This window comes from Manis pentadactyla, chromosome Y (genome assembly GCF_030020395.1).
Source record: "Manis pentadactyla isolate mManPen7 chromosome Y, mManPen7.hap1, whole genome shotgun sequence".
Lineage (NCBI taxonomy): Eukaryota > Metazoa > Chordata > Mammalia > Pholidota > Manidae > Manis > Manis pentadactyla.
In genome coordinates this window covers 28,114,985-28,259,163 of record NC_080039.1, presented here as the reverse complement: position 1 = coordinate 28,259,163, position 144,179 = coordinate 28,114,985, and the positions used below count along the sequence as shown (strand labels likewise).

The following is a 144,179-nucleotide window of genomic DNA, read 5'->3' as shown; positions in this document are numbered from 1 at the left end:
GATAGAAGACCTGAATGTAAGTCATGAAACCATAAAACTCTTTGAAGAAAACGTAGGCAACAATCTCTTCAATGTAAACATGAGCAACTTTTTTTGGATGCATTTATCTTTTGTTTCGACCAAGGGAAACAAAAGCAAAAAATGAACACATGTGAGTACATCAAACTTAAAAGCTTCTGTACAGCAAAGGACACCATTAACAGAACAAAAAGGTATGTTACAGTATAGGAGAATATACTTGTAAAAGACATATCTGACAAGAGGTTAATATCCAAAATACATAAAAAAACTCACATGCCTCAACACCAAAAACCAAATAACCCTACTAAAAAATGGGTGGAGGGTATGAAGACAATTCCCCAAAGAAGAAACTCAGACCACCAACAGGCACATGAAAAAATGCTCCATGTCGCTAATCATCAGGGAAATGCAAATTAAAACCACAATGAAATATCACCTCACACGAGTTAGGATGGTCAACATAGAAAAGAATAGGAACAGAAAATTCTGGCGAGGATGTGGAGAAAGAGGAGCCCTCCTACACAACTGGCAGGAATGTAAGCTAGTTCAGCCATTGTGAAAAGCAACATGGAGATACTTTAAAAAACTAACAATAGAAATATCATTTGACCCAAGAATTCCACTCCTAGGAATTTTCCCTAAGTATGTAGCATCCCAGTTTCAAGAAGACAAATGCACCCCTATGTTTATCACAGCACTATTTGAAATAGCCAAGAAATGGAACCAACCAAAGTTGATGAATGGATCCATCAGTAGATGAATGGATAAAGAAGAGATGGTACATATACACAAATGGAATACTCCTCAGCCATAAGGAAGACACAAATTCTTCCATTTGTAAAAACATGGATGGAGCTGGAGGATATTATGCTTAGTGAAATCAGCCAGGTGGAGAAAGACAAGCACCAAATAATTTCCCTCATTTGTGGAGTGTAACAAAGAAGCAAAACTGAAGGAACAAAACGGCAACAGTCACAGACTCCAAGAAGGGACTAGTGGTTGGTTACCAAAGGGGAGGGGCATGGGAGGGCGGAAGAGGAGGGAGGGAGAAGGGGATGAGGGGCATTATGATTGGAACACATGGTGTTGGGGTGTTCATGGGGAAGACAGTGTAGGATAGAGAAGGCAAATAGTGACTCTGTGACATCTTACTATTCTGTTGGGCAGTGACTGCAGAGGGGTATCGGGGGAACATGATATGTAGTAACCGCATTGATTTTTTATGTGAAAACTTCATAAAAGTATATATCAATAATATCTTTAAAAAATAAATTGATAGATATATAGATAGATAGATAGATAAATAGATAAACAAACAATAAATAAATAAATAAAAGGCAAAGAAGAAAAAAAACCACTGTAGGGTTATGAGCAGAAGACTGACATAATTCGACTTACATTTTAACATTTTCACTTTAGTGATTGTGAAGACAGTAGGCCAGAGAGGCACAGGTAAAAATTAGGGAGACCTGTTAGGAAAGTATTACAGATACAAGAATGATATGATTGTGGCTTGGAGCTGGGTGTTGGGAGTGTGGGTAAGGATATATGGTCAGACTCCAGATATTTTTTTAAGAAAATATGGACAGGATTTTCTGGTGGATTGAATTTGGGGCATGAGGGAAAGAAGAAAATAATAATTTCAAGACTCTTGCCTGAGCAATTAGAATAACTTCTGTGCTATTTATTATAATGTAGAAAACCTCAATAGAAAACCATTCAATGTTTCTTGGATAAAGAATAGTTGAGGTTCTGAATATGCTGAGTAAGAGACATCTATTACATATCCAAGTGGAGATGTTGAGTACATAGTGGGATATACCATTCTGAAGTTCAGGGAAGGGATCATAGGCTATAGATATTAATTTTAGAGTCCTCTGTATATACAAGGAATTTAAAGTCATGAGACTGGATGAGATCAGCTAAGGAGAAGAGAAAAGGACCAAGGATTGAGTCCTGTGTTACTTCAATATTGTGTAACTGGGAAATTAAAATATCACCAGAAGACATTGAGAAGAAATAACCAGTAAGAAAGAAAATGAAGCATTAAGGTGTCCTGGAATCCAAGTAAAGAAAGTTTCAACTATGTAAATATACTGACAGGTCAAGTAAGATGAAGACTGATAATTAACCTTTGAAGTCAGCAATATGGAGGTTATTGGCAACTTTAACAAGGTTATCTTATTAAATAGGGTCATCAGTTGAGAGTAAGAATGGAGTAGTGAGAATGGAGTACTATACATTAGAGGCTTAAGGAAAGAGTAGATGATCTAAAATTGTCATGAAAATGTCATAATGTTGAAAAGCCCTCTGAGGTCAGTGGTCATGAATTTGAAAACTAAAATTAAATTGAGATCAAACCAGTTTACATGGAAACAGAACAAGTGGAGAATTGGACTTTTTTTTTCCCAAGTGAGTATGATAAATAGAAAGAGGGGCAAAAGAATTAATGGTATATGCCTGGGATCAGTGATTGTAATGATGGACTATGAAATATAAAATCTTTAGAAGGAAAAGTAGCAGGATCAATGGATTGGAAGTCCCAGTGAGGTAAAAACAACAACAACAACAAAAAACATTGGGATTGGGGCATTAGAAAGAGTGAGTAGAAAAGATAGGAAGAAGTGGTTTGAGAAAGTGATGCTCAATTTGAGATTATATACATAGCACAGTTATTTATTAAAGAGAGGCTGGAAAACCGATCGTGAGGCTGAGTTTCCAGAAGCGATTGCTCAGGACCAATGCCACAGAACTGGTCTAAGAAAGACTGTTGCTCTTTCATTAGGTGCCAAGAAATTTACTGTAGTGCAACAGTTACTGCTGCCAACACTGATGCCACTACTTTATTAAGGACTTGAGCTTGCAATCATTGCTCATCTTCAAAGCCAAGTTCTTTCACTACTACCTACTCCAGCAAAATGGCAACCACACAGCATCATTTTATGCATGTCTTCAATTCTGAATCAAAGTCTCAGGTCAGTGTATATGGAAGAAACTAAGTCTTATTCCTACATCTTAGAACACATAGTAGAAGTTTGAGTTTTGACTCCTACACTTAAGAGGTAAAAATTACAAGGTAGGAATTTCCAAAATACAAAAAAGCTACTCATATTATGTTGGTAAGACACAAATACAACAAATGTGTACTATAGATGTTTTAGAAATTAAAAACATATTTGTCAAAAAGGTATCCATTACTGAACTGGTGACTAGCAGTATGCATACAACTAAAACCAGAATTATTTAGTTGAATATTGAACATAGAGATTATTACAGGATGCCACACACACACACACACACACACACACACACACACACACACAGAAAAATAAGAAAAATTAAGAGATATATGGATCTTTATGTCTGTTTAATGAGAGCTCCGAAGGAAATGAAGGGAAGAGAAGGGAGAGACAGAGACAAACAGAGAAACAGAGATAAAAGAGAAAGGTACAAAGAAAGGCAGAAGAGGAGGGAAGGAGGGAGAAAGAGAAGAATGAAAGAAATACTGGATTAAACTTTCCTTAAATTGAAGAATGACTTGTCTTCAGACTTAAAGAACCCACCAAATCTCAAGCAGGAATAATGGGAATGATGACATATGCCTAGTGTCTTGCCAATGGATTTCAGCCCCGGGCAAGTTCCCTATGGATTCAATGCGACCAAAGAAATTGACAGTAGAATGCTGTTTGGAGTGAAAGGGTTGTACACAACTTTATTTCCAGGTGGCAGGTCAGCCACTAAAATCTCATTCACTGAGAGCGAGCCTGCATGCAGCAATCGGTCTCTGCCTCTGGGCTCCTCTCTCCGTACAGCCGTCCTCTGGGCCTCTCTGCACAGCTGTCCCACACAGCCATCCTCTGGGCATCTGTCCTCACCTCTGCCACCACTCCAGCCTCTGCTCTGCTCTCCTGCAGCCTTGCAGTCCTGCCACCATGTCATGCCCAGAACACTGGGTAGAGCTCTCTATATAGAGCCAACAGCCATGTATTGCCCACAGGTGTGCAGTGAGCTAGTCAACCAGGGCCAGGTGAGAATGCTGGCCACAGGAACTTCATTTTATGCACACCTAGGTAGATCTTAGTAAAAAATTTAAGCTCTGAAGTCAAAGAAACTATCCTCTTCAAGCCACCTTTGTGTAGTGCATAAGGTACAGATTCTTATGGTGTAGTTCTGCTGAACCACTAACTCATCCCTACACCTAAATAGACTCAAGTGTACCAAAGATTTATCAGAATATATGAAATCATCAAAATAAAACAAATGTTAGAAGAAAACATGGGGAGATATAGCACTACACCTAGATGTCATATCTTCTAATGGAAAAGATTGGCCAGTTTGACTACATAACAATTTACAACATTTACAAAGCATGAAGCATTATAAATAAAGCTAAAGAACAAAGACAAACTGATAAAGAAATTAGTGTTCATGTCAGAGGCCTAATTGCATTAATATTTACATATTAATACTGATCTTTAAATGTATATATTAAGTCCTTACAGTTCCATAATGAAAACACAACTCACTAGAAAAAATGGACAAAAAGCATGAAAATACAGTTCTTGGAATGATATATATATATAAGTAACCAATATTTATATGAGAAAGAAATTGAATCTCACCCATATTTTTAAAAACCCAAGGTATCATTTGTTATTTTTCAGATGGAGGAAGCTCAAGAAATGTGGTAATGTACTTAGCAAGAATGTGAGAAAAAAGGGCATTCACCTAAAATCTTGGTAGCAGTGAAAACTGGTGTAAGTTTTTTTGGGAGAATAATTTGTAATATTAAGCAAAATTAAAATACATGTATTCTTTGTCTCAGCCTTTTCACTTTAGAAATTTATCCCATAAGTAAATCAGCACAAATATCCAAAAATGTAGGTAGAAGATATTTATTGCAGCATTGTTTGTAAATACAAAAAAAACCTGAAAACATTCTAAATGTCCATTAGTCAGCGATAAGACTCAGGCATTTCTGGCAAAGCAAAAAGGCATGCATGACAGGAGTCTCATTTTGTGAGAACTAAAGAGGCTCAAAAATGTATTCTTTAAAAAAAACACAGCTTTATTGAGATATAGTTTTTGTACAGTAAAATTCACCCATTTAAGCTGAACAGTTCAGTGGTGTTTAAGCAGAGAGTTCTACAATAATCACAACTATCTAAGTCCAAAACATTTTCATCAACCCAAAAGAAATCCGATACTCATTAGTTGTCACTCCCCTTTTCCTCCCTTCCCAGCCCCTGAATTTACTAATCTATGTTCTGTCTTTATGAATTTGCCTATTCTGGATATTTTATATAAATAGAATCACACAGTGTGTGACCTTTGTGTCTGGCTTTTCTTATTTATTGTGATGTTTTCAAGGTTCACCCAGATTGTAGCATGAGTCAGTACTTTATTCCTTTCCATGGAAGAATAATATTCCATTGTGTGCATAGACAACATTTTATTTATCCAGTCATCAGGTTGGTTATTTCTACCTGTTGGCTATTCTGAATAATGTTGCTGTGAATATTTGTGTACAGGTTTTTTTTTGTGGACATATGTTTTCAAGTCTTCGGCTATATATTTAGGAATGGAATTGCAATATCATATGATAACTCCATGTTTAACATTTGGAGGAACTTTCAAATTGTTTTCCAAAGTGACTGCACCACTTTTACAATCTTTCCAGCAGTGCACGACGCTTCCAGTTTTCCCCGATGCTGGTTAACATTTGTAACTGTCTATTGTTATGATTTCAGCAACCCCAGTGGGTATCAAGAGGTGTATGTAACTGTGTTTTGTATTGTACTTTCCTAATAACTACTGATGTTGAGCATCTTTTCAAGCAAACATATACGCCATTTTATGTCTTCTTTCGAGAAATGTGTATTTAAATCATTTGCCCGTTTTTCAGTCCAGTTGTTTTGTTGTTGAGTCAAAAGATTTCTTTATCCCTTGTGGATACAAGTTCCTTATCACACGTATGATTTGAGAACATTTTTACCCTACCCCACTCTGCATTGTATTTTCACTTTCTTGATGTTACGTATGGCTGCTAAAAAGGTTTTGATTTTGAGGAAGTGTAATTTATCTATTTTTTCTTTTGCCATTTGTGCTTTTGTTATTATATCTAAAAAGCCTTTGCCTAATCCAAAGTGGCAAAGATTTACTTGTATGCTTTCTTCCAAGAATTTTGTAGTTTTAGCTAATATATTGGTTTTATGATCCATTTTGAGCTCATTTGTGTATATGGTTTGAAGTAGAGGTCCAACTTCATTCTTTTGCATGTAGCTAGCCTGTTGTTCCAGCACCATTTGTTAAAAAGATTATTCTCTACCCCCATTAAATTGTCCTAACAGCCTTGTAGAAAGTCAGCTGACCATAAGTGAAAGGGTTTACTTCTGGACTCTGAATCGTATTGCATTGACATATGTGTCTATCTGTATGCTGTCTTGATTATTGTAGTTTTGTAGTAAGTTTTGAAATCAGAAAGATTCAGTCCTCTTACTTCATTCTTTCTTTTCAATATTGTTTTGGTTGTTCTGTGCCCTCCAAACTTCCATAAAAGTGTTCGGATTCACTCATCAACCTCTGCAAAAAATACAGCTAGGAGTTTGAAAGGGATTATTTTGAACCTGTAGATTACTTTGGGGAATATTGCTATCTTAACGATATTAAGTCTTCTGATCCATGAACATGGAATGGCCTTCCTTTTATTTATGTCTTCTTTAATTTCTTTCAATAATATTTTCTACTTTTCAGTGTATAAGTCTTGCACTTCTTTTGTTAAATTTAATCCTAAACCTTTATGATGCTCTGTAAGTGAAATCATTTTCAGATCGTTTGTAACTAGTGTATAGAAATACAGACTTCTTAGCATATTGATCTTATACCATGACATCTAGCTGAATATGTGCGTATGTTTGTGTGTGTATGTGAGACTGTGTGTATTTTAGACAGAGAAACTGCTCAGGAAGTTTGCTACAAATAGACCATGATTCTACTATATGGAAGTAGTATGTTATGGGAGTTAAGGGTATGAGCTCTGGAGTCAGACTGCCTGGGTTCAAATCCCATTTATGGTATATGTGTGCTGTTGGACCCAAGGTAACTTACCTTTCTTCTCTTGCTCTCAGTCGCACCATCCTAAGCTGCGGATAATTTTAGTGCCTTCTTGGAGGACTTCTATGAGGATTATATGCATAAAGTACTTAGAATAATACACTGTTAATGCTCAATAAATGCTAGCATGTCATTAATATTACATGTCAGTCAGTTGGCTTATATGGAGTCAAACAGGGAAGACTGTCTATTTCCAGTCTGGAAAGTTTTTAAAAGAGCAAACAAAATACTTATTTTTAGCCTTAGGACAACTATATTATCTTGACATATTGGGGAAGGGTGTTCCTAAGAGATTCTCTATTTAAAACTGGGGACATCAGAGAGATAGTGAAAAACACAAAGAAAACATAGGACAGAAATAGGAAAGAGAAGAAAGTGAGAAGAAGAAACCAAGGAGGCAGGGTGAGGAAAGTAGGTGGTTGGGGAAAGGGAGCAGAACAAGAATAAGGTTCATGGGAGAGGTGGGAGGGGGTGGGGAGTGGGAGTGTGACCTTGTAATAAAGAGCTAAGAGCTTTATTGAAGTTTAACAGAAAAGAAACCCTTGTTTGAAATGAAGAGACTGGCTATATTTACTACTGGGTAGGATGTCATTTCTGAAGATAAACTGCTCGCAGAGCCAAATGTAATTCTCTGTGCTGTTGTCACCTGCAGCAGGCTGGGCTCCTCTGTAGGGGAATGCACAGTGTGGACAGATCAGCTACCTCAGAACTCCTGACATTCGCAAGGACTTGCCTTGCTTTGCCTCCATTCCCCATTCCCAAGTTTTAAAACTTCTGATTAATGTGGAGAAAAAAGTTATATTGCTGAAGAAAGTGAAGTGTATGTTGGTATGTATGTAGAGCAGGGAAGTGTCCTGCTAAGTAAATACCGGCATCTAAGCATCACGTGGCCAGATGCTTGATACAGTATTCATCACCTCCATCTTTTATTATTACAGTTGTCTATTTGCTGTCTTTCCTACTAAGTTATGAGCCCCTTCAGAGCAGGGACTCATTCACTAACTACACATTAATGAACAATAATTATTATATGTAACTTTATACCTATATTAATAATATAACATCAATTTGTTTATTTTCTATATTAATTTATTACTGTATGATTTCCCTGTGGGCCTATGTTAAAGCAAAAATGAAAACAACTGAGATTATTCATCCTTCCCACCTGAGAATCAAAAATAATTATAATGTCAATGATCATTTATTCATGCAACAATGCTTATTATGGACTACTTGCTACCTAAGTGAAAACTAGATTCAACAACTAAATTAATTTTCTTCACAGAGTTCACATTCAAACGGGTAAGGAGGGATGTTTACTCTGTGCCAAACACTATTCTAAGCATTTTGTATGTTTTAACCCATTTAATTCTCACAACAACCCTATGAGGTATATCTATAAATCATATTGATTTCACAAATGAGAACCAAAGCCCAAAAACATTAAGTAACTTGGCCAAGGATATACAGTTGGTGGGTTGCAGATCCGCAATTTGACTCAGACTGACGCATTCCAGAGCTTACACTCTTAACCACTACACCACAGACCCCTTTCCTCCACAAATCCCTTCAAGGATTTTTGCTCTATTCCCAATTGCTTGATATCCCTGAATATTCCATGTTGTTGTATACCCTCTTGACATGAATATCTTGTTAATTCTTCCTGAAATGCCTCACTAACCCAGAGGTTTAGAACCCAACCTAGAAGTCACTCACTCCAGGAGAAACCTTGCCTAGCAACCTCTTACTCAAAAAACCAATTTAGGTATCTCTCCTCTTGTTTTTCACCCTTTACTATAATTATCTGTCTCCCATTCTACACAGTGGTCTCTTTGAAGGTAGATGTAACATTTATCATATTTGCCGTTACTGCTGTATCCCAGGGCCTGGCACACTGGCCAATTAATGCTTATTGAATGAATAAATGACTCATGGAAATCTACATGAATATTTTTATTTGTGCTTTAAGATGTTTATTTCTAAAAGGCAATTTGCAGTTTCATGATTTTTGATAGGATGCCGGGATAGTACAATTATACATAGAAATTTATGCCCGAGACATCACAACATTCACTGTGTGATACTTACTTGATGACTTGTTTTACAAACTTGTTAGATTCAATGCATTTTAAGAAATATGTTTTCTTAGCTCTTTAGTTAATGACATGCTTTTCAGGACGCACATTTTGACAGATTCATTGAGTCGTCCAAGATCATACAGCTAGTTAGTGACAGTGGTGGGCCTAGAAGTAAACACAGGTCTCCTGTCTCCCAATCCAATGCCTTTTTCTTTTCCTAGATCCCTTGGTGACACTAATTCAATTCCAGTTGAATTTGGAAATACTACCTCAGCATAGATCTCACCATCTATTTCTGAAAGCCAGTGATTTCTAACCTTGAAGGACACCAGAAAAGTCACTCTGCCATCCAAGTACCTTTTTTACTACTGTTTTACAAGTCTCTACGTTATGGTATTAAATTGATTTAAACACATCCTTCCACACCTTAGAGTAACTGGTTGTTTAGATAATTTCTGACATGACAGTTAACCCAGAAACGTTTTGAAAGACAGGAAAGTATATCTAATAGAGGATGCTGAATAATGGGGACAGGATATAGCTGAAAATATTGTAGGCATTACAAATGTAGAAATAAATCAGGGTTTGGTAAAAACTATCATAGAGCTTTAGAGCAGAAAGGAGCCTTAGTAGTCAAGGATGGATTGACAGAAGAATTAGGATCTGAAGGTAGAAAATGGATAAATATAATTCATGTGAAGGATACATATGGATAGCTGGATTGGTAGCCAGCATTGTGCATTAGTATTTGAGAAGTGTGAAACATTCAATCTTTCTTCGGAGATATGCTGAGGAAAGAAGTAGAATGTATAGATCTGGGGAAGGACATGATTGATAGGATATCTCAGACTTAATGTTCTAGGATTTAGAAATAAGTTCTTCAACAAAGAAATAAAGTGTGAAAATAAGTCACATTTAAGGAGGGTATATTTGGCATATCTGTGGTCAAATTTAAAGCTGGACTTTAAAAAAAATAAAAGGATTTCAAATTGAAATAATCACCTCCTGCCTCTCTTATGGGCTACATTAAGTAAGCACATTTCTTAATATTCATGTCTGCTGTTCAGTGAGCACTTACTATAGACCAGACACATGTTAAACCTTTCAAATGCAAGACCTTATTCAATCTACAGGAAATAGCACAATTCTGTGATGATGGTACTATGGTTATGTTCATTTCAAAGATGAAGAAACAGGCTCTGAGAAGTAAATTGAGTTGCCCAAAGCCAGCTTACAAATTGAGGAGCAAAAATTTAAACCTTCTTTTCTTTGACCTGATCTAGTTAGTACAGTGCTTGGCACATAGTTAGTATGCAATAAATACCTATTGGTTAAGTGGGTGAATGAATATAGCAGTAAATCTGTCCTCTTTTGCAGATGAACATATACATTAGCCTTAATGGTTTGCATGATCTTGATAAACTCAAAAGTCAACACTGAGAGTACTGAAGAGGTTCGAGCCACAAAAGAATTTACACAGGAAAATCTCTGGGCTCTGGAAATTATGATTGGGCAGTGATCTGGAATTGCTTAGAAATTAAACACACACACACACACACACACACGCACACACACATGGGTATGTGTGGGTGCATATGTGTGTATTTGTAGGTATACACACACATACATGAACAGAACAATTTGGAGCACCTTTGACACACACATACACACATGTGCATGCAGACCCACACAGCAGTGGAGTGTTTTAACCTCATGCTTTCTTTTGTTTTCTTAACCCTCCTAAAAGGGTGTAAATAATAGAAAGTCAGAGCTAGATGAGACCTGAGCAATTACCTAATCAGATCCCTTCATGCAAATGTAGAAATTGAGGCACTAGAGGGAAAATAAATTGCAAAGGCCACACAAGGAGTTACAGTACGTTTAAGAATCTGAGTTTCTGACTCACAGGTTTGTTTTACTGTCGTCATTCTGCCATATCAATTTTATAGATGGGGTAACCAAAGCATCCTAAGAATGTTGGTCATCAAGCTCCTGTTACTTGTCCATTGAAGCAGGACTTGGAATCAGATCTCTTTCATTTTAAATATGAGGCTTATTTTCATTCAAGTACTTCTGTCTGGATGCCCAGAAGGAAGACCCCTACTATTGAACAAAATAGTGGGCTGAGGATAGTTTACAGAAAGCTTTGTCCTTCACTTTTTGTGTAAAAGAAAATGTCCAAAGCTACCTTAATTTTCAGAAGCCTGCCAGTCCCAAGGAGGCGCCATGAAGGCAGGGATTCTGTGTGTCTTCCCTATTGAATCCACAGTACGTAGCACAAAGGAAGGCAGTCAAAAAGTATTTGTTGAATATAGGATGTACCAAAGGCAGGAAGGGAGAGTAAGTTGGGTAATGGTTTCCCAGTGGATGATGGATGGATAATCATTATTAGCGCTGAAAAAGTGGGAATGAATGCAGGGAAGGGGTGGGAGAAGTCCTTAAACAAAGGAGATCTGTCCCTTTACCTAACTGAAGCTGCAGTCACTCAGCAAGGGCTGAGTGGCTTGGTAGGAGTGTGATCAGCAGATATATTCAAATGAGGCCTCCCTAAAACTGTTACTCTCCACCTCACCCCCTTCCCCTTTAAATTTTGTTTCAGGCATTACCCAGGGACCGGATACAGAGATTGCTATGGGGAGTTCTAATGGGTCGATTCAGTTTCAACTGCATGACGCCACTTAGCTAAGCATTAAGAGGTACAGCTGCGGGAAAGCAAACGGCACAGAGAGAGGGAGAGAAATAAATTGCAACAAGGAACAGTAAATCCCTTCCCTCGTATCCTCCCCTATAACCCATTCACAAGACCTCCAGAAATCATCTGCATTCACAAAACAGCCAGCTAAACTGAGCTGAACACACTACAATCTCACCCCCGCCCCTCTCTCTGCAGATTATACACCAACGCGCCCTGAGCTATATAAATAATCACACACTAGTGGTTATCGGTTGCCCTGCTGAGATGCCCTGTGTCTGCAACTGCAGTTTCTGCTGCTTCAGTTCATCGGTCAGACTGGAAGAGACGAGGGGAGGTGGGGGCGGAGGCAAAAGCGAAGCAGTGGGAGGTGAGAAGAGGGGAGGAGAAGAGGAGGGGAAGGAAAACGCTGGAGGAGGGGGAAGAGGAGGAGAAATAGGAGGAGGCGAACAACTTACCCTGCGGAGGTTTCTTTGGGGAATACGTGCATCAAGATTCAGACCTGCCTGTAAAATCTATACAAAGTCCCTACCTCTACAGGTCTGAGTCTCCAGCCCTCCATCACTGTTTTATTTTTCCCCTTCCGTTCCGTTTTCTCTGCTGTGTCAGAAAGACCGCGACAGAACTCTCTCTGTTTCTGGTTCCACTGCCAGTGAAAGAGTTTTCATTCAGACTTTCCTAAGACAAGTAGAGAAACCCAGACTCAGGAAAAGAAGAGGTCCTTTGAGGCACATGCGGCATTAGTCCTGCTTTTTTCAGCATGGATAGACCCTTTTCTCAAGGTAAGCCTTAAAGATCAGCTCTCAAAGTCTCCAAAATTCTTTCTATGCAATGTACAGATTACCATTCATTCCAGCTATCCCGAGTGTGTGTGTGTGCCGCGCGCGCGCGCCTGCCTGTGTGCGCGCATAAGCGGAAGCGCGTGGGTAAAATAAAATGAAAACCATTTAAATGAGACTTAAATGAATCAGCTCTTTCCGAAAACTTCACGGACTGGAAATTTATAAATCAAAATGGAACTTCAAAATAACCCTTTTGTAGCCAAATGTCAACTAATGTCTATCCTGTTGCCCTTTAAATGCGTTTTCATGCTTGCCTGAGCCCCTTACTGCTCAGCCCAACCACCCAAGGTAATGCCAGCCTGGCTGCCCAGCCGGCATCCTGTCACCGTGAGGCTAGTGTGCTGTTGGCTCACAAGTCTGGGCTGTGCATCGTTCAGATTTCATCACATCACCTTGCCCTGGTAGAAATGGCGCAAGCTGACACAGCATAGTGATTTAGAAACCTCTGGATCCATGCCTGGGTTGTGTGCACACATGTCTCTGTGTGGTGTATGGAAATTTTGTCAAAATGAGAACCTATGAGCATGCCTTGTTAGCCAATATGCATTTGAGGACCTAGGGCAGTGGTTTACAAACACTCCCTTCCATTCCTTTAGCTTATTACAGTTATCACTCACCTCTGCATGCTGCAAACCAAGCAGGATGAACATAAAACAGACCTTCAACTCTTAAACAGAAAATCTATTTTGGTAAAAGTAGAAAATCTACTTTGTTGCTACTGTGGGTATATTAAAACCTCACTGTTACATAATGTGTTACCACATGAATTTGGATGTAGCAGGTGCTCAGTCATGTTCCCAAAAAATCAGCTGCATACATACACACAAATAAAGCACAGGCTAGCAGTTTATCTACAAAGAAGTATTAGTTTTGTTCCCTGTACCTCTAAGTAAACATTTACTAGGGCTTTAATTGCAACAGTGTATATACACTCTGTCTTTTTGTGTGTTCTGTTTTTAGGTCTTTCTAGTTGTGAAACATTCTAGATAGTGATGTGGGTGACTTGAATTTGGAGGTATTTTATTCAGAGTTAAGAAGTGAGGAAGTAAAGAACCTGAAGTAAGGAGACTAATTCTTCATCAAAGATTTTTGAAACAGAAAAATGCAACCAATAAACCCAGCACAAGCAATTTAGAGCATCAGGACAAAAAGCGGCTTTAAAAATCCTTCTTTCATACCCCTCACGTTACAGATGAAGAAACTGAGGTCCGGAAGAGAAGCCACTTTCCCACGGTCACACAGCAAAGCAGAGGTAGAGTTAGGACTAAATCTTAAGTTTCTTGTCTCTTATAAAATGATTTGGGGTTTAAAGAACAATTCTTACTTCTCAAATGAACAATTAGAATTTTCTTCTAGATTAGAAGTATGTGAATTCATTTTATAGTACAGCTTCTCCCTGTATCTCTCATTGCTAAAATACCTATATCATTAAAAATGCAAGGTCTTAAGACTGCAAGCCTCCCTGGTTTAAAATAAAGTGCTATGAGTTTTAATGAGACTATTAAAGTAACAAATAGGACTAGGGTAGCAAAGTGACAAGTTAAGAGTTAAATGTGGTAAGAACCTGGCAGCTCCATCAGGATGTATGCGGTAAGAGGGAGGCCCAGGCAGTGGCTGAGAGGTTATTTGTAAGGGGGCAGTGCTTTGATAGAGATGCAAATGCTTTTGCACAGAGGGGGATTTTTAGAGAGCAGACTCTGGAACAGTAGAACTAAGAAAACATATAAAGCCAAAAGCAGAAATTACCCCTATGTTTGCTTTCAGTTATTCTGAGAATGAGTGTATGTAACAGCAGAGCACAGAAAAAAGCAACACAACCCAGAGCTGTTACACAGTAAGGTACAAAACAGCATAGAACTCGTAGAAGTTGGAGAAAACAGGAGCCAGGCTCTCCGTCTCTTTCCCCTCTTTGAAATCAAGATTGAGTCATGTTGTATCAGAAAGGATTTAATATAGAAATCAGAGTTCTACCTTAAGGTGTTAGCACAGAAGGGCTTCAGAAAGGAAAGTTTCAACTTTATTATCAAAATGACAGATTTTAGGCTCCATGGAGGGTATACATTTGTCTTTCATTAACAAATAGCATTTCTTGAATGGAGATGATAGCTTTGTAGTCCCTAAATTGGCATAAGAAAATAAATCTCTGTTTAGGTTGAACATAAGAAAGTTCAGGGGTACAGAAAAACTGTTGAGAAAGCTTTGAGCACCTGGCCAGAGAGACCGACATGGGGGTGGGTTTACAATGCATCGTTCATTACTGTAGAGGCACTGTGTGACAGAAATCACTAGATCCCATCAATGTACAGCCAAGAGTTGTAATCACCTTGGCTCCTGTTTAATGATATGTGATGCGCATATTCTCTCTCTCATTTAATAGAATATGGAGTTGATGAAAAGAACACAGTTTCTTAACTGTTTCTGCTCACAATGAATGGCCCTTTAAGGGGTGGACTTCTAAATCATAAACATGCATGCAGTAATAGTTTTTCATCTGATGTATGTGCTACAGCAGTCTCTTTCCTATTTGCTTCTCAACTGTTTTTCCCTCTTACCTTCCCTGACAGTATCCATTTCCATTCATACTGTTAGCCAGATCGGATTTAGCACTACCGGAATGGCAAACAATTTATTGTCATTCAATCCTGTTTTATCCTACTCAACACCCTGATTTTACCCAGGTCCTACTGCTCACCATATTACAGATCTTCCACGATCCATTCTAATAAAAGATTTTACAGGACAGAAACCTCCTGAGTTTATGAGGTTACCCTTACCCATAAGCATCCCAGACTGGTGCCCAAAGCTTCCTTTAATCATATCTCAACTCCTCAGTCTTGCATAGTAGTATCTAATTAATATCCAAATACACCTTCTCAACCTGAGCACCATATGCCCTCCTGCTGCCAAGACAGTATCTCCTTTTAACATTGTTCTGAGTCATTTCTGTTATGACCTAGATTGTTCCAAGCTTAGCTTTACAACCCTCTGGGCATGTCCCTGAGATACCTAGTGCCATCCTTGGGATTCCATAAGATTACCTCCTGTAACTTTAAGACTTTGTTGCCTTCCTTTGATTCTTACAATCTCCAATATGCTTTGAACCTAGTTTCCTCTGGGAAAGTAGTGAGTGTAACATGCGTCCAGTGTGTATGTTCTTGTAGTGTAAAGGACTTGAAGGGTCCCAGACCTTCTTCATTTGATCAATGGGGAATAAATCCATTTCTTATTACTTTGTCAAAAGTCTCTTCCCAATCTAAAGCTCCTACATCCACATACCCTGCAAGTCAACTGAACAGTGTCCTTGTTTATTTGGGTGTTCAAATGAAAAACACTTGTTCTTTTCCAATGGCAAGATTATGGATCTTAATAAAGGTATGGGAAAGTTAGAGGTGGGAACCTGCAGAAAGCTGTGAGTCCAGGTAAATAAAAGAGACATGATGCACTGTTTACCCTCAAGGACTACAATACAGAAGGTGTGGATGAAAAGAATTATTATGTCCAATTGTGTATTACAGAATTACAGACTATAATGGGGTGGAGTTCTTCAAAATCAGCTAGTTCAACCTTGTAATTATATACACAGTGAAACTGAAGCCCAAACAAGCAAGGGATTTGACACACTTTACATAGATATTTCCGTGTTAGAATACCCATAGCGTTTATGCGATTCTCTTGTGCTGCGTTAAATAACACCAAAACAACAAGCTAAAAAGTGAAATCACAGTCACACTGGTTCTCTGAGATGATGTGCCAAAAGTCATTATTAACCAAATTAAATATTCTTTTCAAAAAATGAACAGATGCAAATTCAAATAAACAGTTTTGCATGGGGATATAGCCTCAAAAGTCAGTGAGTCTGGTCATATTATTATTAGCCACTGAGTCCTTTATGAACTGTGTCCTTATTTTTCCTGTTATTGAGCTTTGGGAACATTTCAGTGTGGTGTTTGCTTGCTTTGGAAAATGTAATCAAGCACTGTCCTCTCTCACTTGTTCATTTCTATTATGCAAGCTTTACATCCCATACAGTGATGTGAGTAATCGATCTATTTTGAGAAGGCCTGAAATCTGATGGATTTCAAATATAAACTTTATTTGTGCTAGTGTTTCCTAGGTCCTAATGCCTCCAGGATGACTCTGGGATTTGTATGTAGGTTTTCTTGAGTTCGTCTTTTTGGCTCAACCAAAACCTTCAGGGAAAGACTACCAACTCTTCCTGATTGTGATAGACACAAACATATGCTTTCTAGATATTCAGTGTGTCTTAAATTTGATATAAGAACATTGTTGCTGTTTAAAGAATGCCAGTTTTTTGTGTAAATAAAAGGTAGAGAAAAGCAGTCCAAGCAGATTCTGCCTAGTAAATCATATCAATGTAGACTTGACTTAAGATGGGAGGCGATAGGTACAGTTACAGGTGATATTTGAAATAATTCAGGGCCCATCTTCTAGGGTTTCCCCATTCCCAGTGTTACTGCATAACATATACAAGTTTGATACTGGAGCCATACTGCCATGCAGAAAGAATTTCCCCCTCAGTAAGATAAAGCATCCTGAGAGGTGAAAAAAACTTCAAGATGATTAGTGTTGGCTTCCTTATACTCTTGGAGGCCCTTTTCCTATTATTCTACAAATTTTTGCTCTCTGTGTCTTTGCTGTATGTCTGCCTTTACTACATTTGGGTTCCTTGCCTATATTCATTGAATCAAGTGAGTCTTTTCTTACCTGTTTATTTATGCTTATCACGTATTTCAGTTAATATTATATATATATATAGACATACTTCTCATGGAAGAATTTTAAAGCTTTCTCTGTTACATCAGCATTGCTTCAGGAAGTGGCCTAAAATTAGGTTCCATTTTTATTAGAATTTTGATGCCCAAGGCCTACATTTCCCTTCTAGCAAACATTTGAATGAGCTCGCTGCTCCTGTAACCCTAGTCATATGACAGAATGCAGAAGGAATGAATGAGCTCTTTGCTCCCAAAGTGCTTTACACTTTGGATAGTATGACCAGACTTGCCTATATAGAGGTAGTGGTGGTGATAGGGCCCAAGCTTTGGTGTTTCCCTGCAATGTACTCATAACTGTCTGTTCTTATTTATTACTTCTATTCCTTCTCTCCTAGGATTTTCTGATGTGCCCTAATGCCCATGTAACTACAAGGGCTCTTTTTCATCATAAGTGCCACCCTGAGCCAAAACCGCTCAGAACTCAAGAACCAAGGCAAAATGGATGCCACAGTGACAGATGATTTCCAACAAATTCTGCCTATTGAATAGCTGCGGTCTACTCATGCTAGCAATGATTATGTGGAACGGCCTTCAGCCCCCTGTAATCAGGCCCTCTCCAGCCCTTCCCTTATCGTGCAAACCCACAAATCTGAGTGGTCCCTGGCTTCCATGCCTACTGCCCTTCCCTGCAGTTGCAGCCAGTGCCATCAATTGCAGCCCTTGCCTCAGCATCTCAGCCAGTCTAGCATTGCCAGCTCAGTATCCCATAGCACCACTGCCTCTGATCGAAGGCTTTTGACCAGCATTACGCGCTCACCTTCAGGCCCTTCAATCATCCAAACCCTGCCTGGATCAGGGGCCCACTTAATGGCTGGTGGTGCTCTGCAGGGAGAAACTGAGCAATCTGCAGTGCACCCCAGTGAGCACCTCTTCATATGCGAGGAGTGTGGGTGCTGCAAATGTATCCTCTGTACAGCAGCTCATTCTCTCCCCTCCTGCTGGCTGTGCAACCAGCATTGCCTTTGCTCTGCTGAGAGCCTTCTTGATTACAGAACTTGTCTCTGCTGTGCTAAGGGTCTCTTCTACCTCTGCTGAACTGATGACGAAGACAACTGTGCTAATGAGCCCTGCTCCTGTGGGCCTGGCTCTTTCATCACCCGCTGGGCAGCCATGAGCCTCATCTCGCTCTTCCTACCTTGCCTGTGCTGCTACCTGCCTACACGTGGATGCCTCCATCTGTGCCAGCAGAGCTATGATAGCCTCAGGTGACCAGGCTGCCACCCTAAGAGGCATACCAACACTGTGTGCAGAAAAATCTCTTATGGTAATGCGCCTTTCCCAAAGGCCCAGGAGAAGTGTGTATGACCTTCCCAGAAAATGGATCCAGAGCTTTTTCCTTCTAGCCCCTATCAGTAAAGCTTAGGCCTCGTCTTTGAAGATGGGGAGGAGGGGTAAAGTTGCCAAAGTTAGGGGCTCACCAGTTTTGTTCCTCTAGTGTCAGGGGTATGGCCAAGTACATCCTGGTGTAGGATGCCTGTTCTTTCTCACAGTATCTATCCCACTCTGCTTAAACCTTTTACACCCAGCCATCTGCCCTTATGGCTGTCTTGGCAAATTCAGGTGATATGTAGGCACGAGATTTGGACACTGAGGACTGACAGAGCCAGCAACATGGAGGTTTAGGGGCCCCCCAATATAATGCCTCTCGATGCAGGCTTTGAGTGTTACTCTGCCTTCCACAGCACCTTTGGAAGCTTTCTTCTAAGATGGTTTTCACAGGTCCATGTGGAGCAGCATTCAATACTCCAGGGAATCTGACCCCTTCTCCCTCTTTACTGCTTTTCTCTTCTTTGCTCTTCTCTTTCTCCTCCCCTCTTCTTTCATTATTGTTTTCTGTACTCCCTCCCTCTGCATTCTGACCCTCTCTCTTCTTTAATTTTTCCTCTCTTTGCTTTCCCACCTCTTTCCTTTCTACTCCTTCCCTTCTCCTCTTTCAGACTAATCCTTTCTCTACTTGTATTTCTAGTTTGTTTGATCTATATCTCTCTACCTGTCTGTCTTTCTCTAACACATCCAGAAGTGCTGTTTTTCACTAGGTGTTTCCTTCGATGCCAAACTTTGCTCTGTTACACTATTTACTGATTAAGGGAAATGGATTATTATAATGAACTGATCATTAGCAATAGTCTATATCTTTGATGTGTGTATGAACCCATAAGTACACTCACCTAGTTGTGAACATATGAAACTAAGTTATCTTACATTTTCTGGTCCAATTAGTTGGAGTTGCACTCCCTTTCCTAATAAGCGTATAGTACTGACAGATTCCACTAGCAAGCTGAGTAGGATAGTAAATCAGGATGCTCATAATGTTGTATGTCTGACCCAAGTGCCAAAGGCAGATGTGCTTTGTAGCTAAGTGGACAAAGCAAAGGATATTACAGAGGTCTGTTCTCCCTTAGAAGCTAACTGCCCTGAGATTGCATGGCTCAGGCCTTAATTATGGATATAAAAAGTCGTAAGACAATTTTAGAGCTGAAAGGAATCTTTTTTCTTCTTTTTTTTTCATTAGTTTCAGGTGTACAACACAGTGATTCAACATTTATACACATGATAATTCTAGGTACCAGCTATCAACATACAAATTTGTTACAATATTTTGACTATATTCCTTATGCTACACATTACATCCCGGTTACTTATTTATTTTACAATTGGAAGTGTGTACTTTTTTTTTCGGTGAGGGCAACTCTCATATTTACTGATCAAATGGTTGTTAACAACAATAAAATTCTGTATAGGTGGGTCAATGCTCAATGCACAATCATTAATACACCCCAAGCCTAATTTTTGTCAGTCTCCAATCTTCTGAAGCATAACGAACAAGTTCTTACATGGAGAACAAATTCTTACATAGTGAATAAGTTACATGGTGAACAGTACAAGGGCAGTCATCACAGAAACTTTCGGTTTTGCTCATGCATTCTTAACTATAAACAGTTCAAATATGAATACTCATTTGATTTTTATACTTGATTTATATGTGGATACCACATTTTTCTCTTTATTATTATTATTTTTAATAAAATGCTGAAGTGGTAGATAGATATTAGATAAAGGTAGAAAACATAGTTTAGTGTTGTAAGAGAGCAAATGTAGATGATCAGGTGTGTGCCTGTAGACTATGTGTTAATCCAAGCTAGATGAGGGCAATAAAACATCCACGTATGCAGAAGATTTCTCTCAGAACGGGGGGGTGAGGTTCTAAGCCTCACCTCTGTTGATCCCCAATTTCTCACCTGATGACCCCCCCTGCGACTGTGTCTGTCTCAGGTTGTTCCTCCCTTGAGGAATCTTACCCGTCTCTGGCTAACCAGTCATCTTCCGGGGCCATACAGGGAAATGTGAAGTTGGTAAGTGAGAGAGAAGCCTTATTGTTTGAAAAGGTTAGCTTTTTACTTCTTTGCATATTTATGCCCTGTGGCTTCTATGCCCAGCATTTGTCTTGAGGTATCTTTACCACTTGGAAGAATTATGATACTCGGTAAATTTGATATGAGGCACGAATTCTATTTAAGGGTTGTAATTAGGAAGGAAGAAGAAAAGCTATAGAAGTAGCAGGCGGCAGAAAACATGGGAAGATTGATTATTTCTTTGACATATCTTCTTGTAGAGTACTTCAGGATGTATAGGTTTTAAGCTACTACTTAAATTGCGCACACACATTAACATAATAGGAGTATAGTTACCTAACCAAAGCATACCTGTAATTACCAGCCATCTCCAGTGAAACCAAGAAAACCAGTCAGGCACCTTAGGCATTTGTGAAAACTTATCTATGATACGGTGGATATTGTCCAACTGAACTTGAACAGTCTGAGAGAAATCAGACAAATAAAAACAACCTGGGGACTGTTCACATTCCATATGTTCTTTTAACAGTAGATAGTCTGTAACTGTTAAGATTTTGGAGCGCTACAATTTGCATCTCTCCTAATTCTTGGTTGAGTTCCAACGGTATAGATCCAGTCAAATTTGTTGTTTTACTGTATACACAGGCCAGCTAAGATATGTCCTACTTCATTCCCATGGCAAGTCCAGGAGCTGGTGGGATGAGTGCATCTACACCTGTAGCAGCACATGGATCTTTTTTGGGGTTTTTTGATGATCATCTTCTGGTATGAGTCTTCCAGAGAGTGCTGATGTTGGAAGTTCTTTTCATATCATATCTTAGTTCATTTTCAGGGTAGCCCAATTAGGCTTTGATCCTCTGTATAAACACAAACAGACCCTTTGCCTACACTTCTATATGCCCTTTATACCCTTGTGTAGACCTCATTGGAGTTTACTACACAGGAACTGCCATTTTTTTTTTTTTGGTATCACTAATCTACACTTACATGATGAGTAATTATGTTTACTAGGCTCTCCCCTATACCAGGTCCCCCCCATAAGCCCCTTTACAGTCACTGTCCATCAGCATAGCAAAATGTTGTAGAATCACTACTTGCCTTCTCTGTGTTGTACAGCCCTCCCTTTTCTCCTACCCCCCCATGCATGTTAATCTTAATACCCGCCTACTTCTCCCCCCCTTATCCCTCCCTACCTACCCATCCTCCCCAGTCCCTTTCCCTTTGGTACCTGTTAGTCCATTCTTGAGTTCTGTGATTCTGCTGCTGATTTGTTCCTTCAGTTTTTCCTTTGTTCTTATACTCCACAGATAAGTGAAATCATTTGGTATTTCTCTTTCTCCGCTTGGCTTATTTCACTGAGCATAATACCGTCCAGCTCCTTCCATGTGGCTGCAAATGGTTGGATTTGCCCTTTTCTTATGGCTGAGTAGTATTCCATTGTGTATATGTACCACATCTTCTTTATCCATTCATCTATCGATGGACATTTAGGTTGCTTCCAATTCTTGGCTATGTAAATAGTGCTGCGATAAACATAGGGGTATATTGGTCTTTCTCAAACTTGATTGCTGCATTCTTAGGGTAAATTCCTAGGAGTGCAATTCCTGGGTCAAATGGTAAGTCTGTTTTGAGCATTTTGATGAACCTCCATACTGCTTTCCACAATGGTTGAACTAACTTACATTCCCACCAGAAGTGTAGGAGGGTTCCCCTTTCTCCACAGACTCGCCAACATTTGTTGTTGTTTGTCTTTGGATGTCAGCCATCCTTACTGGTGTGAGGTGATACCTCATTGTAGTTTTAATTTGCATTTCTCTGATAATTAGCGATGTGGAGCATCTTTTCATGTGTCTGTTGGCCATCTGTATTTCCTTTTTGGAGAACTGTCTGTTCAGTTCCTCTGCCCATTTCTTAATTGGGTTCTTTGTTTTTTGTTTGTTGAGGCGTGTGAGCTCTTTATATATTCTGCATGTCAAGCCTTTATCAGATCTGTCATTTTCAAATATATTCTCCCATACTGTAAGGTTCCTTTTTGTTCTACTGATGGTGTCTTTTTCTGTACAGAAGCTTTTCAGCTTAATATAGTCCCACTTGTTTATTTTTGCTGTTGTTTTCCTTGCCCGGGGAGATGTGTTCAAGAAGAGGTCACTCATGTTTATATCTAAGAGGTTTCTGCCTTTGTTTTTTTCCAGGAGTTTTATGGTTTCATGACTTACATTCAGATTTTTGATCCATTTTGAGTTTACTTTTGTACATGGGGTTAGACAATGGTCCAGTTTCATTCTCCTACATGTAGCTGTCCAGTTTTGCCAGCACCATCTGTTGAAGAGACTGTCATTTCGTCATTGTATTTCCATGGCTCCTTTATCAAATATTAGTTGACCATATATGTTTGGGTTAATGTCTGGATTCTCTAGTATGTTCCATTGGTCTGTGGCTCTGCTCTTGTGCCAGTACCAAATTGTCGTCATTACTATGGCTTTATAGTAGAGCTTGAAGTTGGGGAGTGAGATCCCCCCTACTTTATTCTTCTTTCTCTGGATTGCTTTGGCTATTTGGGGTCTTTGGTGTTTCTATATGAATTTTTGCATTATTTGTTCCAGTTCATTGAAGAATGTTGCTGGTAGTTTCATAGGGATTGCATCAAATCTGTATATTGCTTTGGGCAGGATGACCATTTTGACAATATTAATTCTTCCAAGCCATAATCATGGGATGAGTTTCCATCTGTTAGTGGCCCCTTTAATTTCTCTTAAGAGTGACTTGTAGTTTTCAGAGTATAAGTCTTTCACTTCTTTGGTTAGGTTTATTCCTAGGTATTTTATTATTTTTTTTGATGCAATTGTGAATGGAGTTGTTTTCGTGATTGCTCTTTCTGTTGGTTCATTGTTAGTGTATAGGAAAGCCTCAGATTTCTGTGTGTTGATTTTGTATCCTGCAACTTTACTGTATTCCGATATGACTTCTAGTAGTTTTGGGTTGGAGTCTTTAGGGTTTTTTATGTACAGTATCATGTCATCTTCAGATAGTGACAGTTTAACTTCTTCTTTGCCAATCTGGATTCCTTGTATTTTTTTGTTTTCTGTGATTGCCGTGGCTAGGACCTCCAGTACTATGTTAAATAACAGTGAGGAGAGTGGGCATCCCTGTCTAGTTCCTGATCTCAGAGGAAAAGCTTTCAGCTTCTCACTGTTCAGTATAATGTTGGCTGTGGGTTTATCAGAAATGGCCTTTATTATGTTGAGGTACTTGCCCTCTATTCCCATTTTGCTGAGAGTCTTTATCATGAATGGATGTTGAACTTTGTCAAATGTTTTTTCAGCATCTATGGAGATGATCATGTGCTTTTTGTCTTTCTTTTTGTTGATGTGGTGGATGATGTTGATGGACTTTCGAATGTTGTACCATCCTTGCATCCCTGGGATGAATCCCACTTGGTCATGGTGTATGATCCTTTTGATGTATTTTTGAATTAAGTTTGGTAATATTTTTGAGTATTTTTGCATGTACGTTCATCAGGGATATTGCTCTCTAGTTTTCTTTTTTGGTGGGGTCTTTGCCTGGTTTTGGTATTAGGGTGATGTTATCTTCATAGAATGAATTTGGGAGTATCCCTTTCTCTTCTGTTTTTTGGATAACTTTAAGGAGAATGGGTATTATGTCTTCTCTGTGTGTCTGATAAAATTCTGAAGTGAACCCTTCTGGACCAGGGGTTTTGTTCTTTGGTAGTTTTTTTATTACCCCTTCAATTTTTTTGCTGGTAATTGGTCTGTTTAGATATTCTGTTTCTTTTTCAGTCAGTTTTGGAAGGTTGTATTTTTCTAGGAAGTTGTCCATTTCTCCTAGGTTTCCCAGCTTGTTAGCATATAGGTTTTCATAGTTTTCTCTAATAATTCTTTGTATTTCTGTGGGGTCCGTCGTGATTTTTCCTTTCTCATTTCTGATACTGTTGATTTGTGTTGACTCTCTTTTCCTTTTTATAAGTCTGACTAGAGACTTATCTATTTTGTTTATTTTGTCAAAGAACCAGCTCTTGGTTTCATTGATGTTTGCTATTGTTTTATTCTTCTCAATTTTATTTATTTCTTCTCTGATCTTTATTATGTCCCTCCTTCTGCTGACCTTAGGCCTCATTTGTTCTTCTTTTTCCAATTTCGATAATTGTGACATTAGACCATTCATTTGGGATTGTTCTTCCTTTTTTAAATATGCGTGGATTGCTATATACTTTCCTCTTAAGACTGCTTTTGCTGTGTCCCACAGTAGTTGGGGCTTAGTGTTGTTGTCGTTTGTTTCCATATATTGCTGGATCTCATTTTGATTTGGTCATTGATCCGTTGATTATTTAGGAGCATGTTATTAAGCCTCCATGTGTTTGTCAGCCTTTTTTGATTTCTTTGTACAGTTTATTTCTAGTTTCATGCCTTTGTGGTCTGAAAAGTTGGTTGGTAGGATTTCAATCTTTTGGAATTTACTGAGGCTCTTTTTGTGTCCTAGTATGTGGTCTATTCTGGAGAATGTTCCCTGTCCACTTGAGAAGAATGTGTATCCTGTTGCTTTGGGATGTAGAGTTCTATAGATGTCTATTAGGTCCATCTGCTCTACTGTGTTGTTCAGTGCCTCTGTGTCCTAATTTTCTGTCTGGTAGATTTATCCTTTGAAGTGAGTCGTGTGTTGAAGTCTCCTAGAATGAACGCATTGCATTGTATTTCCTCCTTTATTTCTGTTAGTATTTGTTTCAGGTATGTTGGTGCTCCTGTATTGGGTGCATATATATTTATAATGGTTATGTCCTCTTGTAGGACTGATCCCTTTATCATTATGTAATGTCCTTCTTTGTCTTTTGTTACTTTCTTTATTTTGAAGTCTGTTTTGTCTGATACCAGAATTGCAACAACTGCTTTCTTCTCTCTGTTGTTTGCATGAAATATCTTTTTCCATCCCTTGACTTTAAGTCTGTGCATGTCTTTGGGTTTGAGGTGAGTTTCCTGTAAGCAGCATATGGATGGATCTTGCTTTTTTATCCATTCTATTACTCTGTGTCTTTTGATTGGTGCATTCAGTCCATTTACATTTAGGGTGATTATTGAAAGGTATGTACTTATTGCCATTGAAGGCTTTAAATTTGTGGTTACCAAAGGTTCAGGGTTACCTTCTTTACTAGCTTACTGTCTAACTTAACTCGCTTGTTGAGCTATTATAACCACAGTCTTATGATTCTTTATTTCTCTCCCTTTTTATTCCTCCTCCTTCCTTCTTCATATGTTGGGTGTTTTGTTCTGTGCTCTTTTTAGGAGTGCTCCCATCTAGAGCAGTCCCTGTAGGATGCCCTGTAGAGGTGGTCTGTGGGAAGATAACTTTTGCTTGTCTGGGATTTGTTTTAATCCCTCCTTCGTATTTAAATGATATTCGTGCTGGATACAGTAGTCTTGGTTCGAGGCCCTTCTGTTTCATTGCATTAAGTATATCATGCCATTCTCTTCTGGCCTGTAGGGTTTCTGTTGAGAAGTCTGATAGCCTGATGGGTTTTCCTTTGTAGGTAACCTTTTTTTTTCTTTGTCCTTGTCTTTGATCTTTGCCATTTTAATTATTATGTGTCTGGGTGTTGCCCTCCTTGGATCCCTTGCCATGGGAGTTCTGTGTACCTCTGTGGTCTGAGAGGACATTTCTTCCCCTAGTTTGGGGAGGTTTTTGGCAATTATTTAAAGACACTTTCTATCCCTTTTTCTCTCTCTTCTTCTTCTGGCACCCCTATAATGCGGATATTGTTCCGTTACCATTGGTCACTCAGCTCTCTTAGAATTCTTTCATTCCTGGAGATCCTTTTATCTCTCTCTGCATCAGCTTCTCTGTGTTCCTGTTCTCTGTTTTCTAGTCCATTAATGGTCTCTTGCATCTCTTCCATTCTGTTTTGAAGTCCTTCCAGAGCTTGTTTTATTTCTGAATTCTCCTTCCTTAGTTCTTGCATATTTCTCTGCAAGTCCATCAGCATGGTTATGACTTTTGTTTTGAATTCTTTTTCAGGAAGACTGGCTAAATCTATCTCCCCAGATTCCTTCTCAGGGGAAGATGTAGCAGATGCCGAAGCTGTCTGGGTTAGTCTTGTCTGGATCATATTTTTTTGCCTTTTCATGTTGACAGGTGCTATTGACTGTCAGTTTGGAGGGCCAAACTTTTCACTTGCTACTGGCCTTTCTTTACTGGGGCAACTGCGACCCCTAGTGGCTTGTGTTGGGTAATTGCGTGTAGAGTGAGTCTTTGTGTCTTGGCCGCCAAAAATGGAGGAATTTCCCTTTCTGTGGGCATGGTCTGACTTAGGCTGCTTCTCTGCTTTCACAGCACCCGAAGAAATAATGGACAGGGGGGCTGTTTGGCTGTTTACCTCCATGAGGGGTCTCAGAGCTGTTACTCAGGGAGTTAGTGCAACTGGTTTTCCCTGTAATTTCCAGCCACTGGGCTGTGACCAGTGTTGTTTCCATCCAGCTCTTATGTCCCTGTCTATTTAAGGCTTTCAAAAAGCACTTGCTTTTATTTGTCACAGGGGCATCAGCTTCGGAACCTGCTCAGAGGTCTTGCTGCCCTATTTCCCTAGTTTCCAGCCCTCCACGCATGCACTGTGTCTGTGCTCTGGTGCGGGTGGCTGGGGCTGGGTGTTTAGCAGTCCTGGGCTCCCTCTCCCTCCTGCTGGGAGCTGGGGGAAAGCATGCTTGGCTCCTGCCGGGCCAGGGGTTGTATCTTACCCCTTTCACCAGGTACTGGGCTCTCACACATGTGGTTGTAGTCTGGCTGTTGTCATGTGTCTTCTCATCTCTCTTTTAGGATTAGTTGTATTTGTTGTATTTTCAAAAATATATATGTTTTTGGGAGGAGATTCACACTGTCCTACTCACACTGCCATGTTGGCTCTGTCTTTCCCCTTCCCAACTTTTATGTCTTTTATTCTTTATACTGACCTTTTTGCGACAGCTAGGCCCCCCAGTACATTGTAGAAAGAAATGACAAGAGTGAATATCCTGTATTTTTATCAATCTTAAAGATAAAACAGTAAGATTTTGTTTTTGGGGATGTCCTTTATTAGGTTAAGGAAGTACCCTTCATTTTCTTTTTCTAAGCATTCATTTTTTAAAATCATGAATTAGTCTTGATTTGTTTTCCAAGTGCTTTTTCTGCATCTATTAAGATGATCACATGGCTTTACTCCTTTATTCTGTTGATATGGTGAATTACAACAATTTGTTTTCAAATGTTAATAAAATTTTGCATTCCCAGAATAAACCCCACTTGGTCATTAGGCATTATCCTTTGTATATACTACTGGATCCAATACGCTAATATTTTGTTAAGGCATTTTGTATCTTCATTCATATGGAATGTTGCTCTGTAGCTTTCTCTCATGGTATCTTAGTCCAGTTTTAATATCAATGTGATCCTGGCCTAAGGATTACCTGTGAACTATTCTGTCTTCTAATTTCTGGAAGCATTTGTGTAAGATTGGTATTATTTCTTGTTTAAATGTTTCATTGAATTCATTAGTGAAACCATCTGTTCCTGTAGCATTTAAATTATGAATTGACTTTCTTTAGAAAATATACCTTACTCTGTTTTATATTTTTTTAGTTAATTTGGGAAATTTGGTTTTTCAAAGAATTGTCAGTTTCATCTAAGTTGTGAAATATCTTGACATCAGGCTGTTCATAATATTTCCTTATTATCTTTTTAATACATGTAAGTCTTGAATGACATTCTCTCTTTCATTCCTAGTGTTCATAGTTTGTTTTCCCTTTTTCTTCTTGATCATATTAGTTAAGGCTTATGATTCTTTTCAAATAACCAGCTCTTGGTTTAACAGATTTTCTCTATTATTTTTCTGTTTTCAATTTCATTCATTCTCTTTCTTTATTTGCTCTTCTATTTCTAGTTATTATGGTAGTTTAGATTGCTGATTTGAATACTTCCATCTTTTCTAATATAGTAAGCACTTAACACCATACATTTCCCCTAAGCATGGCTTTACCTACAACCCACAAATTTTGGTAAGCCATGTTTTCATTTTCATTCAGTTAAAAATATTTTATAATTTAACTTATGCTTTCTTCTTTGACCCATGTACTATGCACAAATGTGTATTTCTAATTCCAAATACATAAGGACTTTTGAAATACCTTATAGTTACAGATTCCTAATTTTATTGCAATCTGGTCAAAGAATATTCCATGTACAGTAGAAAAGAATGTGTATTTTGGTCTTTTTGGGTGAATTTTCCTATAAATGCCAATTACATCATGTTGCTTGATGGAATTCTTCAAATCTTTTTTATCCTTACTGGTGCTGTCTACTTGTTCCATCAGTTAATGAGAAAAGTGTGTTGAAAGAGCCAACCATAGTATTGTGTCTCTTTTGCCTTTCATTTCTGTTGTTTTTGCTTCATTTATATTCAATATTTGTTCTTAGGTACATACACAGTTAGCATTGCTATGTCTTCCTAGAGAATTTACCTTGTAATTATGGAATGTCTATCTTTATTCCTGATGATATTTCTTATTATGTAATCTATTTTATGGCATATTGATATAGCCACTCTAGTTTTCTTTGGATTATTTTTTGTATTTTACACCACTTACCATTTATTTCCTTTTAATCTTTCTTTGTCTTTATAACAAAGTAAGTCTGTTGCATACAACACAGAATTGGTTTTGGCTTTGTATCCAAGAGAAGAGAGAAGAGAGGAGAAAGTGTTCCTTTTCTTTTTTATAATATAAGGAACTCCTATTTGAAAGTCAAAGTGAAGTCAAGTGAGCATATTTACTAAGATGAGTCAGTGCTGATTGACCCAGCAGGATTTGAAAAAATGAGAGTAGGAAATAAGGAAGAATTAAAAGTGCTTCTGGGCATTTTGACACTAAATGAGTAATGCATGACTTTTAAGCAGTATATAAAAGGAATTAAAAATTGTGAGTCAACAACCCTGGCACATTTTATGATAGGATTGTAAAAGAGAATGAAATTTAGGTCTGTATCATAAACATGATTGAAATACATTTATCTCTCAGTTGTATGCCTTAGCATAAGGGAGTAATGACATTAATAATCTATAATGAGAAATAATTTGAAACTTTATTTATCGGTGGAGTAGACTGTAGTACATTGATATGTTATTTTTTCATCAGTTTTAGAGTATGCCAGAAAGTGAGGACACAGCAAAAGACAACACAGTCACTATCCCTATCCTCATGAAGTTTATATTTTAGCAGTAGGAGAAATAAGCATGTGATTAAATAATCACACATCATTAGATAATTACCAGTGGTGAGAGCACTGAGTGTATAATCTAGTCTTCAATGGACCACACCAAAGGTGATAGTTAAGAGATCTAAAGAATGGGTAGGCATAAGGTATGTTAAGGGGGTTGGTTTGATAGACTAACCTGGGAAAATGTCTGAGGCAGGAGAAAACTTGGTATGTTTAGGAAATGAGAGAAGGCCAGTATATATGGAATAAAGTGAAGGGGAGAAGGTAGGATGTGAGAGGGGTTTTTCACCTCGCCACTGACTGGGCACTACCTTAAAATAAATTACATATAGCCCTTATGATTTGAACTGCTCTTACCTAAACTAGCAGTGTGACCTTCAAAAAGTTTCTTCTCTGAACGCAAGTTTCCTTATCAGTAAAGAGGGAGATAATTACGCTGTAAATGATACTGTCACAGTCTGCTGGCCATCACTTAGGTTATTCCACCACTTGTTAATCTTTCTGAAGACTCCTTCCTTTTGCCGTGTTATGCTATTGAACCAATCAGCTTTTATACAGTTAGAATAACTCTGGGCTCAGAATTTCAGTGGTTCATATTGCCAAATATCAGCTGACCCAAATGCACAGCCTGTAAACCCAACATTAAGAAAACAAAGCATTTGCAAGATTCCTTACGGGATAGTGGGAAAGATAAAAGGCTGTTTCTTCTGCAGGAAGAATCAAAGCACTTATGTATTTTACCATTTGTTCCTGTGTCTGATCTTTGAGGTTCAATCTTCCTGGGCACTTTTCTGAATCCACATTTTTGCTGAATAAGAAATTTTAACTTTCTATGTGGCTGAATAATATTCCATTTTGTATATACAACACACCTTCTTTATTCATTCCTCTTTTGATGGACAGTTAGATTGCTTTCATGTCTTGGCCATTGTAAATAATGCAGCAGTAAACATAGGGGTGCATATAGCTTTTCAAATCAGGGATTTTGTTTTCTTCAAGGAGGTGTTGGGATGGGTGGATAGGGAGGCTGAGGGGGATAGAAAGGAACAAAAATTCTCAATCATAATGTAGGTTGGTCATGGGGATAGTAGTACAGCAGGGAGAATATAAATATAGTCAATGATTCTGTAACATTTTCTTATGTTGACTGATACCTGTACTATTTGTGGGGAGGATTTAATAGTATGGGTAACTATTGAACCAATGTGTTGTATACTTGAAACTAATGTAAGATTGTATATCAACAGTACTTCAATTAAAAATAAAATAAAAGGTCTGTGTGTAGGGGGAGCAAAGATGGCTGCTTGAGAAGGGCAATGGAAATCTCCTCCCAAAACCATATATATTTTTGAAAATACAACAAATACAACTATTCATAAAAGAGAGACCAGAAGACACAGGACAACAGCCAGACCACATCCACACCTGCGAGAACACAGTTCCTCATGAAGGGAGTAAGATACAAGCCGAGGCCCAGCAGGAGCCAAGCGCCCCACACCCCAGCTCCCAGTGGGAGGAGAGGAGTCTGCGACAGGAGGGAGAGGGGGTTCAAGAATGCTAAATAGCCAGCCCTAGCCATCTGCACCAGAGCGCAGACACACAGTACATGGGGTGCTGGAAACTGGGGAAACAGGACAGTAAGACATGTGAGCAGGTCCCCGCAGCCCATGCCCTGGGACAAAGAAAAGCAAGTGCTTTTTGAAAGCCTTAAAGTGTCAGGGACCCCACAGCTGGATGGAAGTGTTCTGGGACACATAGCCCAGTAGCTGGGAATCCCAGGGAACACCAGGTGCCCTAACATGCTGGGCGGCAGTGCAGCTTGGAGGCCCTTCACAGCGATAAACAGCCTCCCACCTTCCTTCCCTCAGACACGGCTCTGCCATATTGGAGCAGCAGACTGAGACAGGCCATGCCCATAGCAACCATGAGGCTTAACTCCACAGCAACTGCCATGCTTATTTCCAAATGAGCCAGGCAAGAATCAGAGGCCCCTTCCGCAGGCAGCTGACTGGCACAAGCTGCTAGAGGTCGCTGTTCTCCCAGGAGAGGAGGGCCACAAACCAGTAAGAAGGGAAGTTCTTCCAGCCGACACACAGCACCAGCCCTGCACAACTACCGCTATCACCATGAAAAGACAAAATAATTTGATACAGACCAAAATCACAGAGTCAATCCCTGAGAAGGAGATAGACCTAACCAATCTTCCTGAAAAAGAATTATAAATAACAGTCATAACCATGCTGAAGGAGCTGCAGAGAAATATACAAGAGCTAAGGGATGATGTGCAGAGGGAGATTACAGAAATGAAACAAGCTCTGGAAGGATTTATAAGCAGAATGGATAAGATGCAAGAGGCCATTGATGGAATAGAAACCAGAGAACAGGAACACATAGAAGCTGATGCAGAGAGAGATAAAAGGATCTCCAGGAATGAAACAATATTAAGAGAACTGTGTGACCAATCCAAAAGGAACAATATCCGCATTATTGGGGTAACAGAAGAAGAAGAGAGAAAAAGGGATAGAAAGTGTCTTAGAAGAAATAATGGCTGAAAACTTCCCCAAACTGGGGGAGGAAATAGTTAATCATATCACAGAAGTACACAGAACCCCCAACAGAAGGGACCCAAGGAGGACAACAACAAGACACATGATAACTAAAATGGCAAAGATCAAGGGCAAGGAAAGAGCTTTAAAGTCAGCTAGAGAGCGGAGAAAGGTCACTACAAAGGGAAACCCATCAGGCTATCATCAGACTTCTCAACAGAAACCCTACAGGCCAGAAGAGAATGGCATGATACATTTAATGCAATGAAACAGAAGGGACTTGAACCAAGAATACTGTATCCAGCAAGATTATCATTTAAATATGAAGGAGGGATTAAACAATTCCCAGACAAGCAAAAGTTGAGGAAATTTTGCCTCCCACAAACCACCTCTACATGGTAGTTTAGAGGGACTGATCTAGATGGGAGCACTCCTAAGACTAAATAGATGTCACCAGAGAAAATAAAATCACAGCAAGAAAGAACACCAACCAAATATTAACTAAAGGCAAAAAATAAAATCAACTACCCACAAAAGCAGTTAAAGGAAACACAAAAGAGTACAGAATAAAACAACCAACATATAAAGAATGGAGGAGGAAGAATAGGAAGGGAGAGAAATGAAGAATCATCCGACACTGTTTATAACAGCTCAATAAGCGATTTAAGTTAGACAGTAAGATACTAAAGAAGATAAACTTGCACCATTGGTAAACATGAATCTAAAGCCTACAATGGCAATAAGTACATATCTTTCAATAATCACCCTAAATGTAAATGGACTGAATGCACCAATCAAAAGATATAGAGTAATAGAACGGATAAAAAAGCAAGACCCGTCTATATGCTGCTTACAAGAAACTCACCTCAAACCCAAAGAAATGTACAGACTAAAAGTCAAGGGATGGAAAAAGATATTTCATACAAACAACGGGGAGAACAAACCAGGTGTAGCAGTACTAGTATCAGACAAAATAGACTTCAAAACAAAGAAAGTAACAAGAGATAAAGAAGGACATTACATAATGATAAAAGGCTCAGTCCAACAAGAGGATGTAACCATTATAAATATATATGCACCCAACAAAGGAGCACCAGCATATGTGAAATAAATACGAACAGAACTAAAGGACGAAATAGAATGCAATGCATTCATTTTAGGAGACTTCAACAAGCCACTAACTCTAAGGGATAGATCCACTGGACAGAAAATAAGTACGAACATGGAGGCACTGAACAACACACTAGAACAGGTGTACCTAATAAACATCTATAGAACTCTACACCCAAAAGCAAGAGGATACACATTCTTCTCAAGTGCACATGGAACATTCTCCAGAATAGACCACACACTAGGCCACAAAAAGAGCCTCAGTAAATTCCAAAAGATTGAAATTCTACCAGCCAACTTTTCAGACCACAAAGGTATAAAACTAGAAATGAATTCTACAAAGAAAACAAAAAGGCTCACAAAGAAATGGGGGCTTAACCACAAATTCCTATATAATCAATGGATCAATGAACAAATTAAAAGAGATCAAGGAATATATGGAAACAAATGACAACAACAATACAAAGGCCCAACTTCTGTGAGGCACAGAGAAAGTAGTCTTAAGAGGAAGGTATACACCAACACAGACATACTTAAAGAAGGAAGGACAATCCCAAATGAATAGTCTAATGTCACAATTATCAAAATAGAAAAAATAAGAAAAAATGAGGCTTAAAGTCAGCAGAAGAAGGGACATAAAAAAGGTCAGAGAAGAAATAAACAAAATTGAGAAGAATAAAACAATAGAAAAAAATCAATGGAACCAAGAGCTGGTTTTTTGAGAAAATAAACAAAATAGATATGCCTCTAGCCAAACTTATTAAGAGAAAAGGAGAATCAAGACATATCAACAGAATCAAAAATGAGAAAGGAAAAACCATGACAGATGCCACAAAAATACAAAGAATTATTAGAGACTACTATGATGACCTGTATGCTAACATGCTGGAAAATCTAGAAGAAATGGACAACTTGCTAGAAAAATACAACATTCCAAGACTGCCAAAGGAAGAAACACAAAAGTTAAATAAACCAATTACGAGCAAAGTAATTGAAGCAGTAATCAAAAAACTACCCAAGAACAAAACCCCTGGGCCAGATGGATTTACCTCGGAATTTTATCAGACATACAGGGGAGATATAATAACAATTCTCCTTAAAGTTTTCCAAAAATAGAAGAGGAGGGAATACTCCCCAACTCATTCTGTGAGGCCAACATCACCCTCATACCAAAACCAGGCAAAGAACCCACCAAAAAAGAAAATTACAGACAAATATCTCTGATGAACATAGGTGCAAGAATACTCAACAAAATATTAGCAAACTGAATTCAAAAATACATCAAAAGGATCATACACCATGACCAAGTGGGATTCATCTCAGGGATGCAAGGATGGTACAATATTCGAAAGTCCATTAACATCATCCACCACATCAACAAAAAGAAAGACAAAAAGCACATGATCATCTCCATAGATGCTGAAAAAACATTTGACAAAGTTCAACATCCATTCATGATAAAGACTCTCAACAAAATGGGAATAGAGGGCAAGTACCTCAACATAATAAAGGCCATTTCTGATAAACCCACAGCTAACATCATACTGAACAGCGAGAGGCTGAAAGCTTTTCCTCTGAGATCGGAAACTAGACAGGGATGCCCACTCTCCCCACTGTTATTTAACATAGTACTGGAGGTCCTAGCCATGGCAATCAGACAAAACAAAAAAATACAAGGAATCCAGATTGGTAAAGAAGAAGGTAAACTGTCACTATTTGCAGATGACATGACACTGTACATAAAAAACCCTAAAGATTTCACTCCAAAATTACTAGAACTGATATAGGAATACAGCAATGTTGAGGATACAAAATTAACATACATAATTCTGTGGCTTTCCTATATACTAACAATGAACAAATAGAAAGAGAAATCAAGAAAACAAATCTGTTCACAATTGCATCAAAAAGAATAAAATACCTAGGAATAAACCTAACCAAGGAAGTGAAAGACCTATACCCTGAAACTACAAGACACTCTTAAGAGAAATTAAAGAGGACATTAATAAATGGAAACCCATCTCATGCTCTTGGCTAGGAAGAATTAATATCATCAAAATGACCATCCTGCCCAAAACAATATACAGATTTGATGCAATCCCTATCAAATTACCAACAACATCCTTCAACGAACTGGAACAAAGAGTTCAAACATTCATACAAAAACACCAAAGACCCTGAATAGCCAAAGCAATCTGAGATAGAAGAATAAAGTGGGGGGATATCACTTCCCAACTTCAAGCTCTACTACAAAGCCATAGTAATCAAGACAATTTGGTACTGGCACAAGAACAGAGCCACAGACCAGTGGAACAGAACAGAGACTCCAAACGTTAACCCAAACATATATTGTCAATACAGGATAAAACTTCCATAGACATACAATGGGGAAATAGTCTCTTCAACAGACGATGCTGGCAAAACTGGACAGCTACATGTAAGAGAAAGAAACTGGATCACTGTCTAACCCCAAACACAAGAGTAAATTCGAAATGGAAAGACCTTAATTTAAGTCTTGAAAAAATAAATCTGTTATAAAAAAACAGGGACAAACCTCTTGGACATAAACATTAGCTACTTCTTCATGAACATATCTCCCTGTGCAAGGAAGCAAAAACAAAAATGAGCAAGTGGGACTACATCATGCTGATAAGCTTCTGTACAGCAAAGGACATCATCAATAGAACAAAAAGGTACCCTACATTATGGGAGAATATATTCATAGATGACAGATCCAATAAAGGCTTGACATCAAAAATATATAAAGAGCTTACATATCTCAACAAACAAAAACCAAATAATCCAATTAAAAAATGGGCAGAAGGGATGAGCAGACAGTTCTCCAAAGAAGAAATTCACATGGCCAATAGACACACGAAAAGATTCCCCACATCAGTAGTTATCAGAGAAATGCAAATTAAAAGCCCAATGAGATACCACGTCACACCAGTAATGGACCGCCGCCATCCAAAAGACAAACAACAACAAATGTTAGTGAGGTTGTGCAGAATCAGGAACCCGCCTACACTGCTCGTGGGAATGTAAATTAGTTCAACCATTGTGGAAAGCAGTATGGAGGTTCCTCAAAATGCTCAAAATAGAAATACCATTTGACCCAGGAATTCCACTGCTAGGAATTTACCCTCAGAATGTAGCAGCCCAGTTTGAAAAAGACAGATTCACCCCTATGTTTATCACAGCACTACTTACAATAGCCAATAAATGGAAGCAACCTAAGTGTCCATCAGTAGATGAATGGATAAAGAAGATGTGGTACATATACACAATGGAATATTATTCAGCCATAAGAAGAAAACAAATCATTCCATTTGCAACAACATAGATGGAGCTAAAGGGTATTATGCTCAGTGAAATAAGCCAAGCGGAGAAAGACAAATACCAAATGATTTCACTCATATGTGGAGTATAAAAACAAAGAAAAACAGAAAGAAACAAAACAGCAGCAGACTCAGAGAACCCAAGAATGGACTAACAGTTACCAAAGGGAAAGGGACTGGGGAGAATGGGAGGGAAGGGAGGGATAAGTGCAGGGAAGAGTAAAAGGGGTATTATGATTAGCATGTATAATGTGGTGGGGAGGAATGGGGAGGGCTGTGCAACACAGAGAAGACAAGTTGTAATTCTACAACATCTTACTATTCTGATGGACAGTGACTATAATGGGATTTTGGGGAGGAGTTGGTGAAGGGGGAGCCCTTGTAAACATAATATTCTTCATTTAATTGTAGATTAATGGTAAATAGATAAATAAATAAATAAACAAATAAAATAGAAAATGGCCATCCTCCCTAAAGCAATCTACAGATTCAATGCAATCCCTATCAAAATACAAACAGCATTTCTCAATGAACTAGAGCAAATAGTTCTATAATTCATATGGAACCACCAAAGACACCTAATGGCCAAAGCAATCCTGAGAAGGGAGAATAAAGCTGGGGTGGGGGGTGGGATTATGCTCCCTGACTTCAAGCTCTACTATAAGCCTCAGTAATCAAGACAATTTGGTACTGGCACAACTACAGACCCATAGGCTAATGGAACAGACTAGAGAACCCAGATATAAAACCAAACATATATGGTCAATTAATATATGATAAAGGAGCCCTGGATACACAATGGGGAAGAATGGGAGAATACATTTGTGAATGATGTATCTGACAAGGAGTTAACATCCGAAATATATAAAGAACTCATATGCCTCAAAACCCAAAAAGCAAATAACCCTATTAAAAAATGGGCAGACGATGTGAACAGACACTTCTCCAAAGAAGAAATTCAGATGGTCAACAAGCATATGAAAATATGCTCCACATCGCTAATTATCAGGAAAATGCAGATTAAAACCACAATCAACTATCACCTCACATCAGTTAGGGTGGCCGACATAGAAGAGAATAGGAACAACAAATGCTGGTGAGGATGCAGAGAAAGGTGAACCCTCCTACACTGCCAGTGGGAATGTAAACTAGTTCACCCATTGTGGAAAGCAGTATGGAGGTTCCTCAAAAAACTAAAACTAGAAATACCATTTGTCCCAGGAATTCCACTCCTAGGAATTTACCCTAAGAATGCAGTTTCCCAGTCTCAAAAAGACATATGCATCCTTATGTTTATTGCAGCACTATTTACAATAGACAAGAAATGGAAGCAACCCAAGTGTCCATCATTAGATGAGTGGATAAATAGAGGTGGTACATGTACACAATAGAACATTATTCAGCCATAAGAAGAAAACAGATCCTACCATTTACAACACCATGGATGGAGCCAGAGGGTATTATGCTCAGTGAAATAAGCCAGGTGGAGAAAGACAAGTACCTAATGACTTCACTCACCTGTGGAGTTTAACAACAAAGCAATAACTGAAGGAACAAAACAGCAGCAGACTCACAGAACCCAAGAATGGACTAATTATTGCCAAAGGGAAAGGGACTTGGGCAGGTTGGTGGCATGGGAGGGAGAAGGAGAATAAGGGGCATTACGATTTGCACTCAAATGTAGTGGGAAGGCAGTATAGCAGAGAGAAGACAAGTAGTGATTTTATAGCATCTTACTATGCTGCTGATGTACAGTGACTGTAATGAGGTATGCGGGGGGGATTTGATAATGGGGGGAATCTAGTAACCACAGTGTTGCTCATGTAATTGTATAATGATGATACCAAAAACAACCTAAAAAATAAAAATAAGATTATTAATAAAATAAATACATCCTGAAAAAAAACCAACTTTAACTTCTATATTCATTGTATCTCTACCACCAAGTCCAGCCACCAGACCACTAATGAGTACCATGTTAAGTGTCCCTTTGTGGTTGCCAAAATGTTGTTAAGCAATCCAATCTGTAAAATCTTCCTGCATATTAGGTGAGACCTCAATCCATGGGAGGTTTCTTGACTCTGATCAAAAAGAATTCACAAGCAGGCCAAGCAGGTACAAGCAAAGAGTAGTATAGTAAAACAAGGTACACACTCAAGGAAGGAGTGTAGGCATGCTCCAGAGATGAGCAGGCATAACAAAAACTTCTGTCACTTATCAAATGAAGTAAGCTTTGAATAAAATTTTTAAATAATGAGGCCTATAGTCTCTTACCGACATATTTAATTTGCACTGATGTTACTAACTGGAGACTGAAATTAGGCCTTGGGAGCAATATATCCTAGAGTCATTAAGCCCAGATTACAGGGTACCAGTTGCCAGGGATAGTAAAGAGATTTGAAGCTACAGAATGTGAGATTTAGGTTATATCTACTAAATAACCTTCTGACACTTTGTGTTTTTAACTCTGATAGGCACTACCACAAACTGAAAAATCTGATTCTATGTTGAGATTGGGGATTAACTAAATAGGTTTTCATAGCTCTACTTTTCCATTGTTTTGTAAGCTCATCATCATCACCTTGGTCTCTCACTACAAATACAGATCGCCATCTTCCACCCCTCAAAATTGTGACTCTGTAGGCCACAAATCCATGTTAACAGTTAACACCCAGGTGATTTTGATGTAGACTTATCCATACACTGGTTTTACAGCAGCAGAATCACAGACTCCAAGAAGGGACTCGCAGTTTGGGGAGGGGGAGTGGGAAGGGAGGGAGAAGGGGATTGAGGGGCATTATGATTGGCACACATGGTTTGGGGGGGATCATGGGGAACATGGCATAACACAGAGAAGACAAGTAGGGACTGTGGCATCTTGCTATGCTGGTGGACAGTGACTGTGGTGGGGTGGGGTGGCCTCAATAAGATGGAAGAATGTAGTGATGACCATAATATTGCTTATGTGAAACCTTCATAAGACTTTATATCAATGATACCTTAATAAAAAATGAATAAATGAAAATTTTAAAAAAGAATCAATGTTTTAGTCCAATTGTTCTAAGAGGAAACCACCAAACTCTTGGTGAATGGACATTTACATCCACTTCTTCAAGAGCATATCATATAGGAAGAGAGTTTCTTAAGGTTATACCTCTCCATTGGTAATACAAATGTACTGCAATTTCTGTCTGTATCAAATGCTGGCACCTGCCAATCAAGAGAAAGCAGAAGATACCTGTTATTCCTCAGTGTCAACTGCTAAACAATAGAATGTAGGAAAATTCAAAAGAGAAAAGCAATGACTTAAAGCAGTATTTTTGACAGAATCTAATAGAGTTTGATCATAAAAATTTTTCTTGAAGACCAGGTAATACAATTCAACCTCATAATTTTACAGAGTCAGAAAAGTAAAGTCATATTAATTGTATTGAAATCAGAGTTGTAACAAAATCTAGGACACAATGACTTTTATACTTGCATGTTTTTTAATTCACCAATTATGAATATTATTTGAGTTCCTTGAGCACATGTACCTCTAGTACTTAGCATACTTCTTGGCACATAATACCTTAGTAAAAGTTTGTTGAACTGAACTGTTCTGCTTAATTAAAGGTAGTCAAAAAAATTTCCTAGAATGTTGGCCTTTCTAATTTGACAGGCTAAAATTAAATAAAAACTGTCTCAATAAGTCTAGACAATGAATTATGTTACCTTTCTGACTGAAAAAATGGTTCCTTCTGTGGGATATATTACATAAATAGCAAGCTTTTTCTCTATTATGCTCTTGTCCCACTCATCCTTTAAGATGCTGTTTGTGAAGGCAGTTTGGGCTTGGTCCCACAGGAAGCTGCATTGTATAAAGGTATACAGGGGACTTTGGAGTCAAAAGAGACACTGCGTTTGAGTTTCAGCTTTGCTATTAACCTTTAACAAGGTACTTAAACCTGTTTAAATCTAAGTTTTCTCACCACTTTTCACTGCATCCTTTTATGTGTCTACATAAGGAGATGTCTATGGATTTCTAAGAAAAATTCTAGTTGTTGCTGAAATTTCAAGAGATAGACCTTAAGATGATACTATCCAAAGCTGTTGGACTATTAACTGAGACCATGTATATTTTTTAAAAACCCAGAATGTAAGAAAGCTTGCCTGATACTTAGTAGGAACTCAAGGAATGTGATCCCTAAGAATGCAGGGACTGTGTTTTGCATACTATCGTGAAAGTTGCAAGGACATAGCAGGAACTCAATAAATATATGCTCAATGAATAAAATATTAATGTGTGTCATTTCCTTCCTCTGCCTACTTTGTTCATAAAATATCTCTCATATCAATTATCATACCATGCATATGTATTTGTCTATTTTATACCTCCACCCAGATTGTGAACACATGGTTTTATCCTTGTTTGTAATGTCCCATTTCCCAGTCTCCCAGTTCCTGGTCTCCAGCAGGCTTCAATAAAGGCTTTCTAAATAGTAGCCATTGGCCTATATGTTGTTTTTATCCTCTTATATCTCTATATGGTAATAATTTGTCATTATACTTAGAAACTTACTGTCTTCTTACAAAAAGCATTTCCATTTCTGAAAACAAAGTCAAGAGTCTGTACAGTTGTGTGAAGATGTACCAATCTTCAAAGTTGAGATAAGTATATCCTAGTGATATGAATCACAGTATGTCTGAATGAATTTCTGCTACTTTCTTTTACAGAGCTTCTACAACACCCAGCCATTATGTTCCTGAAGGGAGGAAGATGGACGAATGAAATATATACATATATTGATGTATTTTGTGTTACATATGGACTCACAGCTTTCAAATACTCTAAAACAACACAAAGCCACTATCTTTGTGTGCAAGCTATCTGTAGGTTTTGGTTTTTTTCTTACAGGGAACCACTGTGCCTCAGATTTGAAATACAATTGAAAGGTGTAGTGGGAAGAAAAAGCCTTGAGATGCATTAGGGAGCGCAAGGGTTCAGGAGGCAGCTGCCTTGGATTCTAGTTCTACCAATGCTGTCTCCAACTATGGGGTGATTTAGAGCAACCCCTTTGAACCGTACTATATTAGACTAAAGGGGTGGACTCCATCAGCAGTTTTCCCCAAATTATTTTAACCCAAGTCTCCTTTCTTTCGGATAAGTGCTCCATGTGAATCCCGAGTCCAGTAGAGATGGAGATGAGATGAAACCCTGTCCTCTTTGTGTTCCAAGGAGCCATAGAGACAGAGGAAGACCAAAGCTAACCTGGTCTACATGACTGTTACATACCCTTGCCTCTCAAAGAAGGTCTCAGGTTCTGTCCATTTCCCACCACTTTCCCAAACCCAAGTCACCAGCTTGCATTCAGGGGCTATATTCAGTATCTAGAAGAACCGTCCTGGAGTCCACTCCCTGCTGGAGGGAAGAGAGCTACAGGAAGGGAACCCTGCCCCAACCCTCCAGCAGAGCAACTGCTGCTAGCAGTGACCCCAAATCTGGCCTGCCTGGTCTTTCTCTCCCTACCCTGTCCTAGGCCCTTGCATCAAGGTCTGTAACTGTTGGGGGCATTTCTGCCAAGGTCCCTAAGCTGTGTATTCTGAAATACTTCACTCCTCTCTAGCACTTACTCACTGTCTGCCAACCATTTTGCTGTGAAATGTATGCTTTCTACCCTCTCCTCCATCCTGGTGTCCTAATTACCTCCTTTGAAAGCTAAGTGCCCTCAGAGGTGGGAGCCGAAATGGAGGAGACACGCAGCAGCAAACAGGTTGTGTATCAACCTGGGACTGTGTGATTTAGTCAATCAGTACTGATTGCTCACCCCTCCTTTTCTTCTTTAGGAGTCTCCTGAAATTTATACAAGAGGGGCCATGTTCCGCAAGCCTAGACCTTGGGAGGCAAAGCATGGCATCTCTCAATTTCTGTGCAGCTTGGATATATTAGTGAGCAAGTGCAATAAAGTTCCTGCCATTACAGAAATTATACTTTCTATTATAGAATAAAATTTAAAGGGGAAAATAAACAATCAGTAAGTAAGCAATGAAAAATGTTTGATTACCATAAATTTCTACTCTGGCACATGTAGGGATAAATTATATGGCCATCTTCATCCTCACCAAAGAAGAGTTGGAGAATGGGGAAGATGTGGCTATGTGTCCTGAATGTTTTCTCATTATGAAAGTGATTGATGACTATGATCAGTTTACATATGGAGAAGCATTTGCAGCCCCTACCATCAACAAATAACTAGTTAAATGCTGAAGGCCTGAACAGTCAAAATCCTGAACAATTGGGAAAGGGCCAAAGTGGAAACAACAACATCAAATGCTGAGTTACAGACCTCTTTCACAGGGACACCAGTATTGTGCTTTGCTATTCCAGTAGAATGTAGATTCGTTACATCAAATTAGAAGCAAGCCAACAGGGACATACCTGGATTTTATGCTTAGAACTCTGAGCTGGAAGTGTTCTTAATTTTCCATCCAAATTTTAAAGGAGGATAACTTCAAATCAGTGCTTTTGTTTCCTGTTAGACTATTTTAAGGTCTTGAACCTAACCGCTTGCTCTTTGAAAGCAGCAGAATCTACCTCAAAGTCCTTAGTATCCCTTAGTTTAGATTTGGTTATTAAAATGATTCAAATTAGTGCTTCTTGTAATTTTACATCACCTTTACTTTAGAAACTTTGAAACTTAAGAAAGGGTTGCCTAGTATGTACTGTACTTCAAGGTCCTGTGCCAAATGTTAGGCTTGCCCTTGGTCTTGTCTTTTTTTGGAATACTTATGTTCTGTGAAGTTGGGCTTTTCTGTTACATTCCATGCAGTGTTAGTCATGCCACTGAAGAGAAAATATAGTGGGCTACCAATTTCTATAGAACAAGTCGTGGATAGCAAAGAAAAGCCAAAAAATGAAATGGTCACAAAATTTTCAATTTCCTTATGAATATTCTGTATGTCTCTTGAAAACTGGGAAAAGATGAAGGTCAAGCAACCAAGAGAGGTAAAACTGAGCCTGAGAGGAGCAAAATATGCCAACTTAGTAAACACAGTGCTTGAAAGAACTTTCCACACTAGGGCAGATATTTCTATATATGAATGCTCATTGGTTTTTAGAAAAGTCTAATGAAATCACTCAAGATGGGAGCTGATATCAAGTCTTTACAGCTAGTAACAATGTTTTCAGCATCATCACAATATCACGTCACTTCATGTAAAAAGTGAAGCATCTGCAACAGCCTTGTTTGTCAAAGATCACCTTGAAAACAGGGAGCAAAATCAGAATAGATGTGTCCATGAGAGCACATGTAATGCACCTCTACAGTCTGAAGCCTAACCAGAGGCATACTCTGACAGAAGAATGTTGTCCAGGAGAAAAATAAATATATTTTATAAAACAAAATGGGTCTTTGGCTTTCCTCTGCTTCAGTGTTGAGAGGACGAAAGAAATCAGAATCGCTTACGTGGAAGTTTGAGAACTTCCTTTGTATACATACCTTTCCTGTGTGTATATAAAGTTAACAAAAATGCACTGCGTGGCAGGTTGTTTGCAAAGTGACTCCTACAATGAGAGAAAAATGTCTTACCAGTATGTGAACATTCTATTGCTGATTGCTGCACACAGACACTAGAGGTTTAGATGAAAACAAGTCTGTAGGCTTTATTATTATTATTATTTTGCCTACCAGCATTATGGCTATATAGCATTGTTGTATTGTAGATGTAAATAAATGTCATGTTCTTGATATGATGATAAAATATTTCATTGCTATGTGGGATACACACCTCAGATGTAATTTACAATTGCTTTGCCAAAGCTGATGTTGGAAGCACTGATGGCTCAGATGAACAGAGCATGACTTTGACTAGAATGAGCTGCAAAGAGAAACAAACTATTTCATACTCAAATGTTGATGATTTTGTAAATATTGATAACATGTTTGTTCATTCTTCTGATAACAGATTTCAAAGGTGAACAGGCATTCTTGAGGTAGATCTGTTTTGAGCATAGACAGCAGGAAGAAAAGTTGCCCAAATCCAAATATCCAGGAGAAAAGAAGCATAAACAGCACTGGTGGTCATGATAAATTACAATTATGTGAATGATTTTGATGCTAAAGCAACAGTGATTACAACTACAAAATAACAATTCAGGATCCAATCCTGTTAAGCAGAATATAAAACCAGGGTCTCTCTGATATGACACTGGAGTTCTGAGTGATATACGTCTCTTGTTTTAGCCCAAAAGACATTTGTGGAGCATTTAGTACATACATGAGAACTGGTTTGTAATCCAAGCCCCATCTCTTAGTTTTGTAATCTTTGTCAAGACAGAAGATTTCTCATGTGCACAATTAGGAGACTGGATTAGGTAATCTAAACCATAGTTTCAGGACATGAAATGAAGTTGAAACAAATTCAATCTAAAAGCCTGGATTATAAAGAAAGAGCTTCCATTCTTCAGCAACTTGATGATATGGTAACAGAACACCTGAATTCAAAAATTATAAAATTATAAAGCCATCTCTTTGTAAATGGCTCTACATGCACTTCTGTGTACATGCTCAGAAGCACTTTTCTTGGAAACTACCCAACATATTTTGAAAATTGTACACATTAATTAATTACCAGGGTAGAGAGTGTATTGCCATGCCAGAAAAAGTCAGACATTTTTTTTAAACCCATACATCATATCATTACACTCTCCTGCTTGAACCTCTCTAGTGATTCCCCACTATGCTTGTAATAAAATCCAAACTCCTATTCCTGGCTTACACAGCCTTGCAAGACTCTCTGGCCACAAGAAGACAAGAATTCCAAGCAGAGAGAACTGGCGCAAAGATCAGAAAGTGGGAAGTAGCCTCCTGAGAAGCAGGAAGAAGGCGAGTGTGAACTCCTCCCCTATCACTCACCCCTCACTACAGTCACTCTGCCTTTATTTCTTTTCCCTCCTTTCTTCTTGTGACTGATTCCTTCCTGACATTCAGCCTTCAGCTAAAATGTTACCTCCTCAGGGACCTTCCCTGATTTCCCAATGTAAAAGCTTGTGCTAGAGATAAAAATTCTGGGCCATGGATGAGATACTTTAGGAGGGAATATGGAGTAAGTAGAGGGGATTTTACAGAGCTCTAAGACCTCTAAGTTAAGGCAATGTTAAGGTTCACACAGTTATTAACTCAGGACTGTCTGGCTTCAAAACTCATTTTAAGATACTATGCTGTGTCTTAAAGAATATTAAGTTAAATCAATATTAATATGAAAAGCAAACCTTCTTACTTTTGAGTAGATAGAGCTGAAAAAAGCAACATACCTTGCTGTAAAATGAAGAAGCAATACTGAGATAGGTCTGGAAGAATAAATAATATTTAGACAGAAGAGGCAGCATGTGCAAAGGCACTGAGGCATGAAAGAGCATGTTACTGAAGTGTTAACTCAATGTAGGCAAGGGCATTGTTTGTCTTGTTCCCTGATGTATCTACAGCATCCAGAACAGGCCTGGCTCATAGCAGGCACTTAGTAAATATGTGTTGAAGGAATGGATAGATGAATGGGTGAATTCCACCATACAGAAAGGAACATGGCTTGAACACAGGGTGTGTTGGTGAGAGAATATTAAATAGGTAAAAAAAAAAAAAAGGTCAGATCACAGAGGGCCTTGTATTCTCTTTTGAGAATCCTAGACTTTACCTTCTATATAATGGGGAGCCAGTGAGGGTTTCAAGTAGGTTTGGAGTTGGTCAGATTTTGTTTTAGATAGCGCAATCTCAAGTAACAATGAGTTTGGGAAGGGAGAAGATGGTGAAGGAGATACTACAGGTACAGAGGCATTTTTTCTGATGTTTAGTGTCCAGATCATTTTAGTCTCAATTTTTTGAATGTACTTCAGGGTCTGTATAGCCCACTCATAGCTGATAACAATAACTAAGGTATATCCCACACTTATTAGAGTAGAACCATGTGTATAGTTCCTCAAGACTAGTACTATATTTTGTCATGCTTGGAAAAACACTGAGGAACTGAGTGGGGGTAATTTTTACATAATTTCTTGGTTTTCTCACCATTTCTTGTTTTTCTTTTTCTTTCTCTCTAAATATGAGCTAAATAAAAGTAAATGCTAGCTAACATTATGTAAAGACTAATGAAGGAAAACTCATGACAAACATGATGCTTGTTCAATAAATACTTGTTGTCCTTGAGTGCTTACTCTCTATCTGGCACTATTGCTCAGTAATCATTGCAACAATCTTTGAAAAAAGGTACTATTACTATAGTCGTTTTAATGAAGAGAAAACTGAAGCTTGACAAGTGAGATATTTAGAAGATAGAATTAATATGGCTTGCCGATTGCTTGGATAAGAGCTTTGAGGGAGTGAAAGCATTCAAAATGATACCCAGTTTTCTGGTGTGGGCAACTGATTGCACGGTTGTGCCATTCACTGAGATGACATTAGAGGAGAAGGAGCATGTTATGGGAGAGGGGAGAGTAGAAACATTTTAGGTCAATTGAGGCTACCTTTAGCTTTAAGATGCTTAGCTCTCACTAGGTATTTCAGTTTGTGTTACAGATATCTTGTCTGGGCTTCTGTATGAGGAAAACAGCATACGGATGACAACAAAAGCAATGGGAATGGTTAAGATCACCCAAGAAGAGTGTAAAGAATAAGAACAGTGTGTAGGGCAGAGTCCTACAGAGCATTAACATTTCAAAGGAAAATGAGGAGCTGCCACAGAAACGGGAAGGGAACCAGGAGAGTGTAGCATCTTAGAAAGTGCTATGAAATGAATATGGTTTCCCCTCCCCACCAAATTTTTATGTTGGAGCCCTGATCCTCAGGACTTTGGGGAGGTGACAAGGTCATGAGGGTGGAGACTTCATAAATAGGATTAGTGCTTTTATGAGAGATGATGTCTCTCCACCACGGAGGATACAGAAAGTAGGCTTAAGTCTGCAAGCCAGGATGCAAGTTTTCACCAGAACCAGATCATACTGGTACCCTAGACTAAAACTTCTCAGCCTCCAGAACTGTGAGAAATACATTTCTGCTATTTAAGTCATCTGGTCTATGGTATTTTGTCAAAGCAGCTCAAACTGAAGCAGATGGTTTCAAGAAGGAGGGAATAATCAATGTAATATCCTGCAGAGATGGTGGACTTTTTCTGGCCCTGTACCCTCTCTTTTTCCGGAGAAACAGCGCTTGATGTTGTTTACGACAAGCAGAATTGACCCAACGTGAGGCGATCTCGGCGATATACTAGTCAGAACTACCATTCCCGGAATACAGTGCGGCTCTTGGGACGTGCAGGAGCTGGGTACGCAGTAGGTCCCGCACCACCGCCAGCTCCCATTGGAGGAGCGCTCGCATTCCCAGGAGGCCGCGCGCCGGCAGGGCGCTTTACGAGGAAGCCGGCGGCGTCTGGTGCCGACCTCTTTCGGGAGCGAGCAGTTCGCGACCTCGCGTCGATCCGCTCCCCACTCTTCCGATTCCGCGCGCTCTCAGAGGGTGCCTGGACAGGTAATGGAGAGGAGCACGCATGGTCTGAGGCGGGGAGACGACGGCGGAGGGAGGTCAGAAATGTTAACGAGAAGGTGCTAGGGTGGAGTGAGGTGGCAGTGCAGGGGTGACTCGGGCTTCTGTGGTGTCGACTGTTCGAATTGTCGGCCAGGTCTAGTTTTGGCGAAGTGCGTTTGATGGTGCGGAGACGGTCTCGAGTTAAAGACTGTCAGAATGCGTCACTTAATTTTTGTTACACGTGGAAAGAAAAAGATTAACTTTCCCTCCGTTCGCATTGTGCAAGACCTTTCCGTAGCATTTGAATCTGTTGAAATCTCTGGAGTCTTGTAAAAACTCGTTATTCCCTTGCTTCAGTGACGTCACTTTTCTGCTTCACCTCCTACTTCTGAGATCCTTCGTGGTTTTCTAGCCCTCTGTGTGCCTCTCCTCCAACACCTCCCAGTGTTGACATTCCTCTTTTTTCTCAGTTCGGATAGGAACTCTGTGGCTCTCCGCCTAGTGTTCCCTCAGCGTCAGACCCTTATGTTTTTGTTATTATTGACCAATATTTAACAAACTTTGACCATGTGCTGTCTTTGGTAAACACTTCACATCTTACTTTACCAAAACCTCCACAAGCAATCAGTTATCAAGTCCTTTTCTTTCTTCCTTCCTTCCTTTCCTTTCCTTTCTTTATTTTCCTTCCTTCCTTATTAATTGCTCTGGACTTCCTGTACCTTCATTGTCCCACCCTTGAACCCAGGGAACCTGTCATGTTTGGGACATCCTTTACATTTGAATAGCTGTGGCTGAGAGCAGACCCACTCATATGTCTAACCAGTATTTTATTGAATGGCTAAAAGGTGCTAGCTAGACACTTCTAAGTGCAAGGGATATCGCTAAAAGTAAGACATAGGATATCACTGTTCTCAGTAGTTTATGTATTTGTATGTGTGAGGGGGCAAACAGGAATAATCAACATGATATTAGATGTTGGTAGTGGTTAATGGAAAATGGAACAGGTAGATGACTTGACCGGGTAGGCACCTATCCTGAGAAAATCAGAGGGATTGAGTTTGGTCTTACAGCAGCACAGAAAAAGAATATTTGTAGTACCAAAAAGAATAGTCTTGATCAGTGACCAGACTTCAGGCTTTTCATAAACACCTCTTTTCCTCTGTCATTATCAATGTTTGCTTCTCATTCTTCTGTCTTCTCTAAGGATATTACATTTGAATTGGTGGTATTTCCTTTTAAAACCCAGACAGAAGGGTTGGGGTTTGGATTACTCTCAGCTCAATTGCTTTGTCTTACTTGGGGAGATAGAAAATATTCTTCTTACTTACTGAATATAAAGTTATATATCATTTATAGTATATTTAAAACCAAAACATGCTCAGGGTTCATTCATTTATTCAAATAATTGAGGGACTGTTATATGCCAGGTGCTGTACCGGACACTGGGGATGTAGTGAAGATCAGACTGACACTTTGACCTCTCTTCCTAGGAGAAATAATTGTAACAGTATACGGAGGAAATTCCTAAAATGTAGGCTGGCACCTGCATTATTTCTTCCTTCATCCAAGGTGAGATAACCACCAAACTTGTAAGAAACTCCTGAACAATTGTGTACATTTTTAGATTATCCAGTCATTATACTTAATTGCATTTACTTACATCTGTGTTCCCTATTGTACTATGGCTCCCTTGACTATAGAGGTCCTTTCTTATTGGCCTTCATACCTCCAGTGCCTACTATATTGGATATTGGCTGCCATATAGTAAACCCTTATAACGCATTGTTGAACTGAAATGGGAAAACTATTAGATCCAACCCAAATTAATTTATACAAGGTCTTCTGTATATAAGGCCATTAAACATATCCCTAAACTTCTCATTCACCAAATGTGGACCGTTCTATCTCATCAGACTGGTGTATTTATCTTTCCTAGCTTGTTCTCACTTCTATGCCTTCTCTTGTTCCATAGCTTCTCCGAAAATGAGTTCACATTTCTTTCTTAAGAGCTTTCAATGCCTCCACTCCCATTTAATTTAATTGACCAGACTAATAGTACGCCCCATGATAGAAAAAATCTGATTTCCATTGTGTATTTCCTATGAAACAACTGTTAATGGCCTGAATGTTTAACACATATGTTAAACATATGTCGTTAACAAACGACATCCCTTTGCAATAATATAAATAATGATACAGAAAGCTTTCTTTTGATTTTGCATCGACTTATTGCCATATGGTATGTTACGAGTTGATTCTTACACTTCTTTTTTTTCTTTTTGAACAGTTTCACAATGTTTATTCATACAGCACATTATGGTATCATTTGGTTTCTACCTGGTACAAACACATCTTTGAGTATTACTTTTTTCCTTAGCATGAGATGGACCTACATGTTGATATTTTGCCACACTATAATTTTCAGAATCTCAGATAAAAGATCTCAGTTCTTGAAAGGTTTTTTCCCATGCAGATACCTTTTGATTGTAAATTGTTATGGCAATAGATAAATTTTATAACTGATTTAATAACACAACAGAAATACCAGAGTGTTTGAGTCATGATTATCATTGTGATTTTATGATATACCAACCTCAGAGCAGCCAGACATGCTTCTAAAACATTAAAAATTAAGCATTGTCATTTTAGGGAATTTCTTGGCACCTGTACCTTCGTAACACAAATATAGCACCAGATTGTGTGTGCGTTAGCTCATTTATAAGGTATATAGATGATCCAGAATACTTATATACATTTTTAATGTTATCAAAATAAAAATACAGAATTAAAAAATTTCTCAGAATACATGGACTCAAGTGTGAGAAATGCTGACTTGATTTTTTTCTTTGCTCAGATCCCTGAAAACTGTCCTTCACATGAAGAGGCCTCCACTGAAGAGGAGTGTTTGCATCATTGCCAAACTATTTTGTTACTTTTTTTTCCTCTTCAGTACAGGCAGTCCCCCTTACTTACAAATGGATATATTCCAAAAGTTCCTTTGTAAGATTATTGTTTGAAACTCTGGATGCATTTTCCTCTATAAATAATGCTGTTCATGACATTTCAGTTGTTAGGCCAATCAGTATGCCTTACTTAACAGCTAAGTTAATGGGCTTAAATAACTTTACTACAATTTATAATAGTTCTTTTATAAAAAACTGCATCCGTAATTCTCACCTGCATTCCCCCGTACCATCTATTTTTTGAATCCTGGCAACTGGAACAAAAATGTTCTTTTCTTGGAACCTTCTGGGCAATAGAAGCAGACCTTTCTAACTCCAAGCTGTTGGAAGTTGCCCTTTGGCCCATAGCTCTAAGGGCAGACCTCCACTGTGAGTAAGGAAAGAGATGGTGAGAGATTTTGGAGAGAAGAGGGAGGCAAGAAGGGGTGTTACGAATATGTGGAGAGAGGAGAGTAGGAGTGATTTGGGATGAGTGGTGAGCTTCTAAGATGAGGGTTTGTTGTGTCCTCAAAAAAGACATGTTGAAATCTGACCCCTGATACCTGTGAATGTATGTAATTTCCTTATTTGGAAAGAGAATTTTTTTTTTTTTTTTTGCAGATGTAATTAAGATGTAAGTTAAAATGAAGCCATGCTCGAGTAACAGAATGTCCTTGTAACAAGATAAGAGACACAGAGAATGCCATGTGACTATGGAGTCAGAGATGGATATGCAAGCCAAGGAACACCAGGTATTGTTCGCAAAACACCAGAAGCTAGGAAGAGACAAGGAAGGATTCCTACAGATTTCAGAGGAAGCATGGCCTTGCCAACATCTTGATTTGAGGCTTCTGGCCTACGAAACTGTGAGACAATAAATTTCTGTTGTTTTAAGCCTTGCAGCATTTGGCACTTGGCACAGCAGCCACAGGAAACTCAAAGAGTATTCTTAATAGGAATGACGTAGAATTGGATGGTGGCTCTGGGACCGAGGGAGGAGTGGCTAAGAGAATAGGGAGGAACACTATTGGAACACAGCTTTCCTTTATATTCTATTATGGATTTTTTTGTCTCTCTCAGGCTTATCTCATCATCCTTTTTTCTTCTTGAATATTGTATTTATATAGCACTTTATGGTTTGTTAGACACTCACATACTGCCCATAATTAGCCAGAGGCAGGTTTTCTGACTTTAAATGCAGTATTCTTTCTGCCACAATTGTTTCTATTATTCCACTACTCATTAAGACATTTACAGATTCTGTTGTGAGAGAGTTAACAGTGGAAGCAGGTGAGACTTGAATATAGGTGGGATTTTTAACAGTATAGAAGAGAATAAGAAATTCCTTTTAGTGACATCTAAGAGGAAAGTAAAGTTTCTTTGCTCTGTATCTAATGTTTAACAGACATTTTAAAATTGGAACTTTTATGGAACAAAACGCTGCCTCCCTATAACTTAAATCCATTGTTCTTACTTATATGCCATATAATCTGCATTCTCCAGGTGACTGTATTTTTTTATTCAAGTATTGCTGATATATAATCTTCTGCTCAGATGTCACATGAGCAACATTGTAGTTACTACATTCCCCCTATTATCACGTCCGCACCACATACCCCATTACAGTCACTGTCCATCACCACAGTAAGATGCTATAGAGTCATTTGCTTGTCTTTCCTATACTGTACTTCCTTCCTCATGCACCCCCATATTATGTGTACTAATCATAAGACCCCTTAATCCCATTATCCCTCCCTTCCCACCCACCCTCCCCAAACCCCTTCCCTTTGGTGACTGTTAGTCTGTTCTTGGGTTCTGTGAATCTGCTGCTGTTTCATTCCTTCACGTTTTGCTTTGTTATACTCCACAGATGAGTGAAATCATTTGATACTTGTCTTTCTCTGCCTGGCTTATTTCACTGAGCATAATACCCTCCAGCTCCATCCATGTTGTTGCAAATGGTAGGATTTGTTTTCTTCTTATGGCTGAATAATATTCCATTGTGTATAAGTACTGCATCTTCTTTATCCATTCTGCTACTGATGGACACTTAGGTCGCTTGCATTTCTTGACTGTTGTAAATAGGGCTGCAATAAACATACGGGTGCATATGTCTTTTTGAAACTGGGATCCTACATTCTTAGGGTAAATTCCTAGGAGTGGAATTCCTGGGTCAAATGATATTTCTATTTTTAGTTTCTTGAGGGACCTCCATGTTGCTTTCCACATGGTTTAACTAGTTTACATTCCCACCAACAGTGTAGAAGGGTTCCCCTTTCTCCTCGTCCTCGCTAGCATTTGTGTTCCTAGTCTTTTCTATGTTGACCATCCTTACTGGTCTGAGGTGATATCTCATTGTGGTTTTAATTTGCATTTCCCTGATAACTAGTAATGTGAGGCATCTTTTCACGTGCATATTGGCCATCTGAATTTCTTCTCTAGAGAAGTGTCTGTTCATATCCTCCGCCCATTTTTTAATAGGGTTATTTGCTTTTTCGGTGTTGAGGTGTGTGAGTTCTTTATACATTTTAGATGTTAACCCCTTGTCAGATACGTCATTTATAAATGTATTCTCCCATACTGTAGGATGCCTTTTTGTTCTGTTAATGGTGTCCTTTACTGTACAAAGCTTTTTGGTTTGATGTAGTCTCATTTGTTCATTTTTTATTCTGTTACCCTTGCTCAAGAAGATGCCTTCAGGAAAAAGTTGCTCATGTTTATATTCAGGAGATTTTTTTTGTTTGTGTGTCTGTGTTTAAATCCAGCTTTATTAAAATTATTGGGCAATTTTGGTAACAGTACAAAGTCTTTGTAAGCACTGGACACAAAAATAGGAGTTTATATAGTTGACTTGTTGTAGGTTTGGGTACATGTACTTTTCTAAATCTTCTGCCCTTCATTTCCTTACCAAACAGCAAAGAGTCTCAAGTTTTTCTTCAATACCCTATTATTTATAGAACAGGAACTTGTAAAATAAGATTGAAAAAGTAAAATCCACACATTCAAAAATCCTCTTCAAATATTAATAACATACCAGGTATATTAAAGACACCTACATTTAGTCCTCCAAGTAACAAGGCTTGGCATGTGATATCTGCGGTTTCTGGTTTTAATTTATTGCTAATTACAGAAGAGCACTTGCTTTGGTGTTTTTTATTTATTTATTTTTTTCAGATAATTATTTTTTATTGAAGGGTAGTTGATGCACAGTATTACATTACATTAGTTTCAAGTGTACAACACAGTGATAAAACATTTATATATGTAATTCTAGGTACCAGCTATCACCCTACCAAGCTGTTACAATATCTTGACTATATTCCTTATGCTATACATTATATCCCGGTTACTTATTTATTTTACCATTGTAAGTCTGTCCTCGTTTTTTTTTTTTTTTTTTTTTGTGAGGGCATTTCTCATATTTATTGATCAAATGGTTCTTAACGACAATAAAATTCTGTATAGGGGAGTCAATGCTCAATGCACAATCATTAATCCACCCCAAGCCTAATTTACATCGGTTTCCAATCTTCTGAAGCATAACGAACAGGTTCTTACATGGAGAACAAATTCTTACATAGTGAATAAGTTACATGGTGAGCAGTAAAAGGGCAGTCATCACAGAAACTTTTGGTTTTGCTTATGCATTATGAACTATAAACAGTTCAAATATGAATACTCATTTGATTTTTGTACTTGATTTATATGTGGATACCACATTTATCTCTTTATTATTATTATTTTTAATAAAATACTGAAGTGGTAGGAAGATACAAGATAAAGGTAGAAAACATAGTTTAGTGTTGTAAGAGAGCAAATGTAGATGATCAGGTGTGTGCCTGTAGACTATGTGTTAATCCAAGCTAGACCAGGGCAATAAAACATCCACGTATGCAGAAGATTTCTCTCAGAACGGGGGGGTGAGGTTCTAAGCCTCACCTCTGTTGATCCCCAATTTCTCACCTGATGACCCCCCCTGCGACTGTGCCTGTCTTAGGTTGTTCCTCCCTTGAGGAATCTTACCCGTCTCTGGCTAACCAGTCATCTTCCGGGGCCATACAGGGAAATGTTAAGTTGGTAAGTGAGAGAGAAGCCCTATTGTTTGAAATGGTTAGCTTTTTACTTCTTTGCATATTTATGCCCTGTGGATTCTATGCCCAGCATTTGTCTTGAGGTATCTTTACCACTTGGAAGAATTATGATACTCGGTAAATTTGATATGAGGCACGAATTCTATTTAAGGGTTGTAATTAGGAAGGAAGAAGAAAAGCTATAAAAGTAGCAGGCAGAAGAAAACATGGGAAGATTGATTATTTCTTTGACATATCTTCTTGTAGAGTAACTTCAGCATGTATAGGTTTTAAGCTACTACTTAAATTACACACACACATTAACATAATAGGAGTATAGTTACATAACCAAAGCATATCTGTAATTACCAGCCATCTCCAGTGAAACCAAGAAAACCAGTTAGGCACCTTAGGCATTTGTGAAAACTTATCTATGATACGGTGGATATTGTCCAACTGAACTTGAACAGTCTGGGAGAAATCAGACAAATTAAAAAAACCCATTCCTGGGGAATGTTCACATCCCTTATGTTCCTTTAACAGTAAATAGTCTGTAGTGGTAAGATTTTGAAGTGCTACAATTTGCACTTCTCCTAATTCTTGATTGAGTTCCAACAGTATAGATCCAGTCAAATTTGTTGTTTTACTGTATGCACAGGCCAGCTTAGATATCTCCTTCATTCCCATGGCAAGTCCAGGAGCTGGTGGGATGAGTGCATCTACAGCTGTAGCAGTGCGTGGATCTTTGTTGGGGTTTTTTGATGATCATCTTCTGGCATGAGTCTTCAGAGAGTGCTCATGTTGGAAGTTCTCTTTCGTATCGTATCTTAGTTCATTTTCAGGGTAGCCCAATTAGGCTTTGATCTTCTGTATAAACGGAAACAGACCCTTTGCCTACACATTTATATGCCCTCTATACCCTTGTGTAGAACTCATTGGAGGTTACCACACAGGAACTGCATTTTTTTTTTGTTTTTTTGTTTTTGGTATCACTAATCTACACTTACATGACAAATATTATGTTTACTAGGCTCTCCCCTATACCAGGTCTCCCCTATAAACCCCTTTACAGTCACTGTCCATCAGCATAGCAAAATGTTGTAGAATCACTACTTGCCTTCTCTGTGTTGTACAGCCCTCCCTTTTCTCCTACCCCCCCATGCATGCTAATCTTAATACCCCCCTATTTCTCCCCCCCTTATCCCTCCCTACCCACCCATCCTCTCCAGTCCCTTTCCCTTTGGTACCTGTTAGTTCATTCTTGAGTTCTGTGATTCTGCTGCTGTTTTGTTCCTTCAGTTTTTCCTTTGTTCTTATATTCCACAGATAAGAGAAATCATTTGGTATTTCTCTTTCTCCGCTTGGCTTGTTTCACTGAGCATAATACACTCCAGCTCCATCCATGTTGCTGCAAATGGTTGGATTTGCCCTTTTCTTATGGCTGAGTAGTATTCCATTGTGTATATGTACCACATCTTCTTTATCCATTCATTTACTGATGGACATTTAGGTTGCTTCCAATTCTTGGCTATTGTAAATAGTGCTGCGATAAACATAGGGGTGCATTGGTCTTTCTCAAACTTGATTGCTGCATTCTTAGGGTAAATTCCTAGGAGTGCAATTCCTGGGTCAAATGGTAAGTCTGTTTTGAGCATTTTGATGAACCTCCATACTGCTTTCCACAATGGTTGAACTAACTTACATTCCCACCAGAAGTGTAGGAGGGTTCCCCTTTCTCCACAGCCTCGCCAACATTTGTTGTTGTTTGTCTTTTGGATGGCAGCCATCCTTACTGGTGTGAGGTGATACCTCATTGTAGTTTTAATTAGCATTTCTCTGATAATTAGCGATGTGGAGCATCTTTTCATGTGTCTGTTAGCCATCTGTATTTCTTTTTTGGAGAACTGTCTGTTCAGTTCCTCTGCCCATTTTTAAATTGGGTTATTTGTTTTTTGTTTTTTGAGGTGTGTGAGCTCTTTATATATTCTGGACGTCAAGCCTTTATCGGATGTGTCATTTTCAAATATATTCTCCCATGCTGTCGGGATCCTTTTTGTTCAATTGATGGTGTCTTTTTCTGTACAGAAGCTTTTTAGCTTAATATAGTCCCACTTACTCATTTTTGCTGTTGTTTTCCTTGCCCGGGGAGATATGTTCTAGAAGAGGTTACTCATGTTTATGTCTAAGAGGTTTTTGCCTATGTTTTCTTCCAAGAGTTTAATGGTTCCTGACTTACATTCAGGTCTTTGATCCATTTTGAGTTTACTTTTGTATATGGGGTTAGACAATGGTCCAGTTTCATTCTCCTACATGTAGCTGTCCAGTTTTGCCAGCACCATCTGTTGAAGAGACTGTCATTTCGCCATTGTATGTCCATGGCTCCTTTATCAAATATTAGTTGACCATATATGTCTGGGTTGATGTCTGGATTCTCTAGTCTGTTCCATTGGTCTGTGGCTCTGCTCTTGTGCCAGTACCAAGTTGTCTTGATTACTATGGCTTTATAGTAGAGTTTGAAGTTGGGGAGTGAGATCCCCCCTACTTTATTCTTCTTTCTCAGGATTGCTTTGGCTATTCGGGGTCTTTGGTGTTTCCATATGAATTTTTGAATTATTTGTTCCAGTTCATTGAAGAATGTTGCTGGTAGTTTCATAGGGATTGCATCAAATCTGTATATTGCTTTGGGCAAGATGGCCATTTTGACGATATTAATTCTTCCTAGCCACAAGCATGGGATGAGTTTCCATCTGTTAGTGTCCCCTTTAATTTCTCTTAAGAGTGACTTGTAGTTTTCAGAGTATACGTCTTTCACTTCTTTGATTAGGTTTATTCCTAGGTATTTTATTTTTTTTGATGCAATTGTGAATGGAGTTGTTTTCCTGATTTCTCTTTCTGTTGGTTCATTGTTAGTATATAGGAAAGCCACAGATTTCTTTGTGTTGATTTTGTGTCCTGCAACTTTGCTGTATTCCGATATCAGTTCTAGTAGTTTTGGGGTGGAGTCTTTAGGGTTTTTTATGTACAGTATCATGTCATCTGCAATTAGTGACAATTTAACTTCTTCTTTACCAATCTGGATTCCTTGTATTTCTTTGTTTTGTCTGATTGCCGTGGCTAGGACCTCCAGTACTATGTTAAATAACAGTGGAGAGAGTGGGCATCCCTGTCTAGTTCCCGATCTCAGAGGAAATGCTTTTAGCTTCTCGCTGTTCAATATAATGTTGGCTGTGGTTTTATCATATATGGCCTTTATTATGTTGAGGTACTTGCCCTCTATTCCCATTTTGCTGAGAGTCTTTATCATGAATGGATGTTGAACTTTGTCAAATGCTTTTTCAGCATCTATGGAGATGATCATGTGGTTTTTGTCTTTCTTTTTGTTGATGTGGTGAATGATGTTGATGGACTTTCGAATGTTGTACCATCCTTGCATCCCTGGGATGAATCCCACTTGGTCATGGTGTATGATCCTTTTGATGTATTTTTGAATTCGGTTTGCTAATATTTTGTTGAGTATTTTTGCATCTACGTTCATCAGGGATATTGGTCTGTAGTTTTCTTTTTTGGTGGGATCTTTGCCTGATTTTGTTATTAGGGTGATGTTAGCTTCATAGAATGAATTTGGGAGTATCCCCTCCTCCTCTATTTTTTGGAAAACTTTAAGGAGAATGGGTATTATGTCTTCCCTGTATGTCTGATAAAATTCCGAGGTAAATCCATCTGGCCCGGGGGTTTTGTTCTTTGGTAGTTTTTTGATTACCTTTTCAATTTCGTTGCTGGTAATTGGTCTGTTTAGATATTCTGTTTCTTTCTGGGTCAGTTCTGGAAGGTTGTATTATTCTCGGAAGTTGTCCATTTCTCCTAGGTTTCCCAGCTTTTTAGCATATAGGTTTTCATAGTATTCTCTAATAATTCTTTGTAGTTCTGTGCGGTCCGTCGTGATTTTTCCTTTCTCATTTCTGATACTGTTGATTTGTGTTGACTCTCTTTTCTTCTTAATAAGTCTGGCTAGTGGCTTATCTTTTTTGTTTATTTTCTCGAAGAACCAGCTCTTGGTTTCATTGATTTTTGCTATTGTTTTATTCTTCTCAATTTCATTTATTTCTTCTCTGATCTTTATTATGTCCCTCCTTCTGCTGACCTTAGGCCTCATCTGTTCTTCTTTTTCCAATTTCGATAATTGTGACATTAGACCGTTCATTTGGGATTGCTATTCCTTTTTTAAATATGCTTGGATTGCTATATACTTTCCTATTAAGACTGCTTTTCCTTTGTCCCAGAGAAGTTGTGGCTTAGTGTTGTAGTTGTTATTTGTTTCCATATATTGCTGGATCTCTATTTTGATTTGGTCATTGATCCATTGATTATTTAGGAGCGTGTTGTTAAGCCTCCATGTGTTTGTGAGCCTTTTTGCTTTCTTTGTACAGTTGCTTTCTAGTTTTATGCCTTTGTAGTCTGAAAAGTTGGTTGGTAGGATTTCAATCTTTTGGAATTTTCTGAGGCTCTTTTTGTGTCCTAGTATGTGGTCTATTCTGGAGAATGTTCCATGTGCACTTGAGAGGAATGTATATCCTGTTGCTTTTGGATGTAGAGTTCTATAGATGTCTATTAGGTCCATCTGCTCTACTGTGTTGTTCAGTGCTTCCATGTCCTTACTTATTTTCTTCCTGGTGGATCTATCCTTTGGGGTGAGTGGTGTGTTGACGTCTCCTAGAATGAATGCATTGCAGTCTGTATCCCCCTTTTGTTCTGTTAGTATTTGTTTCACATATGCTGGTGCTCCTGTGTTGGGTGCATATATATTTAGAATGGTTATAGCCTCTTGTTTGACTGAGCCCTTTATCATTATGTAGTGTCCTTCTTTATCTCTTGTTACTTTCTTTGTTTTGAAGTCTATTTTGTCTGATATTAGTACTGCAACCCCTGCTTTCTTCTCACTGTTGTTTGCTTGAAATATGTTTTTCCATCCCTTGACTTTTAGTCTGTACATGTCTTTGGGTTTGAGGTGAGTTTCTTGTAAGCAGCATATAGATGGGTCTTGCTTTTTTATCCATTCTGTTACTCTGTGTCTTTTGATTGGTGCATTCAACCCATTAACATTTAGGGTGACTATTGAAAGATATGTACTTATTGCCATTGCAGTCTTTAAATTCATGGTTACCAAAGGTTCAAGGTTAGCCTCTTTAGTACCTTACTGCCTAACTTAGCTCGCTTATTGAGCTGTTATATACACTGTCTGGAGATTCTTTTCTTCTCTCCCTTCTTGTTCCTCCTCCTCGATTATTGATATGTTGGGTGTTTTGTGCTGTGCTCTTTCTAGGAGTGCTCCCATCTAGAGCAGTCCCTGTAAGATGTTCTGTAGAGGTGGTTTGTGGAAAGCAAATTCCCTCAGCTTTTGTTTGTCTGGGAATTGTTTAATCCCACCGTCATATTTGAATGATAGTCGTGCTGGATACAGTATCCTTTGTTCAAGGCCCTTCTGTTTCATTGTATTAAATATATCATGCCATTCTCTTCTGGCCTGTAGGGTTTCTGTTGAGAAATCTGACGTTAGCCTGATTGGTTTCCCTTTATAGGTGACCTTTTTCTTTCTAGCTGCCTTTAAAACTCTTTCCTTGTCCTTGATCTTTGCCATTTTAATTATTATTTGTCTTGGTGTTGTCCTTCTTGGATCCTTTCTGTTGGGGGTTCTGTGTATTTCCGTTGTCTGTTCGATTATTTCCTCTCCCAGTTTGGGGAAGTTTTCAGCAATTATTTCTTCTAAGATACTTTCCATCTCTTTGCCTCTCTCTTCTTCTTCTGGGACCCCTATAATACGGATTTTGTTCCTTTTGGATTGGTCACACAGTTCTCTTAATATTGTTTCATTCCTGGAGATCCTTTTGTCTCTCTCTATGTCAGCTTCTATGCGTTCCTGTTCTCTGATTTCAATTCCATCAATGGCCTCTTGCATTCTATCCATTCTGCTTATAAACCCTTCCAGAGTTTGTTTCATTTCTGCGATCTCCTTTCTGGCATCTGTGATCTCCCTCCGGACTTCATCCCATTTCTCTTGCGTATTTCTCTGCATCTCTGTCAGCATGTTTATGATTCTTATTTTGAATTCTTTTTCAGGGAGACTGGTTAGGTCTGTCTCCTTCTCTGGTGTTGTCTCTGTGATCTTTGTCTGCCTGTAGCTTTGCCTTTTCATGGTGATAGGAATAGTCTGCAGAGCTGGGATGAGTGACGGCTGGAAGGACTTCCTTTCTTGTTGGTTTGTGGCCCTCCTCTCCTGGGAGAACAGCGGCCTCTAGTGGCTTGTGCTGCGCAGCTGCGCGCAGACAGGGTTTCTGCTTCCTGCCCGGCTGCTATGGAGTTAATCTCCGCTGTTGCTGTGGGCGTGGCCTGGCTCGGGCAGCTGCTCCAAAATGGTGGAGTCGCGTTGGAGCAGGAGCTTCTGGGAGGCTATTTATCTCCGTAAGGGGCCTGCCTGCTCCCTGCAGCCCAGGGGTTAGGGTGCCCAGAGTTCCCCGGATTCCCTACCTCTGGATTAAGTGTCCCGCCCTGCCCCTTTAAGACTTACAGAATGCTCCCGCCAAAACAAAACAATGACCACCAATAAAAAAAAAAAAGAAGATTTTTTTAATTAAAAAAAAGGTGGTCGCTCGTTTTTCTTTATTCTCCGGTGCCAACCTCAGGCCTCTGCTCACCGGTCTTGCTGCCCTGTTTCCCTAGTATTGGGGTCCCTATCCCTTTAAGACTTCCAAAAAGCGCTCGCCAAAACAAAACAGCTAAAAAGCAAAAAAAAAAATGATCGCGTGCTTTTCTTATGTCCTCTGTCGCCCAGCCTCCAGTGCCCGCTCACTGTTCTTGCTGCCCTGTTTCCCTAGTATCCAGGGCCCCCTGGGCACATACTGTGTCTGCGCTCTGGCCGGGATGGCTGGGGCTGGGTGCTCGGCAGTCCTGGGCTCCGTCTCCCTCCTGCTCTGCCTACTCTTCTCCCGCTGGGAGCTGGGGGGAGGGGCGCTCGGCTCCCGCGGGGCCGGGGCTTGTATCTTACCCCCTTCGCGAGGCGCTGGGTTCTCTCAGGTGTGGATGTGGTCTGGATATTGTCCTGTGTCCTCTGGTCTTTATTGTAGGAAGGGTTGTCTTTGTTATATTTTCATAGATATATGTTGTTTTGCGAGGAGATTTCCGCTGCTGTACTCACGCCATCTTCCACTCCTCTCCCTGCTTTGGTGTTTAAAAGTCACAAGCCTCTTTTCTTTTTTTTAATGGGATTTTTCTTCTGCAGTAGCTTAGGGCACTATTTGCTTACTTAATGCCCTATAATTAGCATCTTCCTTACTGGAGGTCTAAGTATTGGCTTTGTAAAGTTTATTATTGGACAGCAAATGGTGGGAAGCCCTATTGTCAAAGGCAAAACTCAGCAGAACTTAAAGTAAAAGCTCAGAGGATCTGGTCCTCCTTAGTTGTTCTCCAGTGATCCTGAAGTTGTAAATGGAGTCCTGATTTCAAATTTGCTATGGAATGTCATGGTGACTTTGTTTTTATGTCCTGTTCTCTGGTCAAAGGCATGGCATGTATCAAAAGGTGGGCTGTAGAAGTGAAGGCTCAAAGCAGGTTCCGTATGGCTAATATTCTCTCCTCATTGTAAGCCAATGGAGTCATTGATGTAGGCACACTGGTTTTTCCCTCAAGGTTCTTTCAGAGTTCTTGATCATCTCATTGGACTTTTTGTCAGGCTAGGCAAATAATGTCTCCCTTCAGATTTCCCTGCAGCATCTTCAGAAAGCAGTGGAAGTTTGCGTGATCATGGATACTGCTGCCATGTACTTCACCCCAACATAGAATCATTCGATTAAATTTTCCATTTCCTTGATCCACAAGATTTCAGGTATATGTTTGGGTGACTGGGCACAGTGCTGGAGTCAGAAAGCCTCAATGCCTATGTTTTCTTCTAAGAGTTTTATGTTTTCATGACTTAACGTTCAGATCTTTGATCCATTTCGAATTTACTTTTGTGCATGGAGTTAGACGACAATCCAGTTTCATTCTCTCACATGTAGTTGTCCAGTTTCCCAGTACCAGTTGTTGAAGAGGCTGTCATTTCCCCATTATATGTCTGTGGCTCCTTTATCATATATTAATCGACCTATATGCTTGAGGTTTATATGTGGGCTCTCTACTCTGTTCCATTGGTCTATGGGTCCGTTGTTGTGCCAGTACCAAATAGTCTTGATTATAGTGGCTTTGTAGTAGAGGTTGAGGTTGGAGAGTGTAATACCCCAGCTTTATTCTTTGGCTATTTGGGGTCTTTTGTGGTCACATATGCATTTTAGGACTATTTGCTGTAGTTTGTTGAAGAATGCTGTTGGTATTTTGATAGGAATTGCATTGAATCTGTAGATTGCTTTAGGCAGGATGGCCATTTTGACAATATTAATTCTCCCTATCCATGAGCATTTATGTGTTTCCATTTACTGGTTTCTTCTTTAATTTCTCTCATGAGTGTCTTGTAGTTTTCAGAGTATAGGTCTTTTACCTCCTTGGTTAGGTTTATTCCTAGGTATTTTATTCTTTTTTGCTGCAATTGTGAATGGAATTGTTTTCCTGATTTCTCTTTCTGTTAGTTCATTGTTAGTGTATAGGAGTGCAACAGATTTCTGTGTATTAATTTTGTATCCTGTTTTGTTGTCCTTGTCTAGCTTGGATTAATACTTAGTCTATAGGCACAGACCTGATCATCTACATTTGCCCTCTTACAGCACTAAATTATGTTTTCTACCTTTATCTTGCATCTACCTACCACTGTGGTATTTTATTTAAAATATATTATAATAATAAAAGAGAAATGTGGGATTCACATGTAAATCAAGTATAAAAATCAAACGAATAATCATATCTGACTTGATTGTTTATAGTTCATGATGCGTAATCAAAACTGAAAGTTTCTGTGATATGACTGCTCTTGCACTGTTCACCATGTAAGAACTTACTATGTAAGAACTTGTTCGTTATGCTTCAGAAGATTGGAGACTGTTGAGAATTAGGCTTGGGGTTGATTAATAATTGTGCATTGAGTCCCCTATACAGAATTTTATTGTTGTTAACAACCATTTGATCAATAAATATGAGAGATGCCCTCTGAAAAAAAAAATTTGTATCCTGCAACTTTGCCGAATTCAGATATTAGTTCTAGTGATTTGGAGTGGAGTCTTTAGGGTTTTTTATGTACAATATCATGTCATCTGCAAACAGGGACAGTTTAACTTCTTCCTTACCTACCTGGATGCCTTTTATTTCTTTGTGTTATCTGATTGCCATGGCTAGGACCTCCAATACTATGTAGAATAACACTAGGGAGAGTGGGCATCCTTGTCTTGTTCCCTATATTAGAGGAAAAACTTTCAGCTTTTCACTTTTAAGTATCATGTTGGCTGTGGGTTTGTTGTATATGGCCTTTATTATGTTGAGGTACTTGCCCTCTATATCCGTTTTATTGAGAGTTTTTATCATGAATGGGTGTTGAACTTTGTCATATGCTTTTTCAGCATCTATGGAGATGATCATGTGATTTCTGTCCTTTTTATTGATGTGGTGGATGATGTTGATGGATTTTCCAATGTTGTACCATCCTTGCATTCCTGGAGTGAATCCAGCTTGGTCATTGTGTATGACCTTTTTGATGTATATTTGAATCTACAGTTTGCTAATATTTTGTTGAATACTTTTGTATCTCTGTTCATCAGGGATATTGGTCTGTAATTTTCTTTTTTTTTGTGGTGTCTTTCCCTGGTTTTGCTATTAGAGTGATGCTGGCTTCATAGAATGAGTTTGGAAGTATTCACTCCTGTTCTACTTTTTGGAAGCATGCTTTGGGTATTAGGTCTTCTTGAAATGTCTGGTAAAATTCAGTGGTAAAGCCATCTGGTCCGGGGGTTTTGTTCTTGGGTAGTTTTTTGATTACTGATTCAATTTGATTGCTGGTAATTGGTTGTTCAGATTTTCTGTTTCTTCCTGGGTCACTCTTGGAAAGTTGTATTTTTCTAGAAAGTTGTCCATTTCTTCTAGGTTCCTCAATTTGTTAGCATGTAACTTTTCATAGTATTTTCTCATAATTCTTTGTATTTCAGTGGTGTCCATAGTGATTTTTCCTTTCTCATTTATGATTCTGTTTATGTGTGTAGACTCTCTATTTCTCTTGTTAAATTTGGCTATGGGTTTATCTATTTTGTTGTTTTCTCAATGAACCAGCTCTTGGTTTTATTAATTCTTTCTGTTGTTGTGTTATTCTCAATTTTATTTCTTCTGTGATCTTTATTATGTCCTTTCTTCTACTACTGACTTTGGGCCCCATTTTTTCTTTTTCCAGTTTCATTAATTGTGAATTTAAACTGTTCACTTGGGATTGTTGTTCCTTCTTTAAATAGGCCCAAATTGCTATATACTTTCCTCTTAGAACTGCCTTCACTTCATCCCACAGAAGGTGGGGTGTTGAGCTGTTGTCTTCATTTGTCTCAATTTAGTGCTTGATCTCTGTTTTAATTTGGTCATTGATTCATTGATTATTTAGGAGCATGTTGTTAAGCCTCCATGTGTTTGTGAGCCCTTTTGTTTTCTTGGTACAGTATATTTCTAGTTTCATACCTTTGTGATTTGAGAGGTTGATTGGTACAATTTCTGTGTTTTTGAGTTTGCTGAGGCTCTTTTTGTGGCCAAGTATGTTATCTGTTCTGGAAAATGTTCCATGTCCACTTGAGAAGAATGTGTATCCTGTTGCTTTTGGGTGGAGTGTTCTGTAGATGTCTGTTAGGTCCATCTGTTCTAATACATTGTTCAGTGCCTCTGTGTCCTTATTTATTTTCTGTCTTGTTGATCTGTCCTTTGTAGTGACTGGTGTGTTGAAGTCTCCTAAAATGAATGCATTGCATCCTATTTTCCCCTTTAATTATGTTAGTATCTGTTGCACATATTTGGGTGCTCCTATGTTGGGTGCATTGTTGCAGTCAGGGACCACGAAAATGAGAAACTGAGTCAGAATGACATTTAATGCAGAGGGCTTTGACCTCCTCTCAAGACTAAGCACCACATCAGTGCTCCCCTGCAGTTTTATTAAGTTACAGCAAGCAAAAAGACAGGATTATAGGATTAGTTTTATCAGCAAGCGAAGTAATCCTGTTCAAGTTTCCCTTATGTCTCCTCAAGTCATACTGCCACATGAGTGTCAAGCTGTGTTCCTTATCTGAGTTTGCCCCAGAAAGGATCACAAGAACTGTTTGCAGTTGTCACAGCACTCATGACTCACACCAGGTTCCAAGATCCAGCACCTATTATTCTTTTCTCTTAGATTCGTTTTGGCTATAAATTAAGCATAAGCAGGAACTAAATTAGAGTGAGTTTAACTGCTGGTGTATCTACAGTGCATTGCTATTTATAATGGCTCTATCCTCTTGTTGGACTGATCCCTTTATTATTAGATAATGTCCTTCTTTGTCTCTTGGCACTTTGTTTTGAAGTCTATTTTATGTGATACAAGTATTGTAATTCCTGCTTTTTTCTCCGTATTGTTTGCTTGTTTGCATGAAATATCTTTTTCCAGCCCTTCACTTTTAGTCTGTGTATGTCTTTGGGTTTGAAGTGAGTCTCTTGTAGGCAGCATATAGATGGGTCTTGCTTTTTTATCCATTCAGTGACTCTTTGTCTTTTGATTGGTGCATTCAACCCATTAACATTTAAGGGGATTATCGATAGATACATAGTTATTGCCATTGCAGGCTTTGGATTCATGGTTACCAAAGGTTCAAGGACAGCTTCTTTACTATCTAACCATATAACTTAACTCACTTATTATGCTATTATTAACACAATCTGAAGATTCTTTTTTCTCTCTCTTCTTTTTCTTTCTCCTCCACCCTCTATATGTTAGGTGTCATATTCTGTACTCTTCGTGTATCCTTTGACTGACTTTGAGGGTAGCTGATTTAATTTTGCATTTAGCTAGTAATTGGCCTACTTCCTTAACTGGTTTTATTTTTTATGGAAACAGCTATTTAGCCTTTGGAGCACTTCCACCTAGAGCAATCCCTTGAAAATACACTGTAGAGATGGTTTGTGGGAGGTGAATTACCTCAAATTTTGCTTATCTGGGAATTGTTTAATCCCTCCTTCAAATTTAAGTGGTAACCTTGCCGGGTACAGTAATCTTGGTTCTAGGCCCTTCTATTTCATTGCATTGAATACATCATGCCACTCCCTTCTGGCCTATAAGGTTTCTCCTGAGAAGTCTGATAGCCTGATGGGTTTTCCTTTGTAGATGATCTTTTTCTCTCTCTGGCTGCCTTTAGTACTCTGTCCTTGTCCTTGATCTTTGCCATTTTAATTATTATATGTCTTGGTGTTGTCTTCCTTGGGTCTCTTGTGTTGGGAGATATGTGCACCTCCATGGCCTGAGACAGTATCTCCTTCCCAAGATTGGGCAAATTTTCAGCAATTCTTTCTTCAAAGACACTTTCTATCCCTTTTTCTGTCTCTTCTTCTTCTGGTACCCCTATAATGTGAATATTGTTCTGTTTGGATTGGTCACATAGTTCTCTTAAAATTCTTTCATTCCTAGGGATCCTTTTTTCTCTCTCCGCCTCAGCTTCTTTGTATTCCTGATCTCTCATTACTATTTCATTTACTGTCTCCTCAACCTCATCTAATTTGCTTTTAAATATGTCTATTTTATGTTTCATCTACTGTATTTTTAAGGTGTTTATCTCCCTCCTGAATTCATCCCTTAGCTCTTGAATATTTTCCTGTAGCTTCATTAGCATACTTACGCCTTTTATTTTGAATTCTTTTTCAGGAAGATTGGTCATTTTAGTCTCACTGAGCCCTATTTCTGTTTTTTCAGGTATTTTGAATTAGCAAGGTTATTCTGTCTTTTCATAATCATATTGGTTTAGTGAGAAATACTAGGTTTGTTTAGGCAGCACCCTCTAGCGCCCAGAAGCTCTGCGTTTTGGAATTGCTCAGTACCTGCAGCGATGGCATTGGTTGCAGCTGAGTGGTGCCAGTGTCTGCCCTAAAAAGCATGCCCTTTCCTGCTTCCCAGCCACAGTTCCTGCCTCCTCTGTCAGGGCCACTGAACTACTGTCAGGGAGCAGCCTCTGCATTAAGGCCCTAAGGTGCCATAAGCAGGGCTGCCCTCCGGCTGGCCTGGAGTGATGGCCAGGGTCACAGGCAAACAGCATGGGTGTCTGTCAGGAGGGCAAAGCCCTTTCCTGCTTTCTGGCCACAGTGCCTGCCTCTGCTGTCAGGACCTCTGAGCCACATGCAGGGGGCAGCCTCGGTGTTACGCTGTGTAGTTGCTGTAGGCTGGCTGCCTTCCAGCTCCGTCAGGAGTGATGACAGGGGCAGTGGGTTTTTGCACAGTTGCTGGCATGGAGGAAGAAGCGGCAGGCTGCTTGATCGCGGTGAGGGGCCTCAGGGCTGCCCCTCATGGGAGCAGGGGAATGTTGTGGTGTACCTGAAGCTATTGAAAGTTCCCAACCTGCTGGGCTGAGTGTGCCGGGACGATTTTGTCCACTTGTTCCTTCTCCTGAATCCTTGCCCTCTAAGGAGCCCTGTCACTGTTGGGAAGTCTTTCAAAGCACTCGCCATTCTTTTGTCCCAGGGCAGCCAGTTGTGGGAACCTGTCTTCAGTCGTAGTCTCTGACTTCGGTTTTCAGCCCCTCTAATTTCTAGAGCGCTATGTAGTGTTGGTTTGTGCTCGCACAGTAGATTTCTAGGGCTGGATCTTTAGTAGTCCTGGGCTTCTACTCTCTCACTGCACTGATTCTCTTCCTACCACTGGTGAGCTGGGGTGGGGGTAGTGCTCAGGTCCTCCTGGGTCACAGTTTTATTTTTCTGCCCTTTTCCGTGAGATATTCTCTTTTCACAGATGTAGACTGGCTGGTGCAATCTTATTTCTGGTGACTCTTTTAGGAATAGTTGTATTTGCTGTATTTTCATATTATATGTGGTTTGGGAAGGAGATTTCTGCCTCACATCCCACGCCACCATCTTTTTCCCTTCTCCATATGTCTGTACTTTATATAAACTTGAAGACTGCTGTCATGTTCCCTTAAGTCTTTTTTTTTCATGTGAAACATTTCTAGTTACTCTAGCTATTCTTCAAATGATACAGTGCCCATGTCTTTCACCCATGCTGTTGTTCTTTCATCCAATCTTGAAGTGCTATAACTGGAATTAAACTCAGTATTACACGTGTGTTCTAACTAGCACAAAGTATAGTGGCGCACTCAGCCCAGCGGGTTGGGAACTCTTAAGAGCTTTAGGTTCTCCTATCCCCTGGCTGGCAATGCAGCCCCGAGTTCTCCCCACCACGATAAGCAGCCTGCTGCTGCTTCTCCCACACTGTCACCTGTGCGCAAACCCACATTTCTTATTACAGTTGAAGATTACATAAGCATTTTAAGCAACTGCCTCATTTCAGTTGATAAGACAGTAGTAGGTCTTTTTGTATTGTTGCCAAAGTCAGTTTAGCTCTTGAAGCAGCTAAGGGACTGAGGTTGCTACTCCTTCATCTGTAGGCCTCAGGGACCATATGATTTCTTCTTCCCATTTCTCTTTGTCTTTTTGTTCCACTCCACTGCTCTTTGACCCTAATCAATGATCTTCTTACAAAATTTAGTGGCTTTTACAGTCTCCATACTGTGCAACAGTGAACACAGCAAGGAGCTGACACTTGTTTCTTCTTGAATCTTTTTTTATTTGGCTTCCAGGGTTTAACTCTTCTGGGTTTCCTCTTACTTTTCCAGTTGATGCTCCTCAGTCCTCTTTGTGGGTCACTATTCATCTGCCTTTCCCTCAACTATCTATTGCACTTTAGGTTTTATCTTTGGTTTTCCCTCAATTTTGGTTGTGCTTTTTTAGTTTTTTTCTGTATCCAATGTATCTTTAGCAAGCAAATCATGTTTAAAATGGCAGGTCTAGATGAGCTCATCTAGGGATCAAGGAGTACAGAACCATTCCCCATGAATCAACATTTAGAGGTCAGCTAGAGGAGGACTCAGCAAGAAAACAGAAGGAGCAGCTAGATATGTAGGAGTGTTTCAAGAAGGAGCTTTAGCAGGGTTGACTGTTCCTGAGAGGTCAAGTGAGATGAGAACAGAGAAGTGACCACTGAATTTTGCAGCATAGAGGCTCTTGGTGATCTTAGTAAGGATGGTTTTGTGGAGTGTTGAGGGCAAAAGCCAGATTATAGTAAGTTGAAGAGTTAAAAGGAGGTAGATAAGCAGAGATAGTGTGCAGATGATGATTTTAAGAAATGGAGCAGTACCTAGAATATTACAGGATCATTGGTGGCTTTTAGGATCAAGGAATATAATGTATGAGGAAGTGATTTGGAGATTACAACTTGCTACATATGTGCAAGGATAAATCCAGAAAGAAGATGACTGAGGACATAACTATGGAGAACATCCTCAATCAACAGGTTGCTGTCCTTCAGTGCTGGGATTCCAAGAAGCATCAGTGGGTTCCCTGACATAAAAGTGTTTCACAAAATACGATTGTGTGAGTCAAATGTATCCAGACAGGCTTGCCTTAAATACTTATTTTAGGACCCCACCTCAGGCCCACCAAATCAGAATTTCAAGAGATGATGCCAAGAATTTTATTTTTTACCAAGTGACTCTAACTCTGTCACCTAAGATAACTCATTCAAAGTACAGTTTAAGAACCACTGGTTTATTGGATGAAACTGAACATGTTAACAACAGGTTGAAGAATAGGAAGGCATTTGTTAATTTTGTTTTATAAGTTTGTACTGCTAGATAAGAAAAACTGAGCATGGAAAAAATAGTACAAATTCATAAACATGAGAAAAGTAATCTTAAAGTCATTCAGTTTATTGTTTTAGAAATGTTTTTTAATGATGGATTTTACCATGATTTATAGAACCATTTCTCTTGTGGAAAGTTTGGGTTATTTTCACTTGTTTGTATTATGGATAATGCCTTTGGAAGAGAGGCAGTGCACAGTATAGTGATAAGATTGTGTGTGTGTTCTGTAACCACACTGTCTGGGTTTCAATCCCAGCTCTTAGCACTTGGTAGCTGTGTAATTTTGGGCAAATTGTTTAGGTTACCCATACTTCAGTTTCTTCATATTAATGTGAGTATCATAAAGTACATAATTTCATTGAGTTAAGAATTAAATGAGTTAAAAATTTTGAAGTGCTTACTGTGGTGCCTAGCACACAGTAAGCACTTAATAAATATGGACTGTTACTGGTAATAGGTATCTTTGCGAACCTAGAGTCTAACTTCCATTTAACTGTTAACCTAGGATTAATTTATCAGGAGGGGATTACTGTATGAAGGAATGAAGACATTGTTATGTCCCTTTGCTATCTATGGTCAATACTTTTCAAAGGGTGATATTAGTCTGAGGTGTACAATTTATAAAGGCAGCCTATTAATGAAATGTACGTGTGTGTATCATATATGCATTACATTATACACACAAAAGTATATATGTATATATATATATATGTATATATACACACATATGTATATATGCATATTTGGTATGTTTATGTATGTATGCAATCAGTGTGGTTTAGATCAGAAATTTGTACAAGACTATGTGACCTTGTTAAGCCCATTATTAAGTCTGTGATGTTAATGTTATAGTGCCTTGAGCAATACTGTCTCCAGACAGTTGTTGGTAAATGATAGTAAGTTAGTTTTGAAAGATCATGTCAAAGAAATATTCTAAGTCTTGTGTGTCTGTTTTCCTTTTAATAGATTGAAGTCATGGCCATTCTTTTTGCTGTTGTTGCCAGGGGAACCACTATCCTTGCCAAACATGCGTGGTGTGGAGGAAACTTCCTGGAGGTGACAGAGCAGATTCTGACTAAGATAGCTTCTGAAAATAACAAACTAACGTACTCATATGGCAAGTGAGTTCTGTTCTGCATGGGTAGATGGTGAGAAAAGTGAATTGTACTATAACCAGAATGGTAGAACACTAGAAAACAATCTTCCTGGTAAAGATAACTTGAATAATTTGACAAAATGGTAACTTTTACCAGCATGGAAAATGTCTGGTTCTATTATAAATTTAACTTGAAATTATTTTATTCTATCATAGAAGTTATACTAATAAAGATACGGGAATGTTAGATGTAAAAATGACTGCTACAGAGCTCTAGGATATGTGAAACTTGATACAGGCAAGATAAATAATATTTCTTCACTCTTTTGTTATTTATTGAGTCTTTGACTATTGCCAGGCACATTTCTTGGTGCTGAGGATGCCATAAGAAATTACACAGTATTTGCCCTCACAAAGGTTATATAGTTTAATGAAGGAGCAGTCAAATCCATAGATAATTATAGCAGGAGGTAGTAGACCAGGGGGATGGCATTCTAGGTAGAAAACAGCTGGTAGTGAAGTATGGAGGCATGAGATCATAGGGCATAGTTTAGGAACTGCAGGTGGTTCTCTGTGACTGGTACAGAACATGATGACAATAAAGCTACAGAGACAAGTGGAGAGAAGTCATGTTGGGCCTCATAGGCCATGCTAAGAAATTGGACTTTACCCTGTGGACAGTGGGAAGGCATTGAAGGTTTTCAGCCAGGGTGTTATATGATCAGGTTTTGCTTTAGAAAGATCACCCTGGTGACTGGTTGGAAAATGGAACAGAAAGGGCACAGATGGAGAATCTTAGTAATCAGATAAAAAGTGACTCAACCTTTCTCATCAATACTTAAGAAATTTCTGTTATTTAACCCATGCTTGTTTCCTTGGTTCTTATCTCAGAAAGAGGCCCTTACTGCTTTCTAGGGACTAACTCCTTGTAATTTTAGTATCTAGCGTAAGTTACGCTAACAGAGAGACCCTAAAATACAACGTTATCTTAAATGAGGTATCCCAGAGATGCGTACTTTGGGGTTAGCGGGGATGACTCTGCTATCTTCCAGCTCTGACCAATGCAACCCCATCACCTTTTAGTGCTTCTCAGTGCCCATTACATTATACACACAAAAAAGTGTGTATATATATATATACACACTTTTTTGTGTGTATATATATATAAATATATACATATTTGTTTAAGCAAAACCCAGTAGTAGCCTCACAATTAATTATTCAGAAGCTACATGTTTACATTTTATTCTCTGCATAGTTACACAGGTAATCTGACTGGAAGGGAGGGTGGAATTGTCCTTCATAGCTGCGTAGCCATATTCTCAGCTAAAACTTTGTTACTCTGCAAGAAGTTACGGGGTATCAGGAGACAGCTTTTAATCTTCCAGTGTACTTTTCTGGTTCACCCAGATACCTGGGTGTACTGTTTTTCTGAAACATAGGACATACCTCCTTTCTGTAGAAGGTGATCCCAAAGATTCATCTGGTCACTGTGTCCAGCTCCAGGTTCACAGAGTCTGGGTTCTTCAACAGGTGCCTGGGCTCGTTTCTGTGGCACACTGACCATAAACCTAAAGACAAATCGTAGGTTCCCCCTGTTCTCCAAGCCCAATCCAGTAGCTACTGGAATAAGAACATCATCATCACCATGGAGGTTATAAACTCCTACTTAGAAAAGGGAAGAATGAGAAGGACATAGAAGTCACTGCTTCCTAGCAGCGTTCAAATAACTACCTCACAGCAATTTCAAAGATTCCGTGTTCTGATATTGGAGTGGTTAGTAGGTCTGCTTTATTGGAGGACCTCTTTCATCTTTTCCCCCTGATTCCTGACTTTGTTTTCCAGGAGGATATTCTTGGTCCATTATCCTCTCGGGGCACATCCAGAGTGGGAGTTAGAGAATATGTCATCTTTCAGAACTGTACAGGTTTTGTGGTCTGTTGGTTTGTGATGTAGTTTAGGGGCCCAGAGGTTGCCTTAGGGGTTAAATAAAAAGTCCAATCTCAGTTTTCACCATTTTGGTTGCTCCTGACCTTTTATCCTTATCTCTGTGGGACTTCCTGCCATTCCCTGACCTAGCTGTGTTATTTTGATCTTTGGTATAGCTTTTTCATGCTTTTGCATCTTGGAATGTGTTTTCTTTCCTAAGCCTCCTGGTAAATTTTTTCTCATTTTACAGGTCCCAAATGAAATACTTTCTTATTATCACTTTAATCCTTCTTAAAGGACCGTTCTGATCATGTCCTCCCATAAGCAGGTACTCCCAAACCTTGGGGTAAATAAAGTTCTTCAACATGACCTGGAAGAGTCTTCAGGATCTGCCTCTGTTCCCTTCTCTGGCCCCAACTCTTGCTCCTTTAGGCCTCAATTTTGTGCTCCAGCCATACATAGCGATTTGCCTTTCAGTGCTGGGTTCTTTCTCTATAACTGGTCTTTGCAATAGCTGTTACCTTTTACTAGAATATATTTGTCTTACTTACTTTTTAAAAACTTGACTGTCTTCCTGAGCTTAGATGTTTCCTCTTCTAGAAACCCTGAACTCAAATACTGGGCCAGGTGCATCCTTTTTGTATCTCCATAGCATACTGTGTTTATTCGTATTGTAGCACTTACCACTTTGTACTAGAATTGCAGTCTATCTTTATTTTTTGTCTCTTTTTCCTGACTATAGGCTCCTTGACGGCAGGGACCATTACCTCATTGCTTTTGGTGTCTTTGCACCACGTTACTCCCAGAAAGGATAAAAACACTTTTGTGGGGAACAAGATGACTTCCATTTTGGACATGTGTTTAAGTTGTCTGTGGTATGCCCAGTTGGATATGGTAGTAGACAGTAGCATATGCAGGCCTGGAGCTCAGGAGTAGTCAGTCTCCTGTGCTGCACTAGTCTCCTGTCTGGTCTTCCTTTCAGTCTGATATAGATTTGAGAATTATCATTGTAATAGTGGTAGCTGAAAACAAACAATAAAACATGAGCAAGGATGTTTTTGTTAGGAAACAAAGCAGGAAGTGTTAGGAAGTCCGGAGGGATGGAGGACACTGGAAAAGATCAAGAAAGAGGGAGACTACTGCATAAACCAGGGAAGCCTGGTATAAAGAATCTAGTGGAGAGAAAAACATTTTCCCAAAGAAAGAAGCAGTGAACTCTATATGTTTCAGAGAGAGCCACGGGACACTGCAGTGTGGAAGTCACTGGTGGAAATGATGTAAACAGTTTCAGAGTAATGAGGGAAGACATTTTTTCTTAGTTCCTGTACTTCCTTGAAATTCTTGGCAAGCTTCTATGTAAACATTAATAACATAATTCAACAAGTACTCCTGTCTAGCCACTTGCCCAAGGTAGCAATCTGGAAAGCAAACTTGAGTTACCTCTCTGCATCTTCCAACAGCCAATCACCAAGTTAAGTTCTGTTTCTTCTCTCTCTTCTTTATTTGTCTTAACCATTTCTTACCTGCAGTGCTGCAGTAGTCTCCTGTCTGGTCTTCCTTTCAGTCAGTTCTCCACATTCTTGCCAAAGTATTCTTTTATATGGCAAATCTGATCACACTCGCCTCAGGCTGAAACCTTTTGATGCTTTTTCACTAGTTAGGATAATGCATAGTGAGGTTTTATAGTCTTGTGTAACCTGGTATTTGCTTACCTCTCTAGTGTCACAGGCAATTACTTTTTTCATAAAAGCTCTATACTCTATTAATGACACTAGTTTTACTTTCTAAACCCATTATGTGTACTTTTATCTACAGCCCCTTGTGCTGATTGGTCTCTCACTCTTAAACAGTCTTCTTTTGCTTTTCACCTTGCTATCTCTTACTGATTCTTCAGGGCTCAGCTCAGACAAAACTTGCTCCAGGATGTCTTCCTGGTTACCCTTAACGCTGTTAGGTGCCTCCTATATGTTCACACAGCTCCATGTACTGTCTTTTTAACTCCTCATCATCCTCATTACCATGCTTCTTTGTAATCCCTTCACTGTGATCTCTGTGAAGACAGAGACTGATGGTTTTGCATATTTTGTATCCCCAGATGCAGCCCAGTAACTGGCTCAAAGTAGATATCAAACAAATGTTATTGAGTATTTGGTAGAAAAAGTCTTTGTTTTGAGATTTTAGAAGAAGGCAAGGAAGACTTTATGGCCCATTGGAGATTAATTTTAATTATATGTCCCTTCTGAAATGTCATCTCTTGTTCAGGTCTTCAGAGTCCAAATTACACACTTTCAGCTACCATTTTAATGGGTGATGTGCTATGTACCTAGGGTAGAGACCATTTAATTTCTTACTTATTCCTGTCAGTTTGACTTGAGGGAAACAGGTATATAGGAGAGGGAAAGATAATAGATGATATCTGTAAATAATATGGTCACCTTGACAGTCCTAAATTTGCTTACAGTATAAAAGATAGAAGTGAAAGAGATATTGCTTATAACCACAATAAGTTTTATGTCTTTTATTCTACAGTTATTAATTTCAGTACATCTGCCAAGACAGGACTGTATATCTTTGTATCACTGATGATGTAAGTAATTTGAAGACATATTGCTGTTCAACTGTATGAAATGTTAATAGAGTCAGTTTCCTAATTATCTATGTCAGTGGTGGATAAAGCTGATGTGAATGTAACTGTCCCCAGCTGGAAATCTTTTTCTGTACTTTGCATTTATCATGTATATCAGCAGATGACAAGAAAAGTTGATAACCTGTTTATATGCAAATCAACTCAGTTTTGGTAGAATTTTAGCTTAACCTCTTGTGACTTGCACATTTATCCTTTCATGTAGTAAGAAATGGTGTTCATAATTATGACCCTTTGGTATCAAATCATTTCTAAATTTGTCTGAAATATTAAATACATTATTTCCTACTCTAATTAATAATGTTTAGTAGATTTTGGGAAATCAAAGTCACAATACATCATCAGCTTTATAATTCTGTGACATTGCTTGGTTATGTTTTGAATGTTTGTAGGTTCCAGATCCAAAATGCTCAAAAACTTAACAGCACCATCATGGTCTTTTCTCTTTGGTATCATTAGTGTCGGCTTCCTCCTAGACACATTTCCCTTATGGTTGCATGGAGCTTCATGCTTATTTATTCATGTCCAGAGAAGAGGGACTATGTCTTCCTGAGTCTCTTATTGTAGGAATGAGGAATATTCTCCAAGTGTACACTCCTGCCTTCAGTATGGACTTCCTTTCATGTCTCCATGGCTGGGAATAGGTTACATATTTCTTTCTTAATTGACCATTGACAGGAGTCATGGGATTCGCATGATTTCCATAGGTCAGGGTTCTTAGACCCCTTGTTTTGTCATAGACCCCTTTGATACTCATAGGCCCCTCACAGAATGTCTTAAAATGTTTGCAATAAAACACATGCTTATAATCTTACTACACTGATGGTCAATGACTGCAATGGGGTATGGGGGGCATTTGATAATTAAGATGAATGTAGCAACCACATTGTTTTTCATGTGAAAACTTCATAAGAGTGTATTTCAATTATACCTTAATTTAAAAAAAGCACATGCTTATCAGTGAATCCAATTATATTGAAGTCAAAGTATTCTAAAAATCGATACGGTAATGTGTATGCTTCTTTATGAATTCATTAAATAAGATCTAATCATGAGTCTAGTAACTAATAATTTTGAAGTGGTAATGAGTATAAATGATATTTCAAGATGTCTAAAGCTGATAGTGTATGAAAAAAGATTTCTGTTGGTGACAGAATATCATAGGTACTGTGTAATACTACTCTGATTTTTTACCTACATTCACAATTGAAATTTAAAGATGGTGAAAATAACAGTGCAATTTTTTTTTCTATATAAGTATATGGGCCCCATTAATTTGGACCATTGACCCCAGTTCAATATCCCTTGGCTTAGACTAATCATCTTGGGTGAAACAGAGATGAGTGTCAGTCACAGTGATCATCTCAATGATTTTTATCCCTGGATTCAATTATTTTAAAAATCCAGCCATATCTGAAATAACTGATATAAAAATTAGTGTAGATGAGAAATATCACTAAATTAGGGATGGTAGATTAGTCTTACATTTTTTGAGCTATTGTTTGATTGATACGCACACATACTTATTTTTGAATGACTGGGAGTAGACAAGAGTACATCACTTGTCCTTTTAAAATGTACCAACACTTTATGACAGTAGGGTTACCTTAATGTGTGAAAGACTATTATTACTGATTTATTAATCATCTTGTGCTAGGCCTTCTAATAATAGATCCTGTGAAAGATATGGAGGAAGTAAAATCCAATTCTATCTCTCAGGAAGCTAACCTAGGTGCTGTTATCTTCAGGTGGCAATAACCAAACATATTTGGAGTGGACACTCAGCTCTTTCATTTACTAGTTGTTTGGACCTTTGGCAAGTTAGTTTTCTTTTCAGATCCTTTGCTTTCTTATCTGTAAAGTGAGGTCAGTGTTACTTCCTCTTTATAGAACCAATGGTCAGTAAGTGTTATTTGTTCTTGTGGTTGTTGTTAATCATGCATGCATATCATCTTTGTTTCCTTTCTAATGTGAACTCTGTGTTGGTCTCTTTTCAGGATTTTGAACGTTCCCGAGCCTTTAATTTTCTAAATGAGATAAGGAAGAGGTTCCAGACTACATATGGTTCAAGAGCACAGACAGCACTCCCATATGCCATGAACAGTTCTCAAGTGTCTTGGCTGCACAGCTGGTAAGATATTTTTCAAGATACAGTATTTTAATTCATATGTTCTGTATTACCTTAAAGTGCCATGAACATAGGGGACCCCGACCTGTGATACATTTTTCTATATATTGTGACTGTGTTATTTTCTATATATTGTGACTGTGTTATTGTACACCAGCATAATAAACCTTACAGGATAAAAAAATTAAGGGGTCATTTTAGGGTGGGAAGTTAATAATTGGTGATGTTCTCTGTTAGTAGTGGTCAGAGTGTCTTGAGATTGAACATTAACAACTGTCTATTTCAACTCCCGATCTAGTGTGTGTAAGTCCATTCTCCATACCAAATTATCTCTTAACCTGTATATAATATATATTAATCTCCTACCCTCCCATGAGACAGAATTATTTTTTGAACAGCTCAAATTGGTCATTTGAGATTCTGCTCATCTGTATGAATACCTAATTGTCAGCTCAGTGAAGTTTTACATATGTAAACACCTGTGAAATACCCTCTTTTCAAGATAGAAAACATGTCCATGATCCTGAAAGTTCCGTGTCCCTTTGCAGTCATTCCCCTCCCTCACACTCTGTCCCAGACAACCACTGCTCTGTTTTCTGTCACTAAAAATTAGTTTTGTCTTTTCTAGAATTTCCTAGAAATGGAATCATACACATTATGTTCTCTTTTGTGTCTTGTTGTGCTCATTGTAAGACTTTTGACACTCATTTGTGTTGTGTAAATCAGTATTCCTTTTTTTGCTGAGTAGTATTGTTTGCATATATCGCAATTTGTTTATCTGTTCACTTTTTTTTTGATATTTGAGTTGCTTCCAGTTTTCAGCTATCATGAACAAAGCCATTATGATCATCCATGTAGAAGTCTTTTTATTCCTCTTCGGTAAATACCTGAGAATGAAATGGCTGGTTCATATGGTGAATGAAGTTTAATTTTATAATACATTATTATATTTTTTTCTGAAGTGGTTGTACTGTTTACATTCCCTCTAGCAGTTCTAGTGTCTCTGCATCCTTGCGAACACTTATTATAGTCTGTCTTTTAAATTTTAGCCATCCTAGTGAGTGTGGAGTTGTATCTCATTGTGGTTTTAATTTGTATTTCCCTGATAGCTAATGGTTGAGACCTTTACAAATTACTTACTAAATTTAATCCATGAAACTATTTGAGTGCAAATACATACGTTCTACCTATGATTGTGTTGTGAAAAAAAGACTTACAGTAATTGAGTAACCTCCTTTTCACTTTTCCTGTAAGTGTTCTTTTTAATAGTATTTCTGAGTCTTACACTTCTAAATGTGCACTCCCCTGGGGGTGAAGTTTCTTTAAGTAGTTATAATCTTTATTATTCAGTAAGTTGGTTTGTTTCATATTGCCAACATTCATATATATGAAACTGAAACATCACCAAGAAAAATACATCAATCCATAGTGAGAAGTGAAGAGAGTCAGCTAGCAGCAAAACCTTCAACTTAGCCAGTTTGCCATTAGCTTTAGATCTGTTTGGGACCCTCTGAACAAGTCTGTATCAGGACTTTCATCTATAAATGGAGATAATAATAGTATCTTCATAGAGTGTTTGGGTGAATTAAATAATATCCCTTATTTAATGCATTTTGCACAGTGAAGTGACTGGAGTACTGTATATCAAGCACACCATAGTTCTTAGTGATGGATAATCATTTGAAAATACACATTGTCATCAGTGTCTTAGATTTCTAGATCTTATAAGACACCAGGGAAAATAAGGGCACATTTTCTGATCCCAACACATGTTCAGAAGCTGGCCACCCCTACCTCATCTTACCCAGAAGTGGGGAATAATTTAGGGTGCCCATTCCCTGCCCTGTTCCTCATGCCGTAAGTGGAGTCTTCTTTAGTCCTTTCTTCCTTGTTTGAGCACAGATTATATCACCCCCTATTTCTGCCCCGAGATTGGTATCATTAATATAAAATCACATGAGTAACATTGTAGTTACTAAATTCCACCTATTATCAAGTCCCCCACCAAATACCCCATTACAGTCACTGTCCATCAACGTAGTAAGATGCTATAGAGTCACTACCTGTCTTCTCTGTGCTATACTGCCTTCCCCGTGTTCCCCCCTGCATTATGTGTGCTAATCCTAATGCCCCTTATTCCCCTTCTCCCTCCCTTCCCACCCACCCTCCCCCATTCCTTTCCCTTTGGTAACTGTTAGTCCATTCTTGGTTTCTGTGAGTCTGCTGCTGTTTTGTTCCTTCAGTTTTTGCTTTGTTCTTATGCTCCACAGATGAGTGAAATCATTTGGTATTTGTCTTTCTCCACTTGGCTTATTTCACTGAGCATAATATCCTCTAGCTCTATCCATGTTGTTGCAAATGGTAGGATTTGTTTTCTTCTTATGGCTGAATAATATCCCATTGTGTATATGTACCACATCTTCTTTATCCATTCATCTACTGATGGACACTTAGGTTGCTTCCATTTCTTGGCTATTGTAAATAGTGCTGCGATAAACATAGGGGTGCATCTGTCTTTTTTCAAACTGGGCTGCTGTATTCTTAGTGTAAATTCCTAGGAGTGGAATTCCTGGGTCAAATGATATTTCTATTTTTAGTTTTTTGAGGAACCCCTCCACACTGCTTTCCACAATGCTTGAATTAGTTTACATTCCCACCAGCAGTGTAGGAGGGTTCCCCTTTCTCTGCATTCTCACAAGCATTTGTTGCTCCTAGTCTTTTCTGTGTTGGCCATCCTAACTGGTATGAGGTTATATCTCACTGTGGTTTTAATTTGCATTTCCCTGATAATTAGCGATGTGGAGGCTCTTTTCATGTGCCTGTTGGCCATCTGAATTTCTTCTGCTGTTGGTATTTTGACAATATTAATTCTTCCTATCCATGTGCAGTCATGTTATTCATGATATCAGTGTCATAGATTCCTAGATCTTATGAGAAACCGATGAAAATGAGGACACATTTTCTGATCCCACCACGTGCTCAGAAGCTGGCCAGCCCCAACCTCATCTTACCCAGAAGTGGAGAATAATTTAGGGTGCCCCATGTCCCAAGTACAGTCTTCTTTAGTCCTTTCTTCCTTGTTTAAGCACAGATTATATAATGCTGTAGTTATATGGCCATCCTGCCTAAAGCAATCTACAGATTAAATAAATGTGTTTCCATTTATTGGTATCTTCTTTAATTTCTCTCATGAGTGTCTTGTAGTTTTCAGAGTATAGGTCTTTTCACTTCCTTGGTTAGGTTTATTCCTAGTTACTTTATTCTTTTCGATGAAATTATGAATGAAATTGTTTTCCTGAATTCCCTTTCTGCTAGTTCATCATTAGTGTATAGAAAAGTAACTTATTTCTGCATATTAATTTTGTATCCGCAGCTTTGCTGAATTCAGATATTAGATCTAGTCATTTTGGAGTGGATTCTTTAGGGTTTTTTATGTACAATGTCATGTCATCTGCAAACAGGGACAATTTGACTTCTTCCTTGCCAATCTGGGTGCCTTTTATTTATTTGTGTTATCTGATTGCTGTGGCTAGGACCTCCAGAACTATGTTGAATAAAAGTGGGGAGAGTGGGCATCCTTGTCTTGTTCCTGATCTTTAAGGAATGGCTTAAGAAGAGCTTCTTGCTTTTAAGTATAATGTTGGCTGTGAGTTTGTCATATATGGCCTTTATTATGTTGAGGTACTTGTTCTCTGTACCCATTTTGTTGAGAGTTTTTATCATGAATGGATGTTGAGTTTTGTCGAATGCTTTTTCAGCATCTATGGAGATGATCATGTGGTTTTGCCTTTTTGTTGATGTGGTGGATGATGTTGGTGGATTTTCGAATGCTGTACCATCCTTGCATCCCTGAAATAAATCCTACTTGATCCTGATGGATGATCTTTTTGATGTATTTTTGAATTTGGTTTACTAATATTTTGTTGAATGCTTTAGCATCTATGTTCGTCAGGGGTATTGGTCAGTCATTTTCTTTTTTTGTGGGGTCTTTGCCAGGTTTGGTATTAAAGTGATGCAAGCCTTGTAGAATGAGTTTGAGAGTATTCCCTCCTCTTCTACTTTTGGGAAAACTTTAAGGAGAATGGGTATTAGGTCTTCACTAAATATTTGATAAAATTCAGAAGTGAAACTGTCTGGTAAAGGGGTTTAGTTTTTAGGTAGTTTTCTGATTACCAATTCAATTTCGTTGCTGGTAATTGGTCTATTCAATTTTTCTGTTTCTTCCTGGGTCAGCTTAGAAGGTTGTATTTTTCTAGAAAGTTGTCCTTTTCTTCTAGGTTATTCAGTTTGTTACCATATAATTTTTAATAGCATTCTCTCATAACTTTGTATTTCTGTGGTATCAGTCATGATTTTTCCTTTTTCATTTCTGATTCTGTTTATGTGTGTGGACTCTCCTTTTTCTTGATAAGTCTGGCTAGGAGTTTATCTGTTTTGTTTATTTTCTCAAAGAACCAGCTCCTGCTTTCATTGATTCTTTCTATTCGTTTATTCTTCTCAATTTTCTAATCTAATATTTATTATGTTCTCCTACTGACTTTGGGCCTCATTCATTCTTCCTTTTCCAGTTTCATTAATTGTGAGTTTAAATGGTTCATACAGGATTGTTGTTCTTTCCTGAGGTATGCCTGTATTGGAATATACTTCTCTCTTAGCACAGCCTTTACTGCGTCCCACAGATTTTGTGGTGAATTATTGTTGTTATTTGTCTCCATATGTTGCTTGATCTCTGTTTTTCCTTGTTGATTTATCCATTGATTATTTAGGAGCATGTTATTAAGCCTCCATGTGTTTGTGGAACTTTTAATTTTTGTTGTGTACTTTACTTCTAGTTTCATACCTTTGTGCTCTGAGAAGCTGGTTGGCACAATTTCAGTTGGTTTGAATTTACAGAGGTTCTTTTTGTGGCCTAGTATATGATTCTTTTTTTTTTTTAATTTTATTTTGGTATCATGAATCTACAATTACATGAAGGACATTATGTTTACTAGGCTCCCCCTTTCACCAAGTCCCCCCCACATCCCCATTCACAGTCACTGTCCATCAACATAGTAAGATGCTATAAAATCACTACTTGTCTTCTCTGTTTTGCACAGCCCTCCCTGCGCCCCCCCACCCTATACATGCTAATCGTAATGCCCCCTTTCTTTTTGTTCCCGCCCTTATCCCTCCCTCCCCACCCATACTCCCCGGTCCCTTTCCCTTTGGTAACTGTTAATCCATTCTTGGGTTCTGTGCTTCTGTTGCTGTTTTGTTCCTTTAGCTTTCTTTTGTTCTTATACTCCACATACGAGTGAAATCATTTGGTACTTGTCTTTCTCAGCCTGGCTTATTTCACTGAGCATAGTACCCTCTAGCTCCATTCATGTTGTTGCAAATGGTAGGATTTGTTTCTTTCTTATGGCTGAGTAAGAAAAAATTCCATTGTGTATATGTACCACATCTTTATCCATTCATCTACTAATGGATATTTAGATTGCTTCCATATCTTGGCTATTGTAAATAGTGCAGTGATAAACATAGGGGTGCATCTGTCTTTTTCAAACTGGAGTACTGTATTCTTGGGGTAAATTCGTAGAGGTGGAAATTCCTGGGTCAAATGGTATTTCTATTTTGAGCATTTTGAGGAACCTTCATACTGCTTTCCACAATGGTTGAACTAATTTACATTCCCACCAGCAGTGTAGGAGGGTTCCCCTTTCTCCACAACCTCACCAACATTTGTTGTTGTTTGCCTTTTGGATGGTAGCCATCCTTACTGGTGTGAGATGATACCTCATTGTGGTTTTAATTTGCATTTCTCTGATGACAAGGTATGTGGATCTTTTCATGTGTCTGTTGGCCATCTGAATTTCTTCTTTAGAGAACAGTCTATTCAGCTCCTCTGCCCATTTTTTAATTGGATTATTTGCTTTTTGTTTGTTGAGTGTGTGAGCTCTTTATATATTTTGGATGTCAACCCTTTATTGGATCTCTCATTTACGAATATATTCTCCCATACTGTAGGATACCTTTTTGTTCTATTGATGGTGTCCTTTGCTGTAAAGAAACTTTTCAGCTTGACATAGTCCCATTTGTTCATTTTTGCATTTGTTTCCCTTGCCCGGGGAGATACGTTAAAGAAGAGGTCACTCATGTTTATGTCTAAGAGATTTTTGCCTATGTTTTTTTCCAAGAGTTTTATGGTTTCATGACTTACATTCAAGTCTTTGATCCATTTCGAATTTACTTTTGTTTATGGGATTAGACAGTGATCCAGTTTCATTCTCTTACGTGTAGCTGTCCAGTTTTTCCAGCACCATCTGTTGAAGAGACTGTCATTTCCCCATATTATGTCCACGGCCCCTTTATCAAATATTAGTTGACCATATATGTTTGGGTTAATGTCTGGAGTCTCTATTCTGTTCCATTGGTCTGTGGCTCTGTTCTTGTCCCAGTACCAAATTGTCTTGATTACTGTGGCTTTGTAGTATAGCTTGAAGTTGGGGAGTGAGATCCCCCTCACTTTTTTCTTCCTTGTCAGTATTGCTTTAGCTATTCGGGGTCTTTGGTGTTTCCATATGAACTTTTGAACTATTTGTTCCAGTTCATTGAAGAATGCTGTTGGTAGTTTGATAGGGATTGCTTCGAATCTGTATATTGCTTTGGGCAGAATGGCCATTTTGACAATATTATTTCTTCCTAGCCAGGAGCATGGGATGAGTTTCCATTTGTTAGTGACCTCTTTAATTTCTCTTCAGAGTGTCTCATAGTTTTCAGGGCATAGGCTTTTCACTTCTTTGGTTATGTTTATTCCTAGGTATTTTATTCTTTTTGATGCTATTGTGAATGGAATTGTCTTCCTGATTTTATGGGTTTGTGGTAGTCTCTTGTAAGCAGCATATGGATGGGTCTTGCTTTTTTATCCATTCTATTACTCTGTGTCTTTTGTTTGGTGCATTCAGTCCATTTACATTTAGGGTGATTATTGAAAGGTGTGTACTTATTGCCATTACAGGCTTTAAGTTTGTGGTTACCAAAGGTTCAAGGTTAGATTCTTTACTATCTTACTGTCTAACTTAACTTGCTTATTGAGCTATTATAAACACGGTTTGATGATTCTTTATTTCTCTCCCTTCTTATTCCTTCTCTTCCCTTCTTCATATGTTGGGTGTTTTGTTCTGTGCTCTTTTTAGGAGTGCTCCCATCTAGAGCAGTCCCTGTAGGATGCCCTGTAGAGGTGGTTTGTGGGAGGCAAATTCCCTCAACTTTTGCTTGTCTGGGAATTGTTTAATCCCTCCTTCATATTTAAATGATAATAATGCTGGATACAGAATTCTTGATTCGAGGCCCTTCTAATTCATTGCATTAAGTGTATCATGCCATTCTCTTCTGGCCTGTAGGGTTTCTGTTGAGAAGTCTGATGATAGCCTGATGGGTTTTCCTTTGCAGGTGACCATTTATTTCTCTCTGTCTGCCTTTAATACTTTGTCCTTGTCTTTGATTTTTGCCATTTTAATTATTATGTGTCTTGGTGTTGCCCTCCTTGGATCCCATGTTATGGGAGTTCTGTGTACCTCTGTGGTCTGAGAGGCCATTTCCTCCCCTAGTATGGGGAAGTTTTCAGCAATTATTTCTTCAAAGACACTTTCTATCCCTTTTTCTCTCTTCTTCTTCTTCTTCTGGTACCCCTGTAATGCGGATATTGTTCCGTTTGGATTGGTCACTCAGCTCTCTTAAAATTCTTTCATTCCTGGAGATCCTTTCATCTCTCTCTGCATCAGCTTTTCTGCATTCCTGTTCTCTGTTTTCTAGTCCATTAATAGTCTCTTGCATCTCATCCATTCTGTTTTGAGGTCTTTCCAGAGCTTGTTTTATTTCTGTATTCTCCTTTCGTAGTTCTTGCATATTTCTCTGCAAGTGCATCAGCAAAAGTTATGACTTTTGTTTTGAATTATTTTTCAGGAAGACCGGTTAAATCTATCTCCCTAGGTTCCTTCTCAGGGGAAGACGTAGAAGATGTCAAAGCTGTCTGGGTTAGTCTTGTCTGGATCAAATATTTTTGCCTTTCCATGTTGACAGGTGCAGTGGTTATGCTATTGACTCGACTGTCAGCTGGGAGAGCCAAGAATCTTTCCACTTGCTCCTGGCCTTTCTTTACTGGGACAGCTGCGACCCCTAGTGGCTTGTGTTGGGCAATTGCGTGTAGGCTGGGTCTCTGTATCTTGCCCGGCCAGTATGGAGGAAGCTCCCTTGCTGTGGGCGTGGCCAGCCTCAGGCTGCTGCTCTGCTATGGCGGGGCCTCGGAGGGGTAGTGGACGGGGGCTGTTTGGCTGTTTACCTCCGTGAGAGGTCTCAGAGCTGTTGCCCAGGTCGTTAGTGCATCTGGAGTACCCTGGAATTTCCAGCTGCTGGACTGTGACCCGGGATGCTTCCGTCCAGCTGTGGGGTCCCTGTCCCTTTAAGACTTTCAAAAAGCACTCGCTTTTCTTTGTCACAGGGGCACTGGCTTCGGGACCCGCTCAAAGGTCTTACTCTCCTGTTTCCCTAGTATCCAGCACTGCACGCATGCACTGTGTCTGCACTCTGGCCCGGATGGCTAGCACTCGGTGTTCAGCAGTCCTGGGCTCCCTCTCCCTTCCTGCTCCGACTCCTCTCCTCCCGCCGGGAGCTGGGGTGATGGGCCTCGGGTCCTGCCGGGCTGTGGCTTTTATCTTACCCCTTTCAGCAGGAGCTGGGTTCTCGCAGGTGTGGATGTAGTCTGGCTGTTGTCCTGTGTCTTCTGGTCTCTTTTTTTAGGATTAGTTGTATTTCTTGTATTTTCAAAAATATATATGTTTTTTGGAGGAGATTCCCACTGTCCTACTCACCCCGCCATCTTGGCTCTTCCCCTAGTATATGATTCTTGAAAATGTTCCATGTGCACTTGAGAAGAATGTGTATCCTGTTGCTTTTGTATGGAGTGTTCTGTAGATGTCTGCTTGGTCCGTATGTTCTAGTGTTTGGTTCAGTGCCTCTGTCTCTTTACTTATTTTCTGTATTGTTGATCTGTCCAGTGGTGTGTTGGAGTCTCCTAAAATGAATGCGTTGCATTCTGTTTCCCCCTTTAATTCTGTTAGTATTTATTTTACATATGTGGATGTGGGTGCTCCTGTTTTGGGAGCATATATATTTATAATGGTTATATTCTCTTGTTGGATGGCCCCCTTTATCATTATATAATGTCCTTCTTTGTCTCTTGTGACTTTGTTTCAATGTCTATTTTATCTGATACAAGTACTGCAACTCCTGCTTTTTTCTCTGTTAGTTGCATGAAATATGTTTTTCCGTCCCTTCACTTTTAGTCTGTGTATGTCTTTGCATTTAAAGTGAGTCTCTTGTAGGCAACATATAGATGGGTCTTGTTTTTTTTATCCATGCAGAGACTCTATGTCTTTTGATTGGTGCATTCAGACCATTACATTTAGGGTGATTATTGATATGTATTTACTTATTGCCATAGCAGGCTTTAGATTCATGGTTACCAAAGGTTAAATGGTAATTCCCTTACTATGTAATACTCTAATTTATCTCAGTATGCTATTACAAACACAACCTAAAGGTTCTGTTTTTTTTCTCATTTTTCTTCATCCTCCATTCTTTGCATATTAGGTATTATATTCTGTACTCTTTGTCTATCCCTTAATTGACAGTGGGGCAGTTGATTTGATTTTGCATCTGCTTAGTGATGAATTGTTCTACTTTCCATGCTGTCACTTTATTTCCCCTGGTGACAGCTATTGAGCCTGAGGAACAGTTCCATCCTTAGCAGTCCCTCCAAAATGTACTGTAGTGGTGGTTTGTGGGAGGTACATTCTCTCAGCCTTTGCTTATCTGAAAATCGTTTAATTTCTCCTTCAAACTTAAATGATAATCTTGCTGGAGAGTATTCTTGGTTTGAGGTCCTTCTGCTTCATTGCATTAAATATACCTTGCCACTCCTTTCTTGCCTGTAAGGTTTCTGCTGAGAAGTCTGATGATGGCCTGTTGGGTGTTCCTTTGTATATAATCTTTTTTCTTTCTCTAGCTGCTTTTAAAAGTCTGTCTTCATCCTTGATCTTTTCCATTTTAATTATATGTCTTGGTGATGTCTTCCTTAGGTCCCTAGTGTTGAGCGAGCTTTGCACCTCCTTGGCTTGAGAGACTATCTCCTTCCCCAGATTGGGGAAGTTTTCAGCAATTACCTCCTCACAGACACTTTCTAACCCTTTACCTCTCTCTTCTTCTTCTGGTACCCCTATAATGTGAACTGTCAGAACCAGTGGGCCATTTGGATTGGCCACACTGTTCTCTCAATATTCTTTCATTCTTAGAGATTCTTTTTTCTCTCTGTGCCTCAGCTTCTTTGTATTCCTCTTCTCTAATTTCTCTTCCATTTACCATTGCTTCTACTACATCTAATCTGCTTTTAAATCCCTCCATTTTGTGTTGCATTTCAGATATGGAATTTCTTAATGATTGCATCTCTGTCCTAAATTCATCCCTGAGTTCTTGAATATTTTTCTGTACCTCCATTAGCATGTTTATGATTTTTATTTTGTACCCTCTTTCGGGAAGATTGGTACGTTTGGTTTCATTTGTCTCTTTTCCTAGTGTTTCTGAGATTTTTGTTTGATGTTTCATATTTGTATGTGGCATCCTCTAGTGCCCAGAAGCTCTAATCTCTGGAGCTACTCAGCCCCTGGAGTGATGTTGGGCAGTAGTGGTGGGGAGCAGTAGTGGTGCTGATGGGAGGAAAGAGCTGTTTCCTGCTTCCTGGCTTCAGTGCCTGTCTCCACTGTCAGAACCAGTGGGCCGAGCACACAGGTGTAAGCCTCTGAGCTTTGCATCTGTAGCTGCCATAGGCGGGGCCTCCCTCTGGCTGACACCAGACCAGGGACTACCGGTTTGTGAGCTGGTGCCAGCAGGCCAGGAGGAAGGTGCAGCAGGCTGTGCATCACAGTGGTGGGCATCGGAGCTGAGCAGCTAGCCAGGTGGATGGAGCGCTTGAAGCTCCTGAAAGTTCCCAACCAGCTGGGCACAGCATACCCAGACAACCTTGTCCACCTATCACTTCTCCCGCGCAGCAAGCTCCATGCCAACTCCGCCCCTTCAGGAGCCCTCTTGCTGCTAGGAAGCCCCTCAGACCGCCCGCCTTTCCTTTGTCCCAGAGTGGCCGGATGTGGATCCATTTCCTCCACAAATGCCTGGAATCTCAGTCTCTCCGAGTATACCGCCTGTCTTATCTTTCCAACCCCACTAAAGTCCAGACCACCGTGCAGTGTAGGTTTCTCCTCCCAAAGCAGACCTCCAGTGCTGGGTGTTCATCAGTTCTAGGCTTCCACCCTCTCCCCACTGTGTTTCTTTTCCTCCTGCCCATGAGCAGGGGTCAGGGAAGGGCCTGGGTACCGTCGCATCAAGGGTTACCTGTTTCGTGAGGTCTGCTCTGTTCATGAGGTCTGTAAGCAGTCTGGTGCAGACTTCTTTTCTGTTGCTTTTTTAGGGTTAGTTGTTTTAACTAGTGCTTCATAGTTCCCTTTTCAAATTCCTGTATCAGATTTTCTCCCAGTGTCCCATCTCTGCCCTTTCTTTCTTGGAGATGTATATGGAAATATCTTTGTAAGCATCTCTGCCCTAGATAAAATAATAGGTTCCATCAGTGATTCACTAATACAAGTCAGAACTGTGAGCTGGGCCTTTTGCTCCATCTTGCATGTAGGGTGTAGCCTGAGGCTGCAGGGTGGTCTCTGAAATAAGGGTAAAGACTCTATCTCCTGACTGAGTCCAGAATTACTGTGCAAACACCAAGTGAGAATTTTCCAATCCCTCCCCTGACATAGCGCAGTTGCTGATGCTAGGGTCCCGTTTTCTCCCCATGTCTCCGACATCCTGCATGCATTCACAGAGGGACTCGCCTATTGGTGCAAGCTCCCTGTCACTGGACCCCTCTTCCCCTCCTTCTTACAGACCCCATATGGAGCCTGGCTCCACCTTCCCCACCTCTCACTGTAGCCTTCCAGCTCATTCCCTTTGAGTGTCCCTCACTGTTCTCCTCCAGGGACATGTCAGAGCTCATGGGGCTTGGTACAGCCAGGCAGGTCCTTCTGGGACTCTGAAGCCTGCAGGTGTCCCTAAGTCTTCCAGCCCCAAAGCCAAGGAACCTGTGAAAGGAGAAGGTGCTGATAGGGGGAGACAGCCCAGAGTACTGCCCCAAGGCAGGTCATCCTGTCCAGGTGAGGAAGATGTGGGGACACAGTGGGGAAAGATGGGGGCATTGGTGGGATGAGTGCATCTCCAGTGGCCACAACCAGCCTAACATGAGCTGGATATTGTTTCTTTAGTCCCCTGCAGCTGAGTCCCTCTGGGGAAAGCTGGCACAGGTGCCTGGAGGACCCTGGTGGTTGGTGTTTGAGGGCAGTTCTCAGGCTGGAGGACTTCCAGGGAGATGCAGAGCACTGGATGCCACTGGGGTCAGGCTGATGATCATAGTACTGATCCAGCAAGAGGAAAGGAATATTTCTCAAAGAAGAAATCTGGGGCTCTCCACTTGGAATTTCTGGAGAAATCTGGGTGTAAAGCTGTCTCGATGTCTAAGGAACACAGATCTTGGGCTGAGGAAATTGGGGCTCCTTAGAGAGGGGATTTGGGGTCTCATGCTGAGGATAATTGGGATCCCAATGGCTGATGGCATTTGCATCTCTCAGGAGGTTTGGAGTCTCAGGCTGAAGAGATTTAGAATGCTCAGTCTGAGAGGATTTTAAGTCTTTGAGGCTGAGGAAATTTGAGGTCTGTCAGGCTAAGAAAATTTGGAGTCTCATTAAGGGGGCTTAGGACCTTTGATTTTGAGGTTAGTTTGGGTTTTTGAAGCTGAGCGGGAATTACTAGTTTTCAGGCTTGGGTTATTCAAAGTCTCTGAGACTGAGGAAACTTGTTCTCTCTGTAGGTGCTATAGTTAGGGTTACTTGGGTGGAGAGTTTGGGGCATGCCTCAGGCTGAGGGGAGCTGGGGTTACTGAGGGTATGGGGAGGGGTCTAAGCCTTAAGGGATTTAGTATTTCTCTGGGTGAAGGGCCTTGAGTTCTCTGAAGATGAGGTGATTTGGGTGAGGTGCTCCTCACACAGAGATGTGAGATCCCTCCAGGTTAGTGGATTTAGGATCCCTCAGGCTGGTGGGATTTGGTGTCCTGTGAGGCTGAGGGGATCTGGACCTCTCAGGGTGGGTGAGGGGATCAGGTTTTCTCAGGCTGGAGGGTCTCTTAAAGGTCTAAGATGGAGGGTTCAGAAAGGTTTTCACACGACATCTTCGTAAAGGCAAAGGGTTCCAATTTCCTCTCAGTCTCCCTGTCATTGCTTCCATGCGGCCTACCCTGGATGGGCACTCTGCGATATCTGCAAGATTCCCACTCTCTGGAAGGTGGGATGTTGGAGAAGGCGAGGTATGAGTTTGCAGTGCCTTTTCAGGCACAACCCGCCAGTCAGGGCTGTGATCAAAGCAGTTGCACCAATGGGAGGCCAGGAGGGACTGAATGGGCATATTGTAGGGCAATCCGTGCCTGTCAGTCACAAGCAGAACCCAGTCCTGGACTCAGGTGTGTGGAGTGGGCTGGCCTCTCTTCCTGCTGTGGGATTGGCTACTTTGGCTAATGTGCATGCCTTTCAGGAAGCGTCTTGCGTGCCTGTGCAGTTTGGTGTTTTCATGACTGGTCTCTGGTGCTGGGGAGGGACCCATGTGGTTGCAGCTGCGGCAACCCTTCAGCCCAGGCTGAAGTCCCCATGCCAATTACTGAGCTGACCTTGTGGTGGCATAGAACACACTCTTTGGATGTTTCAATTCCCCACAATCCTGTGGTTGATGCAAGTGCCTCCTCCCTGACAGCCTCTTAGTTTGCCAAGAGAGGTCAAAATCCTCACTGAATGTGCCCCTGGGTCAACAACCGTACAGCGGCCTGTGGTCCTGACATCTTTTGGCCGGCTGGTTGAAAAAAACCTGTTTTTTTAAAATATACCTTTTGAGAATTAAGTACATGAGAATGTGTCTCTAAGCAAGCTGTTTCTCACTGAATGGTCTTGTAGAGCCACTGGCTACCTTGGCCTCCAATAGATTCTACGGTGTGGAATAATCTTTGAGACTCTCACTGCCTCACTGAACAAGAATCTTCTTACCATCTTAGCTTTTGGTCTCTGCTCTTTCTGAAGGAGGGAGAAGAGACTGGAAATAAGCCAATTTCTTCTTAGTGGATGGGTGAGGAATGTGGTCAGGGGTCAGGTGTGACTCCGGGGTTCTCACTTCCCAGGGACATAAATGATGCCTGTGTGCCTTTGGAGGGCACAGGGACTATTCCGGGCCCATCTTGAGATGTCAAGACAGACACCTGAGGCAGGAGCCTTGCATTTCCCACCAGAAGCAACACTGCCTTTTCGGTAAGTGGAGAGCTTCATGCCTCTGTGGGAGGACACCAGGATCACCTCCTGGGTGGCTGTAGGCCCAGCCTCCCTTGGGTTTCAGGTTCCCCACAGCTTCACTGGGCCATCAGTGATATGGAATCTGCTGCTTTCCCCACCTGGCATCTGTTCTCATGCCATGTCTAGCACCTCAGCTTTCCAGGGAACTGTGTCTCCCCTGCTACAGTCCAAGCAATTCCAGAGGCAGACCCCATATTCCAACCATCTCGAAGATGGGCTATGATCCCAGTCAATCAGCCTCACATTCTATCCTCTGTGTGCTTTGATGGGTTCAGTGATGAGAATGTGAACAAGCCAGGCTAAATGCATTTAAACCTGTGGCTTTTCATGGACCTCCAGAGAAGGAGAAATCATTCCTGCTAGAATGGACAGTGACTGAGTGTCAGCCTGTAGCAGCTGAAGGTCCCAGATGCAGCAAGACAGTTTGTGCCTGTGAATGGGGCTACCCCAAAGGCACATAGTATGTTGGAGGATTGGAAGAGAGTCCAGGTCACACTGTGAGAGGGTGAACAACTGGACCTGCCAGGCCCTAACCTGATCTTAAACTTGCCTCATATTTTTCCATTAAAAAATTATTTATTCTACTTCAGTAGGTGTGTCCACTGTGTTGCAAAAAAAATTCCTAGTTGACATATCAATATCAGTAATTACTGAGAATCCCTCCACCTGGAGTCCTCACTGGGTGGGGCAAGCCTGGGAGAGGTGAAGACATTGTGAGGGGCCAGATCTCAATGGGGCTACCACACAGCTCTGTCCTTGCTCCTTTCCAGTCTGGGGAGGGGGAGCCCTGGAAAAGTGACAGGAGAATCAAGATCAGAGCAGAAAGAAATAAAATCGAGAAGAATAAAACAATAGAATCAATGAAAGCAGGAACTGGTTCTTTGAGAAAATAAACAAAAGAGATAAACCCCAAGCCAGACTTATCAAGGAAAAAGGAGAGTCTATACACATGAACAGAATCAGAAATGAGAAAGGATAAATCACTACAGACACCACAGACACCCAAAGAATTATTAGAGAGTATTGTGGAAAATTATGTGTCAACAGACTGGGTAACCTAGAAGTGGACAACTTTCTAGAAAAATACAACTTTCTAAGACTGACCCAGGAAGAAATATAAACTCTGAGCAGACTAATTACCAGAAATGAAATTGAATTGGTAATTAAAAAACTACCTAAGAACAAAACTAGAGGTCCAGCTGGCTTCACCACTAAATTTTATCAAATATTTCGTGAAGACCTAACACCCATCCTCCTTAAGGTTTTCCAAAAAGTAGAAGAGGAGAGAATCCTTCCAATCTCATTCTATGATACCAGCATCACTCTAATACCAAAACCAGGTAAAGACACCACAAACACACACAAAAAATTACAGACCAATGTCCCTAATGAAAATAGATGTAAAAACACTCAAGAAATTATTAGCAAACAAAATTCAAATATACATCAATATGAATATCCATCTTAACCAAGTGGGATTTATTCCAGGGATGCAAGGATAGTACAACATTTAAAAAATCAATCAGCATCATGCAAATCACCCAAAAGGAAAAAAATCAAGTGATCATCTCCATAGATGGTGAAGAGCATTTGACAAAATTCAGCATACATTCCTGGTAAAAACTCTACAAAATGGGTATAGAGGGCAAGTACCTCAACATAATAAAGGCCATATGTGACAAACCCACAGCCAACATCATACTTAACAGTGAGAAGCTGAAAACTTTTCTTTTAAGATGGCGAGCAATGCAAGGATGCCCGCTCTCCCCACTTTCATTCAACAGCATAATAGTTGATGCCCTAGCAATGGCAGTCAGACAACACAAAGAAATAAATGGCATCTGGATTGATATGGAAGAAGTTAAACTGTTACTGTTTGCAGATGACATGATATTGTACATAAAAAACCCTAAAGAATCCACTCCAAAATACTAGAACTAATATCGGAATTCAAATTTGCAGGATACAAAATTAATATGCAGAAATCTGTTGATTTCCTATACACTAACAATGAACTAGCAGAGAGAGAAATCAGGAAAACAATTCCATTCACAATAGCATCAGAAAGAATAAAATACTTAAGTATAAACCTAACCAAGGAAGTGAAAGACTATACTCTGAAAATTACAAGACACTCATGAGAGAAATTAAAGAAGATACCAATAAGTGGAAACTCATCCCATGCTCATGGATGGGAAGAATTAATATTGTGAAAATGGCCACCCTGCCTAAACTAATCTACAGATTCAACGCAATCCCTATTTAAATACCAACAGCATTCTTCAACAAACTAGAGAAAATTGTCCTAAAATTCATATGGAACCACAAAAAGACCTCGAATAGCCAAAACAATTCTGAGAAGGAAGAATAAAGCTGGGGGCATTATGCTCCCCAACTTCAAACTCTACTACAAAGCCACAGAAATCAAGGCAATTTGGTACTGGCACAAGAACAGACCCATAGACCAATGGAACAGACTAGAGAGCCCAGGTGTATACCCAAGCATATATGGTCAATTAATATACGATAAAGGAGCCATGGATATACAATGGAACAACAAGAGTCTCTTCTGGACAGCTACTTGTAAGAGAATGCAACTGGTCTTGTCTACATGCATATGCAAAAGTAAACTTGAAATGTAGCAGAGGCCTGAATGTAAGTCATGAAATCATAAACCTCTTAGAAGAAAACAGGCAAAAATCTCTTGAATATAAACATGAGCAATTTTTTCTTGAACATGTGTCCCCAGGTAAGGGAAGCAACTCAAAAAAGAACAAATAGGACTACATCAAACTAAAAAGCTTCTGTACAGGAAAGGCACCATCTGTAGACCTAAAAGGCATTCTACAGTTTGGGAGAATATATTCATAAACGACATATACAACAAGAGGTTAACATCCAAAATATATAAAGAACTCACATGCCTTAACACCCAAACAGCCAATCACCGAATTAAAAAATAGATGGAGGATATGTGCAGACATTTCTCCAAGGAAGAAATTCAGATGGCCAACAGGAACATGAAAAGATGCCCACATTTCTAATTATCAGAGAAATGCAAATTAAAACCACAATGAGATATCACCTCACACCAGTCAGCATGGTCAACATCCAAGAGACAAGGAACAAATGCTGGTGAGGATGCAGAGAGAGCGGATCCCCTGTACACTGTTGGAGGGATTTTAAATTAGTTCACCCACTGTGCAAAGCTATATGGAGGTTCTTCAGAAAACTAAAAATAGAAAAATGACTTGACCCAGGAATACTACTTCTAGGAATTTACCCAAAGAAAACAAAATCCCAGACTCAAGAAGACATGTGCACCCTTATGTTTATCACAGCACTATTTACAATAGCCACTATATAGAAGCAACCTCAGTGTCCACCAGTAGATGTATGGATAAAGATGTTGTGGTACATACACACAATGGAATGTTATTCAGCCATAAGAAGGAAACAAATCCTACCATTTGCAACAACATGGATGGAGCCTGAGGGTATTATGCTCAGTGAAATAAGCCAGGTGGAGAAAGACAAGTACCAAAAGAGTTCCCTCATTTGAGGAGTATACCAACAAAGCAGACTCACAGACCCTAAGAAGGGACTGGCAATTAGAAAGGCCAGGGGTAGGGGAGGACTGGTGGGAGGTAGGGACAAGGGCATCGAGGTGCATGATGTTTGGCATACATGGTGTGTGTGGGGTCATGGGGAAGACAGTGTAGCATAGAGAAGACAGGTAGTGACTGTGGTATCTTGGTATGCTGATGGACAGTGACTGTGGTGGGTGCATGGGTGATCTTGATAAGATGGGGGAATGTAATAATGACAACGCTGCTCATGTGAAACCTTCATAAGATTGTATATCAATGATACCTTAATAAAAAAATTGGGAAAAATCACAAATATGTGGAGTTTAAATGGTATGCTGAAAACCACCAATGGATCATTAAATAAATCCAAAAATAATTTTAAAAATACATAGAGAAAATGAAAATACAAACAGAAAATTTCAAAATTCATGGGAAGCAGCAAACATGGTTCTAAGAGGGGAGTTCATAGCTCTACAGGTCTATGTCAAGAAATAAGAACAATCCTAAAGCAACTATCTAACCTTACAAGTAAAAACTAGAAAAACAAGGACAACAAAGCCCAACTAAGTAGATGGAAGGCCACAATAAAAAGCAGAAATGAATGAAATTGAGACTAAGAAAACATTTTTCAAAGGCAGTGAAACTAAGAAAGGATTCTTTGAGAAGATAAGCAAAATTGACAAATCTTTGTCTACAGTTATCAAAAGAAAAATATAGAGACAAAATTAGAGAAGAGACATTACAACCAATCCCACAGGGATACAAAGGATTATAAGGATTCTAAGAAAATTATAAGCCAATAAATTGTACAGCCTAGAAAAAGAGAACATTTCTGGAAACATACAAGCTAACTGGACTGAGGCAGAAATAGAAAATCCCAAAAGACCAGTTTCTAGTGACAAAATTAAAATGGTCAATCAAAAACTCCCACCAGGCAAAATTCCAGTTCCAGATGGCCTCACTGGAAAACTCTACAAACATTCAAGAGCTAATACCTATGCTTCTTAAACTATTTGAAGATATAGAATAAGGAGTGTTTCCACTCATATTGCAAAACCAGTACTTCCCTAATCCCAAAATCAAAGACACTAAAATATGTACATATATGTGCATATGTGCTTAAAATGTTTACATATATGTATTTAAAATAAGAATACCTACATGTATATAATTTAGTGTCTTTGGTTTTTGGATTAGGATAATCCTGTATGTATATGGAGAGAGACAGTGCAATATCCCTGATGAACACAGATGCAAAAATCCTTCACAAAATATTAGCAAACAGAATTTAAAAATACATCAAAAGGATCACCCACCATTACCAAGTGGGATTTATCCATATAATTTATCATGTAATATTGAGCATATTAACCTTTTACCATATTAACATAAGAAAGGATAAAAGTCACATGATGATTGCAATAGATGCTGGAAAAGCATGGCATTACTCAACACCCATTCATGCTAAACACTCAACAAAGTTGATATTGAAGGAATATAGGTCAACATAATAAAGATCATAAATGACAAATCCACATACTCAATGGTGAACAGCAGAAAGATTTTCTTTTAAGATCAGGAAGAAAACAAGGATGCCAACTCTCACCACTTTCATTCAATACAGAGGTGCAAACATTCAATTGTAAAATAAATTAATCAAAGGAATGAAAGTACAGCAGAGGAATTAAAATCAATAACATGGCAATATCTTTGTTGACAGATGGCAACTACATATGCTGTGTTATTCACTGTTGTAAATAGTTATTGAATCACTATGTTGTACACCTGAAACTAATGTAATCATATCTCAACTACAGGTTAATAGTTAAATAAAAATCACTCAAAAAATATCCAGGATGTAATGAAAAATTATTTGCCTAAAACTTACAAGGAACATTTCAACTCCCATAGGAAAAGACAATCAACTGGTGCCAATTCTGAATAATGAAAGGATAGAAAGTCTCCATAAGAATATAAGGATACTGCTTTCCACAATGGTTGAACTAATTTACCACAGCAGTGTAGGAGGGTTCCCCTTTCTCCACAATGGGAAATTATTCAGCCATAAAGAAGAAAACAGATCCTACCATTTGCAACAACATGGATGGAGCTAGAGGGTATTATGCTCAGTGAAAAAGCCAGGTGGAGAAAGACAAGTACCAAATGATTTCACTCATCTGTGGAGTATAAGAAGAAAAAATAAACTGAAGAAACAAAACAGCATCAGACTCATAGAACCCAAGACTGGACTAACAGTTACCAGAGGGAGAGGGACTGTGGACGATGGGTAGGAAGGGTGGGATAAGGGGAATAAGGAGCATTACGATTAGTACACAAATGTAGGGGGTGTCACAGGGAGGGCTGTACAACATAGTGGACACAAGTAGTGATTCTATAGCATCTTACTACGCTGATGGACAGTGACTGTAATGGGGTATGTGGGGGGACTTGATGATGGGGGGAATCTAGTAACCATAATATTGCTCATGTAATTGTAGATTAATGATACCAAAAAAGAAAAGAATATAAGGATACAAAAATGGGCAAAATGCAATATTAAAACTGAAAACACAATAATGAAAATTAAATAATTACTAGAATGACTCATTAGCATAATGGAAATGACAGGCAAAAGAATCAATGACTTGATGATCACTACGATTTATGCAGACTGACCAAGAAAGAGAAAGATTATTGAAAAAGAAATATGTCTCAATAGACTAGGAAGAGGATAACTTCCTCAATGTGCAAAGCTACAGCTAGCAGCAAACTTATGGTGGAAATTATGTTTTCTTCCAAAGACCCAAAATAATGCAAGGACGTACCTCTCACTACTCTTACTTAAAATCGACAGCAGACCCTGGATAATGCAATAAGAAAAGGATACAACACATATAAAAAGAAGAAAGAAACATCTCTGCTCACAAATGACATGGTCACCCACATGGAAAATCCAAAGAAACGACCAAAACTCCTAGCACTAAAAAGCAATCATAACAAGTTTGTTGGATGCAACATTAACATTAGTTGCAAAAAAAGATAAATTAGAAATATACATTTCAATATATGCATATGATCTATATGAGGAAAACTACAAAACCTAGATGAAAGAAATCAAAGAAAATCTAAAGAAATGGAGAGATACACTTTGCTTATCTGAAAATTGTTTAATCCCTCCAAATTTAAATAATAACCTTGCTGGGTAGAGCATTCTTGGTTCAATGCCCCTCTGCTTCATTGAATTAAATATATCATACCACTCGCTTCTGGCTTGTAAGGCTTCTGTTGAGAAGTCTGATGAAAGCTTGATGGTTTTTCCTTTGTATATGATCTTTTTTCTCACTATGGCTGCTTTTAAAAGTCTGTCCTTATCTTGCATGTCATGGTGGGGTCCTTGGAGCTGAGCAGATAGCCAAGGGGTTTGGGCTTCTGAAGCTCCTCAAAGTTCCCAACCAGCTGGGCCGAGCAGGCCTGGACAACCTTGTCCAGCTCTACCCTCTCCCGCATCACAAGCTCCTTGCAAACCCCGCACCTTCAGCAGCCCTCTGCTGCTAGGAAGTCTCTCAGACCGCCGGCCTTTCCCTTGTCCCAGAGTGGTCAGATGTGTTCTCCCTCACTTCATGTCATGAGAATTTTCTGGGCCCTGAACATGTTGCATGCTTAAATATCTACAAAAACTAGGCCAGGTTGTGGTTCACAAACTTAAAAAAAAATTGTTCCTGTCTAGCAAGACACAGTTGGTTCAACCAGAGCCCAACCCATGAAGTGAGTGAAGGAAAGGAGTTCAAGTTCCTTTATAAAGCAAGAGGCCAGTGAGGAAGGGAGATTGGGGGTCCACAGTGTTTGTAAAAGAAAAGAGTGCCAGTGTATCTCTCTCTGTGAGTGCACATTTGTGTGTGATGGACAGAAAGTTCTAATTTGCTGTGCTGTGTTCCCTCCAGATTATGACACGGGTGGTTTTTTATTTTCTAAACTTTAAAACAAAGAAACAACTGCATGTAAGAAAAAGAACAATAAAGTTGTTGCCATTAAGTGTGTGAACTTGAAAAATATCTTAAAGTGCATATGTCAAAGTATTACCGTAGTTTTCTCTTGGTGATGTGATTAACAACCTGTTACTTTGAAAACAACTGTTTTTAAGACAATTTCTTTAAGTTTTAAGAAGCTTGATCTGTGAAGACAGCAACTCTAGGCAACACCCATCCCCAAGGGAGGCTGGTTCATGTAATGGGGTCATAGGCCAGACTGATAGGACTGGGACCTGACTTGGGGCCAGGCAGGGCAGAGTCCAGGGGTCAAAGAAATTTACCAAATTTCAGACAAATGACTCTCATGTGCTCTTGGCCCTCTGTGAGGCTTGGCCAGACTCCAGCTGTGTTGGGTACTCTGCTGTTCTGGGCTCTTGACTGACTGTCCTGGTGAGTGACCCCCTCATCTGCCAGCTATGGTGCCCAAGCAAGCCAACAGTATCTTTTCCTGGCAGCAGACAATCAGAGCAAAAGCAAGTGAGGCTGACCATAGCTGTGGTCAGAGTTCAGTTTGTGACGCAGAAGGCTGGCCACGTGTCCCAGCATTTCAGCTGGCGGTGTGTTTGCCCAAAGACTATCGACCTGCCCCGACAAGGGCAATCACAGTGTCAGGTGGAGGTGCTGGAAGCCAGTAGGTCGTGGAGGCCTGCCAGGTGTTACAGGCACTGAACAGTGACCTCGGCGAAGGACTTCTCAGCAGTTTGCCAGGAGATCGAGACTTGGAATCCAGTAGATATCAGGCTGTACTCACACCTCGGAGCCTCTTCTGCAAACAAGGATCCTAGCTGTTAGCAACTGGTAGTTGGGTGGAGAGGTGTTTGAACTCCCAGTCCCATACTTCATAGATTTGAGTTAAATCTGTACATCAGTTTGGGGAGTTGAGCCTTCCTGTCCTGAACATTTGTCTTCCCATATTTACCTCTTCTTCAAGTTCTTTCATTGGTGTTTTATAGTTTTCAGCTAACAGATCCTGTTCGTGTTCTGTTAAATTTATTCCTAAGTATTTCAACATTTTTGGAGCTATTGGAAACAGTATTGCTGATATATAGATACAAAATTATTTTAAGCGCTTTTTCTTGATGTCCTGTGACTTTAATTAAGTCAGTTCTAAGAGAAGTGTTTTGGGCTACTTGTGGTTTTAATCATGTCATCTGCAAGTAGAGACATTTTTATTTCTTCTTTTCCCATCTGTATGCCTTTTATCTCTTATTCTTGCCTTATTATACTGCCTAGGAATTCTAGCATAATTCAAATAATAGTGGTGAGAGAGGACATCCTTCCCTTATTCCTGATCTTCAGGGGAAAGTGTTCAGTCTTTTATCCTTAAGTATAATATCACATTTCAGCTTTTTTATGTGACCTTTGTGAGGCCGAGGAAGTTCCTTTCCATCTTTGATGACTGACAATTTTTTGAAAATCTTGAACGGATGACATGTTTTTCAAATGCTAATTCTGCATCAGTTGGTATGATTGTATAGTTCTATATTGATATAGTGCATTACACTGATTGATTTTTTTTCAAATATTGAAGTAACTTGCCTTTTCAGGATAAGCCCCCCCTCCCCCGATTGTAGTATATAATGTAATAAATGCTTCTGAGCTCAGTTTGCTAAGATTTTGCTTTTTGTATCAATGTTTATGAGAGATATTAACCCATAGTTTTCTTATACTGGATCTCTGTCTGTCTTTGGTATCAGGGTAAAGCTGGTTATGTAAAAATGAGCTGGGAACTGTGCCCTCCTCTTCTTCTTTTTGGGAAGAGTTTGTGTAGAATTGGTATCATTTCATCTTTAAATGTTTAATAGAATTTAGGGAAAGCAAAATGTTTTGACAGGCTTTTAATTATGAATTCATTTCTTTCTAATTAAAGGATTCTTCCAGTTATTTGTTTTATCTTTGCTAAGTTAGTTTTCTCTCAAGGAATTTGTCCTTTTTACCTGGGTTGTCATATTTATGTGTTGAGTTGTTCATAGTATTTTCTTATTTCCTTTTAATATCTAACAGACTCTGTATTGAGATTTTCTCATTCATTTCTGATCCTGATAATTTGTGTCTTCTTTATTAACATTTATAAATTTTACTGATATCAAGTAACCAGTTTATTTCAATGATTTCTCTCTCTTAGTTTTCTGTTTTTAATTTTGTCCATTTCTGTACTTAGTTTCTCCCCCCCCCCCCTTCCTTCTGTTTGATTTGGGTTCGTTTTTAGTCCTTTGAAAAGGTTTTTTAAAGACCAGTGATTTGATACCTTTCTTCTTAACCTAAGCATTTAATGCTGTAAATTTCCCTAAGTTCCGCTTTAGCTGTATCACACCAATTTTCATATGTTGTTTTAATTTTTATTCAGTTCAAAATATTTCTGAACTTCCTCTTGGGTATTTATTATTCAGAAATATGTTAGTTAGAATATTTGGAGGTTTTCTTTTTAATTTTCTGTGATTTAACCCTAAGTCAATTGCATTCTAATCAGAGAGCATAATTTGATAATTATTACTTCAATTCTTTCACATGACTTTTACGTTGGTATGATGATCCAGGTGGTTGTGTGTCTTTGTGAATATTCAACGCACATTTAAAATAATATGAACTCCCAGTTGCTATGCACAGGGTGAGATGGAGAGAGCAAGGCTGAAGCCAAATGCCTTCCTATGACCTAGGGAGTCATACACCACTTTCACAACACCTGTCAGTCCCTGTCCCAGGAAGGAGTACAACGTATCAGAGTGTGGATAACAGGAGGTGGATTTGTTGGCCACCTTGGAGGCTGGTGGTCAGCCTAGGAATGAGGGTTATTACTGAAAGGGGAGGAAGAGGAAACAGACCTCTCTACTCCTCCTCTAGATTCCATTTAGATCATCAAGGAGTGGGTGGGGGCTGGTTTCACATGTAACTGATAGCTCTGCCTGCCTGTTTGCAGGGAGATTCTGAGGCTTCCAAGATCAATGGGGAGGACAGATGAATCCCTGACCTCTCACCTCCTCAGGGTAGATGAGAATTCTGAGAAGTCAGTCTGTGCTGAGGGGTCAGTGGTGTCTGTGTAGTCTCTGGAGGTGGCTTCCCAGCCTCTATGGTGTCTGTCTTCCTTTGCCCAGCACTAAAGACCTGGAAGGCATAGGCATTAAAAGTAGTGCAGTTGGAGACTGAAAATGAGGAAGGGGCTTGCATTCTCAGCCACAGTCTGTGCCATGTTCTCAGTTCATAGATTAGGAAACAGGAACACAGAGAGTGAACGTGTAGCTGTAGGCCACATAGCTGGTGAGGGCAGAGCTCAACATAGACGGATCAGAGCGTAAACCCAGTGTAGTCTGATATGGAGTCCATGTGCTAGGCACCATGAGATGTTGATGCTGAGCGGGCCGCAGGAGAAAGAGGAGGACGACCAGACCTAAAATGAGCCAGGCACATGTACATGCACACACCCCTCTCCGTCTTTCATCTGTGAGGCTACAGTGTTCTCAGGAAACTGTTAGTGGAGCCAGGAGAATGCACAGGAGGACAGTGGCAGGGGAGGGAAGGGGGTCTTTAAGAGGCAACCACATTTTCCAGGATACCAGGGAATTCCCTTTCCTTATTAGTCTGTCTCAAATCCTTGACTTCTCTCCCTGGGCACACTATTCAATTCTCCAAAGACCTACCCTGATTGACTCCAGATGTATGCCTTTACAGGGCCTGAGTGCCTGTCAGGATGTGCGCTGAGAGTTTGTGTTCTCGGTGTTCCTTCCAGATCCTGCTTTCAGTGATAAGGGGGGAATGAAGTATGCGGTCTGGACTTCAGAATTGTTTGGAGACAAAATTTATTGGAACAGGAAACCGAAAAGCCGTGTAGGGGGTTCGTGTTAACATCCCCAAAGCACTTGAGGATTTTCTGCCCCACTTGTATATTTCATTTCTTGTACTGAAAGTGAGAGTTCTGAAACCACTTATTTTTGCACTTATAATTGGACAGTAATGGGCCAGGAGGCTTCCTTTGAAGATTGCTCACAGCATGCGTATGGAGTGTGTGTGGTGCCATTTGTTCTCCGGTTGGAATGCTATTTATTAGCAGTGGACAAGAGCGAGTGGTCCACTACCCACTGACTAAAGGACTTGTGCTCCCGCTGCCCCAACTAAACTGCGAATTGATTCTTTTTCAGTTTTCTACAAATCACAAAATGAAAGTATATCCTTCTTCAAGAGTCACACCATGTATTCATACTTGACTTATTTCATTCAGCCTTAGCATTTTAATTGCAGGAAGTGCTGTTTCAAAATATATCCCAAGTCATACTTCTTACAGCACCAACTCCCATCTCTCGAATCAACCCACCCACTTGTTTCTGCAGTCTGTTTTTCAAGAATTAAAGAAAGCATTACCTCAGGACAGCATGTGCGACTCTCCAGTTGAAAACCGCACACTGGTTCCATCTCACTCAGGGAAATCCCATGTCTTTATATTTCCTAGGCCTCGGCCTACCATGTGTGTATCCTACATTGAATGACTTCCAAAAATTGTTAGGTGACATTCATTGGTGAGGCCCTATTTGAAATTAACTACCAGAGAAATGACTCCATTATTTGAAATATGAAGAGGTGATTCTTATCCTAATTCCCCTAGACAGTTGAATGAAGGAGCATTAAAAACCTTGAAATTGGTAGAACAAGCCATCAATAAACAACAATTAAGGTGAATAGATTACAGCCTTTCATGGGCTTTTATAGTCTTAGCCTCATCTTATACACCCACTGGAGTGTTATGGCAAGATGCGCCTTTAGAATGGATACATTTACTAGTTACACCAAAAAAGTAATCGTGTCCTGTGTGACATTAGTTAACTTGTTGATTACTAAAGCAAAATTGTGGAGGGTGGAGCTATTTGGGAAAGAGTTTCAAGAATTAATTTTGCCCTTTATTAAGGAGCCAGTAGAATTTCTTTATCAAACAGGTGAAGAGTGGCCAGTAGCCCTACACTCCTTTACTGGATACATATCATATCATCTACCTCACAGTCCCCTAATGAATTTTGTGAATAGAACTTGTATTATTTTTCCCACCATTATTAGGTCTCTACCATTGCCTGAACCTGCTGCTTCGGTGTTTACAGATGGTTCTTCTAACGGCTTAACATCCTGTATTATAAATGAGGAAGCTAAACAGCTAGAAACTAGTGAAAAATTCTGCTCAACGAGTAGAAATGGAAGCTGTTTTATCGGCCTTTACAGTTCTTAGACATCAACCCTTTAATCTTTATAGCGATTTATTATATACAGTGAAACTCTTTAAAACCGTAGAGACAGCTTTAATTGCAAGTACCCAAACTACAATTTCTAAGCAACTACAGCAATTACAATCGTTCATTCAAGGACGAACATGCAAAGTATTCGTGGGTTATGTGAGAGGACATACCAATTTGCCTGGGCCGCTCTCTGAAGGAAACACCAGGGCTGATTTTTTAACTAAACCTCAGATACTTTCCATTGAACAAGCGAAAGAAAGTCATTCTGTTCATCATAAACACCTCTGCTTTACAAAACAATACCAAAATACTAGAGAAGCAGCTAGAAGTATCATAAAGGGCAGTACTACATGTCCCACTTCTCACCCTTAGCTCCCTGTGGGAGTTAACCCTCATGGATTGGGAAGTGAAGACTTGTGGACAATGGGTGTGACCCATATACCATCATTTGGAAGATTGTGCTATGTACATGTATGTGTAGATGCTTTTTCTCATGTACAAATGGCCACCGCACGAAGTGGTGAAGCTTTTAAGGATGTTTTGCCTTTTTTTTTTTTGCTCTGCCCAAAGCTATAAGAAGAGATAATGCGCCCTAATCTGTGTCCAAATCCCTTAAGGGCATTTTAAGTTCCTTCATATATCAGATAGCATAGGCATTCCTTATAGCCCTCAAGGACAAGCCATAGTTGAAAGAGCGCATCCAATTTTAAAGACCCTAATAAAATCGCAAAAGGCTGACGGAAGAATTTTACACCACCCTAAGTTTGAAATCATGCTGTGTTTGTGATAAATTATTTGAATTGTAAGAATCAGGGATTTTCCCCCATGATGAGACATCACGGACAAGAGCAAGATGAAAAAAGTAAATAAACCGTTAGTTAAATGGAAAGATTTGCTCTCTTGCACTTGGAAGGGGCTGGATGTTCTTTTAACTTGTGGGTGAAGGTATGCTTGTACTTTTCCAGAGGACGCTGATTCCCCTATTTGGGAACCTGATCACTTGATACTCCCATAGGTCGCGCCCGCTGCCACTTCTTCCTAGCCTTCCTCGTAGGAAAACGCTCCTGCCTCCCTCACCTGCAATTCAAATGACATTTGAAAGTAGGCTTACAACACTTCCTACGGACCAAGAAGATTTCACACCTTTTCAGTGCCTTTGCCTGAACCATCGTCATGCTGTGACAGTGGCTGCTCTTGTAGGATCGCCACCTACATTGGGCCAGCCAAACATCTGGGTACTCGAGCTCGCATGCACACGAGACAGCAGCAGATTACCTCCACTCCAGATAAGCTGTTTCTTGTTATGCTTGTAATTGTATCGTGCCAGGTGAATGTTGTTTGTGCTGATAAACATTGGACATACGTTCCCCAGCCTCCTATATTCCATCCTACACCATGGGGAACACCTAATTTAAAAGTTTTTACTCATAATACTGATCTACTTGGAGGAGAATCTACTTAATTCATTAGTACCAGCATTAGTACTAATGTTTCTTACCATGGAAGAGGAAATAGACCTCCCACGTGTTTTAGTACAAATACCACCTGTGTGCCTCTTGGATGTCTTCCATTGAATTATGGAAGTTTTCTTACCGATTCTCCTGCTCGAGACCCCAATAAAAAGAACTTATGGGTCTTGAGTTTTTTCATTTCTGGGAACTCACAATTTTACTGAAACCATCGTTAAAAACAATCAATGCCCTGTGAATTTTCCTTTCTGTGAAGCATTAATTGCTGATAAGGATGCCTTTTGGGCTTTCAGAAATGTTAACACAGGATTTCCCAGATGGCCTGAGTGCTGATTTAAACATCAGGGGCCCCAATTTTCTCCTAAATCTCCTATTTAAAAAATCCTGATTATTCTGTTTCCAGTCCCACTTACGATTATAAACAATATGTAAGAAAAGAGCTCAAGAAAGTTACAATGTGGCTGGAATGACAGACTCATCCCGAAGCCTGAAAAAATTAATAGATGGTTTTCCGCCGGTTGGCTTAATCCCATGTTGTTTGTACACACTTCCTCTAATGTTCAATTGTATATTGATTTATACCGTTTGATTGCTGCTTCCCAAATGATATATTTGAAACGTCCTAGTTAACCTAATCATTTCAATGTTTTAACTGCTTGTGTTAAACCTCAATTCGCTATTCTTTTTCAGCATAAAGGAAAATGAATACAGATTTTGTTAGTGGAACTTGTTACGTAACATGCCTTAATTGCACCTTAACTACTTGTTTAAGTCCTACCTTTGGACCTACTGTGTATATGATTGTATAGCAACGATCTTATGTCAATTTCCCTGTTAATTTAGAAGGACCTTGGTATGATGATCCTGGCTTACAAGCTTTACAATTGATAGATGATATGCTACGTCATCATAAACGTTTTGTAGCAGCACTCGCTTTAGGAATTGCCGCACTTACAACCTTAGGAAGTGCCTTTGCATTATCCACAGCAGCCTTAGTTCAAGAAGTGCATACTGCCAATTATGTTTTTAATTTACGTAAGAAAGTGCCTATTGCTCTGCATTTGCAAGAGCAAATAGATAAAAAGATTGGGGCTAGATTAAATGCTTTTGAAGAAGCTGTATTGTATATAGGCAGCCAAGTGGAAAATTCAAAGACATGTTTGTCCACCAGGTGCCAGAGCTATTATAAATGGATTTGTCTTACACCTCATTTATATGATGATACGGAAATTTCCTGGGATAAAATAAATAATCATGTATGAGGCGTGTGGGATGATACCAATTTATCCCTAGATCTGGGCCAGTTGCAGCAAACTATTAGCAATATTACTTGTCATGAATCCTCTTCCTCTGCCACTGAAGTGGTGGGACCTTTTCTTGCCACTCTACATTATAGCACTGCCAATGCCTGGATTCCATCTTACCTTCATTTTGGAATCATAGTCCTAATAATTGTTTTCCTTGTTTAATTTCCCCCAGTCATCGCCTGACTGCTGAGCAAAGGGTTAAAAGAGACTGCATTAGAATTGAAGATCTTAAAACTTTCTTTAAAAAAGGAAAAGGGGAGAGATGGTGGGAGCCATGCTATTCAATCTGTATAACAAAGCTCAGGCTGCAGGAAGATCCCTACAAAGCAGGGGCCTTCACAGCTGGCTTCCCCTAGTACTCACCTTGATTTTGTTTTTCTCCATTATACCACTGGCTTTGTTTTCACTTGCATTTTTGCCAAGGGTTAGCTAACCGTTGCTAAGCAGCGCGGATAAGATGAGAACACAAGTTTTCCAGAAGCTTTTCAGGACAGTGCTCCTGAAGAATGCATCACGCAGGGTCCAGGTGGCAATCTTGGCATGAAATACCGAAACCTACTGTTAGTTAGTCAGACATTGACCGACCCATCTCCACCTAAATGAGAATGCCCCCCTTTTTCATTACAATGCTAGTGAAAATAGTGATGGGGAGTCTTATGGAAATAGAGTTACGAGAGAATACTAAATAGAATAACCCTGTGTGACAATGTTCTCATGTTTTCTTCCACCTGCTACATCTGCAGCTCTTCTTCTTTCCCCATTACAGCCATGTACTAGAATTCACGTGTCCTATGTGAAATTAGCAAATAGCATAATTTTTCCAGAAGTAAAAATACCTCAAGACAAGTGGTGGGCATGGAAGCCACAGGGCATTAATCTGCAAAGAAGTAAAGAGCTAACATTCTCAAAGAATATTTCTCTCAAATACTACCAGCTTTACATCTCCCTGTATGGCCCCAGAAGGTGGCTGGTTAGCCAGAGACGGGTAAGATTCCTCACGGGAGGGACAACCTAAGACAGGCACGGTCGCAGCGGGGCCACCCGGTCAGAAAATGGGGGCCAACAGAGGTGAGGCATAGAACCTCACCCCCTCAGTTTTGAGAGAAATTTTCTGTGCCCATGGAAGTTTTGTTGCCCTTGTCTAGCTTGGGTTAATACCTAGTCTATAGGCACAGACCTGACCATCTACACTTGCCTTTTTACAGCACTAAATCATGCTTTCTATCTATACCTCGCATCGACCTGCTACATCAACATTTGATTAGAAACATAAAGGGGAAAATGTGCGATTCACCTGTAAAGTAAAAAAAAAAATCATAGAATGATGATACGTCAGCTCAAGTGAGTTTAGGTAAATTTAGGCAGCTGTAAACCATAAGGACGTGTGTTTCAGATTGATTTAAATTAGCAAGAATGCTTACAATTTTCTATTAGAATTATCTGGATCTTTTAGAATGCCCAATTTTGACAAGTGCTTGTCTTTAAATCAATTTTATTAATACCGTCCTGAGGTTGAAGAATATATTTCATTTATACACTTAAACATACAGACACACAAAAATACCGACTGAGATGTAATGACTTGAGGTAGCAACACTTTCCACAAAAGAACATACACACAGACAGGTAAACCGATGCAAAGGTTTGAGTAACTGACATCCAGTTGCCTTCCTTACTTTTAGCTTATTTGAGTAAAAGTATCTCACTTTTCAAGAATACATTCTGAGGGCGAGCAGTTTACATCTCTGGGTTAAGGTCTAGGTGGCCCCAGACTAACAGGGCCGCTGAAGGCTCCAAACTGATAGGGTCTGTGTGTGTCCAGGAGGCTGGAAATGAAATGCCAGTAGAATTCTAGCACCAGTCACTTAAAGCCAGGCTGTATTGTGAAAGGTAATTTTCTTTCATGGAGTTTTACTTAAAAACTTCCCATTTTTGGAAGACAATGATGAACCCAATAAGTAAAAAAAATTTCACCAAAATAATTTAGAAAGGTAGTTCCATATTGTAGTAGTCCAAGGGACTTTTATTATTTTCCTTCCTTGCATTAAAATTAATTTAGCTGTATAAGCTTATTATATCGTATACTTCTCTGGGGGGCCAAGCCTCTCCATTAGAGAGTTTGTATGGAGGCAAGGCTTGTGTGCAGGTCATAAGAAACTTCTTTTTTCACGGTCTGGGCATCAAACTGCTCCCAGTGTTTAGAGTGCATGCCAGAAGCGTGTCTGGCTTTAATCCTGAAGAGGTTGCTCCCACCTGGAAGAGACGGAAGGACAGGCGTGTGGCACCTTTTTGGCCTTTTCTCTGTGTATGGGCGTTCCCTTGCCTTGGAGCCTGTGTGGCAGGAGTCAGTCACCTCCTCTGCCAGGTCTACTGGACTTAACCACTCCTTAGCAGTGTGGCCTGCACCTTGCCTTGATTCCCCTCCTGCCTTCACACTCAGCAAGAGTCACCTAAGAACTCTAGATTTAGTGGCACCTTACCAGGGTGCTCCTACTTTACACCTTCCGGGAGTCCTCATCCAGACCCTAGTTTCTCTGCATGGGATGTAGTCATTCCTTGAGAGCACCCTGCCTGTCCGATCAGTGCAGGGACTGTGTGACCTCTCACTGATTGAGCTTTGGTCAGAGCCTCAAGCCTGTTTTGCTTCCCTGGGGCTCCAGAAAAGGAAATTCCTAGCCCCAGGGTGGCTGCCTCTAAGGAAGGGAGGTCAGTAGAAGAGAGCCATTGACATGTTGGGCTCTAGTAATCAATTCTCCAAAGACCTACCCCGATTGACTCCAGATGTGTGCCTTTCCAGGGCCTGAGTGCCTGTGGAGACGTGGGCTGAGAGTTTGTGTTCTCGGTGGTCCTGCCAGATCCAGATCCAGATTTCAGTGGTAAGGGGGCAATGAAGTATGTGGTCTGGACTTGAGATTTGTTTGGAGACAAAATTTATTGGAACAGGAAACCGAAAAGCCGTGTAAGCGTTTGGTGTTAACATCCCCAAAGCACTGGAGGGTTTTCTGCGACACTTGCATGTCCCGTCCAGCGGGACCTAGTTATTTGTGGGGACGAAGGGGATCTGACCTGGAAGAAAATGGGGGCGAGAGAAGAGCGAAGGCAAGACAGTATTCTGATCAAGCCTTCAAATTTTATTGTAAGACGGGGGTAGATATACACCAGTGTTCAGGGGCAGAGTGGGCCATAGGATACTTGTAAGCAGGGGATTGGCTGCATAGCAGGGATGGCGCAGCGAGTTACATTCTGATTGGTATATGATAATGGGGAAGGAGGGGGAGAAGAGTATCTCTTGGCGCGCGCGGGCTTTCTTGTTGGCGCGCGCGGGCTCGCAGCTAATCTCCAGGAAGTGAAGCAGGAACCTCATGAACTGTGGCCGTCTTGTTGTTTCAGTGGCCATCTTGTTGCCTTTGTGTGGCTCCCAACATCTCCTCCCTTTCTATTTATTTCAGAAAGGTGGGCCTTAATCGAGTGAGGGAATAGAGGCCTGGCTCCTCCAGCAGGGTAACATTTCGCAAATGCTCTCGGTATCTTTTAGGGAGGAGAGGCAGAGCTGAAAGCCAAATTGATCTTAATATATCAAGGCTTTATGTACATATGGATACCAACCTCTATGCAAGCCAGGCGTATTCTCAGGGAGGACCAGAGCGGTTCTAGAAAGAACCCTCCCTTGCGGTACTTTGTCTCGCACTCATCTCGATGCCCATACCCTCATAGTTAGGGGTCTGTCTGGTTCTGGCCGACCAGCATATGGGCCACATTAATTACGGTGCCAGAATCGATGGTACCAGGGTTGAGGCGCCTGTAAAGTTGAAAACTGGAGGCCGGGAGCATTGGTTGGTTCGGTGTCGGATCCTTCATCACAGGCTGTAAGTCTGTGATAATGAACAGCAACTGCTGGCTTGACGAGCTGGTCAACCTGCTCTCGAATAAAGGCTGTTAGTTTTCTTAAAGCCCAAGGGCCAAAAGACACTAAAAGGAGGAGTCCTGCTAAGGGTCCAAGGATGGTGGGGATCAGAGTTGTGAGCCATGGGGACTTAGTGAACCAGGACTCAAAGGGGCCTTGGCTAGCTTCTCGCTCTCTCTTCCTCTGGTCTAGCCTTTCTCTAAGCTTGGACATTGAATCTCTTATTATTCCGGAGTGGTCTGCATAAAAACAGCATTCTTCTCTTAAAGCTGCACACAGTCCTCCATCTTTTAGGAGCAGTAGATCTAGCCCCCGTCTATTCTGCAAGACGACCTCAGAAAGGGAAGTCAGAGATTCTTCAAGTTTGGTAATAGATTGTTCTATGGTTTTTAGATCGTCGTCAATGGCGGTTCTCAGCCCTTCATAGTTTTGGTTCCCCTGGATGATGGCAGCTGTCCCTGTTCCTACTCCTGCTGCAATTCCTACTCCCACTAATGTGGCTAGGGTCAACGAGACTAATTCTCTCTTGTACCTATTTTTAGGGTCGAACTCAGTGACAAATGAGGGATCATCATGATATATAAGTCTCGGCACTAACTGAACCATAACACAGAAATCATGGGAGGAATTGAAAACAGAGGTGGAAACACACGGTGTTAGTCCAGTGTTACAAGCCCACCATCCTTGACGGGGAGGGACTAGATATCTGTTTTCACTCGAGGTAACTATGGGTATGGTGTGATTACACAGACTCTTATGGGTTGAGGGAATTGTTCCTAAACATGTAGCTTTCCCAGTTACTTCAGTCAGGGTTAACTTTTGCGTGCCCCAGCCACAGGCTTCGTGGCTGGTCGTATTGTTAAAATTGCCCAACAATCCTAGTCCTTCATAGTAAGGAGGTGAAGAGGAAAAGCATAACCAACAGGATTTGGTAGAATTTGGGTTGGTGGTATTTAGAACTCGGAAAGCTCCTTCAAGGAGGTTGAGAAGGCGCTGTCCGGTGCTAGGAAGGAAGGTGGGTCGGTTAAGAGCGGAGGCGAAGGAAGGGGTGGCAGCGTCTGCAGGTGGGGCTAGGGTTGGCGCGGGTGGGGCTGGGAGACGCGGCTGGTCTCGCAAGACAGTGTTGGGCCCTACTGGGACAGCCGGAAGAGGCTCTACTATAAGCTTGATCGTAAGCAAGACTCCATCGTCATAACGTTCTTTGTACAGTCTTAGTCCCCATGTGGCCCCTGTTTGCCAAAGGGGACTCTTTTTCCCATGATCGGTGAACTGGACACGCAACGGGTGACACCATGTCTTGCACGTGTCATCGTTGCCCCAATTTGGGTTCCCTTGGTTTTTTGTTTTTGAGTGGGTGTAATTAGCGGTGACCTTAATAAGGTCCCATGAGGAGGAGGGCTGCCAGTAGGTGTCACCTGAGGTCTCACAACCCCAGCTTGCACAGAAAAAGTCCGCTTTTCCTCCACACTTATAGCCAAGGGCTTGGCTGCGATGGTAGCCAGGGCAAACGTAGAAGGTGAGGGTCTTTAACCTGCTCCTCCTGCCAAGCTCTCCGCATCCTCCCCAAGGGTCTAATCCTAGTCTCCCAGGGGGTGAGGGGGAGGAGGGGGGCTGTTGGAAGTCTCTGTGCTCTTCTAAATCCCAATTGGCTGGAGCACCTATTGCTAATTTGCACAGGTCGGGGTACAGGTCTGGCCACCAGGAATAGGGGTGTGCTATTTTTGACACACTCCAAACTACGTTCCCCACCCCACTACTCAATACCCAGGTCAAGTTGTGAAGCTGCTGTGGGCTGGAACTTCTGCCTGGGGGAATGGAACACAGTACTAGTACAATGGCGCACAGTTCGAAGGTGATCATCTTAGGGGCGTTCTGCTGATCTTAAGCCGGAGAGGATTCTTGGTAGATTGGGCTCTCCACAACAGGTTTCACATGAGATGCGTGGATCCACTTCTTGCCTCCTGAAATAAACAGAAAGGGAAGGCTTCTCAGGGGTTAACATGCCCTGGACTGGAATTAGTATTGGTTTTGCTTTTATTTGTGTCTAGAAGTTTAATGAGTCTGTCTGGGAGCCATCGGGCATTTTGTGCCTTGGCATCATATATGCAAGCATGTCCTTTCCCCCATATGAGCACAGGGTCAGGCCCGTGCCATGTGTTGGTCATCGGATCTCTCCACATAGCCTGTGCATAATTATCTGCCGTGGAGGGATGCCAAAGGCGATCAGCAGCGGTTTTACCCGCGGAGTCATAAGTAAGGAAATTAAGAACAAACAGTGCATGATTTAGGAGTGTCTTTGCATTACCTGTTTTCGGATAGAGTACTTCTCCCCCCGACTGAAGTTTGAATAACATGTTTTTAAGGGTTAAGTGGGCTCTTTCAACAATGCCTTGGCCTTGGGGATTATAGGGAATTCCTGTTATGTGCTTAATACCTAACTGCGCACAGAACTGTTTAAAGCTAGAGCTGGCGTATCCAGGCCCATTGTCAGTTTTTAAGATTTTAGGTGGTGGTAGATATGCCAGGCATGAGAGAACATGGGTAATAACATTTTTAGTTGCCTCTCCCGTTTGCAAGGATGCACATAGGAAACCACTACATGTGTCAATAGACACATGGATATATTTTAATTTACCAAAGGGAGGGTAATGAGTGACATCCATTTGCCATATCTCTCCTGGAACTAACCCCCGGGGGTTGATTCCGTTATGAGGCTCTGGGAGGAGAGTTAGACATCCTTGACATTGCCGAACTATTTGGCGGGCCTGTTCTCGGGTGATTGAAAATTTGAGTCTAAGAGTATGAGCATTGAGATGATGTAGTTCATGAGCCCGTTGGGCTGCAGCCAAGGGTGAGTCTGACGTGACAGAGGCTACTAATTGAGTCGCCAGATCAACTCTGTCATTGCCTTTGGCAAGCGGCCCTGGAAGGCCAGTGTGAGCGCGTATGTGCCCGATGAAAAAAGGGGCATCGCGGTTTAGAATTAATTTTTGCAATTTTGCGAATAGGGGGGAAGCATTTGTAGAGGGACGTATGTAAGGCACTGTCTCTAATAGGGGAACAGAGGTTGCTACATAGGCACTGTCAGTGTAAAGGTTAAAGGGGGCATCTATTAAAAGCTCAAAAACTTTGATTATTGCAGTTAGTTCAACAAGTTGTGCAGAAGAGAGGTCTGTCTGTATTCGAGTAACTTGCCCATTAATACTGAAAGCGGCTATACCGGAGGAGGACCCATCAGAGAACACCATTACGGCCCCAGCAATTGGCGTGGTTTTAGTCCTCTTGGGAAAGACAACCGGGGTCTTTTGAAGGAACTGGACTAATCTGTCTGCAGGGTAATGATTGTCTATTGTCCCCTGGAAGGAGGTGCAGCTAATTGCCCAATCATCATCATGTTGAATAAGCCATTGTAATTGAGATGTATTGTATGGGAGGGTTATAACTTCAGGGTCTCTCCCAAACAACTTGAGAGCTGCCTCTCGGCCTAAACGTAAGAGGGCAGCAACTAATTGAGGATAGGTAGCTAAGACTCTAGGGGGGGAGGCTGGCAAATGAACCCAAAATAGTGGATGGTTTTGCCAAAGGACTCCTGTAGGGGAGAAGGGGGTAGGGAAAATGAGCAGCCACAAACTTAGATGTGGAGAGAAGTAGCTAATGGTCTGTTCAGAAATAGCCCGCTCTACAATGGTTAATGCCTTTTGTGCTTCTGATGAAAGCGAGCGGGGGGAGGAAGGATCAGGGTCTCCACGTAGGACATCAAACAAGGGCTTTAACTCTCCGGTGGTTAGCTTTAAATAAGGCCTGAGCCAGTTGATGTCTCCTAGCAGACGCTGAAAATCATTAAGAGTGTTTAAGGAGCTTCTCTTTAACTGAATTTTCTGAGTGAGGATTTTATTAGAAAATAATTCAAAGCCTAAAAAAAGTTGGGGGGGGTGGACCTGGACTTTTTCTGGGGAAATTTGTAGTCCTCGATCTCGGAGGGCAGTGACTAGCTGTTGACTGGCCGCATAGAGCTGTTGCTGGTCAGGACTGGCAAGAAGAATATCATCCATATAATGGATAATATACAAAGTGGGGAAGAGCAACCTAAAGGGGTCTATAGTCTGGGCTACAAACTTTTGGCAAAGAGTGGGGCTGTTGGCCATTCCTTGTGGGAGAACTCTCCACTGAAACCGGGGAGAAGGCCCTACACAATTGGTAATGGGTATACTAAAGGCAAAACGTTTGCAATCATCAGGATGCAAAGGTATGGAGAAAAAGCAGTCTTTTAGATCAATTACTAATTTGACATACCCTTTAGGGATGGCTATTGGAGAGGGAATTCCCGGTTGTAATGCGCCCATAGAGACCATAGTCTTATTAACCGCCCTGAGGTCTTGTAGGAGCCTCCACTTGCCTGATTTCTTTTGGATTACAAAGATTGGGGTGTTCCAAGGGGATGTAGAGGGTTCAATATGTCCAGCAGCCAGCTGTTCCTGCACTAACTCTATGGCTGCATTTAATTTTGTAGTGGTAAGGGGCCATTGATCGATCCAGACAGGAACATCACTTTTCCAAGTAATCTTGTCTGCCTGGAGTGCAGGAGGAGCAACGGCCCTTACGAAAAATGTTTTTCAAACCCTAAACCTGAGCGGTCTATCTTAGGCGTGGCCAGTATCGGGTTGGGATCTCCCTGTTTTAGTTTGCCCAACCCCTGACCAGGGAGGTAACCCTGTGAAAGCATCTGCTGTGTTACAACTTCATTAGGGCTACACATGATGACCTTCATTTGAGAAAGGATATCTCTTCCCCAAAGATTTACCGGCAACCCAGGAACTACGAAGGGTTGAATGAATCCGGTATTTCCTTCTTCATCTTCCCAGTTTAATAACTGTGAGCTCTGTAAGGTGTTTCTTGACTGCCCAATTCCTTGTAGATGGGTCAAGGAAGCGTGTAAGGGCCAGCTGGAGGGCCATGAAGCCTGAGATATGACCGTAGAGTCGGCCCCCGAATCTAAAATTCCTTCAAATACTTTTCCTTGGATTTTAAGTTTAAGAGTGGGGCGTTCTTTAGTAATAGCTTGGATCCAATATAAGTCTGAAGAACCTGGGGTAGAGGAGCCTCGCTGCTTATGAATAGCAGGGTGAGATGTACTTAAAGGGAGGGGGAGCGCCTGCGCAAGGCGCTGACCTTTCATAATGCTGACAGGGCACTGGGGGGCACTAGCAAGAATTTTAATTTCTCCAGTATAATCATTGTCAACTAAGGAAGGGTGGACAATAAGGCCGTTTATTGTGGTGGAAGCTCGCCCTAAAATTAGAAAATAAGTATCTTTGGGAGGTGGGCCATAAATTCCTGTGGAAATAATTGTAATTCCCTCTTCAGGCGTTAATATTGTTGAGGAGGAGGCACAGAGGTCAAGTCCTGCACTCCCGGGTGTGGCCCGATAGAGGGCGGGAGTGCTACAGCTAGGCTGTTCCCCGAGGCCGGCTGAAATGGAATTGGCTGGGGGGCCCGGGGCTGGCCCCTCAGCCCGTTTCCCTGAAAAGGGGGGGTGAAAGGATTTGTGGTACTGTAAAAAGGATTTGTTGGATTGTTACGGCACTCTTTGGCCCAGTGCCGCCCCTTATGGCAGCGAGGGCAAATACCGGGGACTGACCCAACTCTAGGAGGAGGAGCTGTAGGGCATTGGCGAGCGAAATGGCCTGGCTGTCCACATTTAAAGCAGTTACGCATAGGCGGTGCGCCCCTGGGGAAGGAAGGAGGATAAGAAGCCGGGGGAGTTTGAACAGCGGCACCTACAGCTAAAAGGGCTTGGACTTTGGATGTAAAAGGATCGACATCTCTACACATTCTCAGCATTTCATCAAGAGTTTTGTCTCGAGTCTTACCGCGGAGGACGGCTCGACATGCCGAATTGGCGTTTTCATAGGCTAGCTGTTTTACAATCTTATCATTGGCAGCCGCGGAACCAAGGGTCCTTTCGGCGGCCTCTAACAGTCTGCTAACAAATTCGCTATAGTCCTCTTGCGAGCTTTGAGTGATCTTAGTTAGAGGAGTGTTAGCAGTCCCGGAAGCAGGGAGTGATATCCAAGCGCCCAAAGCGGCATCTTTCACTTGAGATAAAAGACCAAGGGGAAGGCGCTGCTGCCTGGTTTCAGAGATATATCTGCCCTGTCCCGTAAGCTTATCAAAAGTCCAGGACGCTGTTGGGGAATGAGGGTCTTTTACATTGGCAGCAGTGATGGTCTGACAGCGGTCAGCAAAATCTGCCTTCCAAGTTAAAAACTGACCACGGGTAAGCACAGCCTGGACTATACGCAGCCATTCACCTGGGAGTAAATGTCCTCCTCGAGACAGCGAATCAAGAACAGAAAGGGTAAAAGGGGCATTGGGGCCATAAGCTTTAACAGCCGCGTTCAGCTCTTTTAAGCTTTTGAAATGGATTTTGTGAAATTCTCTAGGGCCATCAGCAGGCTCGGCCGGCTCTGGCTCAGCCTGCTCCTCTCCCTCACTTTCTATTTCCTGAGCAGCAGGGGCGTCTTCGCCGTCGCTTTCAAGATCGCCCTCCTCCGGGCTATGTGTTGTGGAGGTGGGGCCAGAGCGGGCGGAGGCCCTGGTAAGAACAGGAAAGAGCAGTTTTTTAGGTTGTTTTTTAGGTTTTGTGGCTGTAAGCGGTTTCTTAGAGAGGCCCCTTTGCGAATATAATGCGGGACGAACTGGTTGGGAGACAACTAATTTTTGGAGATGGCAAGTTATTCTTTGTTCTACTATCTGTGCTATTAGGTCTTCAGTGCTGGTAGGGGGGCCAACAGGACCGGGAGCCGGAGGGGGTAGCGGAGGGGCCGACGGGGGCAAAAAGGCCGGGGCGCAAACATTGGGAGGCTGAATAGAGGGAGTGTAAGAGGCTCTTTTCAAAACTGGGGGTGTGTAAGAAGGGGGGTTAAGCGACGGGGCGGCAAGGGGCCAATCTGGGTTGTGATACTTGGCCGCTTCGTCTTCTAGTTCAGCCGCGTCTCCCGGATCTAAAGGCTCGCCATTTTGGCTCTTAGTCACGACTGGAAAAACCTTTTGTGTATCGACAAAGTCCGAATCTCGAGGGAGAGGCGGATAAATGCAACATTTGGGAGGGGTATCATGGAGGGCACCGAGCAAAGATGGTGTCGGGCTAGGGGAGGGGGATTTAGCTGATTTTGGGGCAGGGGGATCACTCGAAAGAGACGATTTTGAGGCCGCCCGAGATAGGGGGCGGAGGCAATATTCTGCCACTGACAAGAGTTGGCGTTTATCAGGGTCAGTATTTTCAACAATATCTCTGATAAGACCCCAATAGGAAAATACTGAAACAGGAACAGAGTCAGGGCCGTTTTTGATAAGATAATCATTTAAATCTCTACCTACTTTCTGCCATTTTTTAGGATGAATTTCGGGGCCATTAATGATAAACCACGGACAGACTTCATCAACAAAAATAAAAAACTTTACCAAGTCTTTCTTTTTAACTCGAACTCCTCTCTCCCTAAGTGAACTTTTTAGGTCTCTTATGAAGACCGCTTCTTTACTTAATTTAGTTCCCATTTTCTTGTAAGGCGGCCGGTACTCACCAGGGACGACGGCTTCCGTGAGCGGCGAAAGGCGTCTCCTATTATTTCATTAGTAAGGGGTCTGCAGACGATCTCTTTCTCGGGGGTCCGCCTGCGAAAGATCCGCACTTCGAGCCCCACGTTGGGCGCCACTTGTCCCGTCCAGCGGGACCTAGTTATTTGTGGGGACGAAGGGGATCTGACCTGGAAGAAAATGGGGGCGAGAGAAGAGCGAAGGCAAGACAGTATTCTGATCAAGCCTTCAAATTTTATTGTAAGACGGGGGTAGATATACACCAGTGTTCAGGGGCAGAGTGGGCCATAGGATACTTGTAAGCAGGGGATTGGCTGCATAGCAGGGATGGCGCAGCGAGTTACATTCTGATTGGTATATGATAATGGGGAAGGAGGGGGAGAAGAGTATCTCTTGGCGCGCGCGGGCTTTCTTGTTGGCGCGCGCGGGCTCGCAGCTAATCTCCAGGAAGTGAAGCAGGAACCTCATGAACTGTGGCCGTCTTGTTGTTTCAGTGGCCATCTTGTTGCCTTTGTGTGGCTCCCAACACTTGCATACTTCATTTCTTGTACCGAAAGTGAGAGTTCTGCAACCAATTATACTTGCACTGATAATTGGAGTGTAAGCAGTCAGGAGGCTTCCTTTGAAGATTGCTCACAGCATGCATATAGAGTGTGTGTGGCTACATTTCTTCTCCTGTGGTTGTTGGGATGCTATTTATTGGCAGTGGCTCGCTCACCATAACTGAAACACAGGGCTTCTCCCCCATGTGTGTCCTCTGGTGTTGGGTGAGGTGTGCCCTCTGTGTGAAGCCCCACCCACACTCCCTGCAAACATAGGGCTTCTTCCCCCACGGTTTATCTCTGGTGTCAGATGGGCTGTGATGTCTGCGTGATGCCCTGCCCACACTCCCTGCAAACATAGGGCTTCTTCCCCCACGGTTTATCTCTGGTGTCCGATGGGCTGTGATGTCTGCGTGATGCCATGCCCACACTCCCTGCAAACATAGGGCTACTCCCGGTGTGTGACCTCACGTGTCAGAGGAGGTATGCCGCCTGCATGAAGCCTGACCCACACTCCCTGTAAACCGGGCTTCTCCCCAGTATGTGTCCTCTCGTGTCAGATGAGAGCCCACTCCCATGTAGATGCCCGCCACACTCCCTGCAAACATAGGGCTACTCCCGGTGTGTGACCTCACGTGTCAGAGGAGGTATGCCGCCTGCATGAAGCCTGACCCACACTCCCTGTAAACCGGGCTTCTCCCCAGTATGTGTCCTCTCGTGTCAGATGAGAGCCCACTCCCATGTAGATGCCCGCCACACTCCCTGCAAACATAGGGCTACTCCCGGTGTGTGACCTCACGTGTCAGAGGAGGTATGCCGCCTGCATGAAGCCTGACCCACACTACCTGTAAACCGGGCTTCTCCCCAGTATGTGTCCTCTCGTGTCAGATGAGAGCCCACTCCCATGTAGATGCCCGCCACACTGCCTTCAAATATAGGGCATGTCCCCCATGTGCCCTCCAGTGTGGGATGAGATTTGTCCTATCAGTGCAGCCTTAATCACTCCTTCTGTACTTGACTCTTACAGTTGACATACCTACCCACACAAATAATTTGTCTGTGTCTTCTGGATTCACTGTGTGGCCTGTGCTGGCCTCCATCATTCTTTTATGTGTCCTTGAGCCCCCCATTTTTCCTTTGGGTGGGTTGGGGAATGTCCCCAAAAGCTATTGCCTTAAACTTTTAAGCAAAGTTTTGGACCTTTCTTTGACCTCCTGACCTTCACCTTTGCCCCTCCAGCTGTGTTGGCCTGGACAGGGATCCTCCGGTTGGAGATGTTTTCCTCGAGGTGTTTGTGGGGGGATCTGGGATTGATGATTGCGCTCCACATGGTGGCTGAGGAATTTCTGACTGGAGAAGGCCAGAGAGCAGGAGGCACATGGCTGGATCTCTGGCTTTGGTTCTGCTGAAAGAAGAAGTTTCTGGTCGGGTAGATGTTGACAAGCCTGTCTGGGTGGGCTGCTTTGTCTTGTGGGCCTGCCCCACTAATCCTTTTTATTGTGCTAACAGCACAACCTGTGTGTGGCATCTCTTAGGAATGGCACAAAACTAAATGTGATTTATTCCCGTAGGAATTAAGAATCACAGAAAAAGGTATTTGCAAGAAGCCTATCTGTGAGAACATGTAGCAGGGAGTCGCTCCAGCAGGGAGGGGCGAGGGTGATTGAGAAAGCGTGGGCTGTGTATCACTTCAGAAAGACGCAGAAAAGTTTTGAGCCAGCCAAGAAAATGAAGACATATGTAAAGAAATCTTAATATTGATATATAACTTGCTTAGGCAACAGCAGGGAGAGGATGCGAACCCTGCAGCACTTCTCCAATGAGGAACCAGGGGAGGTGCTCATGTGCTAAAGAGTAAATTGCTTTCTGTTAGGGCCCTGAGTGTGCCTGCTCCCCAGGCACCTGATCGTGCAAGGCATTAAAGCCTCACTGTGTTGTTCTTTTTGTCTCTGTGTCAGCTTACTGAGTTTGGACCAGTAAGACTATATCTCACACATCTCCATTCCATTTTGATTCACTGCATCTTCCTCAGAAATCCACAAAACCCACATCCAGGGCATTTTCTACATATTGCTCAGGGTAGGAACTTTAAAGTGTCTTCAGAGGCAGCGTCCCTCTTCCTCAGATGGACCTGCAGTGGCCTTCTCCTACATCCTAATATTGTCTACGTCATATCTGTCTGTGACAGTGTCTCCATCTATCTGATTCTTTGTAGAGGTAACAATGCTCCTGATGACTCAGGTGTAATCGGTCTTAGGTATTTCCTCTGAGGGGAATGGGACCCATTAAGTTAGGAGCCACTCAGCCTGGAGATGTAGAAATGTGGAAGGCAGGCTAGAATAGTGCTTAAAGAGAGCATGTGTGGGTAAATCTGAATTTGATCATCCACATTCAAAAAAGACATATTTAGTTGAGGACCCCTGTGCTCCTGGATACCATCGGGAGGCGGGATTCCGATTGGACAAGAGCGAGTGGTCCAGGCCCCACTGACTAAAGGACTTGTGCTCCCGCTGCCCCAACTAGATGGCAAATTGCTTCTTTTTCAGGCTTCTACAAATCACAAAATGAAAGTATATCCTTCTTCAAGAGTCACACCACGTATTCATACTTGACTCATTTCATTCAGCCTTAACATTTCAATTTGCAGCACGTCCTGTTTCAAACTATATCCCAAATCATAGTTCCTTCAGCGCCAACGCCCATCTCTCCAATGAAGCCACCCTCCTCTTTCTGCAGTCTGTTTTTCAAAAATTTAAGAAAGCATTACCTCAGAACAGCACGTGAGACTCTCCAGTTGAAAACCGCACACTGGTTCCATCCCACTCGGGGAAATCCCATGTCTTTATATTTCCTAGGCCTTGGCCTACCATGTGTGTATCCTACATTGAGTGACTTCCAAAAATTGTTAGGTGACATTCATTGGTGAGGCCCTATTTGAAATTAACTGCCAGAGAAATGACTCCATTATTTGAAATACAAAGAGGTGATTCTCATCCTAATTCTCCTAGACAGTGGAATGAAGGAGCATTAAAAGCCTTGACATTGGTGGAGCAGGCCATCTGTAGACAACATTTAAGGCGATTAGATTACGGCCTTTCATGGGCTTTTATAGTCTTAGCCTCATCTGATACACCCACTTGAGTGTTATGGCAAGATGGGCCTTTAGAATGGATACATTTTCCTGTTACACCTAAAAAAGTAATCATGTCCTGTGTGACATTATTTACCTCGTTGATTACCAATGCAAGGTTGTGGAGTGTGGAGCTATTTGGGAAAGAGTTTCAAGAATTAATTTTGCCCTTTATTAAGGAGCCAGTAGAATTTCTTTATCAAACAGGTGAAGAGTGGCTAGTAGCCCTACACTCCTTTACTGGATACATATCATATCATCTACCTCACAGTCCCCTATTGCATTTTGGGAGTAGAACTTCTATTGCTTTTCCCACCATTATTAGGTCTCTACCATTGCCTGAACCTGCTGCTTTGGTGTTTACAGATGGTTCTTCTAACGGCTTAACATCCAGTATTATAAATGAGGAAGCTAAACAGCTAGAAACTAGTGAAAAATTCTGCTCAACGAGTAGAAATGGAAGCTGCTTTATCGGCCTTTACAGTTCTTAGAAATCAACCCTTTAATCTTTATAGCGATTCATTATGTACAGTGAAACTATTTAAAACCGTAGAGACAGCTTTAATTGCAAGTGCCCAAACTACAATTTCTAAGCAACTACAGCAATTACAATCGTTCATTCAAGGACAAACCTGCAAAGTATTTGTGGGGGTATGTGAGAGGACATACCAATTTGCCTGGGCCGCTCTCTGAAGGAAACGCCAGGGCTGATTTTTTTTACTAAACCTCAGATGTTTTCCATTGAACAGGCGAAGGAAAGTCGTTCTGTACATCATCAAAAATACCTCTGCTTTACGAAACAATACCAAATTACTAGAGAAGCAGCTAGAAATATCATAAGGGGCTGTACTACCTGTCTTGCTTCTCACCCTTATCTCCCTATGGGAGTTAACTCTCGTGGATTGAGAAGCGATGACTTGTGGCAAATGGGTGTGACCCATATACCGTCATTTGGAAGATTGTGCTATGTACATGTATGTGTAGATGCTTTTTCTCATGTGCTAATGGCCACCGCACGAAGTGGTGAAGCTTTTAAGGATGTTGTACAACACCTCTTTTTTGCTCTGCCTGTGTGGGGATGCCCAAAGCTATAAGAAGAGATACGGTACCCGCATATGTGTCAAAATCTTTTAAGGGCTTTTTAAGTTCCTTGCATATATCATATAGCACAGGCATTCCTTATAACCCTCAAGAACAAGCCATAGTTGAAAGTGCGCATCAAATTTTAAAGACGCAAATAATAAAATCGCAAAATGCTGAAGGAAAAATTTTACACCACCCTAAGTTTGAAATCATGCTGTGTTTGTGATAAATTATTTGAATTGTAAGAATCAGGGATTTTCCCCCATGATGAGACATCACGGACAAGAGCAAGATGAAAAAAGTAAATAAACCGTTAGTTAAATGGAAAGATTTGCTCTCTTGCACTTGGACGGGGCTGGATGTTCTTTTTACTTGTGGGTGAAGGTATGCTTGTACTTTTCCAGAGGACGCTGATTCCCCTATTTGGGAACCTGATCACTTGATACTCCCATAGGTCGCGCCCGCCGCCACTTCTTCCTAGCCTTCCTCGTAGGAAAACGCTCCTGCCTCCCTCACCTGCAATTCAAATGACATTTGAAAGTAGGCTTACAACACTTCCTACGGACCAAGAAGATTTCACACCTTTTCAGTGCCTTTGCCTGAACCATCGTCATGCTGTGACAGTGGCTGCTCTTGTAGGATCGCCACCTACATTGGGCCAGCCAAACATCTGGGTACTCGAGCTCGCATGCACACGAGACAGCAGCAGATTACCTCCACTCCAGATAAGCTGTTTCTTGTTATGCTTGTAATTGTATCGTGCCAGGTGAATGTTGTTTGTGCTGATAAACATTGGACATACGTTCCCCAGCCTCCTATATTCCATCCTACACCATGGGGAACACCTAATTTAAAAGTTTTTACTCATAATACTGATCTACTTGGAGGAGAATCTACTTAATTCATTAGTACCAGCATTAGTACTAATGTTTCTTACCATGGAAGAGGAAATAGACCTCCCACGTGTTTTAGTACAAATACCACCTGGGTGCCTCTTGGATGTCTTCCATTGAATTATGGAAGTTTTCTTACCGATTCTCCTGCTCGAGACCCCAATAAAAAGAACTTATGGGTCTTGAGTTTTTTCATTTCTGGGAACTCACAATTTTACTGAAACCATCGTTAAAAACAATCAATGCCCTGTGAATTTTCCTTTCTGTGAAGCATTAATTGCTGATAAGGATGCCTTTTGGGCTTTCAGAAATGTTAACACAGGATTTCCCAGATGGCCTGAGTGCTGATTTAAACATCAGGGGCCCCAATTTTCTCCTAAATCTCCTATTTAAAAAATCCTGATTATTCTGTTTCCAGTCCCACTTACGATTATAAACAATATGTAAGAAAAGAGCTCAAGAAAGTTACAATGTGGCTGGAATGACAGACTCATCCCGAAGCCTGAAAAAATTAATAGATGGTTTTCCGCCGGTTGGCTTAATCCCATGTTGTTTGTACACACTTCCTCTAATGTTCAATTGTATATTGATTTATACCGTTTGATTGCTGCTTCCCAAATGATATATTTGAAACGTCCTAGTTAACCTAATCATTTCAATGTTTTAACTGCTTGTGTTAAACCTCAATTCGCTATTCTTTTTCAGCATAAAGGAAAATGAATACAGATTTTGTTAGTGGAACTTGTTATGTAACATGCCTTAATTGCACCTTAACTACTTGTTTAAGTCCTACCTTTGGACCTACTGTGTATATGATTGTATAGCAACGATCTTATGTCAATTTCCCTGTTAATTTAGAAGGACCTTGGTATGATGATCCTGGCTTACAAGCTTTACAATTGATAGATGATATGCTACGTCATCATAAACGTTTTGTAGCAGCACTCGCTTTAGGAATTGCCGCACTTACAACCTTAGGAAGTGCCTTTGCATTATCCACAGCAGCCTTAGTTCAAGAAGTGCATACTGCCAATTATGTTTTTAATTTACGTAAGAAAGTGCCTATTGCTCTGCATTTGCAAGAGCAAATAGATAAAAAGATTGGGGCTAGATTAAATGCTTTTGAAGAAGCTGTATTGTATATAGGCAGCCAAGTGGAAAATTCAAAGACATGTTTGTCCACCAGGTGCCAGAGCTATTATAAATGGATTTGTCTTACACCTCATTTATATGATGATACGGAAATTTCCTGGGATAAAATAAATAATCATGTATGAGGCGTGTGGGATGATACCAATTTATCCCTAGATCTGGGCCAGTTGCAGCAAACTATTAGCAATATTACTTGTCATGAATCCTCTTCCTCTGCCACTGAAGTGGTGGGACCTTTTCTTGCCACTCTACATTATAGCACTGCCAATGCCTGGATTCCATCTTACCTTCATTTTGGAATCATAGTCCTAATAATTGTTTTCCTTGTTTAATTTCCCCCAGTCATCGCCTGACTGCTGAGCAAAGGGTTAAAAGAGACTGCATTAGAATTGAAGATCTTAAAACTTTCTTTAAAAAAGGAAAAGGGGAGAGATGGTGGGAGCCATGCTATTCAATCTGTATAACAAAGCTCAGGCTGCAGGAAGATCCCTACAAAGCAGGGGCCTTCACAGCTGGCTTCCCCTAGTACTCACCTTGATTTTGTTTTTCTCCATTATACCACTGGCTTTGTTTTCGCTTGCATTTTTGCCAAGGGTTAGCTAACCGTTGCTAAGCAGCGCGGATAAGATGAGAACACAAGTTTTCCAGAAGCTTTTCAGGACAGTGCTCCTGAAGAATGCATCACGCAGGGTCCAGGTGGCAATCTTGGCATGAAATACCGAAACCTACTGTTAGTTAGTCAGACATTGACCGACCCATCTCCACCTAAATGAGAATGCCCCCCTTTTTCATTACAATGCTAGTGAAAATAGTGATGGGGAGTCTTATGGAAATAGAGTTACGAGAGAATACTAAATAGAATAACCCTGTGTGACAATGTTCTCATGTTTTCTTCCACCTGCTACATCTGCAGCTCTTCTTCTTTCCCCATTACAGCCATGTACTAGAATTCACGTGTCCTATGTGAAATTAGCAAATAGCATAATTTTTCCAGAAGTAAAAATACCTCAAGACAAGTGGTGGGCATGGAAGCCACAGGGCATTAATCTGCAAAGAAGTAAAGAGCTAACATTCTCAAAGAATATTTCTCTCAAATACTACCAGCTTTACATCTCCCTGTATGGCCCCAGAAGGTGGCTGGTTAGCCAGAGACGGGTAAGATTCCTCACGGGAGGGACAACCTAAGACAGGCACGGTCGCAGCGGGGCCACCCGGTCAGAAAATGGGGGCCAACAGAGGTGAGGCATAGAACCTCACCCCCTCAGTTTTGAGAGAAATTTTCTGTGCCCATGGAAGTTTTGTTGCCCTTGTCTAGCTTGGGTTAATACCTAGTCTATAGGCACAGACCTGACCATCTACACTTGCCTTTTTACAGCACTAAATCATGCTTTCTATCTATACCTCGCATCGACCTGCTACATCAACATTTGATTAGAAACATAAAGGGGAAAATGTGCGATTCACCTGTAAAGTAAAAAAAAAAATCATAGAATGATGATACGTCAGCTCAAGTGAGTTTAGGTAAATTTAGGCAGCTGTAAACCATAAGGACGTGTGTTTCAGATTGATTTAAATTAGCAAGAATGCTTACAATTTTCTATTAGAATTTTCTGGATCTTTTAGAATGCCCAATTTTGACAAGTGCTTGTCTTTAAATCAATTTTATTAATACCGTCCTGAGGTTGAAGAATATATTTCATTTATACACTTAAACATACAGACACACAAAAATACCGACTGAGATGTAATGACTTGAGGTAGCAACACTTTCCACAAAAGAACATACACACAGACAGGTAAACCGATGCAAAGGTTTGAGTAACTGACATCCAGTTGCCTTCCTTACTTTTAGCTTATTTGAGTAAAAGTATCTCACTTTTCAAGAATACATTCTGAGGGCGAGCAGTTTACATCTCTGGGTTAAGGTCTAGGTGGCCCCAGACTAACAGGGCCGCTGAAGGCTCCAAACTGATAGGGTCTGTGTGTGTCCAGGAGGCTGGAAATGAAATGCCAGTAGAATTCTAGCACCAGTCACTTAAAGCCAGGCTGTATTGTGAAAGGTAATTTTCTTTCATGGAGTTTTACTTAAAAACTTCCCATTTTTGGAAGACAATGATGAACCCAATAAGTAAAAAAAATTTCGCCAAAATAATTTAGAAAGGTAGTTCCATATTGTAGTAGTCCAAGGGACTTTTATTATTTTCCTTCCTTGCATTAAAATTAATTTAGCTGTATAAGCTTATTATATCGTATACTTCTCTGGGGGGCCAAGCCTCTCCATTAGAGAGTTTGTATGGAGGCAAGGCTTGTGTGCAGGTCATAAGAAACTTCTTTTTTCACGGTCTGGGCATCAAACTGCTCCCAGTGTTTAGAGTGCATGCCAGAAGCGTGTCTGGCTTTAATCCTGAAGAGGTTGCTCCCACCTGGAAGAGACGGAAGGACAGGCGTGTGGCACCTTTTTGGCCTTTTCTCTGTGTATGGGCGTTCCCTTGCCTTGGAGCCTGTGTGGCAGGAGTCAGTCACCTCCTCTGCCAGGTCTACTGGACTTAACCACTCCTTAGCAGTGTGGCCTGCACCTTGCCTTGATTCCCCTCCTGCCTTCACACTCCGCAAGAGTCACCTAAGAACTCTAGATTTAGTGGCACCTTACCAGGGTGCTCCTACTTTACACCTTCCGGGAGTCCTCATCCAGACCCTAGTTTCTCTGCATGGGATGTAGTCATTCCTTGAGAGCACCCTGCCTGTCCGATCAGTGCAGGGACTGTGTGACCTCTCACTGATTGAGCTTTGGTCAGAGCCTCAAGCCTGTTTTGCTTCCCTGGGGCTCCAGAAAAGGAAATTCCTAGCCCCAGGGTGGCTGCCTCTAAGGAAGGGAGGTCAGTAGAAGAGAGCCATTGACATGTTGGGCTCTAGTAATCAATTCTCCAAAGACCTACCCCGATTGACTCCAGATGTGTGCCTTTCCAGGGCCTGAGTGCCTGTGGAGACGTGGGCTGAGAGTTTGTGTTCTCGGTGGTCCTGCCAGATCCAGATCCAGATTTCAGTGGTAAGGGGGCAATGAAGTATGTGGTCTGGACTTGAGATTTGTTTGGAGACAAAATTTATTGGAACAGGAAACCGAAAAGCCGTGTAAGCGTTTGGTGTTAACATCCCCAAAGCACTGGAGGGTTTTCTGCGACACTTGCATACTTCATTTCTTGTACCGAAAGTGAGAGTTCTGCAACCAATTATACTTGCACTGATAATTGGAGTGTAAGCAGTCAGGAGGCTTCCTTTGAAGATTGCTCACAGCATGCATATAGAGTGTGTGTGGCTACATTTCTTCTCCTGTGGTTGTTGGGATGCTATTTATTGGCAGTGGCTCGCTCACCATAACTGAAACACAGGGCTTCTCCCCCATGTGTGTCCTCTGGTGTTGGGTGAGGTGTGCCCTCTGTGTGAAGCCCCACCCACACTCCCTGCAAACATAGGGCTTCTTCCCCCACGGTTTATCTCTGGTGTCAGATGGGCTGTGATGTCTGCGTGATGCCCTGCCCACACTCCCTGCAAACATAGGGCTTCTTCCCCCACGGTTTATCTCTGGTGTCCGATGGGCTGTGATGTCTGCGTGATGCCATGCCCACACTCCCTGCAAACATAGGGCTACTCCCGGTGTGTGACCTCACGTGTCAGAGGAGGTATGCCGCCTGCATGAAGCCTGACCCACACTCCCTGTAAACCGGGCTTCTCCCCAGTATGTGTCCTCTCGTGTCAGATGAGAGCCCACTCCCATGTAGATGCCCGCCACACTCCCTGCAAACATAGGGCTACTCCCGGTGTGTGACCTCACGTGTCAGAGGAGGTATGCCGCCTGCATGAAGCCTGACCCACACTCCCTGTAAACCGGGCTTCTCCCCAGTATGTGTCCTCTCGTGTCAGATGAGAGCCCACTCCCATGTAGATGCCCGCCACACTGCCTTCAAATATAGGGCATATCCCCCATGTGCCCTCCAGTGTGGGATGAGATTTGTCCTATCAGTGCAGCCTTAATCACTCCTTCTGTACTTGACTCTTACAGTTGACATACCTACCCACACAAATAATTTGTCTGTGTCTTCTGGATTCACTGTGTGGCCTGTGCTGGCCTCCGTCATTCTTTTATGTGTCCTGGAGCCCCCCATTTTTCCTTTGGGTGGGTTGGGGAATGTCCCCAAAAGCTATTGCCTTAAACTTTTAAGCAAAGTTTTGGACCTTTCTTTGACCTCCTGACCTTCACCTTTGCCCCTCCAGCTGTGTTGGCCTGGACAGGGATCCTCCGGTTGGAGATGTTTTCCTCGAGGTGTTTGTGGGGGGATCTGGGATTGATGATTGCGCTCCACATGGTGGCTGAGGAATTTCTGACTGGAGAAGGCCAGAGAGCAGGAAACACATGGCTGGATCTCTGGCTTTGGTTCTGCTGAAAGAAGAAGTTTCTGGTCGGGTAGATGTTGACAAGCCTGTCTGGGTGGGCTGCTTTGTCTTGTGGGCCTGCCCCACTAATCCTTTTTATTGTGCTAACAGCACAACCTGTGTGTGGCATCTCTTAGGAATGGCACAAAACTAAATGTGATTTATTCCCGTAGGAATTAAGAATCACAGAAAAAGGTATTTGCAAGAAGCCTATCTGTGAGAACATGTAGCAGGGAGTCGCTCCAGCAGGGAGGGGCGAGGGTGATTGAGAAAGCGTGGGCTGTGTATCACTTCAGAAAGACGCAGAAAAGTTTTGAGCCAGCCAAGAAAATGAAGACATATGTAAAGAAATCTTAATATTGATATATAACTTGCTTAGGCAACAGCAGGGAGAGGATGCGAACCCTGCAGCACTTCTCCAATGAGGAACCAGGGGAGGTGCTCATGTGCTAAAGAGTAAATTGCTTTCTGTTAGGGCCCTGAGTGTGCCTGCTCCCCAGGCACCTGATCGTGCAAGGCATTAAAGCCTCACTGTGTTGTTCTTTTTGTCTCTGTGTCAGCTTACTGAGTTTGGACCAGTAAGACTATATCTCACACATCTCCATTCCATTTTGATTCACTGCATCTTCCTCAGAAATCCACAAAACCCACATCCAGGGCATTTTCTACATATTGCTCAGGGTAGGAACTTTAAAGTGTCTTCAGAGGCAGCGTCCCTCTTCCTCAGATGGACCTGCAGTGGCCTTCTCCTACATCCTAATATTGTCTACGTCATATCTGTCTGTGACAGTGTCTCCATCTATCTGATTCTTTGTAGAGGTAACAATGCTCCTGATGACTCAGGTGTAATCGGTCTTAGGTATTTCCTCTGAGGGGAATGGGACCCATTAAGTTAGGAGCCACTCAGCCTGGAGATGTAGAAATGTGGAAGGCAGGCTAGAATAGTGCTTAAAGAGAGCATGTGTGGGTAAATCTGAATTTGATCATCCACATTCAAAAAAGACATATTTAGTTGAGGACCCCTGTGCTCCTGGATACCATCGGGAGGCGGGATTCCGATTGGACAAGAGCGAGTGGTCCAGGCCCCACTGACTAAAGGACTTGTGCTCCCGCTGCCCCAACTAGATGGCAAATTGCTTCTTTTTCAGGCTTCTACAAATCACAAAATGAAAGTATATCCTTCTTCAAGAGTCACACCACGTATTCATACTTGACTCATTTCATTCAGCCTTAACATTTCAATTTGCAGCACGTCCTGTTTCAAACTATATCCCAAATCATAGTTCCTTCAGCGCCAACGCCCATCTCTCCAATGAAGCCACCCTCCTCTTTCTGCAGTCTGTTTTTCAAAAATTTAAGAAAGCATTACCTCAGAACAGCACGTGAGACTCTCCAGTTGAAAACCGCACACTGGTTCCATCCCACTCGGGGAAATCCCATGTCTTTATATTTCCTAGGCCTTGGCCTACCATGTGTGTATCCTACATTGAGTGACTTCCAAAAATTGTTAGGTGACATTCATTGGTGAGGCCCTATTTGAAATTAACTGCCAGAGAAATGACTCCATTATTTGAAATACAAAGAGGTGATTCTCATCCTAATTCTCCTAGACAGTGGAATGAAGGAGCATTAAAAGCCTTGACATTGGTGGAGCAGGCCATCTGTAGACAACATTTAAGGCGATTAGATTACGGCCTTTCATGGGCTTTTGTAGTCTTAGCCTCATCTGATACACCCACTAGAGTGTTATGGCAAGATGGGCCTTTAGAATGGATACATTTTCCTGTTACACCTAAAAAAGTAATCATGTCCTGTGTGACATTAGTTACCTCGTTGATTACCAATGCAAGGTTGTGGAGTGTGGAGCTATTTGGGAAAGAGTTTCAAGAATTAATTTTGCCCTTTATTAAGGAGCCAGTAGAATTTCTTTATCAAACAGGTGAAGAGTGGCCAGTAGCCCTACACTCCTTTACTGGATACATATCATATCATCTACCTCACAGTCCCCTATTGCATTTTGGGAGTAGAACTTCTATTGCTTTTCCCACCATTATTAGGTCTCTACCATTGCCTGAACCTGCTGCTTTGGTGTTTACAGATGGTTCTTCTAACGGCTTAACATCCAGTATTATAAATGAGGAAGCTAAACAGCTAGAAACTAGTGAAAAACTCTGCTCAACGAGTAGAAATGGAAGCTGCTTTATCGGCCTTTACAGTTCTTAGAAATCAACCCTTTAATCTTTATAGCGATTCATTATGTACAGTGAAACTATTTAAAACCGTAGAGACAGCTTTAATTGCAAGTGCCCAAACTACAATTTCTAAGCAACTACAGCAATTACAATCGTTCATTCAAGGACAAACCTGCAAAGTATTTGTGGGGGTATGTGAGAGGACATACCAATTTGCCTGGGCCGCTCTCTGAAGGAAACGCCAGGGCTGATTTTTTTTACTAAACCTCAGATGTTTTCCATTGAACAGGCGAAGGAAAGTCGTTCTGTACATCATCAAAAATACCTCTGCTTTACGAAACAATACCAAATTACTAGAGAAGCAGCTAGAAATATCATAAGGGGCTGTACTACCTGTCTTGCTTCTCACCCTTATCTCCCTATGGGAGTTAACTCTCGTGGATTGAGAAGCGATGACTTGTGGCAAATGGGTGTGACCCATATACCGTCATTTGGAAGATTGTGCTATGTACATGTATGTGTAGATGCTTTTTCTCATGTGCTAATGGCCACCGCACGAAGTGGTGAAGCTTTTAAGGATGTTGTACAAACACCTCTTTTTTGCTCTGCCTGTGTGGGGATGCCCAAAGCTATAAGAAGAGATACGGTACCCGCATATGTGTCAAAATCTTTTAAGGGCTTTTTAAGTTCCTTGCATATATCATATAGCACAGGCATTCCTTATAACCCTCAAGAACAAGCCATAGTTGAAAGTGCGCATCAAATTTTAAAGACGCAAATAATAAAATCGCAAAATGCTGAAGGAAAAATTTTACACCACCCTAAGTTTGAAATCATGCTGTGTTTGTGATAAATTATTTGAATTGTAAGAATCAGGGATTTTCCCCCATGATGAGACATCACGGACAAGAGCAAGATGAAAAAAGTAAATAAACCGTTAGTTAAATGGAAAGATTTGCTCTCTTGCACTTGGAAGGGGCTGGATGTTCTTTTAACTTGTGGGTGAAGGTATGCTTGTACTTTTCCAGAGGACGCTGATTCCCCTATTTGGGAACCTGATCACTTGATACTCCCATACGTTGCGCCCGCCGCCACTTCTTCCTAGCCTTCCTCGTAGGAAAACGCTCCTGCCTCCCTCACCTGCAATTCAAATGACATTTGAAAGTAGGCTTACAACACTTCCTACGGACCAAGAAGATTTCACACCTTTTCAGTGCCTTTGCCTGAACCATCGTCATGCTGTGACAGTGGCTGCTCTTGTAGGATCGCCACCTACATTGGGCCGGCCAAACATCTGGGTACTCGAGCTCGCATGCACACGAGACAGCAGCAGATTACCTCCACTCCAGATAAGCTGTTTCTTGTTATGCTTGTAATTGTATCGTGCCAGGTGAATGTTGTTTGTGCTGATAAACATTGGACATACGTTCCCCAGCCTCCTATATTCCATCCTACACCATGGGGAACACCTAATTTAAAAGTTTTTACTCATAATACTGATCTACTTGGAGGAGAATCTACTTAATTCATTAGTACCAGCATTAGTACTAATGTTTCTTACCATGGAAGAGGAAATAGACCTCCCACGTGTTTTAGTACAAATACCACCTGTGTGCCTCTTGGATGTCTTCCATTGAATTATGGAAGTTTTCTTACCGATTCTCCTGCTCGAGACCCCAATAAAAAGAACTTATGGGTCTTGAGTTTTTTCATTTCTGGGAACTCACAATTTTACTGAAACCATCGTTAAAAACAATCAATGCCCTGTGAATTTTCCTTTCTGTGAAGCATTAATTGCTGATAAGGATGCCTTTTGGGCTTTCAGAAATGTTAACACAGGATTTCCCAGATGGCCTGAGTGCTGATTTAAACATCAGGGGCCCCAATTTTCTCCTAAATCTCCTATTTAAAAAATCCTGATTATTCTGTTTCCAGTCCCACTTACGATTATAAACAATATGTAAGAAAAGAGCTCAAGAAAGTTACAATGTGGCTGGAATGACAGACTCATCCCGAAGCCTGAAAAATTTAATAGATGGTTTTCCGCCGGTTGGCTTAATCCCATGTTGTTTGTACACTCTTCCTCTAATGTTCAATTGTATATTGATTTATACCGTTTGATTGCTGCTTCCCAAATGATATATTTGAAACGTCCTAGTTAACCTAATCATTTCAATGTTTTAACTGCTTGTGTTAAACCTCAATTCGCTATTCTTTTTCAGCATAAAGGAAAATGAATACAGATTTTGTTAGTGGAACTTGTTATGTAACATGCCTTAATTGCACCTTAACTACTTGTTTAAGTCCTACCTTTGGACCTACTGTGTATATGATTGTATAGCAACGATCTTATGTCAATTTCCCTGTTAATTTAGAAGGACCTTGGTATGATGATCCTGGCTTACAAGCTTTACAATTGATAGATGATATGCTACGTCATCATAAACGTTTTGTAGCAGCACTCGCTTTAGGAATTGCCGCACTTACAACCTTAGGAAGTGCCTTTGCATTATCCACAGCAGCCTTAGTTCAAGAAGTGCATACTGCCAATTATGTTTTTAATTTACGTAAGAAAGTGCCTATTGCTCTGCATTTGCAAGAGCAAATAGATAAAAAGATTGGGGCTAGATTAAATGCTTTTGAAGAAGCTGTATTGTATATAGGCAGCCAAGTGGAAAATTCAAAGACATGTTTGTCCACCAGGTGCCAGAGCTATTATAAATGGATTTGTCTTACACCTCATTTATATGATGATACGGAAATTTCCTGGGATAAAATAAATAATCATGTATGAGGCGTGTGGGATGATACCAATTTATCCCTAGATCTGGGCCAGTTGCAGCAAACTATTAGCAATATTACTTGTCATGAATCCTCTTCCTCTGCCACTGAAGTGGTGGGACCTTTTCTTGCCACTCTACATTATAGCACTGCCAATGCCTGGATTCCATCTTACCTTCATTTTGGAATCATAGTCCTAATAATTGTTTTCCTTGTTTAATTTCCCCCAGTCATCGCCTGACTGCTGAGCAAAGGGTTAAAAGAGACTGCATTAGAATTGAAGATCTTAAAACTTTCTTTAAAAAAGGAAAAGGGGAGAGATGGTGGGAGCCATGCTATTCAATCTGTATAACAAAGCTCAGGCTGCAGGAAGATCCCTACAAAGCAGGGGCCTTCACAGCTGGCTTCCCCTAGTACTCACCTTGATTTTGTTTTTCTCCATTATACCACTGGCTTTGTTTTCGCTTGCATTTTTGCCAAGGGTTAGCTAACCGTTGCTAAGCAGCGCGGATAAGATGAGAACACAAGTTTTCCAGAAGCTTTTCAGGACAGTGCTCCTGAAGAATGCATCACGCAGGGTCCAGGTGGCAATCTTGGCATGAAATACCGAAACCTACTGTTAGTCAGTCAGACATTGTCCGACCCATCTCCACCTAAATGAGAATGCCCCCCTTTTTCATTACAATGCTAGTGAAAATAGTGATGGGGAGTCTTATGGAAATAGAGTTACGAGAGAATACTAAATAGAATAACCCTGTGTGACAATGTTCTCATGTTTTCTTCCACCTGCTACATCTGCAGCTCTTCTTCTTTCCCCATTACAGCCATGTACTAGAATTCACGTGTCCTATGTGAAATTAGCAAATAGCATAATTTTTCCAGAAGTAAAAATACCTCAAGACAAGTGGTGGGCATGGAAGCCACAGGGCATTAATCTGCAAAGAAGTAAAGAGCTAACATTCTCAAAGAATATTTCTCTCAAATACTACCAGCTTTACATCTCCCTGTATGGCCCCAGAAGGTGGCTGGTTAGCCAGAGACGGGTAAGATTCCTCACGGGAGGGACAACCTAAGACAGGCACGGTCGCAGCGGGGCCACCCGGTCAGAAAATGGGGGCCAACAGAGGTGAGGCATAGAACCTCACCCCCTCAGTTTTGAGAGAAATTTTCTGTGCCCATGGAAGTTTTGTTGCCCTTGTCTAGCTTGGGTTAATACCTAGTCTATAGGCACAGACCTGACCATCTACACTTGCCTTTTTACAGCACTAAATCATGCTTTCTATCTATACCTCGCATCGACCTGCTACATCAACATTTGATTAGAAACATAAAGGGGAAAATGTGCGATTCACCTGTAAAGTAAAAAAAAAAATCATAGAATGATGATACGTCAGCTCAAGTGAGTTTAGGTAAATTTAGGCAGCTGTAAACCATAAGAACGTGTGTTTCAGATTGATTTAAATTAGCAAGAATGCTTACAATTTTCTATTAGAATTTTCTGGATCTTTTAGAATGCCCAATTTTGACAAGTGCTTGTCTTTAAATCAATTTTATTAATACCGTCCGGAGGTTGAAGAATATATTTCATTTATACACTTAAACATACAGACACACAAAAATACCGACTGAGATGTAATGACTTGAGGTAGCAACACTTTCCACAAAAGAACATACACACAGACAGGTAAACCGATGCAAAGGTTTGAGTAACTGACATCCAGTTGCCTTCCTTACTTTTAGCTTATTTGAGTAAAAGTATCTCACTTTTCAAGAATACATTCTGAGGGCGAGCAGTTTACATCTCTGGGTTAAGGTCTAGGTGGCCCCAGACTAACAGGGCCGCTGAAGGCTCCAAACTGATAGGGTCTGTGTGTGTCCAGGAGGCTGGAAATGAAATGCCAGTAGAATTCTAGCACCAGTCACTTAAAGCCAGGCTGTATTGTGAAAGGTAATTTTCTTTCATGGAGTTTTACTTAAAAACTTCCCATTTTTGGAAGACAATGATGAACCCAATAAGTAAAAAAAATTTCACCAAAATAATTTAGAAAGGTAGTTCCATATTGTAGTAGTCCAAGGGACTTTTATTATTTTCCTTCCTTGCATTAAAATTAATTTAGCTGTATAAGCTTATTATATCGTATACTTCTCTGGGGGGCCAAGCCTCTCCATTAGAGAGTTTGTATGGAGGCAAGGCTTGTGTGCAGGTCATAAGAAACTTCTTTTTTCACGGTCTGGGCATCAAACTGCTCCCAGTGTTTAGAGTGCATGCCAGATGCGTGTCTGGCTTTAATCCTGAAGAGGTTGCTCCCACCTGGAAGAGACGGAAGGACAGGCGTGTGGCACCTTGTTGGCCTTTTCTCTGTGTATGGGCGTTCCCTTGCCTTGGAGCCTGTGTGGCAGGAGTCAGTCACCTCCTCTGCCAGGTCTACTGGACTTAACCACTCCTTAGCAGTGTGGCCTGCACCTTGCCTTGATTCCCCTCCTGCCTTCACACTCCGCAAGAGTCACCTAAGAACTCTAGATTTAGTGGCACCTTACCAGGGTGCTCCTACTTTACACCTTCCGGGAGTCCTCATCCAGACCCTAGTTTCTCTGCATGGGATGTAGTCATTCCTTGAGAGCACCCTGCCTGTCCGATCAGTGCAGGGACTGTGTGACCTCTCACTGATTGAGCTTTGGTCAGAGCCTCAAGCCTGTTTTGCATCCCTGGGGCTCCAGAAAAGGAAATTCCTAGCCCCAGGGTGGCTGCCTCTAAGGAAGGGAGGTCAGTAGAAGAGAGCCATTGACATGTTGGGCTCTAGTAATCAATTCTCCAAAGACCTACCCCGATTGACTCCAGATGTGTGCCTTTCCAGGGCCTGAGTGCCTGTGGAGACGTGGGCTGAGAGTTTGTGTTCTCGGTGGTCCTGCCAGATCCAGATCCAGATTTCAGTGGTAAGGGGGCAATGAAGTATGTGGTCTGGACTTGAGATTTGTTTGGAGACAAAATTTATTGGAACAGGAAACCGAAAAGCCGTGTAAGCGTTTGGTGTTAACATCCCCAAAGCACTGGAGGGTTTTCTGCGACACTTGCATACTTCATTTCTTGTACCGAAAGTGAGAGTTCTGCAACCAATTATACTTGCACTGATAATTGGAGTGTAAGCAGTCAGGAGGCTTCCTTTGAAGATCGCTCACAGCATGCATATAGAGTGTGTGTGGCTACATTTCTTCTCCTGTGGTTGTTGGGATGCTATTTATTGGCAGTGGCTCGCTCACCATAACTGAAACACAGGGCTTCTCCCCCATGTGTGTCCTCTGGTGTTGGGTGAGGTGTGCCCTCTGTGTGAAGCCCCACCCACACTCCCTGCAAACATAGGGCTTCTTCCCCCACGGTTTATCTCTGGTGTCAGATGGGCTGTGATGTCTGCGTGATGCCCTGCCCACACTCCCTGCAAACATAGGGCTTCTTCCCCCACGGTTTATCTCTGGTGTCCGATGGGCTGTGATGTCTGCGTGATGCCATGCCCACACTCCCTGCAAACATAGGGCTACTCCCGGTGTGTGACCTCACGTGTCAGAGGAGGTATGCCGCCTGCATGAAGCCTGACCCACACTCCCTGTAAACCGGGCTTCTCCCCAGTATGTGTCCTCTCGTGTCAGATGAGAGCCCACTCCCATGTAGATGCCCGCCACACTCCCTGCAAACATAGGGCTACTCCCGGTGTGTGACCTCACGTGTCAGAGGAGGTATGCCGCCTGCATGAAGCCTGACCCACACTCCCTGTAAACCGGGCTTCTCCCCAGTATGTGTCCTCTCGTGTCAGATGAGAGCCCACTCCCATGTAGATGCCCGCCACACTGCCTTCAAATATAGGGCATGTCCCCCATGTGCCCTCCAGTGTGGGATGAGATTTGTCCTATCAGTGCAGCCTTAATCACTCCTTCTGTACTTGACTCTTACAGTTGACATACCTACCCACACAAATAATTTGTCTGTGTCTTCTGGATTCACTGTGTGGCCTGTGCTGGCCTCCATCATTCTTTTATGTGTCCTGGAGCCCCCCATTTTTCCTTTGGGTGGGTTGGGGAATGTCCCCAAAAGCTATTGCCTTAAACTTTTAAGCAAAGTTTTGGACCTTTCTTTGACCTCCTGACCTTCACCTTTGCCCCTCCAGCTGTGTTGGCCTGGACAGGGATCCTCCGGTTGGAGATGTTTTCCTCGAGGTGTTTGTGGGGGGATCTGGGATTGATGATTGCGCTCCACATGGTGGCTGAGGAATTTCTGACTGGAGAAGGCCAGAGAGCAGGAGGCACATGGCTGGATCTCTGGCTTTGGTTCTGCTGAAAGAAGAAGTTTCTGGTCGGGTAGATGTTGACAAGCCTGTCTGGGTGGGCTGCTTTGTCTTGTGGGCCTGCCCCACTAATCCTTTTTATTGTGCTAACAGCACAACCTGTGTGTGGCATCTCTTAGGAATGGCACAAATCTAAATGTGATTTATTCCCGTAGGAATTAAGAATCACAGAAAAAGGTATTTGCAAGAAGCCTATCTGTGAGAACATGTAGCAGGGAGTCGCTCCAGCAGGGAGGGGCGAGGGTGATTGAGAAAGCGTGGGCTGTGTATCACTTCAGAAAGACGCAGAAAAGTTTTGAGCCAGCCAAGAAAATGAAGACATATGTAAAGAAATCTTAATATTGATATATAACTTGCTTAGGCAACAGCAGGGAGAGGATGCGAACCCTGCAGCACTTCTCCAATGAGGAACCAGGGGAGGTGCTCATGTGCTAAAGAGTAAATTGCTTTCTGTTAGGGCCCTGAGTGTGCCTGCTCCCCAGGCACCTGATCGTGCAAGGCATTAAAGCCTCACTGTGTTGTTCTTTTTGTCTCTGTGTCAGCTTACTGAGTTTGGACCAGTAAGACTATATCTCACACATCTCCATTCCATTTTGATTCACTGCATCTTCCTCAGAAATCCACAAAACCCACATCCAGGGCATTTTCTACATATTGCTCAGGGTAGGAACTTTAAAGTGTCTTCAGAGGCAGCGTCCCTCTTCCACAGATGGACCTGCAGTGGCCTTCTCCTACATCCTAATATTGTCTACGTCATATCTGTCTGTGACAGTGTCTCCATCTATCTGATTCTTTGTAGAGGTAACAATGCTCCTGATGACTCAGGTGTAATCGGTCTTAGGTATTTCCTCTGAGGGGAATGGGACCCATTAAGTTAGGAGCCACTCAGCCTGGAGATGTAGAAATGTGGAAGGCAGGCTAGAATAGTGCTTAAAGAGAGCATGTGTGGGTAAATCTGAATTTGATCATCCACATTCAAAAAAGACATATTTAGTTGAGGACCCCTGTGCTCCTGGATACCATCGGGAGGCGGGATTCCGATTGGACAAGAGCGAGTGGTCCAGGCCCCACTGACTAAAGGACTTGTGCTCCCGCTGCCCCAACTAGATGGCAAATTGCTTCTTTTTCAGGCTTCTACAAATCACAAAATGAAAGTATATCCTTCTTCAAGAGTCACACCACGTATTCATACTTGACTCATTTCATTCAGCCTTAACATTTCAATTTGCAGCACGTCCTGTTTCAAACTATATCCCAAATCATAGTTCCTTCAGCGCCAACGCCCATCTCTCCAATGAAGCCACCCTCCTCTTTCTGCAGTCTGTTTTTCAAAAATTTAAGAAAGCATTACCTCAGAATAGCACGTGAGACTCTCCAGTTGAATACCGCACACTGGTTCCATCCCACTCGGGGAAATCCCATGTCTTTATATTTCCTAGGCCTTGGCCTACCATGTGTGTATCCTACATTGAGTGACTTCCAAAAATTGTTAGGTGACATTCATTGGTGAGGCCCTATTTGAAATTAACTGCCAGAGAAATGACTCCATTATTTGAAATACAAAGAGGTGATTCTCATCCTAATTCTCCTAGACAGTGGAATGAAGGAGCATTAAAAGCCTTGACATTGGTGGAGCAGGCCATCTGTAGACAACATTTAAGGCGATTAGATTACGGCCTTTCATGGGCTTTTGTAGTCTTAGCCTCATCTGATACACCCACTAGAGTGTTATGCAAGATGGGCCTTTAGAATGGATACATTTTCCTGTTACACCTAAAAAAGTAATCATGTCCTGTGTGACATTAGTTACCTCGTTGATTACCAATGCAAGGTTGTGGAGTGTGGAGCTATTTGGGAAAGAGTTTCAAGAATTAATTTTGCCCTTTATTAAGGAGCCAGTAGAATTTCTTTATCAAACAGGTGAAGAGTGGCCAGTAGCCCTACACTCCTTTACTGGATACATATCATATCATCTACCTCACAGTCCCCTATTGCATTTTGGGAGTAGAACTTCTATTGCTTTTCCCACCATTATTAGGTCTCTACCATTGCCTGAACCTGCTGCTTTGGTGTTTACAGATGGTTCTTCTAACGGCTTAACATCCAGTATTATAAATGAGGAAGCTAAACAGCTAGAAACTAGTGAAAAACTCTGCTCAACGAGTAGAAATGGAAGCTGCTTTATCGGCCTTTACAGTTCTTAGAAATCAACCCTTTAATCTTTATAGCGATTCATTATGTACAGTGAAACTATTTAAAACCGTAGAGACAGCTTTAATTGCAAGTGCCCAAACTACAATTTCTAAGCAACTACAGCAATTACAATCGTTCATTCAAGGACAAACCTGCAAAGTATTTGTGGGGGTATGTGAGAGGACATACCAATTTGCCTGGGCCGCTCTCTGAAGGAAACGCCAGGGCTGATTTTTTTTACTAAACCTCAGATGTTTTCCATTGAACAGGCGAAGGAAAGTCGTTCTGTACATCATCAAAAATACCTCTGCTTTACGAAACAATACCAAATTACTAGAGAAGCAGCTAGAAATATCATAAGGGGCTGTACTACCTGTCTTGCTTCTCACCCTTATCTCCCTATGGGAGTTAACTCTCGTGGATTGAGAAGCGATGACTTGTGGCAAATGGGTGTGACCCATATACCGTCATTTGGAAGATTGTGCTATGTACATGTATGTGTAGATGCTTTTTCTCATGTGCTAATGGCCACCGCACGAAGTGGTGAAGCTTTTAAGGATGTTGTACAACACCTCTTTTTTGCTCTGCCTGTGTGGGGATGCCCAAAGCTATAAGAAGAGATACGGTACCCGCATAT

The 144,179-nt window shown here is 40.8% G+C and overlaps 3 pseudogenes; 2 read left to right on the top strand and 1 right to left on the bottom strand.

The window, feature by feature from the left end:
• The first annotated feature begins 17,977 nt into the window (after nucleotides 1–17,977).
• LOC130682124 (protein sprouty homolog 3-like) lies at nucleotides 17,978–18,844 on the top strand (annotated as a pseudogene).
• A 33,347-nt stretch (nucleotides 18,845–52,191) lies between these two features.
• LOC130682109 (vesicle-associated membrane protein 7-like) lies at nucleotides 52,192–91,361 on the top strand (annotated as a pseudogene).
• LOC130682125 (cysteine dioxygenase type 1-like) lies at nucleotides 62,885–63,490 on the bottom strand (annotated as a pseudogene).
• Nucleotides 91,362–144,179: the final 52,818 nt, after the last annotated feature.